At 40.6% G+C, this 144,179-nt stretch overlaps 1 protein-coding gene and 1 pseudogene across 1 annotated transcript; one reads left to right on the top strand and one right to left on the bottom strand.

The window, feature by feature from the left end:
* Positions 1-52,500: 52,500 nt before the first annotated feature.
* Positions 52,501-140,550, top strand: RYBP (RING1 and YY1 binding protein). The gene is made up of 5 exons (XM_058288494.2): positions 52,501-52,653; positions 53,398-53,523; positions 135,805-135,981; positions 136,075-136,173; positions 136,593-140,550. Exons 1-5 carry the CDS (start codon positions 52,622-52,624, stop codon positions 136,843-136,845), a joined length of 687 nt encoding a protein of 228 aa, XP_058144477.1. The 5' UTR covers positions 52,501-52,621; the 3' UTR covers positions 136,846-140,550.
* On the bottom strand, positions 128,661-128,785 carry LOC111763618 (small nucleolar RNA SNORA2/SNORA34 family; annotated as a pseudogene).
* Positions 140,551-144,179: the final 3,629 nt, after the last annotated feature.

Genomic DNA, 144,179 nt, shown 5'->3' with positions numbered 1-144,179 from the left:
GCTCAGCTGCTCTGTTCGGCCACAAGGTCAGCTGTGGACTATCGGGCTCATCTGTCTTCCCAGGGCCGTGTCTATGGAGCACTCTCTTCCTGCATATATGCTTCTGTGTTCTCCTCCTCCATGTGAGAGTCTGTTTTATCAGACCAAGAGGGCTGGGACTCCACGCTAAGTCGACTCTCATGATGTGGTTGGATCAAAGCCCTAACTGTAACATAATTTAATTAGATGTCTCATCTGAATCTAATATAATCAAAGGGGTATCACACCAGAGGAACAGACCAGTTTGCAAACGTAATCCATATTTCTTTTGGAATTCATAAATAAATAATATCGAACTGCCATACCCTCTCTGTCCTTACTCTCCTCTCCACCTGTTCCATGGCTACCCCTATTCCATACCTACCACCCCCACGCCTGGTTGAGCATTTTACTGGCTAATTAGAAGAGTTTTCCAGTAATAGAAGGTGACCTACAAGAAAGTGAAAGTTATCTCTTGATGTAATTCAGAAGACAACGATGACAGAAAATCATCACCTAAAGTAAAGCAAAGAAAAAGGTTTTGTAATGACAGGGATGAGCAGGGGACTTTTGGCCCAGGAAAAAGCCTGGACCTCAGAGGTAGAAAGAAAGACCTGCGACTGAACCTGGCCAGACGTTCACTTGCTGTGCGACTTGAGTAAATTGCTTAATTTCTCTGGATTTCGATTTCTCTATCTGATTATAATTGGGGCAAATTATAATATGCAGACGTGTTTTCTTGGTTGTGTTGTTGTATTTGCCCGCCCAGAAAAATTCCATCTGAAAATTCCATCTTCTGGTAATATCATCTTGTTCCCTGTAGTCCAGTGGGCAGGCCAATCATAGTAATATCCATTACCCCAGTCCCCAAACCCTCAAAGGGGCATGTAGCCCAGGCCTGGCCAATAAAACATGGGCATGCGGTTTATTTATTTATTTATTTATTTGGATGTACCAACCTGGGACCTCGTACATGCAAAGCCAGCACTCAACCACTGAGCTACACCTGCTTCTTCCTTGGGATTTTATGTATAAATACTGGAAGAGAGACCCTCTGTTTCCTTCACTGAACCAAAATGATGAAAACTGGGAGTTCCTGGCAGCAACAGCTTCCCCTTCTTTTTTCTCTCCCCTCTCCTCCCCTCTCCTCCTCTCTCTTTTCACCTCCCCTCCCTTATAGTGTAAGGAGAAAATAAAGGCAGTACACGAAGAGAAGCTGATTCCTGAGGAGATAGGCAGGGAGATAGTCTGGAAAGCATTGTTTGTTTCTTTTGACTTCTCTTTGTAATTACTACTATCATTTTGGTTTTGTTATTGTTTCAGAACCAGAAGGGGCTTTAAAAGCCAATGGGGGAAATGGATGTGGCTCAAGCGATTGGGGTCCTGTCTATCATAAAGAAGGTCCAGAGTTTGATTTCCAGGGCCTCCGGGTGAAGGCAAAGTGGCCCATGTGGAGAGCCGGTACGGCAAGATGATGCAACAAAAAGGGACACAGAGAAGAGACAATAAGAGATGCAGGAGACCAGGGAGCTGAAGTGGTGCAAGAAATTGAGCACCTCTCTCCCACTCCAGAAGGTCCCAGGATGGGTTCCTGGTGCCACCTAAAGAGAAGACAAGCAGACACAGAAGAACACACAGAGAGCAGACAGCGAGCACAAAAACAATGTGTGTATGTGCGTGTGTGAATAAATAAATAAATGAATGAATGAATGAATAAATAAATGCCAATGGGTTGGGAGTGGATATGGCTCAAGCAGTTGGGTACTTACCTCACATGCGGGAGGTCCCACATTGGGTCCCCAATGGCTCCCAAACAAGATGAACAGACTAACAAGCAGGGAGTGGCTGTGGCTCAAGTGCTTGGGCTCCCACCTCCCACACTGGAGTTCTTGAGTTCAGTTCCTAGTACCTCCTGAAGAAGACAAGTGGGCACAAGGAACAGACAACAAGCACAAGCAGTAAGCAGAAACAATGAGCAGACAGATGAGGGAGACATTGAGGTGGGGAGGAATTAAAAAACAAAACACCTTAGTACTTAAAAAAAAAAAAGCTAATGTGTCAACTTTTCTTTGTTTTCCAGATGAATAAAATGGGGTCCTGAGGGGCAGGGACTTCGCCCACACCCTCCAGCTTCTAAGCCAGGACTGGAGCATCATGCTTCAAAATCCACGTCCAGTGCTCTTTGCTCACTAACTGGCCTCCTATCAAGTTACATTGGTAAACGGTGTGCATACGTGTGATTCCTCGGGCTCTGGATAGGATGTCCCCAAACCTCACTGCCCTCCCCTGCAACAAATTCTTTTTACCTTTTCCTTATCCACACTCATTAAACCAATACAGAGTTTGAAATAGATCCACAGTTTTACTGCTGTCAGTTCCTCTTTGAATCTTCTTCTGGTAGTGGAAATACTAGTCACGCATAAAACTAGTGGACCAGTTTTTCATAAGATCCTCTTCTAGAAGGGAAAGACTCGGAGAAGAAAAATCTTCAGGTACCTTAGGAGAATGGATTGGAGAAGGAGGTGTGGCAATGGTTCTAATCAAAGGGGAAACTGTGCAGAAAGGGAGTTTGGTGCTTCTGAAGACAGATTGCTCCAGTTTTAGAATCTTCATGACTCTCTGTTGCCATATTTCCCTTCTAGCTAAGGGATCCTACCTGGAATCAGGGCTGCCAATCCAGCAGCCAGTCCCTCCCTCTAATCCCTGGCTGGCAGAGTCTATCTTCCACTTTAGAGCCTGAAAATACCACTTTCTCAGCCTGCCTTGCAGCTAGAGTGTATATGACCCACATCTGGCCAGTTGGACCCAAAGGGAAGTATGATAGATGATAGGGTTGTTTTGGGAAAAGGTTTCCCCTATGATAGATGTGAGATGCACAGTGGAGAGCTTCCTTTATTTTTACCTTTGAATGTGGTACTATAAAGACACGAGGGAAACGGACTTTGGCCCAGTGGTTAGGGCGTCCGTCTACCATATGGGAGGTCCGCGGTTCAAACCCCGGGCCTCCTTGACCCGTGTGGAGCTGGCCATGTGCAGTGCTGATGCGCGCAAGGAGTGCCGTGCCACGCAAGGGTGTCCCCACGTGGGGGAGTCCCACGCGCAAGGAGTGCGCCCGTGAGGAAAGCCGCCCAGCGTGAAAAGAAAGAGCAGCCTGCCCAGGAATGGCGCCGCCCACACTTCCCGTGCCGCTGACGGCAACAGAAGCGGACAAAGAAACAAGACGCAGCAAACAAACACAGAGAACAGACAACCAGGGGAGGGGGGGGAAATTAAATAAATAAATCTTAAAAAAAAAAAAGTTTAAAAAAAAAAAAAAGACACGAGGGCTGGAGCAGCTGCAGCCATCTTGATATTTATTTATTTATTTTTGTGATCATGGTATCTCCCCTGCCAGGTAAGTATATTTATTTATTTTTGAAGATTTATTTTATTTATTTCTCTCCCCTTCCCCCCACCCCCACCCCAGTTGTCTGTTCTCTGTGTCCATTTGCTGCATGTTCTTCTTTGTCCATTTCTGTTGTTATCAGCAGCACGGGAATCTGTGTTTCTTTTTGTTGCGTCATCTTGCTGTGTCAGCTCTCTGTGTGTGCGGCGCCATTCCTGGGCAGGCTGAACTTTCTTTCGCACTGGGCGACTTTCCTTACGGGGCGCACTCCTTGAGCGTGGGGCTCCCCTACGCAGGGGACACCCCTGCGTGGCACGGCACTCCTTGCGCACATCACCACTGGGCATGGGCCAGCTCCACCTGGGTCAAGGAGGCCAGGGTTTGAACTGCGGACCTCTCATGTGATATACGGATGCCCTATCCATTGGCGCTTCTCTCATCATGGTATTTAAAGAGGGGAATTCTAAGAACAAAAGCTGACACATTTGAGAATTGTGGTGTGGAAAGATGCTAAGAGGCAAGGTCCTAGATGACACTATTTCAGTGAAAAAATAACTCTGAAACAACCCTACCACTGGACTTCTTGCTATGTAAAATAGTAAATGATTCTATTTTAAGCCCTATTTAATTGGGTGCTTACTTTCTTGCAACTGAAAGTCATCCTCATTGTAAGGTTTTGGACTTGTTCCCAAGTTTCCTTGATGGAATCTAATTTTGTCTCTAAAGTTTTTCTTTGATTTTGGTGTTTTGGTTTTTGGTGTTTTTTTAAATTATTTCTAGAAGTTCTGTTTGATTCTTTTGCAAGTCTGCTAGATTACTTTTTATAGTTTCCTGTTCCATGTAGATATTCTCAAACTTGTCTTTATTTCCTTGAACATATTAAGGATGGTTAGCTTATCATCTGTGCCTGATAATTCTATTATCTAAAGTCTGAGCAACACTAGTCCAGTTGCTGGCTTTTTCTGCTGGTTCTCATTCGTGGAGACTTGTTCCTTTTTCCCTTTTATTTTTTGTTTGTTTATTTTAATTTTTAATTTTCTTTATTTTATTTTATATTTTTAATCCTGGTTACTTTTGACATGCTACTCACTGTTCCTGAAAAATAATTTGTAGGAATAATTTGAGGTCTAGAGTAAACGTACCTTCCTCTAGAGAGGATTTTGTCTGCATTTGTCAGATGCCTGGGCTCACCTTAAACCAAGTTCAAGGCTTGAGATTCCCTGGACCACGAGACACTGTGAATCCTGGCTACAAATCCAATCCACAAGGCCTGGTTTATTTCTGGCTCACCTTTTTCCTAGCAGCGTGGCACTCAGGGGTCCCAGTTATTAAGGACAGGGTCTCCAATTAGACTGCTCGTTTGATTTCTGCCTCCCATGTCCTACAAGGCCATTAAAACAAAAGTTCAAATTGCTGTGATCAGCTGATACCCTTAGTCCAAAGTGACTTCTGTGCTCTGCTTATCTTGTTGGGTTCCTGTTTTCCCTTTAATTTTGGCCCGGTAATGTCATATGGTATAATTAGCTCTTAAAGGTTTTTAAGATACTCATTTCATCTAGCATGTTTAGTTGTTTCCTGAAGGATGACTGGTCCAAATAACCTAACCCACCGTTCCGGAAGTCTGTGTCCTGTCCCCAGGTTCTCTGCTATTGCCTAAACCGTGGCTCACTGGCCCTCGCCCCTTGCTTTTTCCTGCCCCTGGGTCTCTGGTCTACTTGCCTGTGACTTCTGGCTGCATCGCCCTATTCTCGAATTTGCTGCCCTTCTAACTTCGAGCAGACAACCTGATTTCTGCTTGCCCGGACCTCCGGCCCTGCTTCACTCCCTGCCGTCCACCGGGTTGCCTGTGCCCGCTGACTTGTATGCGGTAGCGTTCCAGCTCCCCGCCTACCTCACCACCCCAGGTGAGCCGTTATCCAGGACTTGATGAGATTTGTGAACATTGTCTCCTCCCGACAAGTCTCCTGGCTACCAGTCTGGCCTTCACTTTTCTGGTTGATTTTCCTTCCCCTTGCAGACCCACTCACTGCCTGGGCACTGCCTACCCGGCTCACAGCACCAGCCTGGGCTACTCTCTGACTGTTTTAAGTAGTTGGGTTGGAGGCTGAGTCTATTCAGTTATCCTTGTCAGATGCAGGCTCACGCTGTAGGGGACCTCATGAATGTTTTATCATGATAAGGACTCTTAAATTTTAATCATTCTTAAAATGTCGAGGAAGAACAAAGTTTGGGATAAAAAAGAAATTGAAAATGGCAATAAAATCAGATCTGTTCTTAAGTCTTTTATTTGAATTTTGAGAGATAATTTGGCACCTACAAGAAATAGTCAGTTGAGTATAGCGATAGAGGGCACAGTCTTATAATTCCAGGTGCTTAAGGTTTAATCCCTTTTCTAACCCTTATTAGCTATATGAACTTGGACAACTCATTCCACTTTTCTTAGCTGCATGCAGAAAGTGGTGCTAATAATATCTTCTTTGTGAGATTGTTATAGGAATGAAAGAGATAAAAGGCATGGTCAGCATATTGTCTGCAAGCCATAAGCACTTAATTACAGGTATTATTTCTTACCATTATCAGTATTAATGTTATTAAGATCCACCTTCTCCCCCAATATTTCACCAACTGAGTTGTCATGAGACTGCTCATACTTCATCCTATCCCGAAATCTCCACCATCTAAAGCTTGACTTCATCAAGCAACCGTGTGGGAGTAATTATCCCCAAATGGCTCTGGATAAAAACACATGTTCCTCTGGATTAATACACGGTCAGGATTTGTTTAATGAGGTGACTAGTGGAATCAAGTCCCACTTGATGAGGTTGAGGGTTTGCAACATGAAACAAGCTATATTCACAGATGGAAAACTCATGTACAAGAGTCATTTTTCAGAAGAGAGAGACCCAGCAGAAGGGAATGATAATTAGACTTCTGCAAAGACACACTATACATGACCTCAAGTATCTTCCCTATGAACACTTTAGGAATTTAAGGCTACATGGGTCAAATCCAGCCTCCTCATTTGGCAGATGAGGAAACCAAGACTCAGAAATATAGAATGACCTATCCTGGACCACACAGTCAGTTGGTAGTAAAGCCAGGACAAGAATGCAGATCCTGATTCTATAATTACCCAGTCATGTGACATGCTAAGTGATGTAATTTAAAAATATGTCTGCCAGCGGAGTGGGTATAGCTCAGTGGTTGAGAGCTTGCTTCGCATATATAAGGTCCCTGGTTCAATACCCAGTACCTCCTAAAAAACAAAACAAAAAACAAAGTATGTCTGCACGTACGTCCATAAATTTTTTACTATTCCTCCCTTCGAAAGGCAGAGCCTAATTTCCCCTTCCCTTGAGTATGGGCTATGTTTAGTGATTCATTTCTGACAAATAGATGCTATATGACTTCTGAGTTTGGATTATAAAAAGGATAGAGCTTTTATCTGGTTTTCTCTCTAACTCTCTCTCTTTGAAGCCAGGTGCCATGTTGTGAGAATACTCAGGAGGAGGACTTTGAGGGAGGTCTGGGGGGGGGGGGGGAAACTGAGGCCTCAAACCAGCAACCAGTACCAATTTCCCAGCATGTGAATGAACCACCTTGGAGGCTGATTTTCTAATTTTGGTCAAGCCTTCAGATGACTGTAGCCCATGCTGGCATCATTTTTTGTATGTTTTGTTTTTCTTTTTGTTTTTAAAGAAGTTGTAGGTTTACAGAAAAAAAAAATCATGCATAAAGTACAGATTTCTTACATACTGGCTGACATCTTGACTGTATCCTCTTAAGAGCATCTGAGCCAGAACTGCCTTGCTAAAGTGATCTTGAATTCCTGGCTCACAGAAACTGTGTGTGTTTATTGTTGTTTTAAGCCACTATATTTTGGAATAATTTGTTAAGAAGCAGTGATAGATAACTAATTCACTGAGATAACTAATTTACTAGGACTTTACGCAGAACTCTTTAAGTTGGAAATGATAAAAAATCCAATTCAACTAATGGAACAAAAAAATTAATGCTCCTGTTTTTGGGAGGGTCAAAGATAGAGGTAACCTCAAGGATTCCAAGTACTCAAATAATTCAGCAGGATTCTTTCCTTTCTACATCTCTCTTTTCTGCTAGCCTCTCTAGTGGCTTCCTTCTTTCCCCCTTCAGAGATGCTTTCTCTATATAGTATGGGTTGGCCCTACTTAATAACTTTGAAAGAAACAGAAGGCACCTCTCCTCCAACATTCATAAATAATTCCAGGGAAGACTCTGATTGGCCAACTTTAGTTCCCATGCCTGTGCCTGAGCCAATCGCTGTGGCTCGGGAAATGTACTGTGACTGGCAACCAGTACCTTTGCCACTGCTAATGTGTTCTTTAAAGTATTGTTTATGACCTGCAGGAAGGGCATCACCTTGGGACTTGTTGGAAATGCTAAATCCCAGGCCCTTCTTCAGACTTACTGAATCAGAATCTGCATTTAAAAGAATCCCCAGGTGATTTGTAAGCACAGTAAATGTTGAGAAGCACCATTGTACTATGATCTACTTCCCAGCAAAAAGTAACCTCTTGCTGTTCTCATCTATGTCACTTTACCCCCTCTTCTCCCATTTGGTATAGTACTTATGTCTTTTAACCCTCAAATATATCTTTTGCATGTACATCTTATGTCTCATGCCATATTTGGGTCCTTGAAGACAGAACCCATGTCTGATGAGCAGTGTTCTCTTCAGTAAAAGGGGGATAATTCTATTTAGCATCTAGGGGTTTTAGGATGGATTGGATAGACACGGGTGTATAGCACAGTGTCTATCATATCATCAATTCACAGTGATAACTCGCCCTATTCCCCTAAACTGATTAAACAACGATTGCCAGGTATTGAGTGCTTACCATCCCCCAGGCACTGTGGTAGGCCCTTTATGATGTTTTCTCATTGAAACCTCACAGTAAAACTCAGAACAATCCTATAAGTGAAGCAGGTATTATCGTCCTTCACTTAGAAATCAGGCAATGGAATGGAGCAAGGTTGGACAATTAATAAGTAAGAGCAGGATTTGAACCCAAAATGGTGAACTACGGAGCCTAGTTCTTAATAGCTTTGCTATGTAATGTTGAATTGTGAAGTCCTTCAAGCAATATTTATTAAATTAAAGAATAAAAACTTCCGAGCTCTCTAAACCATGGCTCTTCAGCTCACAGCCAGCACCCGCCAGGCAGAGAATGTAACTGAGAGTTGAAGGCCAAGCTGAGGAAGCAGCCTTCCCTCTTTATCACGACCGCCAAGCAAGTGTGATGAGAAAGGGCAGGTGACCTTTGCTTCAGTGTCAAGGAGACCAAAGGAGGCACAGAGACCCTGTGGGCCTGGAGAGCACGCCTCCCTCCTAAAGGGTCAGAGGCCTCTGCCCCCCAGCCAGCTGTTTCCTCCTCCAGGAGAGCTGGGCGGCTGCCTCCAGTGTGCCTGCAGGGGCTTTGTGCCCGGCAGCTGTTCTAATTGGACAGCACGGAGTCCTGGGCCTTAAATATTTTGACTGAGCCCTGAGAAGGTAGACCCAGTGTTGTCAGATTTGATTTTTCATATAAAAGCCCGAAACTGACTTTTATGTGAAATGGCTGACTTTTAAACATCGACAAATAATTGATAACCATAGTAAAAAAGTCTATGGACCAGACGTGGCAGGGATAGGGGTAAGGAATTGCAAACAGATTAATAATAACCTCTAGACTGTGGAGGGAAATCTGTATTGTTTTCTGCTTTTGGTTTCCTAAGTTAAAACCAAATAGGCTAAGCTGATGACAGTATAACTCTGTGATGAAACTGAGAGCCACTGAGTGTACACTTTGGATGGCTTGTACAAGGCAGGTGACCATATAATGCACTGAATCCCGGGGTGAGTGATGGACTGTGGTTAACAGAATGTTCTCTCATGAACTATACACAATACAATACTAATACATGGTGTTAACATAGGATGGTTTGTGGGGAAAATACACCAAATATAAGCTAAAGGCTATAGATAGCAGTAATATTGTAATGATGTTCTTTCATCATTTGTTACAAATGTGTCACAGCAACGTAATGTGGTATTGGTGGGGTGATGTATAGGAATCCTGTATGTTATGCATGATTGTTCTATAAAATAAAATAAAATTTTTGAAGGGGAAAAAAAAAGCCAAATATGAAGAAAAAAAAAAAAAAGTAGGAAGGAAGGAAAAAGAAAGCTGGCTATGTGACCATTTGAGTCACAAGTAGTAACCAAGAAGGCAGCCAGCTTTCCATAGGGGAGGGGAGGGGAAGGAGAAGAGCGGCCCTTTGGGAGCTAATTGTCCCAAGGGCTAGGGCCTCGGATGGCAGTCCCGTCAACCTCGCAGTTCCTCCAAGGGCCAACCCAGCTAATCAACTTTTTTTTTTTTATCACCTTGGAGGCTCGCTCCCTCTTTGTTCGGCTGTAATCTTTCTTAATTAGATAATTGAAATAATCATCCAATTAAGGTGGTTCACATACCCCCACCCCCACCCCACTTGAGAACTTGCTGAATCCAGCTGGCTTCTCATTTCCGTTTATTTCGTTCCTTGCCTCATGGAGGGTCTGAAACAGGTTTCAAGCTGTTTTCTTTCCTCTTTTTCAGTTTGTCGTTTCAGTTCATAGGAGCTACAACTAAATTTCAGTTCTGGCTAATGTCAAAATAGACTCCTTTGGCAATTAAAAGCCAAAAGTGATCGCTGGTGTCAATAAATTGATGAATACGAGTTTCAGACACACAGGGATTTGAATCCTGGTTCTGCCCATAACGAGCTGGATGACCCCAAACGTGCATGCCAACCTTTCTGAAGGGCAGTTCTCTCATCTGTGAAATGGGGATAAAAAGAAGACCTACGTTACAGGCAGAGTTGTTGTAAGATTTAACTGAGATAATATGTGAGGCAGTGAGCCTGTCACATAGTGAACTTTTACTGTAGATATATTTTAATATGGATAATGATGTATTCTTAAGAGTTCAAAGAGTTGGCATCATTCATTTACTATAGAAGTAGAAGAGAGAGGGCATAAGGACATGTAAGAAACAATGGTTCGGGGGATTTTTTTTGGCTCTTTGTTACACTTTTATGGTGTTTATCTGTTCATCGAAGAGCTTGAGCCAGTCTTCCTTTGTTAACTCTAAAGCAACCTAAGAGACTTAGAGATGACAGGCTTCTCCCTCAAATGATACTTTTTAAATAAACTTTCAAGTCAATATTCCCTTCATTTGTCCACCAGAATGGAAGTTCTGTGAAGCTGGACTGTGCCTGCCGTGTGTATTATGGTATTCCTAGGGACTTACCAAGGAATAATCATTAAATAAATAATTGTTGAGCCTGGAGATGCCATTGTCCAAAAGAATGTCCAAACTAGTTGCAGTGATACTCACACGTAATATTTTAAAACTTATTAAACTAGGGAGGTACCAGGGATTGAACCCAGGATCTCATTCATGGAAAACTGGTGCTCAAACCCCTGAGTATACCCACTCCCCTTTAAAACATATTAAGGCAGCAGACTTGGCCCAGTGGTTAGGGCATCCGTCTACCACATGGGAGGTCCGCGGTTCAAACCCCGGGCCTCATTGACCCATGTGGAGCTGGCCCATGTGCAGTGCTGATGCGCACAGGGAGTACCCTGCTACGCAGGTGTGTCCCCAGTGTAGGGGAGCCCCGTGTGCTAGGAGTGCCTCCCGTAAGGACAGCTGCCCAGTGTGAAAGGAAATGCAGCCTGCCCAGGAATGGCGCCGCACACACGGAGAGCTGACACAGCAAGATGATGCAACAAAAAGGAACACAGATTCCCCTGCCGCTGACAACAACAGAAATGGACAAAGAAGACGCAGCAAATAGATACAGAGAACAGACAACCAGGGCGGGGGAGGGGAGAGAAATAAATAAATAAATAAATCTTTTTTAAAAAAAAATAAAACATATTAAAACAAGAATATAAGGTGCTGTTAATACATTAGCTAAGGATGGAGAAAAAAAATCTAGGTAAGGGCTAATATTCCCAAAATCTCAGAGAAAAATAAAGATCAGTTGTGACTCTATGCCCCAAGCCTTACCCTAATCTGCTTAAAATGCTGACGTAGCTGGGAGCCAGCAGCCTTCAGTAACCGTAGCGGATCCCCTGATGGCTCACCCTGGGCGGCATTTCATTCTGCAGCAGCACCACGTACTCTGGAAACCCATTCTTTTTTATTTCACAAGAGTCGGGTATTGGAAGAGAATGATAGCAGCTCTGTGAAGAGTGTGTTTTTAAATTCTTCATAATCCTTAAAAAAAATTATACAAGCAGTTCACCATGATTTTTTTAAATGAGAAAAATGCCCATAACAAAAAGAAAAAAAAGAACTTTCAAAGATTGCTTTTTGATGGCGTTTTTTTGGTGTGTGTACATTTAAAAAGTGGTCATCTTCAACTCCTATAGAAGGCAAAAATGTGCTTTGTATGTAATACATTTCTCATGCTAGCAAAACCAAGATGTTTCTTAGCCCTTTGCTCTAGGGTTCAGCAATGGAAAAGGGCCTGCAAATAACCATTTCTTCAAACAAGCTTAGTGGATCACTACCCTCCAAAATGGGATAGCTGGACTTTGGCTGAAGAGGACTGTTTGGGGTTGAGTGTTGTGGGAGATCAATAAACATTCCAGACAATCTGCCCAATTGCTGGTTTGCATGTGCCCTCTATTTCCTGATCGCATGCTTTAGTGCCCACTCGGAGTGGTCGCCAGCCTCCAAGATGGCCCCTAACGGTCTCTACCTCTTGGTAGTCACTCCTTTGCAAAGGGGCTGATTGACTTATTTAATCAATAGGATATTATAGCAATGATGGAGTGTGACTTTCAAAGTGAAGCCATAGAAGTTATTGCAGCTTCCACCTTGCTCTCTCTTGGGTCGCTTTCTCTGGGGGAGGCGAGCCGCCATGTTGTGAGGACACTCAAGCAGCCCTGTAGAAAGGTCATAGAAGCATACCTCTAGTCCTAATCAAACTTTCAAATGACCACAGTTCCAGCTGGCACTTGACTGCAGCCTTATAAAAGACCCTGAGCCAGAACTACCCTGACCCACAGAAATTGTGTGTGCCTTAAACCCCTAATTTGGGGGTAATTTGTTGCACAGCAATAGATAACTAGTATATTCACCCTCCTGTATAGAAGGTTTCCTCTTTTCCTCTCCAAATTCAAACTCTCCCTGTATTAGTTTCTCAGCTGCTAAAACAGATACCATACAAGGGGTTGGCTTAAACAATGGGAATTTAGTGGCTCATGATTTTGAGGATCAAAGAAGTCCAAAATCGAGGTATCAGCAAGGTGATGTTTTTTTCCCAAAAGACTGAAATTCTGAACCCTTGGTTCTTGACTTTTCCATCACATGGGCGGTATTCATGGCAGCATCTTCTCCTTTCTCTTTTGGTTTCCCTTGACTTCCAGCTGCTGACTACTCTCTGTGGCTTCTCCTGTGTCCCATTTCCTTTGCTCCTAAGGATTTCAGCCATCCTGGATTAGGGTTCACCCTCATTCATTCTGGGCACACCTTAACCGATAACATCTTCAAAGATCCTATTTACTAATGGATTTACACCCCTAAGACCAGGGGTTGAGACCTGAATATGCCTTTTGTGGGGGCATGATTCAATCCACAGTACCTTGAGTCTCAAGCCAAATTCTTCTTCCTGCTGGTCTCCCCAGCCCAGAAAGATCTATCCTTCCTCTAAGCTCGATCACCATGTCCGTCTTTCTTAGTTGGCATTAACAAGAGCTAGAGGAAGGGCAGCTCAGCCAAGCCTGACATCTGTTGTGTTTTTATTAGTAAGAGACTATAATTTATCATCCATACTGAGATACTTCTGAGAGTGAAAGAGGGTGCTATTTATAACCAAGCTGGGAAACAGCAAACTCCAGGACAGTTCCAGGGCACACTACAACATTCAGTCACGCTCTCTGTGAGACGTGCCAACACCTCCCCAGAAAATTAACAAAAGGGAGAAAGTTGTGTAGCAGGGTTACAGCTTTACTCACCCAATGCTTGGATGTGCAAAGAAAATGTAGCTTTGTTTTTCTGTATCTTTTTCTTTGCAAGTCTCTACTCAGCTGGGTAGTGAAGGGGGAAATAATATTTTGCACCAGCCTGGAAATTGGAAGTCTCTGGGATGGCTTGGTCATTTCTTGGATGAGTAGGGCGAGAAGTGCGGGCAGAGACTGTCCCACCCTTCCTGCACCCTCACCCCTTCTCTCACCTGCCTTCTGTCCCCTAAGCTAAGCCTGTGGGGGAGGAATGGCTCGTGGAAAAAGACTCTTCTGAGTGGCTCCCTGGCCTGGGGACCCTTGAGGGACTATTGGTCCCACGTAGCTTTTTGGGATGATGACCAGGAACTAGGACCTCCTCTAACAGTTGTGTGGGTGATGCCCTGCATGAAAGTGCAGCACTGAAGGGCCAAGTCAAGTCGGTGCTTAGCTAACGAAGCCAGGAGCCCATGGGGCTGTGTGCACCAGGAGAGCAAGCCTTTTTCTAATTTGCACAGAGGCAGCCTTTGGGCTAGTACAGACCCTGGCCAGCACCCAGAATCCAGGTCATTTGCTCCTGGCCTTGCATTCCTTGCTTGCGGCAGCCTGCTGGCCTCCATCACAGGTCAGAGCTTGTCCCAAGCACTTTTGGCACCTCCCTGGCTCTACCCCAGGCCCATGAGAAATCCCAGGTCCCTTGAAGGCCATGCCCAGGCCTCCTCTGCACACTCATCTCCGTTGCTTCCCGGTTGAGGGCGACAGGACCAGGTGAGGTCCCCCTAGAGGCCTGCAGACTTCCTCATGCCATGCCCTGGGGTGTGAACCACTAACCCTGATGTCCTCACACTTCTCCATAGTTTTCTGGGTATTTCTAAATCTCCTCCCCTCCCTAGAGACAGCTGGCCTTATCAGTGATCTCCAATTTCCTCTCTTCTTTCTTCCATCCTGATGGGGCAGTGTGGGCAGATTTGGGCACTCCTGCTAATAACCGAATGCACTTATCTAGTTGGGTGCTTGTCCACCTTTTTGTGTGGGAGCATATATAAAAGATAAGGTGAATATGGTACGTAGGGGTAACCTGGGGGGGCGGATCTGGGACCTCAGAGCAGGCCGCTCCAGAGGACTAATGGGGGCCACAACCGCCCGGATCCTGCTCCCAGGGAAGAGGGGTCACCATCTCGTGGGCAGCGTGGAGGCACACTTAGAGCCTTCACCCTGACTCTTGCTGGCGGAGCAGCTGTGGAGTTAGGAAATACCTGTCCCTTCCACAGAGCTTCTTCAAAGTCAAGAAGGTCAGATTGGAGACTCAATGCTGACCAATGACATCCTTGTTCTGTCTCTTTCCCTGGGGCAATAAGCCTCCTGGCTCAGTCCTAGGGCTGGAACGCCTCAAGGAAATGCAGTTTACAGTGGGAAATAAAAATATGCAGATATAAGTAAGTCAGTGAAATATGATCCTCAACACAATTATAATTGTGAGAACTTCTCTAAGGATAAGGGGGAGGCAGTGGGCTTGGGGTTGGTGGGCAAGACCCCAAGGTGGCAGCGCACTTGAGTATAAACTGAGGCTAAGATGCCTTTTAAAAAAGGAGGTGCACACGCCCTCCAGGGTTTTTGTTTTGCTGAATGGTTTATGCAAACACGGGGCTGGGCCCCTTGCTCAGAGTCATAAAGGGGAATGAATACTGAGCTCCTTTCCAGCCACCCAGGAAGGATGCTTCGGTAGTTAACGTATGTGATACTCATCCGTGTTGCTGCATGTCGCAGCAGTTTGTTCTTTTTCACTGCTATGTAGGAGTCCTTGGTAGGAAAACACCCTCAAATATTTCATTTGGGTTGTTTCCATTTTAGTTATCACACACACACACAAAGCTACTATAAACATTCTTGTCCACACCTTTTTGTGGCTATCACTCATTTGTCTTGTTACGTGGTTTTTAAAAAAAACATTATTGTAGCCGGTGTTTCTCTAGGTTCTTGGCCAAGCTATGAGAAATGAAATTTGGGAGCAAGCCAGGTTAGTTAGGCCAGTAACTTATTAAGGAATGGTGAGAAGAGAAACGGAATTAAATAACAGATCGTGGGTCCCACGTAGAGAGGAAGGGGTTCAAGAGTGATAAAGAGGGCCGATTTATAAATCACAATTCCCTGTTATAGATTATAAATGCCCAGGTTTTTGTTTTTTGTTTTTTTTTATTTAAAGATTTATTTATTTTTGTGTGGGCCAGCTTGCCTTCACCAGGAGGCCCCGGGTATTGAACCCTGGACCCTCCGTACAGTAGATGGGAGCCCAATTGCTTGAGCCACATCCATTTCCTGTAATTGCCCAGGTTTTACTTGCGTGTTGTTCCAGGCAGGGGTGACGAAGGCAAGAGCAGGAGTCAAAAGGCAAGAGAGAGCTGGTTCAGACTTTGTACTTGCTGTTTGCTGTTTTGATTGGTTGCCCCACCCATGAATCCCACAGGAGGGCCCAATGTTAAGGCCCCTGGAGAATACCCAGGGCTTCTCCTGGCTTCGGGAGGAAACCTCGTTCCAAACGTGGGGTTCTTGCAGTCTTTACCAGCCGTCTTGGGGATACCGAGGTCCACTGTTATTGGCGTCAGTTTTTCAGCCAGTTTCCAGATCCGTCTATTGATTCCCTAACTAGACTGCTTCATTATTGTTAAATAATTAATGATTAAAATAAAAGAAATGCATGTTCATTTATCCCAAAGTGCAGAGTTTTAAAAAAGTCGTCATCAATGTACGTTCAATCTAGTACTTGGATTTTTTCACTCAAAAAATCAGGAGCCTTTTTTCATCATTGTCCGTTTGGTAAGAGTTTTATCCTCTGGATTCCTTTGGCCTCATTCCCTGTACAGGCAGTCAGCAAACATTTGCAATGATTCTGAGACGGTTCTACCCAGGAGAGACCTGGAAACAGCTGGCCACACACTCCATCCACTACAACCTCCCAGACAGAGGCCAACTGTCTGGGTGGGGAGCGGGGATGGCCTCCCTCCAGCACCGACTGAACCATCATAAATGGCCTGAACTAGGTGGAAGTACAGGCTGCGAATTGAGACGGGAATGAGAAATGCAGCTGTGAAATTGGAAAACCGAGTGATAGGAAAGGGAAACAAGCAATGAGTTTGGAAAGCAGTAGAACTAGAACCACTTAGAATACTCAGCGAGCTCAACCCACATGTGAACTATTTCAATGCATCGATTTGGTAGGATCCGTCAGCTAATGTTATCCTAAAACAGAAAAAATGACAGAAAGGAGAGAAAGCAATGGTCTCCCTTTTCCTACTGCTCTTAGTTCATTTCAAAGATTGGCAAACTTTTCTCGATCTCTTGATTGTGCTTATTTTGGTTGATTATGTTTGGTCACAGACCTAAATATCTTGAAGCACCTCTCTTTACTTATGTCTCCCCATTTGTTAAATGGGGTGAATAATAATTCCTATCTCCTGAGCGGGGCTTCTCAACCTGGGCTCTCTTGGCATTTAAGATTGGATAATTCTGTGCTGCGGGGACAGTCGGGTGCGTAGTAAATGCTTAGCCGCATCCGGGGCTTCTGCGACCGCCCACCACATGCCAGTAGCGACTCCTCCCAGCCCGATAACCTAAAATGTCTCCAGGCATTACCAAATGTCCCCTGGGGAAGGAGGACAAAATAACACCCAGTTGAGACCCACTAGTGCTTAGAAGAGTACCTGGTTTTAAGGAAGTGCTCAGTTAACCTTAGTTATCCATGTTTATATGGAGATCCTGCAATTGTGGGGACTTGTAGCTGGGGCCAGTTCAGAAACCTACTCGTTTATTTATTTTATTACTTTTTGGATTTTCAGTTTTCTCTGCTTGAAGTGCCATGATTTAAAACTTTTTTTACAAGAGGTGTCCTTCTTTGTAGGTACAAGTATCAGAAATAAAATTCCAAGTACTGGCATTTGCAAGTGGCTTTTGAAACTGGAGAATGTCAAAGAAATGTAAATCATGCTCTTCCAAGAGCAGGAGTGTGGATTTTCCTAAGAGCCCTTCCAACCTTTAACCGATTGGACTTGGGCCTGAGGGTTCTAGCTGAGCTCAAATTGAATTCCAAGTTCCCGTTGTTGTTCGTGAAAGGGTGGGGGAGGGGGGTAGGCACAGGGGCTGTGCTTGTTTCCCACTGAAGGGAGAATGTTCTGTGAACCGGGTGGTCTGAGGAAGACAGAAGACAGGGAAGGAGGTGAGATGTGTCCCTCCCCTCATCTAGCCTAAGGAATCCGAATGATGAGAGAAGAGGTTGGGGCAGGAAGTTAAAAGTCTATGGCTCCACAGCCGGATGTGGCTCAAGCAGTTGAGCGCCTGCCTCCCGCATGGAAGGTCCCGGGTTCGGTCCCTGTCGCCTCCTAAAAATAAGAAATGAAAACAAGCAAACAAATGAAAAAACCAACTCGGGGAGCTGAAGTGGCTCAGTGGTTGAGTGCTGGCTTCCCACATACGAGGTCACGGGTTCAATCTCCGGCCCCAGTACCTCAAAAAAGACTACGGCTCAAGCCTCCAGAGGGGCAGCCCTTTGCCGCCGACACTGTCAGCTCAGACTCCTCCACCCAGGTACACCCCCTCAACGAAAAGGGGCGAGGGACCTCAGGTCACCCTCATGCCAGAACCCACTGCCGCCAGCAGCGACAAAACACGAGGCAGTGGGGCTTGGACTCTTCCCAGATGCATGGCCCCTCAGAGTCCGGGCCCAAGGAGGAACAGCCTGTGGCTGGCTTTGGTCAGGTTTCTCCCCTGCCTCAATTTCTCCTTGTTCGGGGGTCTCGGGGGGGAGAGTTCCTTTTGATCGAGATTCTTCTGGGTGTTAGCACTGCCGCCGCCGAGAGGCCCCGGGCTGCGGCGGCCTGCCCACAGCCCCACCTAGGGCCCCGGCCATCCCCCGTGGACATTCCTCCTCACAGCTGCCAGTCAGCCAAGTGGCTGCCACCAAGTTCCTGAGAAGTGACTCATAGGAGGCTGCTAACTTTGGGGAAATCTCGTGCCTGCTTTATTTGGGTGGTGCAAAGACCCATAAGATGAGATGCCAACAGAGTGGTAACTGAACTCCAGACCTTGACATTCAAAACTTTACATTTTACAGGCTCCTGAGTGTCCTCGGTCATTCTCTGGGACTGGCTCCCTGTTGGCTCCCCTGAGCAGAGGGCACACCCGCCATGAGTGTCCTGGCGTTTCACACCTCGGCATACCTCGGCGTGGCATTTGGGAGAACACTCAAAATCTGGCCCTTCAAATTTATCAGTGCAGACCAGTAAAACATGATGTTCCCCTCGGTCCCTTTGCCCTGGGACCCTCCACCAGATCAAGCTGCGTAAGAATCAGCTCTGCCCTCAGAATCCTGCCATGCCCCTTGGAAACCGTCAGTGTCCACCTGACCCGGTGGCCAGCTTCTCCCTCTAGACCAGGGGTTCTTAACATTTTTCATTCCACGGACCCCTTACTAAGTCCACACTAGGCCATATATTATTTAATACATATCTATCACACCTACACCAACACGTCCCCGCAAGAATCATGGTTTTTTGCATTTCAATTCAAGCTCATGGACCCCTGGTTAAGAACCCCTGCTCTCGAGCGTGAGCTCTCTGAGATCACAGACTGTGTTTGGTTCATGCTGGTTCACAGCACCAAAATTGTTAGGACCAAAATTGTTAGCTTGCAAATATTCACATTTCTCCTCTCTCTCCCTGCCAGAGGCAACCCTAATTGACAGCCCGTCCCCTCCCTCTTGCTGGAGAGGAAAGATTCTTGCAGGCTGGTGAAAGACCAGGCTGATCTGTATAATAAAATAAATGAAGAGAGGAGGAGAGAGGAAAGTGGTATAAATGAGCGATTCTCAAACAATGTGCTTTGGAACCTCCTGGGGATCCTGTTAAAAGGCACATTCTGATTCAGCAGGACCAAGGCAGGGCCAGAGATGCTGTGTTTCTGCATTTCTAACAAGTTCCCAAGTGATGCAGAGGCTGCTGGTTCTTCAGACCACGTTTTGCAAAACAAGGGTATAAAGGACTGGCTATTGGAGAGGTTTGCACATAACCATAGAGATAAATTCTGTGGCGCAGCTCCAACAAGTGAGAGAAATGGTTAGACGAGAAAAGGGACTTTTCATGTGTTGCCACAGCCTTTATTTGGTTCTTGCTATGCTCAAGAAATGTGAGGACATTCATTTGTTCCCTGCTGCCCAGCCGCTAGCCCATGTTCTTGTGCTAATAGCTCTCTCTAGAACAGTCTGGTGGAAGGGCTAGCCAGGTGCCCTCTCCTCCCAGCATGACTGGCCAGGCCAGTGGAGGCTCCCTCTCTGAAATCTGAATCACAGATTCAGGCTCAAAACAGAAAACAGTTGGAGTGTCTTCATTACAGCCGCAGCAGCTGGGTGAGATTGCTGAGCATTTCCTGCTGCCAAGAACCTTCTGGAGATGCTGGGTGCGTGATGGCTGTAAGTCTGACTCTTTAGCCTTCCCTTTGCTCTAGTGTATTCTCCAATATCCTTCCAAGAAATTTCCTTTTTACCTAGATCAGCCAGAGTCAATTTCTTTTGCATGCAATCAAAGCACCTCACAGATACAGCCAGTGTAACATTTTGACCTCTTTTGAAATAATGTTTCATTTTTGGACTCTGTGTGTGTATATGTGTGTGTTTCACTTGTGCCACTGCTTGGAGGCTGAACTCCTTGGGGTCTGGCTTTATACAGATATTTGCGGTCCATGCCTGGGGCATTGCTGGACGCAGTAAGTGCTTAATAAATGGCCATAGAAAGGAGGCGCACTTACTTTTCAGCATCTGCACTGACCCTTGGCATCTGTACAGACCCAGCATCTGTCAGCTGCCCCTGTGCCCAGGAAGCCTTAGATGGCTGTCAAGCACTAAAATAGCAACAGCTTATAGTAAAGCTGGAGCAAGCTTGTAGCAGCACTAGCTAATAAACTTCTGACCTTTCCTTTGGATTTTCTTTCTCCCTGTATTTTTTTTTTTTAAGCAAAGTGTTGCAGAAGGTCAGAATGGAGAACAGGATTTGTTCCATGAATATATTTTGGTGTGATTAAAATATTCCCACTTATACAAGAAACATGCCAGTCTTTGTGTTGTGGCATTCCCATGTGAGCAGTTATTGCTAAGGACAGGCAGCATGGTATACTCTGTATATACTAGAGAGGTTAATAGTCCAGCCTGTGAGGCAGATAGTTCAAATCCTGTCTTCACTATGATGTAGTTGTCTGTCCAGATATGTTATTGTAATTTCTCTGCTTCTCAGTTTCCCCATCTGTAAAATGGGCACATTATTAGAATCTTCCTTAATGGTTTGTTGTAAGACAATGCATATGAAGTACTTAGTAAAGTGCCTGGAACATTGCCAGCACTTGGTAAGTGTAAATTATTATCAAAATTCATTTTCCACTGAAGCCAGAATGTACAATCCCTTTCTCCTACTCTTCAACAGAAACTTTTAAAAGGGCATTTGATTCAACTGTGATAAAAATGTTCTTATGTACGGGGGAAAGACAGAAAGAAAACATACTACAATTTTTAATGTTTGCCTATGGTTGTGACTTTATGGATGCTTTTTATTTTCTTCTTTTGGCTCTCTATGGTTTCCAGATTTTTCTTTTTGCAATGAGCTTGTCTCTTACTTTTGTGACCAGAAGATAAGCTCTGACAAATGTTATCTTTAAAAAAAGAAGAAAAACATTGAGGCAAATTGCAACATGATTTTGTGGGAACTGGGTGAAAAAAAAAATCCCAGTTAGATGCTGAAATGGATGTTTTCTGGTCAAGAGCTTATTAGGAGGGAAATGACATCAATTTGGGTTCACATCAGCTTGAGTGACAAATCATAATGCAAAGCGAAAGTACTTTCAGGGAGGCCAAACCCACACCGGGATTTTGTGGGGGTGACTCACCAAGCTGGAAATGACCTCCAGGGGCATGTGAGCCCCACCGCCAGCCCCTCACGGCACCTCAGGAAGGGCTCCTGTGACCTTTCAGCACAGATGGGCCAAGGTCTAGGACTAAACCTGCACACACAGTTCCTTCCTCTCGAGCTTCCGGCAGGCTCGATTTAGCTCCCGCAGGAGCCCGCCACCAGGACTCCCAACCTAGTTCTCCTGCCTGGAAGGGGCCTGGGAGTTGTCCCAGATCTTTTATGCTTATCCTGGGTCTCTGGACAAAAGCCTAATCCTCCGGTGGCAGCCCGATGTTGTGAATATAACACCACTGCATTATATATTTGAATGTGGTTAAAGGGGGAAATTTTAGGTTTTGCATATGTTACCAGAATAAAATTTTTTAAAAACAATATAGGACTGGCTGACACAGGCAGTCACCCCTAATATACACTGTGGACTATAGTTAATCGTACATTTACAATTACGTTCTTTCATCAGTTGCATGAAAGTGTTAAAATGGGGAAGGGTGATATGGGAATTCTCTGTGTTTTCTGCATGCTTTTTATGTAAACCTACAACCTCTCTAAAATATATACACCTTAATCCTCCTGGAAGTTTTGTGAAGTTCGATAACACACAGCAGAGGTGGGAGTTCAGCCCGTGGTGGTGGGCGTCAGAGCCCACGTTTAACTGCTGGGCTAATGCACTTTAGAGGGAAGAGGTAAGACACCAGGAGAGGTAGGTTGTCTGCACAGGAGGTGATAGGAATCTGGAGCTGGAGATGGGGCACCTAAGAGGAGGAAGGGAGGCGCCTGGGAAGGCAGAGAAGGGAGAGAATGACAGGGGAAGAGCCGGAGAAAAACGGAGGCAGCTCAGGAGAGCCGAGATCCGCGAGGGCCTAAGCAGAGTGGAAAACCCCTGTGGGGGCAACAGCCAAGGAACTCCCGCCCTGGACGCTGCCGATCCCACCTGGACGTGCCTGCTGCGCAGGGCTGTAAAACTCCTGACGTTAGCCACCCACTCAGTACCAGCCGGGTCCAGAGTGCTTGGGAACAAGGAGGAAGTGAGGGGGTCCAGAGGAGGGAGAGGGACGGCAGCCTCAAGAGCAGAGGAGGATGACAGCGGATCAACGCCGCAGCCCCCACTGTCCAGGAGAAGGTACGTGTCTCTGAAAGTCTGTGCCATTTTTGAAGGACACTTGCTGAAGTGCTGCAATGGGGGCAAAACCATTCTCTGTGCCTATTAAAGGAAGGGGTCATTACTGAATGTTGGAGAACTTGGGGCTGTCCAGGTGGCGGTATCTAGATGACGAGTGTTAGCAGTGTTCATATTAGTACCAGCTAAGAGTATTACTTTAGTATTGATATTGGTGTTCATGTTCCTGCCCCCCCCACCCCCAAGTCCTGAATTAGCTCCTGCATCTATTCTTCTGGGACCAAATAAATGAACCACCGGTCTAGACCCTGCCTCTTTTTTTTTTTTTTTAAAGATTTATTTATTTTTAATTTCCCCCCCTCCCCTGGTTGTCTGTTCTTGGTGTCTATTTGCTGCGTCTTGTTTCTTTGTCCGCTTCTGTTGTCGTCAGCGGCACGGGAAGTGTGGGCGGCGCCATTCCTGGGCAGGCTTCTCTTTCTTTTCACGCTGGGCGGCTTTCCTCACGGGCGCACTCCTTGCGCGTGGGGCTCCCCCACGCGGGGGACACCCTTGCGTGGCACGGCACTCCTTGCGTGCATCAGCACTGCGCATGGGCCAGCTCCACACGGGTCAAGGAGGCCCGGGGTTTGAACCGCGGACCTCCCATATGGTAGACGGACGCCCTAACCACTGGGCCAAAGTCCGTTTCCCTAGACCCTGCCTCTTAAGGAGAGTGCCATGTGGCCTTCCTGAGGTGGGGAGATTACAGTTCTTGCTTCCCCCCTCCCTTATCCGCATGCCAGGTCACTTCATCATGAAAGGAAATTAAATTGACTTGGAATGAACTGCTCTTCCCAAAGCCATGCTGCTCCCTAAGCTTTCCTAGATGACTGCAAAGCTGATGGGTGGATTATGCTGCATATAGATATTTCACAATTTAATAGCTTAAAATAACAGTAAACGCCTATTTTGTCCCATAGTTTATGTGGGTTGGGAAATCGGGGGTGGCTTGGCTGGGTGGTGGTGGCTTGGGTTACTTAGGATGTAGCAGTCAAGATGTCACCCAAGGGAAGCGGACTTGGCCCATGGATAGAGCATCCACCTACCACGTGGGAGGTCTGCGGTTCAAATCCTGGGCCTCCTTGACCCGTGTGGAGCTGGCCCATGCGCAGTGCTGATGCACGCAAGGAGTGCCCTGCCATGCAGGAGTGTCCCCCGTGTACGGGTATCCCCTGCGTAGGGGAGCCCCACGCGCAAGGAGTGCGCCCCCTAAGGAGAGCCGCCCAGCGCAAAAGAAAGTGCAGCCTGCCCAGGAACGGCGCCGCACACACAGAGAGCTGACACAGCAAGATGACGCAACAAAAAGAAACAGATTCCCAGTGCTGCTAATAAGGATAGAAGTGGTCACAGAAGAACACAGGGAATGGACACAGAGAGCAGACAACCCGGGGTGGGGGTGGGAGGGTGATAAATTAATAAATAAATCTTTTTAAAAAAAAAAGAAAAAAAAGGTGTCACCCCAAGCTCCAGTCATTTGAGGGCTTGATGGGGCCGGAGGATCTGTGTCCAAGGTGGCTCAATGACATACATGGCTGCAAGGAGACGCTGGCTGGCGGCAGGAGGCCTCCCGTCCTTGCTGGAGGACCTCTCCATAGGCCTCTGGCATGTCCCCACAATGTGGCAGCTGGCTCCCCCAGAGCAACGGATCCGAAAGGGTAAGGCAGAAGCCTCAGTGCCTATCACTCAACCTTAGAAGTCATATGCTGTCACTTCTGCCATATCCTATTAGTTAAAGGGGTCAGCACAGGAGACTACTCCAGGGCAGGGCTACCAGGAGGCCACTCACGGGGGGCATCTGAAGCTGGCCTACCACACCCAGCAAACAAACTGGCCATGCTACAATTCTTAGAACCATTATTCTTTGCCTCTTCCTACATGAATGTGAATTTGGCCAATTTTCAGTTATATGAATAATTGCAATGATACTCACACATGACACCTGTGCATCTGTTTATCAGCTGCTCTGAAGTTCATCTTCTGGGAGCTATTACTGCCCCATGCTGTGGATGAGATAATGAAGGCTCAGGGAGGGTAAGTGACCATGTCTCAAGTTCTGGAAGGCTGGCACTGTACTCATATGTCACGGTTCCTAGTGCCCTCTCCAGCATTCCCATACAGCCACCAGCAGGCCTCAGAGACACCCCATCCCATGCCTCTTGAGCTTCCAGGGCAAATGTGAATTAGAAATCAGTAGCAGTGTAGCAAGGGAAATGGCGTTTTTATATCTTTTTAATTTGTGTATGTGGATGTGTTGCACAGGTGGTCCGTGCTCGTTATGGAAAAACTACAAAACAAATAATTTTAAAAAGGAAGGAAGGAAAGAGATTCCCCCCCTAGTTCTACAACCCAGATCTACCACTGTTAGTATGGTAGTGTATTCCCCTAAGAACAAAGGAAACAGTTTTAAAATACATTGCATTAACGGCATCTCCGGGGCAAGCTCTGCAGGAAACCCTGTCCACTGGCTTCGCTTGAGAAGGCTGTAAAGACGACCTGGTGAGCTCAGTGGGCTGTGTGTGTGCACATATGCACACACATGTGAACACCTGGTGCCCAGGCCAGGGGAGACTTGGCACACCAGCAGTTAGCCACGTTGGAGGGAAATACACGACAGCATTAGGAGAGGAGGGCAGCGATGGCTGCTCCAAGCGGCAGGGGCGGCTCACTGTCGGTGCAGGTTGCTCTACACAGAGGAAGGCTGGTTAGTTCACTCATTTGGCCCTCTCAGCTACCTGCTGAGGTTGGATTCTTAGGTGCCCCTGGGACCATTAAGGCCTCCCTTCATCAAATTCCTTATACATGAGATGCCTTGCGTGTGGCGGTCTCTCCTCTCCTCCCCTAACCAGAAGACCAGCTCCAGTGGGAGCTTGATTGCCTTGTTCACCTGTATCTACCTCTTGGCATCCGCCTCAGTGTCTGGCAGGTCATTGGTACTGGAGATGTGTTGGAATTGAATTGACTGCATGCTTTGGGAGGATGCCCATCAAAGCGTTAGTAAGGACAGCCACAGCTTGACTCTAAACCCCAGGAACTAAACCTCATTTGAGGGGGAGGGACCAGAGATTCAGGACCCTTCTCTTTGTCATCTATTTATAACTCAGGAGCCCCAAAGTAGGTTGTTACCACCTGGAAACAGAAGAGTTAGGGTCACATGTTTTCTTCCAAGAATTGCAAGGATTGTTCCAATATGTTGACACCTGTTTGATCCTGAACTAGAGAGATGGAACAAAATTCACTTCCTTGCATCCATCTCACTCAATTTTGCCTTCTAAAGAGTCCTCTTGCCAAGTACAGTGTCCTGGAGGCAGTGCAGTACAGCATCAGGAGCACTGGACTTGGAGGCAGATAAACTGGAAATCAAATGCCAGGTCATCTATACTCAAGCTGTGTGACTTGGGGATGTTTTGTTGACCTCTCTGAGCCTCCCTTTCCTCATCTATAAAATAGGAATAATAACATTAAATTTGTAGTGTTGTGCTGCTTAAGAGACAGAAGTAAAAGTTGCTTGCACAGTGCCTAACACACTACACCTGAGAATATGTATTTTTCCCTCTGAGAATCGCTCCCTTAACCTTGAAAATCCAAGAGCCGGGCCAGCCAAATGACACCCAAGGCTTCTGCACGCGTGCTCACTGGTCAATGCTGCCCATGACTGCCCGCCAGCCTCCCGCTGAATGGCCGCTCTCTACTGACTGATATGGAACCGTTCCCTGGGAGATCTGGAGATGCTGAAGCTCACCTCCAAGCCCTGAGGCTGAGTGGCCAGCTGGGAAGTCCCAGGAGACCACCCCCATCCCCAGCCAGGGCTGCAAAAGATATCTGAGCCCAGGGGTCCCCAGGGGCAAATGTGGGCAGAGGACTGCTCCACACTGCCCAAGGAGGTCTCCTTTCTCCTCCTGCTTGGGTTGGGCAGGGGATCATTGCTCTAGTAGGAATCTGGGTTCGGGGGCTAATGTGGAAATCAAGGGGACAGCAAAGTTTCAGGTGATAATCCCAAAGCCAGGACCTTAAGAGGTAGGCTAGGTTTGCCCCCGTGGCTCCCTTGCTAATCTTCCATCCAACCCCTTTCCTCCTCTTCGGTCAAGGGGTTCTTGGTGTCTCGGGCTCTCTTGTTGGGGCAACTTCTCTTTCCCACCAAAAGGTACCCACTTAGTGTCCCCTCTTCCCCCACACCCCCAAGCCTAATTACTCTGACAGTCAGATCCATGTGCAAGAGTTACTGGGTCAGTTTGAATATGTAGGAACTTAGAATTAATGAGGGTATTTTCTGAAGATATTGCCTTCCATTTCTGGGCTGTAGGACTAGAAATCACCCCCAATCTGCTTCCAGAATCTTCACTCTTTCCAAGGCATCCACGGAGAAATCCTAAGGATTAGGAATTTGCCACCTAATCTAGACCAATCTGCCTGCCCACACCTTCTGGATGAGAACTTTAAGGTTCTGAGGGGTGAAACTACTTTCCCCAAATCTCTTCCTGATTTTGAGGTAGAACCTGCAGGAAAATGAACAGATCTCCTGGGTGTGTGTGTGTGTGTGTGTGGTAGGGAAATGGGGATGCTAGTACTTTCTTACAAGTGCTCTAAAAAGTACCTCTAAAACCAAAACAGATCTTCTGACCTCTTTCCTGCTGTCTGTCCCTCATTCTAGAACCTTTCCTCAAAAATGTGATCTGTGGCCCAGTGGCATTGGTATCCCCTGGGAGCTTGTGAAAAACACAGGACCTCAAATCCAGCCCCAGACCTGCTGAATCAGAATCTGCTTTTTAACAAGATCCCCAGTTGTTACATATGCACTATAGAGTGTGAAAAGCAGTCTAGAACTCATTTTGTTTTCTTGGTTCCTTTCTCATCATTACTTCAACCCCAAGATTCTGAACCTCCCAGGCTGAATGTAGTCCCATCTGAACATATAATGTTCAAGGATTCCCACTGTCATTTTATACAGTACAGTTTTCAAGGGTGTGTGTGTGTGTGTGTGTGTGTGCAGGGGGCTATGCCCTGCTTTCTGAGAATTTTCTCCCTTTTCCTTATTTAAAATTCTAAGAATTTCATTAATGGAGTCCTTTCTAGAATGGGCAGGAGACTGTGAACTTCTAGCAGGAAAGGTATGGTAGAGACTTAAAAAATAATCATAGCTGGATGGTAGACTGTATGAGAAAATACTTAGTAAATTATCCAGTAGTGCACAAATGCTACTTATTATAATTCCTAGGCTGTAGAATCACAATGATATGCTCGATGAGTCCATCTGGGTAATATTTCTTAGGAATGTGATCTGAAATTTAAAGTTCTTTAATTATTTTCGTTTTACTAGACATTGAAGGAGCTAGATTGGTAGTTATTAACCATGGCTATACACCAGAAAAACATGGGGAGATTTACTTAAACGTGGTTCTGGGTTCCAGCTCGCTGTTCTATTTCTTGCTGTCTTAAGGGTTGGCTTGGACAAGGGTTGTTTTCAAACACTCCCAGGTGATTCTAGTACATAGCCAGACTGGCAAACCACTCAGTGGGAAAGTTATTTTCTAGGTTTCCAGTAAATATATGTGCACTTTGCCCATATTTAGGATATGACTAAAGTCCAAATTTTCAGCTTTCTAAATCTTAGCAATAATCAAGCCAGCAGAATGTATCACTCAAATGGAAATACTCATGGCTGCTGATTCTAAGCGGTATTAGAGTGGCAATGACAATATTTTCAGTTGTTCATTTTTTCGAAATTTAACACTGGCTAGGTAACATTCACAAGATGGAAGAAGGATGTACCCCAGAAAAATGTGTTCTTAAATCTAGTCCATTCCTGTGGCTGCAGACCCATTATGAGTAGGATCTTTTGATGAGGCTACTTCAGTTAAGGTGGGACCCACCTCTTTCAGGGTGGCACTTAATCCTATTACTAGAGTCCTTTATAAACAGAATGAAAAGAGAACGAGAGGGAGAGAGAAAGAGAGGGAGAAAGAAAGAGAGAGAGAGGTAGGGAGAGAGAGAGAGGGAGGGAGGGAGAGGTGCCATGGAAGCAAGAAGTTGAAATCAATGAAATCCAGAAGAGAAGGGAGAGCCCAGCAGATGCAGCTGTGTGCTTTGCCGTGTGGCAGCAGAGCCAATGAGAACCAGCAGCTGGTCTTTGGAAGAAAGCATCGCTTTGATGATGCCTTGAGTTGGACATTTTCATGGCCTCAAACTGTAGGCCAGTAAATTCCCGTTGCTTAAACCAACACATTTCATAGTATCTGTTTTAAGCAGCCTAGGAAACTAAAACAGTGAATTTTATGGTATGTGAATTATATTTTAATAAAAAAGAAAAGAAAAGAAAAAAGGAATCTTTTGGGGCAGTTTGAAAAAGCAGATTCCCAGCCCCACTCAAAACCCACTGATTTAGCATGTCCAGGGGAGAAACCCAAGAATATGGTTTAAAAATAAAATCTCCTGAGTGAGATTCTTAACAAAAGGCAGTTTAGGAAAAGCTCCTTGGCACACTGAAGGTCTAAGCAGTCTTCTGGCTTGGACCCTTCAATCTCCATCTGTGGTAGGTAACCTCTAAGATGGCCCCAGTGACCCCAGCCTCCTAGTATTTCCCTCCCCTTGAGTGTGGACTGAACTTACTGTCTCGCTTCTTTTTTTTTTTTTAAAGATTTATTTTTATTTACTTCTCTCCCCTTCCCTACCCCCCACCCCAGTTTTCTGCTCTCTGTATCCATTCACTATGTGTTCTTCTGTGTCCACTTGCATTCTCGTCAGTTGGCACCGGGAATCTGTATCTCTTTCTGTTGTGTCATCTTGCTGCATCAGCTCTCTGTGTGTGCGGTGCCACTCCTGGGCAGGCTGCACTTTTTTCACACTGGGCAGCTCTCCTTGCAGGGCACATTCCTTGTGCATGGGGCTCCCCTATGCAGGGGACACCCCTGCGTGGCAGGGCACTCCTTGCGCACAGCAGCACTGTGTGTGGGCCAGCTCACCACATGGGTCAGGAGGCCCTGGGTATCGAACCCTGGACCTCCTATATGGTAGGCAGATGCTCTACCAGTTGGGCCACATCCGCTTCCCCTAACTCACTTCTAATGGCTAGAATTTGACAGAAGAGCTGGGACATCACTTTTTATATTAAGTTTTCAGTAGACTGGCTTCCATCTCAGCCCCTCTTCCTCTCTTGGTACGCTCACTTCTTCTTGCTCTCTACCTCCATCTCTCTTTCCGATTACCAGCTGTGCTGTGAGGACACTCAGACCCCCGGTAGAGAGACCCATATGGTAAGCAACAGAGCCTGCCAACAACCACATGAATGAACTTGGAAGTGAATCTTCTGAAAACTGCCAACACTGAATAGTGAATACACTTGGAAATGGATCCCACTCCTCTCTCCCCGTTGAGTCTTCAGATGATACAGCAACCCCAGGAAATAGCTTGACTGTTACCCAGCTAATCTGTACCAGATTTCTGACCTACAAAAATTGTGGGATAATGAAAGTTTGTCGTTTCAAGCCACTAAAGTTTTTTGGGGGTAATTTGTTACATAGCAGTAGATAACTAATACACCATCAAATGCATTTTGCTCATTTGGTCAGATGGCAATGCAGACCCTGCTGGAGCTCCAGCTACAACCTGCTTTTTAGGCCATAGATAGATAGATAGATAGATAGATATAGATATATATCTCGTAGATCTGAATAATGACTATGAAAGATGACCACATCCTGATCCCTGGAAATTGTGAATATGTTACCTTACATGGCAAAAGGGAATTTGCAGGTGTAACTAAAATTACAGATCTTAAAATTGGGAGATGATGCTGGATGATCTGGGTGGGCCCAATCTAATCACATGAGCCCTTTTTCTGGCAGGAGGCAGAAGAGATTCAGCAGAAGTGGGAGTTGGAGAAATTCAAAGTATGAGAGGGACTCTACTTGTTGCTGGGGGTGGGGGAGAGGGAGAAAGCACGTGGAAAGCATAAGAATGGACAGGGGTAGCTTCTGGGAGCCAAGACTAATCCCCAGCAGACTGTTGGCAAGGAAGTGGGGACCTTGGTCCTACAACCACTAGGAACTGAATTCGGCCAACACCCTGAATGACTTGGAAGCGATTCATCCTTGGAGCCTCCAGAAAGGCCCACAGCCATGCTGACATGTTGATTCTGACCTTGTGAGACCTGGACCAGAGAAACCAGTTCAGACAACCTGGATTTTGGACGCACAGAAATGTGAGATAATAAATTTATGTTATTTTCAGCCACTAAGTTGGGGATAATTAGTTACAGTAGGAATAGAAGATTTATATAGGTGCTATTTATTGGTTTTCAGTACTTTTCTACCAGGTATCATTGTTATGCAGATGTTGCACAACGTTTTATCATTTTTCACCTATCCTGCAGAAGCAGGCATTCCCTATCTTAGTGCCTCTCTGTATTTCAGGCTTGAGTATTCCTTGCATTGTTTTTAAAGGCTCTCGTAGACACTCCCTCTTTGGGAGCCTGGCGTCTGGCTGGAGAAAGACTAAGTGGCTGCTGGTTGTTTTTGAGGCTACTAATCAATATGTACCATTAGGACGACAACTCCACACATCACTAAACTTTGACCTCTGTGCCCCAGAGCAGTCCCAAGATGCCAATTGATATACAGGCAATATACATATTGCACAAATGTAATCCCCCTTTCATAGACTTCCCTGAATTAAATTTTAGAGGCTTTGGCAATAGCCAAATAATGTTGCTAATGTACCAGCTAATGTAACAGCCCAGGCCAGTGTATTCAGAAAGGGTGCTTGCATGAAAGCAATTGTATTTATGACTCTTCTTTTGGTAAAGATCTTTTGAATGGACGGTACACTGCCCATTGGAATGGGCAGATGTTAAATAGATGTCCCTGTCTTCGGCATGACTGGGTGGTACTGGCATGAAGCTTCCCTTCAACCAGACATGAAAACAAGAACACATCTACTTGACTTCAAGTAGACTTGAAAGCAAGCAGATACCCCCAGCCCCGCAAGAAATTAGTTGGCAGACCTGAAAGAGCCTAAAAGAATTGTAGTACACTTCTCTTTTATCTACAACTCTATGTCTTTTGGAATTTGATTTCCCCAGAAGTATGTATTTTTCAGGGTACTCTTGATAGTGATCTAGCTTTGTAAAACATTATGGTGGTATGAGAAAAAGGCGATATTTCTGTTTTCCTGGATCTGTCCAAATTGGATCAATTGCCAAACAACCACTTGGATTAAAATCAAATGGTTAAACTAATAGGGCTTTTGAGAGGCAGTTGTTTTGATTAAAGGAATCATCTGAATGGCCTTTGGCAGTTTTTTGTGTCCAATCATTGAGTCTCACACATTCCACCTTGTATGTGACCAGGAGTCATTGGTTGCTCAAGTAGAAGACAAAACTCATGAAACCCCAAAGGACCTAGGACAGCTGATCCTCAGAGGAACTGAAAAGCCATTAGGGATCAAAGAAGGCTATTCCCTCCATCTTTCTCTCATCTCTCTAGAGTCACCTGGCCTGGAATTCTCTGCCTAAGGCTGAAAAAGTCAACAGCTTTGCAGGTCCATCACATCCAGTTCCATGTTCACCATTATCTGGATAACTTCATCCTAATTCTGAATTCTAATTCACTCAATTTTAAATTCTAGTAGAGAATTTGACTGGCTTGGTATGGTTAGGTCTGGTCCAATCACCTATACCCAGAATGAGTTAGAGATCAGTACACATGGAAGGCTTGCTCTTCCTGGTGGAAGATGGGGCAAGGGGAAAATGATAAATACGTCCAGAATATTTTCTAAACTGATAATAGCAGGTGCTTCTTTGCTACCTCTTCCTTTGTCAATCTAATCTGCAAGCTTTTTAAGAAAAGGGGAGGGAAGCAAATGTGGCTCAGGTGATTTGGTTTCCGCCTACTACATGGGAGGTCCGGGGTTCAGTTCCCAGTACCTCATGGAGAAGGTCAGCTGGCGCGACAGGCAGATGATGCAAAAAGGAGACACAAAGAGGAAAGACAATGAGAGATACAACAAACCAGGGAGTTGAGGTGGCTCAAGCCATTGAGTGTCTCTCTCCCACTTCGGAGGTCCCAGGTTTGGTTCCTGGTGATTCCAAAAAAGAAGACAAGCAAACACAGAAAGCACACAGCAAATGGACACAGAAAGCACACAGCAACTGCAAACCATGAGAGGGGAAGGGAATAAATAAATAAAATAAATCTTTAAAAAAAAATAAAAGGAGACTTTTTTTCATCTTCACTGTATTTAACCCAGTGCTTCAAACATAGAAGATGTTCAATAAATTTAAAAAGACATAAAGTTGGTCATACCCATTTCAGTTATATCTACTGTTAACAGTTCTAAGCATGCTGACCATAACCCATCTGGGTGTTGAGGTAAGAAGAAAAGAGGATCAAATGGGCTGACTCTTGAGTTCTTTCTTGTAGTGCTGCTTGGGTTCATAGTAGCTGTTATTGATTGTCCATTTTTCATGGGGCAAACATCGAGTGAAGTGCTCTATACATTATTATCCCACTTGTCCTCTACAACAACCCTGTGAGGGAACCAGAGCTCAGAGAATTTGAGTAATTTGCCCAAGATCACACAGCTCAAAAGTACTGTGGACATTCCAAACTTAAATCTACAGTCCAGCCCGGTGAAGCACTGCTTTCCTGTCTCCAGTGCAATGAAGAGTTGTGAATGAGGCTGAGAGAGAAGGCTAAGAGGAGAAGTGTTGGCGGGGTCCAAGTCAATTTTGTGAACTTAACAAAATTGTTCTATGCTAACAGTTTTTGAAAGCTTTTTGAACATGGCCTTGAGCCTTTCATGGTTCTGAGGTTTTCCTACAACTCCTTTTAATTGAGCCTCTCCAGACTGAGCTACAGGATTTAAACAATTCAACAACAAGAAGAGTTCTCAGAATTTTCCTTCTTTTCCTTTTAACTGGTTAAGGATGTGTCCCCCAGCTTTCTGCTTTTAACCACTGAAGAGCATGCTGGGAACCTTTGCAAGACCTAGGTCAGGGCCGCCATTTTTTTTTTTTTTTTTTAAGATTTATTTCTCTCCTCTCCCCACCCCCGTTGTCTGCTCTCTGTGTCCATTTGCTGTGTGTTCTTCTGTGTCCACTTGCATTCTTGTCAACGGCACCAGGATTCTGTGTCTCTTTTTATTGCGTCATCTTGCTGTGTCAGCTCTCCGTGTATGCAGCTCTATTAGTGGGCAGGCTGCCCTTTTTTTTTTTTCATGAGGGGCAGCTCTCCTTATGGGGTGCACTCCTTGCAAGTGGGGCTCCCCTATGTGGGGGACACCCCTGCTTGGCACGGCACTCCTTGTGTGCATCAGCACTGTGTGTGGGCCAGCTCACCACACGGGTCAGGAGGCCCTGGGTTTGAACCCTGGACCTCCCACATGGTAGGCAGATGCTCTATCAGCCAAATCCACTTCCCAAGACCTCAGGTTTTTGAACTTCTGTAGACCTCAGTTTTCTCCTCTATAAGATGGAAATATTCATAGCACCTATTACACTTGTGCTTTGAGGGTTAATTGAGATAATGGCACATAGTAAGCATTTGGTAAATGTACTTTATCACCACAACCACCACTGTAATTATTACGTAGCTCTTGGTGTTCCTGAATGTATGATATGAGTCCGTAAAGCAATCAAATTATGGTGCAAAGTTGGTACTCAATAAGTGATGTATATTATGATAACTTTAAAAGCTAATCATTTTTTTCAAAGCTCTCCAAGGGCTTGTCCCATTATGTCAGGTTTCTCTGGTTGTTGCCCCCTATAGCTTGCACTCACCTTCAGAAAGGATAGTTTCTTTTTTTCAAAAAAATTTTAATTCATTTTTTAATATTACATTCAAAAAATATGAGGTCCCCATATACCCCCAACCCCCTCACTCTACTCCTCCCCCCATAGCAACATTCTCCTCCATCATCATGACACATTCATTGCATTTGGTGAATACATCTCTGAGCACTGCTGCACCTCATGGTCAATGGTCCACATCATAGCTCACACTCTCCCACGTTCCATCCAGTGGGCCATGGGAGGACCTACAATGTCCAGTAATTGTCCCTGCAGCACCACCCGGGACAACTCCACGTCCTGAAAATGCCTCCACATCTCATCTCTTCCTCCCATTCCCCACACCCAGCAGCCACCATGGCCACTTTCTCCACACCAATGCCACATTTTCTTTGATTACTAATCACAATAGTTCATGAATAGAATATCAGTAAGTCCACTCTAATCCATATTCTATTCCTCCATCCTGTGGACCTTGGATTGGTTGTGTCCACTCCACATCTATGTCAAGAGGGGGCTTAGATTTCACATGGATGCTGGATGCAATCCTCCTGCTTTCAGTTGTAGGCACTCTTGGCTCCCTGGTGTGGTGGTTGACCTTCTTCAACTCCATGTTAGCTGAGTGGGTTAAGTCCAATAAACTTGAATGTAGGAGCTGAAGTCTGTTGAGGCTCAGGGCCTGGCTATCATATGGTCAGTCCAGAGATTCAGATCCCCTGGGTATATCTTAAACCCCAGCACCAACTACAATTCTGGTAAAGTAACAGGAAAGGTTTGTGAAAAGAGATCACATCTGAGTCCAGCTCCATCACACAGAAACACCAACTCCAAAGTAGGACCAACTGACATGGCACTGACCTCCATCTGCCATGACCACAAAACCTGTGGGTCTCTGTAGCCCTCAGAAGAACCAATACTTGAGGTTGTATCTACTTTATCTGTCTCTGGGAGGATGGTTTCTTTTAACAGATGCTGTTGGTTGCCACCCCAACCTGCCAGTCTGCCTTTTTCCTGGTGAATAGAATAGCAATTTTGTTTAGGTGCCCATGTATCTAGCCACAGAGGAGGAATTGTGATTGATGAAAGCCATTTATGGCAGTACCATTTACCTTTGCACTAATTGGTCTAGGGGATGGCATGTGATTTTGTTCTGGCTGATGAGATATAAGGGAAGGTCTTCCAATTAAAGGAGAAAGGAATGTGAAATGAACTTCATTTTGGTCCCTGTCCTCTTCCTTCTTCCTTTAGGTACTGCCACGTGAAGATGTGATGCTTGGAGCTGTAGCTGCCTTTTTGTGACTATGAGGTTATAATCACAATTATAAAAACCTGAATCCTTAAGATGGCAGAGCAGAAAAATAGAGAGTTCAGATACTTAATGACATCGCTAAGCTGCCAAATCAACTCTGGTACTGTTTGTCCCCAGATTGACTTATTTTTTGGTAAACAATAATTATTCTTATGATTTGGGCTATAGTTAATCTGGTTTTCTGCTGTTTCCTTTTCTGTTTGCCAAGCCTGGAAAATGACCACTATTCACATTCTGCCTAGAAATAGAGACATTCAGTTCCTTCCTCTATATTTTCTTTCTCTACATTTGGGTAATTAATTGTCTTTAAATAAATTCACCTTCACCATTATTGTGGAACTGCTCTTGAAAAGGTCACCAAAGGCCTCTTGATTGACAAGTCCAATGGCTTCATCTAATTTCACATCCTGTTTAACCTCTGTTCCATTTGACAGTTCGATCACTTTCTCATTTAATGTGAGTGCCTTCCTCCATCTTTCAATCTCTCTGATTCCTTCTCTGTGGTCCCTTCTCTTTCTGCCCCCTAACTGCATACGAGCCTGGCAGTGTGCCCTAGGCTTTCCTTCCCTCACTAGACCCTCTCCCTGTATGCCGTCTCTGCTTCTAAGACTTGGGTTATTCCGTGTAGATACTAGTGGTCCCCACATTCGCATCTCCAGCTCAGCACTCTCTTCAGCATCAGATTCACGTTTCTTTCTGTGAATGGGACATTTTTAATTGGATGTCCCCAGAGGACTTTCCAATGCCATATTTCTTAAACTGAATTCACCATGTCTGCACAACATGTTCTCCTCTCTAGCACATCTCACCACTCGCACGAGCCCTCAGCGAAACCTCCGAGTTGTCTAAGCGATACCTTCTCTCCTAACAGCCCATTAGTCACCAAATATCAAAATTTCTCCATGTCTCAATAGTCTGTTGCAACTTCTGTGTCCACTGCCACAGCCTCAATTAATCATTTCTCTATTGCAAAAGCCTCTCACCTGCTTCCAGTCTCTCCCCTCTTCTCCAATCGTCTGCACTATTAGAGTGGATTTTCTAAAAACAAATGGAAACTTACCACTGGCTTTTAAAATTTCCAAGGGTGTGTGTGTGTGTGTGTGTGTGTGTGTGTGTGTTCTGTACCAGCCATCCTGTCCCCCAAACAAAGTCCACACTTCGGAACAGGGCAGGGAAGCCCCTTTAGTCGCAGACTGGTTTTGTATTTCATCTCCTATCCTCTCCCCTCCACCTTCCCTCCATCCTCAGCTTGAGCTCACCTGAACCCCTCTTTCCCTCCACTCTTTCCTCCAATTAGATGTTAGACCTCTTCTCCCAGTAGCCTGAACTTCTATCCTCCAGGATTCAAATAAAACTGCACTTCTCCCCCAAAGCCTTCTCCCACCCTAGGACTAGATCAGGGTGTCTCACCCTCGACACTGTTGACCTTTAGGGCTGGATCGAGGGCTGGCCTGTGCACTGCAGGGTGATTAGCAGCCTCCGGGCCTCTACCCACCAGCTGCCAACAGCATGCTGCCCTCCTTGCCCCAGTTATGTCTCCAGACATTGCTGAACGTCCCCCGGGGGCAACAAACCACCGACTGAGCCCCACTGAACTGGGCAAATGTCCTTCTCAGTGTCCCATCCCTTCCTGTTCTTCCCTGAGCCTAACACCCACCGCACTTTTTAAAATTGTTTTGTTTTGTTTTGTTCTTGGTGATTAAACTCTTTCATTAACAGACAAGATCTGGTTTCTTCTTGTTTTTTAAAGTAAATTTAATTAATTAATTTATTCTTCATTGCACGTTTTTGAAGGTGCTGGTCTGACTGCCTTGTCGGCTTGAGCAGACTGTCATCTCCAAGAGGGTGTCTCCCAGGGCTTGGCACCCCATAGACGCACAGTCCAGTGTCGCGGAAGAGGGAGCTCCATGATGGAGTGGCCTTGTCTGTCACTTTCACTGTTGTATCCTTAGTGCCCAGCACAATACCGGCACATAGCAGGTACTCAATAACTACAGGCTGAGTGAAGGAATGATTGAAAGAGCCCATTCAGAAGACACTACTTTTGCTGGGAAACTTTCATTAAGTATTCTAGTTAAGGTCAGAGTCTTCTCTTCACCCCACATTTTGCACACGACCCCTCCCCCAGCATGTATTACATTGGATAATCGTTACAATCAAGACACTTTGTTAGGAAATGTTTGTGGAATTAAGTCTCACCCTCTATCTTTAGCCTTCTTCATAGAAACAGAATAACCAAACCCAGTCCAGTGCCCAGGAATCTCACTGTCTAACTTCTCCCCTTGCCCTGACCCCCCGTTCAGCCTCTGCCTGCTCTCAGCCACACCTGCTGCACAGACGCGCTCACCTGTACTAGCTGACTTCAAAGAGGAGAAAGCACCCAGTGCTGCTGAGGACAGGAGAACCCACCTCCATTTCTAGGTGCCATTATGCCTCCTTCTTGCCTGATGCTCCCAGCCCCGGCACTGAATTCTGAGAGGTGTTGGTAACATATGGTGCTAGCTTACACCCCTCCCCCAGGGCTGAGAAACGCCACCTCTGCAGTGTGCCCACCAGTGATGACTGGAAATGCAAGAGGCTACAGCAGGCTCCCAGGCAGAAAGGAGTCACGATATTATGAAAGGAAACAAACATCGAAAACAGTCATCCGAGAGGAAATCAGGAAGAGTGGGCCGGCTCTTGGTGCACAGTGGATGGTTAATGTGCATCTTTTAGGCTGCAAACGCCTGTTGGGAGAAGATGCTGAAGTTAATATTTATATCTGGCATCCAACCTCCGCTTAAGAAAGAGTGTGGCTGCCCCATGTTTTGCTTGAGGTCAGCTCCATTTAAACAGCTAGGCCAGGTGCAGACACACGCACTTTGAACCCTGTGTGTTGCAATCCAGATGTTCAGCAGAGGTGAACTGGGGTCACCGATGGTGGGAGAGTGTGCCGTGCTCTCTTCTAGCATCTTCCTTACCCAGGGCTCTGTGGGGAGGCCTGGACAGTAGACTTGGCCACAAGCCCACTTTCCTCGCCAGAGTCAAGAAACAGTAGCAGCTGCAGTTGTTGCTAGGGATGAGGGATCATTCCCTTGGGAGTTGAGAGAGCCAGGAGGGGGAGGTGGGTAGCAGAAGGGAGGCCGTGGAATTGACCGTGCTCAGGCGCTGCCCACTTTTGGATTACTCTGAGACATTTTGCAATGGGAAAAATATTAAGCTTTTAATGGCAGCCCTGACAAACATGATCCGTATGACCAAATCAGTCTCAAAAGCAACTGCTATCATTTATTAAAGAAGGATTTGCCAAATTGCATGGTTCTTCTAGGGTTTTCCTAGTCCCAAACGTGCAGAGTAAGGGGTCTGAACTTTTTTAGTTTAATGCAAAGCACATATGTTGTTTGGGTTTTGTATGTTTTTGTTGATTGTTTGCTTGTTTAAATATCCTTTATGTTGAAAGCATGATACATGATAACATAAAAAACAGACCTTCCAAAAAAGGTGAACTATATTTTTAATAGAAAGAAACAACCACTTTTGCTGTATCTACAAAACACTTTTAAAATAATGAAAAGAAAGCTGTTCCATTCAGACTGTGGAATCCTACTGTTTACTGCCCTCCAAACGAATATTTTTGAGGCATGATTTAAACAGTTATTTTCAAAACAGAGCAGATCCTGGAGTAGTAGAAAGAAGGCTGGGGTTGGCAGCCAGGCGACTTGAATTCCGCTCTTGACTGCTGACGGCGGCTTTCCACCACAAGGGCTCTTGTCAAGGGTACCAGCGACCTTCCAGCCCCACAATCCAAAGGGCCCTTTTTCGTCCTCTTCTGACCTGGCGTCTCTTCAGCAGATGACTTAATTGCCCCCTTTGACCTTGAAATTCTCTGACCCCCGTGACTTCCAGGGCACCATCCCATCCCTGTTATCCTCTAGCTCTCCCAATTACTCCTCTCTGGTTTCTTTCATGGGCTGTTTCTCTTTTTTGTCACCAGGGAGGGAGCAGTTATTATGGACTAACAATGTGCCAAGGCTTTGTCTGCATTTTCTTATCAACTCTTCACGGCAACTGGGAGGGAGGACTTACTAGTTCCATTTTATAGATAAGGACACTAAGGCTCTGAGTGATTCCCCAATCCTCACCCAAGGTCACAGAGCTAATCAGTAGCTAGGTCAGGAATTTCAATCTAGGTCTGTTTGAATACAGAGTCACAAGTTGTCTATTACTTTATAATTTCTCTTTCTCAAGTAGCCCCTTCAATAGAGGTGCCCACCAGAGCTCTGTATTTCACTCCTTTTTCTTCCCTCTGCCCCTCTCCCTACATGGTGTCATCCACAGTCTTGCCCTCAGTTCAGAGAGGAACTGAACTGAGCCAAATCGGTCCTCTGGTCCTTGCCAACTGCTTCCAAGCTGTCTCCATTTGCGCATGCCCTGGAAATGTCTGTGGGCTCCCGAACACCATTCCATCCATGATAACTAGTCAAAGTCAGTGATTGCTTAAGGAGTGGGCACACCACCCAATTCTACCAGTAAGACATGATATTGCTGGGGACGTCTGGGAAAGGTCTTTCTCCTTCCTAAAAAGACACATGAAAGACGGTTCCTTTTCTTCCTCTAGATGTTGCTGTCTTGTAATACTGGACTAATGACAGCCATCCGCATCCATGAGGCGAAACAAGGGTTGAAGTCAAAGAAGGGGAGAACCAGGTCCTTGATGACCAGCTGATTATGCCTTGTCTGGGACTGGCACTTCCAGTTATGTTCAATAACATTTCCCTTGTTGTTTATATGAGTTTTGTTGTTGTTACTTGCAGCCAAAAGCATCCTAAGGAACAAGTCAAATTCATCCTATACACAGCTAAGCTCACTGTCTTCTCCTCCAAAGTGCCTCTCCTCACGTGACTCTATCTCTGTTAATAGCACCATGATGCTACTCGGCCACCCAAGTCAAAAACCTGGACATCATACTAGACTCCCCTCTGCCTAACCCCCTGTTTTAGTTTCCTGCCTGCTAAAACATACAGTGGATTGGCTTAAAACACAGGAATTTATTGGCTCACAGCTTCAGAGGCTAGAAGGCTTACTTCCTCCTGGGGTTGGTATCTTCTGGATGCACAGCATTCTTTCAGATTCCTTGGCTTTTCTGTCACATGGTAATGCACACGGGGGCGTCTTCTATTTCCTCTTTCCGACTCCCTTGTTCCAGCTTCTTGCTTCTCCTGAGCGTCCAATCTTCTTTGCTTTTAAGGACTTCAGCCTTATTGGATCAAGGCCCACTCTCGTTCAGTTTAGATGCACCTTAACCAACAGTATCTTCAAAAGTCCTCTTTACAAATAGGCTCACACCCACGGGAACAGGGGTTGGGACCTGAGCACGCCTTTTATGGGGCCATGATTCAATCCCCAACACCCCCAAGCTTCACCCAGTAGGTTCTGGTATTGAATCTGTCTCATTCTTTCATTCCATTAACTCTCCCCCTGTCTTTTTCAGTTCTTTGCCATTTTTACCTCCTGCCCTTTCTAACTCTTACCCAAGTCTCCACCATTTGCATTGCTCCCAAAGAGAGCTTTTAAAACTCAAAACTCATCCTGCAGCTTCCCTGATTAAAAAGCCTATCATTGTCTTCAAGCTAAAATCCAGCCAACCGGCATGGTTTGGAAGGTCCCTCAAGGCCTGGCTGGCCTCTCTGGACTCGCCCCTCCACCGCCTCACGTGCTCTGACTTCCAGCCAGGATCGAGACGCTGCTCCTAGCATGACAGCACGTGCTGCTGCCTCAGCCTAGGATGCCCTACCTGGCTGTTTCCCTGGAAGATACTGGCTCATAACACCTCGGTTTGCCTCTCTTACAACATCGCAGGTATGAATTCCAGGCATGCCAGAAATAGCTTTCCTTATTCTTCACTCTCTCTCCATGGTTTTTATTTTGGGCTCCCATCCTGGCTTGGTCTCAGTCAGCTTGGCACTTCCTCTTTTCCAGCGTTGTGTCTAAGTTCTAGACTATCTAGTGCCAGGATGTTGAGGGGTCACAATGCTGTTCTCTGGGTACCTGCCATCACAGGTTGCCACAGAGCTCGCCGGTTTTCTTTTCCAGGCCCCTTCCAGTCCAGCAGTCACCTTGGCCGTGCCCGCCCTGTGCTGGAGTCCCGGGAAGCTCTGCCAGGCTGCCTCTGGCTCTGTCTGCATTGGCCAACGCTCCCGCTCTGGGCTCTTGCCACCTCCCGGGGCTCCGTTTGTGGGTGAACTCTCCTGTTCTCTGGCCCACACCCCTCTTTGACTCGTTAAGTCCTTGTCTTCACGCCTTGCCCCAGCGCCTGGGAATCATTTCCTCATCTGGAAGAAGAATCTCTGCCCACCCCTTCTTCCAAACATTTGTCCGTCCCCCACGTCCTCTAAGTTCCCCTGAGGGAGCTTTGAGAGTTTTAAATTGTGGAATAGGAGGGGAAGAGACTGACAGGCCTTTTTCCTTCTAATCTGTCATGTTTCTTCCTCAATCAGAAAACACAGGCCCAAAAAACCTACTTAGGAAAGGGGAAAATAGCAGGAGACAGAAGAACATGCTCGGGGAGAGGGTGGAGCTCCATGGCTGAGCACCTGCTTCCCTTGTCAGAGGTCCCGGTTTCCATCCCCGGTACCTCCTAAAAAAACCAAGCATGCTCATTACCCTGCCACAGCAGCCCTCACCACCCTGCTCTGCGGGTACATTCACATACCTATTTCTCCCAGACTGCTGTATCCCAGATACAGCTAAAGACTGCTGTATCCCAGAATTGTCAACATCTGGCACATGACAGGTGCTTCGTAAATATCTGTTGAAACTAAAAATAAAAATAAGAGGAGCATGGATTCTGGAGTTGGGAGACCTGAATGACCCCTGCCTTTTGCCTGGGTGAGGTACTTTACCTCTCTCTCGATTGGCAGACAGAGGAGAGAGGGGAGGGTATAAGAGGAGGTGAGGGCATGGTGGTCTTCAAAGCTCTGTAGTTTGTACTTTCCCCTCTTCCTAGTTCTTTCCAAGATTCTGGCTCAATTTTGCCATCTCCCCATATCCTCCAAGTGGTCCAAACACCTATATCAGATTCCATCCCTAAACCTATTACATGTGCAACAGACTTATGCTCTTACTTCTATAGGTGGGTACTTTCCTTTGTCCAATGAATGATTTTCAGAATCTGTGAATTCCAGGGATTCCGTTTGTGAGAAAATGGAAAGCACTTGGAATTCTGGACCACACCACTCCCTGACTGTAGGATGGTAGGCACGTGTCTCTGTCTCAGTTTCTTCATATAGAAGACAGGAATGATGATAACTGCCTTACTAGATCCTTCAGAACATGGGCTCTGGAGCCCAGGCTGCCTGGGTTCCAGTCCCGCCCTCCCACTGTGTGCCCAATATGTGACTCAGGGCAAGTGACTTAACTTTTCTTTGCCTTAGTTTCCTCATTTATAATAGAATTTACCTCACAGGGTTATTGTTCAAAGCAGTTGATTTAAAACACCTAAAGGGCTTTGCGCCAAGCCTGCGTAAACATCATAAATACTGATGATTACTGTTACCTGGAGCTGCCTGCCTTTAGCTTCCGCAAACTCATGACGTGTAAGTGGACCCCAAGATGTTCTTGTGAGAGAGCCTTTCGAAATCTGATTAGCAAATCCCAGGATGTATAGTTCTACAGATTAAGTCTGTAGCGTAGTTAGAGAGAACCTGTGATCAGAAACCCAGGTTCTAAAACCTGGAGTTAAAGCCCACTTACGGCGGTGTGACCTTGGGTGAGTTACTCACCCTGCTTGAGCCATGGCTCCCTCGTCCTGAGGAGGTGGGTGGTGACTTGCATGGAGGGTGGCTGTGGGGATTCATTGCAATGATGTAGGAAAGCCTCGGCCTTTGCACTCATGGTCCTGACCCTCCCTTCCAAATCTGAAATATTATGACTCTGGGACTAAGGGGGGAAATTCAAGAACAAGCCACTGGGAAAGCAAACTCTGGGCCCGAGGGTCAGTGTGTATTGTTGACTAACCGAAGGCAGCCCCTCATTCTGCATCTTCACGAGGCCCGCCTTGACTGGCACTGAAGCACATCACTCATTTCCCAGGTTCTGGCAGGTGTGGCCTGTCTGTTTTGGCGAGAACTTACAGAAAATGGGCCCACAAACTAGGCTTTCCAGAAAACTTCCCTGTCGTTAAAAGGATTCTGGCGTCCTCTATCAAAAAATGGTCACTTTAACTTCTGCCCCTGCCTGCCTTCCAAAACCAGCTGGCCCTTTTTCAATGAAAGTCTTGTATAGTAAAGAGGTTAAGGGAGGAAGCCAGACATGGACCACAGAGAAGTGACCTGCCCAAAGAAGTCAAGACCTGCCTGACTTTGGGCAAGTCACTGCTCTGATTCAGTTTCTTCATCTATCAGATGGGGTGATAATGGTTCTTACCTCATGGGTGGTTTGGGGATTCAGCTGGGATAACTGATAAAAAAGCATTCATTCCACAAATATTTAGTGGAAATATTTATGCGCAGGCATTGTTCTAGGCCCTAGGTGTACAGAAGTGAACAAAGCAAAGTCACTGTCCTCAGAGAAGTGAAATTCCAGTGGAGTCAGGCAACAAACAAAATACCATAGAATGCCAGATCTTGATAAGAGTGTAAAGAAAAAGAAAGCAGGGTAAGGGGATGGCGAGTGATGGTGAGTTATGCTGCATAAGATATTTTCCTCAGGGAGGACTTCTCTTTCTCGGAAAAAAAGTGACATTTAGCAGACACCTGGATGGTGTGAGAGATGGGACCATGGGAATCCCTGGGGGCGAACAGGTAGAAAGGCCTTCCGGGGGCATCAGGGAAACAGCGAGAGGCCGAGGTGGTTGAAGCAGAGGTGTGGGTGAGGGTGCTGGGAGCAGATGAAGTTGGCAGGTCTTGAAGAACAGGGTTAAGATTCCGGATTTAAATCTAAGTGATGGGAGTGGGTGTAGCTCAGTGGTCGAGTGCCTGCTTTCCAGATATGAGGTCCCAGTTTTAATCCCCGGTACCTCCTAAAAAAAAATAAAAATAAAAAAGAAACCTAAGTGTCAGAAGACGTCATTGGAGGATTTTGAGCAGGGGGGTGAGTTTATCATTTGTCTTTTAAAAGGTGCTTGGGCTGCCGTGCGGAGAGGAGACTTTAAAGAGTTGTGGTAATCAGGAAGCTGAGCTCCAGGTATTTCCAGCTCTCCAACCTCCCGGGCACATAGCGGGTTGTACTTCCTGGCTCCTGTCCTTGGATGTAGTCATGTGATTCTACCAATGTGCTTCCATGACGTGTGTTACTTCCAGACCATGCACTTAATGGTGATTGTGAGGCCCATCAGAGATCCTTTCCCTCGGCACAGTGACCAGCGATGTCCAAGGAGGTGGCTGCTCCATCACCCTTGATCGGCAAAAGGTACATCCTCACTGCGGGTAGAAGTCCGTTGTGGGTCAGCTGCAGCTCCGTCCCACAGCTCCTCGTTCTGGGTCATCGTCCTTGGGTCATCCCTGATGCCGTTCTTTCCTTCATACCCTACATCCAACAGTGCATTCTTTTTACTCTACCTTAAAAATTTATCCTGAATCTGACCACTTCTCATCATCTCTATGGCCATCACTCCAATCCAAGCTAGGATCATCTTTCAGCTCTAAACTGGCCTCCCTGCCTGACCTCGGCACCCTCTACCTATCAGGATATGCTAACGTATGCTAAGGTAACAAACAACCACCAAGTCTTTTAGTTAAAAAAATTTTTTTTTACCATTGTAACATATATACAACAAAAATTTCCACAACCCTCAAATCTTCATGATTTCTCTCAGGAAAGATTGCATCTTCACTGTTATACCTAGTCACAGCTGAAGGACATATGGGTTGTTTCCAGATTTTGGTGATTATGAATAAGGCCGGTATAAAATCTAAGTGTAGGTTTTTGTGTTTTTTTGTGTGTTCATTTCTCTTGGTAGATGTCAATGAATGGTATTGCGAGTCCTCTGGTAAGTGTATGTTTAACTTTATAAGAAACTGCCAGCCTGTTTTCCAGAGAGGCTGTACCATATTGCACTCCCATCAGCAAAATATGAGCATAGCTCCACATTCCTCCCCGGCATTTGGTATTGTCAAGTTTTTTATTTAAGCCATTCTGATGTGTAGTGGTATCTCATTGTGGTTTTGATTTGCATTTCCCTAATGAATAATGATGTTGAGCATCTTTTCATGTGCTTATTAGTCGCTCATATATCTTCTTTGGTGAAGTGTCTATTCAGATCTTTGGCTCATGCTTTTATTAGGTTGGTTGTCTTCTTATACTGTAAAAGTTCTTCATATATTCCACTTATAATCCCATTATCAGATATGTGTTTTGCAATTTATTTTGTCCCAGCCTCTGATTTTTCATTTTCTAACAGTGTCTTTCAAAAAGTAGGAATTTTTGATTTTGTTGTAGTCCAAGTTATCAACTTTTTCTTTTATGGATCATACATTAATATTTTGTATCATAGCTAAGGAATCTTTGCCTTATCTAAGGTCACAAATGTTGTCTTATATGCTGTCTTCTGGAAGTTTTACAGTTTTAGGTTTAACATTTACATCTATGATCCATTTTTGAGTTAATTTTTGTAAATGGTGTGAAGTAGAACCCAGGGCAATTTTGACTTGGGATACTTCCTACTGTGGGAAAGGCAGATCAATAAAGCTTCATATCGCTGACAAGCACATGCACAGGTGACATTGTGTCTAGTTTCAAAATCTGGTTAAGGTTCAGACACAGAGGGTCAGGGAAGCCCTACCTCTCTGACTCTGTGTTTGCTTCTTTAGGAGTTAATCCTATCTTCAACATTACTTTCCACATAGTGCCAGGGATACCAGCACAGGCCTGAATCTCTCAGTGAACTGAGCGAGGTTGTCCCCCCTTCTTACAATACTCCGGATAGTTAGCCACTCCACAAAAGATTTTTTTTTGTTCTTTTTTTTTTTTTTAATATTTATTTATTATTATTATTTTTAATTACATTAAAAAAAATATATGAGGTCCCATTCAACCCCACCGCCCCCGCCCCCCACTCCCCCCACAGCAACTCTCTCTCCCATCATCGTGATACATCCATTGCACCTGGTAAGTTCATCTCTGAGCATCACTGCACCCCATAGTCAATGGTCCACATCATAGCCCAGACTCTCTCACGTTCCATCCAGTGGGCCCTGGGGGGATCTACAGTGTCCCGTAATTGTCCGTGAAGCACTATCCAGGACAACTCCACGTCCCGAAAACGCCTCCACATCTCATCTCTTCCTCCCGTTCCCCACACCCAGCAGCCCCCATGGTTACCGTTCCCACACCCATTCCACATTTTCTCTGTGGACATTGGATTGGTTGTGTCCATTGCACACCTATGTCAAGTGAGGGCTTAGATTGCACATGGGTACTGGATGCACTCCTCCCGCTTCTAGTTGTAGACACTCTAGGCTCCATGTTGTGGTGGTTGACCTTCTTCAACTCCATGTTAGCTGAGTGGGGTAAGTCCAGTAAGTCAAAGTGTAGGAGCTGAAGTCTGTTGAGGCTCTGGGCCTGGGTGTCATATTATCAGTCCAGAGATTCAAATCCCCTACATATATCTTAAACCCAGCACCAACTACAATTCCAATAAAGTAGCATGCAAGTCTTGTGAAAAGAGATCCCCTCTGAGTCCATTTCCATCACGCAGAAACACCAGCTCCAAAGAAGGGCCATCTGTCATGGCAGTGAACCCCTTCTGCCATGACCATAGAACCCGTGGGTCTCTTTATCCCTCAAAAGAACCAATACCTGGGGTTGTATCTACCTTATCTGTCTCTTAGACTCTGTTCAGTTGTACATAGGGGTATTCCTTCTGACAACCTCCAGACTCTTTTTTAGAGACTCACAGCCTTATAATCTCATTTCTCCTTTCCATTTCCCCCTTACATTAGGTCAAACCGCTTCCCGAAGTCATGTTATTATATGTAGACAGGTATATTCTTTTTTTTGTTCTTAAAACACCGAAGTATCTAAATCGGTACAAATCTCAGTAATTAGGATGGAATCTTAGCCTTTCTAATCTCAGTCCTTTTTGGGTGACCTTTCCAGTCACCCAGTAACACCACTTTCTCCTTCCTCTTCCTTTCAATCACACTAGCTCTCAAAGTTGCATAAAAATTGTCCTTCAGATTTTGGTACCCTTAAAACTTCAAGAAAAAAAAAATCAGTGAGGAAAAAGCATTGGGAAATCAACACAGAACTGTCAACTTGTGATTTTGCCAATCAAGGACATTTTAGGAAAGGCAAGTATCATCTACTACTGCCAGTACTTCACTCAAGAAGGGACATTTAAGTTATACAACTCTCTGAGAAAAGAAAAAAAAAGGAAGAATGTAATCTCAGAATAAAAAAGTTTTTTCTTCCCAGGAATCAACTTTTGGAAGTTTACTTGGATGTAGAAAATAGCCATACATTTCCCCCTTATTTTCCTTTTTCACTCTAGATTGGTGAAAGCCTCACCCTAGACTACTGTTCAGGACTCAGAACAAGAGCAGGTATAACATGGGTGGGGCAGGGTAAGACTGGAGGGATTTGGGGAAAGACATTTTTCTTCTCATTTGTTTATAATAATACTTTTATTGGGTATTCCTAAAGTCTTCTATTTTAACAAATAGTGAGGAAGCAGGACTTGCAAAATTAAAGGTGGGAGGCAGCTGAATCAGTAACTTTGCAAGACCCCTCTTTGGACGCATACCAGTAGCTTTCTCCTCTTTCTTGGAAGAAGAGGGAAACCCTCCCCAAGCCCTCTTTCCTGGCCTACCTCCCAGGCCATTTTAGAGGTCCCGCCAGTAACCACCCCCCCAATTCCAGGGGTCTACCTCTCCCTCTCCCAGTATCTTGTTCTTTGAGGGAGTCCACAGACAGTCCTGGGTAGACAACTACTCTTAGTAAACCCATCAGTGGTTTCCGGGGCACACAGAGTAAAGAATCCATTCACAACTCGGCCTGCCCTGCAGTAGGGAATACAGCTGGCTCTTCCTCTTCACCCTCATCTCTTCCCTCGGCCTGGGCTCCAGCTTCAGCTGTCTGCTGTTACCTCCTCCAAAGCTTTTACCTTCTCATGTCCAAGGCGGCTTCTACTTTTCCAGGGAAGGATTCCCTGACCAGTACATTGACACCCTCCTTCCCTCCATTCCCCTTAACAGGCACCCTCTATTTTGTCTTTGTAACAATTGTCACAGTTGTAATTAATTACTTGTACTATGTCTGGCTCCTCAACAAGATTCGGGATCAAGTCTGTCTTGTTTATTTGATTCTCCCATTCCTGGCATGGGGCCTGGCACATAGTTGCTGCTAAATAAATTTTTGATAAATGAAAGTCTCTTTACTACATGTGTACCAGGTATTCTTCTAGGTACTGGGCATATTGCAATGGGGAAAAAACACACACACAAAAAATCCCTGCTGTTAAGGAGCTTACATTCTACTGAGACAAAGTTACACTAAATAAGATAAAATACGTGGTACACTAGTTTTTTTTTTTTTTTTAATGTATTTTGAAATTTTATTTATCTGACACCCCCCCATTGTTTGCGTTTCTGTGTGCATTTGCTATGTGATCTCTGTGTCTGCTTGTCTTCTCTTTAGGAACAGAACCTGGGACTCCCATTTGGGAGAGTGACAGTCGCTTGAGCTACCTCTGCTCCCTGCTTTGCTGTTTCTCTCATTATATCCTCTTTCTGTCTCCTTGTTGCATCATCTTGTTGTATCAGCTTGCCACACCAGCCTCTCACACCAGCTTGCTGTCTTGATTGTCTTCTCCAGGAGGCACTGGGACCTCCCATGTGGTAGGCAGAAGCTCAATTGCTGGAGCCACATCCGCTTCCCAGTACATTAGTTTTTGACAAATGCTATGGAGAAAAAAATAAAACAGGAAAGGGGATATCAGGTTGTGGGCTGGCACATGATGTTTTTAGATTTGGGTGACTTGTGAGTGAAGAACTGAAGGAAGCAAGGCAGCTGCCAATGTGGATATCTGGGAGGAAGAGCATTCCCAGCAGAGAGAAGAGCAAACACAAAGGCCCTGAAGTGGGAGCGCAACTGTTTCAGGGGCAGTGAAGAATCCATTGTGACCGCAGTGGAAGAAAGTCAAGAGCAGGTCTTTAATCTGTCCTACGCATCTGTGGAATCACTTACACCAGACATTTCTTGGGGAGGGCTTCTAACCATATCTAGAACTGTGGGTCTCAAATAATTTTTAAACAGTAGAACCCTTCCTTCAAATGAGACATGAAATGGAAGTTTAAGATTGGGAACTGATAATTGGAGCAGAGGAGGGGCTCTCTGTCCACTCCAACCACTCCTCTCACCTCACACTGGCTTGAAGCAACCCCTTGGAGAAAGACTGGTCCCCACACTGCTCAGGTTGAAAATCACCCCTCTAGAATCACCACGTGTTCTATCCAGAGCCACCCTGTTCTAGAGCCAAGTTGTTGCAGCTGTAGTCCAGTCTGGCTCCTGTAACTAGGAGATTTTTAACATATACATACCTCCAACAACTGAAGGAAATTAGAGCCTCTACAAGTTACAACCACATGGTGATGTATGGGCTTGATAAGTTCCTAGAAACTAGTTCTCTTTTCTGGAGTTTTTTTTTTTTTTTTTTTGGGTTGTTGTTAATCAGTTTTTTAAAACTTTTTTAAAAAGGTAATACAAGACAAAGGGTACAAAAGGGCATTCTAAAAACAGTGTTTCCTATGGATAAATTGTGGTGCATTTGCAGAGAAATTCTACACATTTAAGCATACAAAAATGAAACTACTGACATAGGCAACAACATGGATGAAAAGCAAAAATATTATCTTGAGCAAAAGAAGCCAGGGGACACAAGAGTATACATACTGTATGATTCATGTGTATGATGTTCTTGCACAGGCAAAACTCATCTTTGGTGACAGAAGTTGAAATAGTGGTAACCTATGTGTGGGGGAGGTGGGTGGTAAACTCTCTAGGGGGATGAAAATGTTGAATATCTTCATCTGGATGGTGGTTAAAAGAACCTAGACATATACAAAAGTTCACCAAGTTGTACACTGAAGATCTGTACATTTCATGCTATATAAATAACAATGATGATGATAATAATGTCAGTCTCCTTCCCAATACCTGTGACCTCCAGCTACCAGGTTTCCCTCCCCAGATGCCACTCCTCTGGCTGGAATATTTTAATGTCCCTTTTCTTTCAGGACCTTTACACCAGGGGCAGAGTCCTGGCAGCATGCAAAGCAGACACCAGAGGCCAAGGCTTCCGGCACTGGGCCATGGTTTGTGTGCATGCGCCTGGCCGCCCACCCCCAAGAGCGGCCCTGGGGGGTTGCTGACCCTTGCTAAATAAAGCTTCTCCTCCTGCCCCTCCAGGTTGTGCCTGCCTGGAGAGGACAGCCTGTGCTGATCAAGCTTATCATTGACACATTTCCTCCCCGCTTTACACTCTTGCTGGACTGATCCTAGGACTTCCTGCTCCCTGGGGACTCAGTCTCTGTGAGCTGCGGGGGGGGGGGGGGGGGGGGGGGGGTCTCCTACACTGGCATACTTCACTGTCAAGGAGGAGTCCTGATAACAAACCCACTTCGTGTTTGCATATAAACCCAGACTATCTCAATGGATGCTGAAAGTCCTCTGCCTGTCTTATCCACACCCCTTGTGTCTTATCTTTCCCCCACACCTTCACCCCCAGCCCCCAACTTCTAGCATCAGCCCATGCCTCTGTTTCTTTCTCCACCCAGGGTTCCAGCCCAGCCACCTCTCTTATCTCATCCTCCGGGGTCCTCACTCTACCATGACTCTCCACTGCCTAATCGTAAAGGGTCCTGAGTCACCTTCAAGTTAATTTGGCAAGAGCTCTCGGAGCAGTGTAGATGGGTACTACCTGTTCCTCGCCTTCAAGAAGCTTTTAACGTGGAAGGGGGGAGGGGTGAATGGAGCACAACCCACGCCCAGCTATAATTCCCAACCCGATACCACAATTGGGTCCCTCCTAGGTACCAGGCGTGCTTTTTTCATTCTCAATTTTCAAAACAACCCTAGAAGCATGGTTATTATCCCCATTTTAGAGAACAAGTTGCTGAGGCACAAGGTCAGACTGCTGGCATGTGGTCAGCAGGATATGAATAGCGACTTCCCTAGGAAAGACCCTGTTTTAGGAGCTGGGGATTCCAGGGGAAGCCTGCGTAGAGAGGTACAGAGCCCGGCCTTGGGGTCATTTAGTTGTGCCACACCCTTCCACCTTAGTTGCTTCCAGAGACAAGCACCCGGGAAGGGGGTTCCGGCCGCCGTATCAGCTACAGGCAGGGGCTTCACGAGAGACAGATACAAAGCACCACGTGGCAGCGGAGCCGCAGGGCGTGGGGGGAGGCCGGGCCCGCTTCCTAGTATTACAAGCCTCGAGGCACCGCAAGCGGCCCGGCCTTAGCAAGCCCCCACGGCGCGCGCAAACTGCGCATAACTACTTCTCCCAGGCGGCTGCGGAGCTGGGGTCGCCGCGATAGCCGCCAGGGCGGCCGCGCGTGGCCCGAAGCCGCCTGTCAGCTCCCCGGCGCGGCCACGTGCGCCCCGCCGAGCTCGCACGCTCCGCCGCGCCGGGCCGCGGGGCCACCGGCAGGCACGCGCGCCCCCCCGCGCGCACACACTCCCGGGCACGCACACCGACGGCCCGGCCCACGTCCGCCACTCCCCGCCCTCCCCCGCGCCCCGCCCCCGCCCTCGCGGCGCCGGCCGCGGCCCTCCCATTGGCTGCCCGACGCATGACGCGCGGCGCCTGGCCCCGCCCCTCGTCAGTCACTCGGCGGAGGCGGCGCTGGCGGGGACTAGTCTCGTCCGGAGACTGGCGGCGGCGGCGGCGGCGGCGGCCGGAGCTCGAGCCCCAGCGGCTGAGGGAGGGCGGGCGGGCGCGGGGGAGGGAGGGGGGCCGGTCCGCGACGACTCTCCGGACGGCGTTTCTCCTCCGAGCGGCGCCGGTTTCGGCTTTGGGGGGGGCGGGGGTACAGCCCATCCATGACCATGGGCGACAAGAAGAGCCCGACCAGGTACCTGCTCCGAGCTGAGGGGGCGGAAGGGGAGGGAGGGCTGGGGGCGGGCGGGGGCCGGCGACGACTAGGCCCCGGAGCCACCCGGGGCGGGGGGAGGCGCTGCTAAGATGGAGATCCGGGGGCGGGGGAAGGCGGCGGCGGCGGCGGCGGGCGGTGGCGGCGGGAGGCGGTGTCGCTCCCGCTCCCGCTCGGGGCCGGCGGCCGTGCGCGCCGCAGCCATGGCGGCTCCTCCTCAGCCGCCCTCCGCCGCCGCCACTCCTCCCAGACAAAGGGAGATTTAACCAGGTGGGGAGGGAGGGAGGGCGCGAGCAGGGGAGGGGAGAGGGAAGGAGACGGCCCACTCCCCGCCGCGGGCCTCGGGCTGCCCCTGCGCGCCCCCTCCAGATCCGGCCCGCGGCTCCCCTCCCAGCCCCCCCAGCCCCACGCTCAAGTCCACAAGTCCGCCCGCTTCCTGCGCCCGCCGCGGCCCTTCCCGGGGCGCCGCCGCCGGGTGCGCGAGCGGATCCCGCCTGGGCCCCAGGGCTGCAGGGTGCCGGTGGGGGCGCCGGTGGGGGCGCCCCGTCTCCTCCCCCGGTCTCATAGCCACTCGCCGAAAAGGGTGGGTGGGTGGTCGTCCGAGCGAAGTTTCCAGCCGTGGATGCCTGCGAAATTACGGTGGCTCACCAGCGCCTGTGTTTTCTGTCTCTCCCCCCCTTTCCTGCTCCCGGCCCCTTCTCTCGCCTTCCCCCCACTCCCCCGAAGGCCAAAAAGACAAGCGAAACCTGCCGCAGACGAAGGCTTTTGGGATTGTAGCGTCTGCACCTTCAGAAACAGCGCTGAAGCCTTTAAATGCAGCATCTGCGATGTGAGGAAAGGCACCTCCACCAGGTACTTGAAGATCTGTTACCGTTTAAGTGACTTTTTAAGATGGGGGAGAGGACAGTGAGCCTTACTGTTTGCCCTCTTTCCCACTTGTTGATTGCGACCTTTTTCTGAATTTGGAGACTGGGGAGTGGTGTGTTTTGGTTGTGTGTGTTTAATCCTGGGTGCAAAGCCTCATGTTCACCAAATGATGGAATTATGGGAGGGAATTTTCCCAGGGTTTCATCTTATTTCAAACACCCTGGGTTTATTCGACGCTTGTACCTATTTGCATATTTTGGTATTGGATCAAAAAGAGGAATTATTGCTTTTAGTATGGATTGTATGAAGTTAGACTTAAATTTTTGTAATGTGCAGAATGGTTTTAATTTGCCTGTCCTGAGAAATTTAGTGGTGATAATACAGTAAGGCTGATTGTGCTTTCCCTGTTTCGGGCTGGAAATGTCTGTTATTTTCTTACACTTGAAAATAAATGTTGGGGTTTGATAAGGAAAGTGCATATTTTGGAAGGCTTATCTGTCAGGTTTATTTTTATTTAATTTATTTTTTAACCCTATGCAGAGTGGTGATGGAGGATGGTTTTGCAAAATGGTGAAATGAATATAAAGTAGCTAAATCGAAATTCTATTTTAAGCTCTATTACGATGGAAAAAAATGAATTCCTTTTCATTGAGATGAAGGTAGTAAACTGCCTTTGCATCACAGCTAGTTGGACTACAGATTTAACATTTAAATATACTTGGATAAAACACCAAGACAGATTTTGTCGTCTTCTCAGTTCTTCACTTAACTCGTATCTGGAATTTCAGTGGTGGTAGAATTTGAAGTTAACTGATCTTGGTATCATTTAATGTACAGGTGTTTGGGTGTGTTGTGTGAAAGGCGAAAGATAGAATGAGGGAGTTTTGGGTGGATCCTTTAAGTCTTAGAGTTGATGGCCAAAATTCTTCATCAGGTCCTTGTTATTACTGAATTGGCGGCCTTCCACTTTGACTGTAGTAGTACTCCACAGTTCCACTTGGATATTGTTCTTGGACTAAACCACTGTGTTCTGTTGGGGTCTTATTGCTTTATTTATACCTGGGGTTAAATAGAAGATTGGGTGGCTACCTGAAAGTATATAACTGGTATTAATTGGTTTAATTAGTGATAAAACAGTTATGTGAAGTCCACTAACTCTTTAAGTAATGAGACTTGAATAAGAAATACTCAAAAACCAAATCTCCCCTTCAGTAGTATTTTTAGAGTGGATTCATGTCAATTTTTTGTATTGTAGAATAGGCTTAGATAACAAACTTAATAGATTTTGTTGTGCTGTCTAAAACAGATTATTCCATCAAATGGCATCAGAGTTTAAAAAGTATTTGTTATTTAAAGCAATAGTGATTGTGTGTTACTTATGAGTAATGATTTTTACACGTAGAATCCCTCAGAGGCCAAACCTCTTTATTGTGGTTTTACTTTGACTATTACCGTATATGATGTTCAAGTAAATGAATAGGAAACTCCTCAGAATTTGAGGACCTTACCGGTGAAGAGAAAATTAAACCAAACCCAGAAACTTATATCTTGATTAATTGCTGGGAATAATTATCTCATAATAAAATATATTTCAGTTTCTATATCCTTAAAAATTCTGACTCATCAACTTTTTGGTAGCATGTGAAAGATTTTGGCTTTAAAAGCAATCTAGAGGAGTAGTTGAGCACCTGCTTCCCATGTACGAGTCCTGGGTTCAGTCCCTGGTGCCTCTAAAAAAAAAGCAACATAGATGTTTATTAAAGTTTCTTTAGAGCCACAGATGACAGTATAATTCAATTTTTAAACAAATTATAAGCAATTAAAATATTTTATAATCTACTTAGGAACAGGAAACTCACCTGTTATCTTTTAAGGGTCTCCGTGTAATTTTTTGGTGTCTGGCATTGATCATTGTGGTTCTTGCCAATGTTAATATTTTGATGTGTTGGCTCTTTTCTAAAGATCATCATTAATTAGAATGCACGTAACATTTTGGCTTTATTATGCTATGGATGGATTTCCTGTGGAGAGGTGAATTTGACAAGTTTTCATCTTGTCTCAATGTATTAACTGTTACAGTGTCCATGATACCGTTTACTGTTCTTTTGTTATTATTTTGGTACTTCAGAGGTTTGATATGAACTTTTTGATGTTTTACATAATGTTAATCAGACTTGGTATTGATGGCAGTAGAAACTTTGATGAAACACAACTTATGTTTTTGTTTTGTTTTGGTTTTGGGATGCTGGGAAATGGACAAAATGATTTTTTTTTTAAGAGGGCTTTTTTTTTTTTTTTAATCCTCCAGCTGTCTTTCAGTTAACATTAACCTCCCCTAGACTTCCCTTTTCAGGCATAATCACATTTGTAAATCAGCAGTGTTTGTTATACTCAAGTTCTACCATCAGGTTTGTCCATTACCATGTATTTACAACCAACTTTATTAAACATTCTACATACATTCAGTATTAGCTCTCCCTTCTCAGCCCACATTGTCTCCTAACCTATACTCCGCAAGAGGGGTTCTTAACAAGGGGTCTGTGAGCTTGAATTGAAATTCGAAAAAACATTCTTGTGGAACATGTGGGTGTGATATATTTATTGAATAATACTGTATAGTGTAATTTAGTAAGGAGTCCATGGGGAAAAAAAGGTTAAGAACCCCCGCTCTATAGTTCATGTCAGTGAGACCATATAATATGCATTCTGTTGTGCTGACATTTTTCACTCAACATAATATCCTCAGTACATCCATGTTGTCATGTGCTTCTCCAGTTCATTTCTTCTTATAGCTGAATAGTATTCCATCGTGTGTATATATTACATTTTGTTTATCCATTCATTGGTTGACATGCACTTAGGTTGTTTCCATCTTTTAGCAATTGTGAATAATACCACCATGAAAATAGGTCTGCAAATCATCCTGAGGGTTATCTAACCTGTTGACTGGAAAAGCACAGAAATTGGGTTACTGCTCTGAGCTGGGTTTTGTATTATCAGACAACCTTAGTTGGCTAGCCAGTAATCATTTTGGAATTTGCTCATCTTTCTTGTCATTCTTGTCACCATCATCTACCAGTCAACCAAGGAAGCCAGCTTTGAATTAGTGATATTCTAGTAGGACACAGAACTGTATTGGACCCTTTGAAGATAAAGTTGATATTCCTCGATTTGGTTAAGAAAATACTGCCATGATTCCAAAGTACATTTGTAAAATTCCCAGGAAATGTGAAAGATACTTTTCAAGGCATCAGTGGGTTGAAAGTTGGTTGGTAGGACATATACCCACATGACTGTAATCCAAGTTATAAGGGCTCAAAGAGGCATAAAGTGCTGTTGCATAAAATATATGCCATATAACCTAAGATGGGGAAATTTCAGAGGGCATATTCTATGTCATATTTGTCACATGAATCCAAGATATCTGTACATTTGGTTGTACTATTTACAACCAAAGGGGATCTTATTTCCTGGTTATCACAGTTTTTACTCACCTGTGAGCAGTTGATAAGCTCACATTTACCAAATGGTTGGTTAGGTTGAGAGGGGTACAGCGAATTGTTTCATATGGGGTCCTGCTGTCCCCACCCTCCTCCTTTTTTTACCCCACATTGCAGACCCACTGTCTGGCTTAGCCAAACAGAAACATTTAGTGTCCTTGTGAGACAGACTCTGTATTTGAGAATAAAGTGTTATTTAAATTAAAAAAAAAAGTGCTATGGGATGTTAGAGCACACTGGCTATAGGAATTACTTAGAAGGATCCCCTCCATTTCTTCTGCATAGTGGGAATTGATTTCTATGAAATAATCTGCCAACTTTCCACTGCCAGTGCCCTGTGTGTCAGATGTATTTAATTCCACAGATAGTGTCATGCAGGTGATTCAGAATGAGGTTTAGGTTCTATTTGGAGCAACATAGAGCAGAATGAAAGGAAGGTTGTTAGGTCCTAAGGAGCCTCTTAGAGAAGGAGGGTGTGCTTAAAAGGCTGCTTTTGGAGTTCACGGGGAGCAGAAGAGATTTATCTGCATTTTAAATGTATTATCAGTTATATACTGGTTCTCTTTGAAAATAAAGTTGTGTGTGTGTGTGAGGTGGCATGCGGGTAGGGAAGAAACACTATTTCTTTCTCAATTGATAGCCAAAGGACTGTTCCCTGCATGCTTTGCCAATCTCAAGAAAGGCTACCAGCTGAAAAGGAAAAAACCCCACAAGTGCATGAATTTATCTAAACATTGTTCTATTAAGTTGAATTTCTTAGGTGTTGGGTAGAGTGACTTTCTACACTTGATGGTGAATCAAATATATTTTACTTTAATAATTTCTTATTTCTCTGAATACAATAATGTCTTTATGGTGAAATACAAATTACTGAGACATTACTGTAACTCTTGTTGGTTAGTGTTTTTTGATACCAGTGGTCCATTTTGACCTTCAGCTATTCCTTAAATCAAATTTGCTTGAAAACTTAGAAAATTTTACTTTGGATCATTATCACAGATTTAGAGCTTTTCTGATATTCAACTCCAGATTTATCATGGTGTTGGGTTGAAATCATGTTTATTTAATCCCTCTGGAAAGTTTACTGTTTTTAGAGTGTTTACAGACAAGTGAAAATGAGATTACTTTATATGTATATTAAAATAATGTGTAGAAATAACTATCTTTAAAAACAGTGGATACTCAGGACACTGAATTGAAAGGCTAAAGAGGCTGTTTTCTTACATGTGAAATATTTTCCTTGTTCAGAAAATCAGGAACTCCCTGATTTTTTGCATTTGTAATTTTGGACTTTTTTCCACCTTCACATTCAGATACCCTCAAAATTTCTTGAATAGTCATGAGATACTTTAGAAGTAACTGTTTTGTTTGTTTTAGGGGAAAACAGCATAATTAGTTACATGTGAAAGTTTTGGTCTTTGCTGGAAGCTTCAAACGGGTATTGTCCTGTGATGTTTTTCCTACAGGAAACTCCCAGAAAGAAGCGGAGGTACCTATACTGGTGAAAAGCCAGACCTCTTTCCCCTACTTGCTAGTAATCCACCACACTGGTATTGCTCCTTAGATCTTGTTGGTTTGATTGTAGTATCTGTCTTTTACAGAAATTCTCTGTAATATACATTTAAAAAATTATCTGTCTTCCAAATCACCAAATCTTAAACTTTTTTGACCTCAAAGCTGGTGCAAAAACTTGGTGTGGTTTTAAAGATCACTCTTAACCCGGAAACAGAATAATGATTTATTTTGTATTTGTAATTATTTTGGACTTACTGATTTATTGATACTGACTTGTCTTATGTATACCTGGTGACCTTACAGTAAATTACCTGGGTAGTTATAGTCATTTGAGAAGTTTTTATTTGCACAACTCTCTGGGCTGTAGGCGTACAGTAGTGTAAAGACAGACAAGGTTCCTGCTCTCAGGGAGTTTGAAATACTATGGAGAGGACAAGAAAATAAACAAGTAAACAGAAAAACGAGATAATTTCAGTTACCTGCAAGTGCTATGAAGAAATTAGAGCAATGTAAGGAACTGTAAAGTAAGGGGAACTTCATTGGGTGACTGCTTTATAGACAGCATTGGAATCTGCATTTGCCTTTTAACGAAACACAGGAATGCTGCTTTTTAAAAATTTTTAAACTTATTTTCTGTTCAAAAATATTTTCTTTTGCTTTCATAGGTTTACCTGTGTCCATTTAGCTTATTCGGTTGGGACAGTTTTTAAAGCTGGAGCCTTTGTGTGCAGGCTACTAATTCTTGGTTGCATGTCACAGACCAAACCCAGGCTACCTAACTTGCCAGTGTATTTTGTCAGTCATTAGAATGGGAGGTTATATGAATGGACTCACTTTTGTAATACTTATTTGGCATACATTTATTGCTATGTGTAGGTGCTGAAGAAATTCCAAGATTAATAAACATGTGAATTCTACTTCTAAGTAGCTGTAGTTTACTAAAATATTAGTATTATTAGCACTATTTCAGTTCATTACTGCTTAAAATAATAGTGGATCTCTAAATGACTCGAGTGAATACACTTTACAGTCTTTCTGGCTCTCATTTTCTCTTTTGCCCCATCACCATTGGATTTTCTCTTTATGGCATCTTCTTTTATGCTCCCTATACTGCCCCTTCTCTACTAATTCTCTATACTACTCCCCCTTCTCTCTCTCTCTATCTCATTCTCTCTCTCATTCTCTCACTATTTTATTTTTATGCAAACCTTCTACTGAACTGTAACACACAGAGAAGAGCAAAAATCATAAATTTAAGGCTTGATGAATTTTCATAAAGTGTGAGAACACCTGTGTCACCAGCACCCAGATTAAGAAACAGAACCATCTAGAACCCAGGAAGCCCCTTGTGTACTCTTCCAGTCACTGCCACCTGCTTCCTCTCCTGGAGAAACCACTATCCTGACTTCTGGGTCTGACGTCTTTCAGTGTTATGTTTGTGAGATTCATCCATGTTGTTTGTAGTTCTTGTTTATTTTACTATTGCTCTTTTATCCTGGGTCTGTATTGGCTTTTTGCATGCAGACCCTTACACATTTTAGAGATAAAACCTCTTTTCAGCTGTACATGGCTTTTCTCCTCCCAGCAGTAGTATCATTCTATGAAAGGAATAAAATTCGGTTGTGAAACTTTCTAGAATATATAAGAAGTAAACTTATGCCTCTCATTATATTTCAAGGCATTGGCTAAATAAATGGAAGGTTCCTGCTTTCAAGGAGCTTAAACTTGTTGAAAAGACTTAAAAATATAGCTAGTAATGTAAAGCACCCAGTGATGTGAACAAGAAGGCATGGGATGAATGAGTACATGGTAGAAATGATAGTGCCATTCAGAGGAGGTAACACATCTTATTGGGGTTCATCAGTAAAGGTCTCATTGAGTCTGTGTGATTTAAACTGGGACCTTTATGATTCCTGGTTGATGGCTTTGTCTAGTAGGCTAAGAGATTAAAAAAAAAATTTTCACTTTGTTAACATATACAAAATCACATTCCCATTTTAAACACTTTCATGTATACAATATACTATATAAAGTATACTTTCATGTATACCACCATCTATTTCCAAAACTTTTCCATCACCTGGGTCAGAAACTCTGTACTTATTAAGCATTAACTCCCCATTCCACACCTGCCCCTGGTACCCTGTAATCTACTTTCTCTTTTAATATGCATACTCTAGTTATTTCACACATACAGTATTTGTCCTTTTGTGTCTGGTTTATTTCACACAACATGATGTCTTCAAGGTTCATGTCATAGCATGTGTTGATGTTATTTTTTATGGCTCAGTAATACTCCTTTGTATGTATAGACTGCCTTTTCATTTGTGGACATTTGGGTTGAATCCACCTTGGCAATTGTGAATAATGCTGCTGTGAATATTGGTGTACAGATATCTGACTCCCTGCTTCTAATGCATTTGGGTGTATAAGTAGAAGTGGGATTGCCGGGTCATATGGTATTTCTATTCCTAACTTTCTGAGGAACTGACAAACTTTTCCACAGTGGCTGTGCCATTTTACATTCCCATCAGTATTATAAGAGGCTTCCTATTTTCTGCATTTCACCAACATTTGTTACATTCCGGTTTTAAAAAAGCCATCTAGTGGATGTGGTATGGTATCTCGTGACTTTGATTTGCATTTCCCTAATGGCTAATGCTGAGCATCTTTTTATGTGCTTATTTATTGCCCATTTGTATATCTTATTTGGAGAAATGCCTGTCAAATCCTTGACCCACTTTTTAATTGGCTTATTTGTCTTTTTGCTATTGAATTGTAAGCGTTATTTATATATTCTAGATATTGAATCCTTTCAGATAGATGATTTCCAAATATTTTCCCCCGTTTTGTTGGTTGTCTTTTTACTTTCTTGATAATGTCCCTTGATGATCAAAAGTTTTACATTTTGATGAGTTTCAGTTTATCTCATTTTTCTTTTGTTATTTGTGCTTCTGGTATAAAGTCTTAAGAATTTGTTGCCTAACACAAGATCCTGAAGATATTCCCCTATGTTTTCTTTCAGGAGTTTAAAGGTTTTGTACTTCTATTTAGGTTGTTGATGGAATTGAGTTAATTTTTGTATGTGATGTGAAATAGAGGTCTACATTAATTTTTTTGCATGTGGCTCTCCAGTTTCTTCAGCACCATTTGTTGAAGAGACTATTCAGTCCCCATTGAATGGACTTGGTATGTACCCTTGTCAATTGGCTATAGATGTCAGGGTTTATTCTGAACTCTGAATTTTGTTGTATTGGCCTCCAACTTTTTCTTTTCTCCCTCTCTGTCCCTCTCTCTTCCCCCCTCTCTGTCTCTCTCTCCCTCTCCTCTCTCTCTTTTTTTTTTCCTTCTTGAAATCTTGAAAATGTTTTTGATTATTCAGGACTCCTTGCCCTTCTATATAAATTTGATTATATGCTTCTCCATTTCTGTGAAGAAATGGTTGGGATTCTGATTGGGATTTTGATTGGGATTGCACTGACTCTCTAAATTGCTTTGGGTAGTAAAGACAACAATTGTTAATCTTCCAGACCACGAACATGGAATGTCCTTCTCTTGCTTTAGGTTTTGATGTTTTGTAGTTTTCCCTATGAAAGTCCTTTACATCCTTGGTTAAATTTATGCCTAGATATGCCTAGATATTTGATTCTTTTGGTGATTGTTGTAAATGAAATTGTTTTCTTGATTTCCTTTTCAGATTGTTCAACAGATTTTTGTCTGTTGATCTTGTGCCCGGCCCCTTTGCTGAGTTCTTTATTGCTCTAGTAGCTTTCTTGGAGAGTCTTCGGAATTTTCTATATAGAAGATCATATCACCTGAGAATAAGGACAGTTTTACCTCTTCCATTCAAGGTTGCATGCCTTTTATTTGTTGTTCTTGCCAGATTGCCGAGGCTAGAATTTAACTCCAATGTTGAATAGCAGTGGTTATAGTGGGCATCTTTGTCTTGTTCCTAATCTTTGGGGAGAAGCTTTCAGTCTCACTGTTGAATATTATGTTAGCTATTGGTTTGCTATATATTTGCCCTTTATCATTTTGAGGAAGTTTCCTTCAGTACCTCGTTTTCTGGAATTTTTTTTTTTTTTCAAGAAAGGGTGCTATGTTTTGTCAAGTGCCTTTTCTGTGTCTATTGAGATGATCATGTGTTTTTTTTTCCCCCCTCCTCCTATTAATTGGTATGTTGCAACGATTGATTTTCTTATGCTGAATCATCCTTGCATTCCTGGGATAAATCCTACCTGATAGTGGTGTATAATCCTTTTAATGTGCTGTTTGATTTGGTTTGTTAGTATTTTGTTGAGCATTTTTGCATCTATATTCATAAGGAATATTGGTCTTTCATTTTCTTTTCTTGTGATATCTTTATCTGGCTTTGGTATTAGGGCAATGCTGGCCTCATAGAATGAAGTAGGAATGTACCCTCCTCTTCAGTTCTTTGGAAGAGTTGCACAGGATTAGTGTTAAAGTGTTAATTCTTTGAATGTATGGTAAAATTCAGTGAAGCCATCTGGCCCTGGACTTTTCTTTGAGAGGTTTTTGATTACTGTTTCAGTCTTTTGTTATTGGTCTGTTGAGGTCTTCTATTTCTTCTTGAGTCAGTTTAGGTAATTTGTGTGTTTCTAGGAATTTGCCCATTTCATCTCACTTACCTATTCTGTTGACATCACGATCCCCATTCATTCTATCAGTGCTTTTTAAAATGAAAAAGTAGGCATGTCACATGTCTCATTTCTGCTTAAAATTATCATGATTCTCATTGCTTTTGGAAGAAAATCTAAATCTCTTGAAGCATAACAAAGGCCTTTGATTTAGTCTTTTTCTGTGTCTCTCTTTTGTGTTTCTGCAAGCAGCCAGCTACACACCCCATCTGCCCTCCACACCCACCATGTGTGTTTTTCATACCAAACTGTTTGGGGTTTTCCAGGCAAGAACCATGATATCTCACTTCCATGTCTTTATATGTGCTTTTCTTCTGGGTTTTCTCTTGAAATGCTTTTCCTTCCTTTTGTGTCCTGGCTGACTCCTGTTTGTCCTTAAGTCAGTTCAGCAAGCCTTTCCATATTGCACCCCCCTCCACCATTATGTATATCTATCTGTCTCTGTTATGTTGTCAAGTTTTTGAAGACAGGACCTGTGTTTTCAGAGCTTTATTTTCCATGTTGTTATAGTGGTGACACTTGGTAGGGGTTCGTAAATGTATATAGAATAAATGAAGACTGGAGAAGTTTCCGTTGGAGTTTTAAAATGATTCCAGTTAAGAATTCTAATAAAATATTCTCTCATTAGGACTCATGTCCTGAGTGTCTAATGTTACTGGATTAGGGAATAAATAAGTTGTCTTTGTATAGTGTGACCTTAAAGGTAGTGTTCCTGTTTTTCTGGTTTTGTTTTCTGAAGTGTTAGAATTTAAACACAGAACTTGGAGGCAGTAGGCAGTACACTTAAAGTACTTCCTGGAATGGTTTTGAGCTTCAGAGCGTTGGTATACCTACCTGAATGACATTAACTGTGACAGTTCTTACCCTTTTTGGTTGTGCATTTTGGAGCTTTCATAAGGTAAAAGTCACATTGAAAACTGGTGAATAAAGCAGGGAATCGGTCATTTTGTACAACACCAATTTTGAGGAGTCAAAAAGTAAGTTGTGATTAGCAACCTAGATGTGTGTTGTAAACTGGCACCTAAAGCCAGTTTAAAAATAGTTACAAAGCATTCTGAGTTTTGTTTGCAAGGTTAGGCTGTTTATTGTGTAAGTTATACCACAACTTGATAGCTATACCTTGTACATGGTGTATATTACCATTCATTTGAGTAATTTGGATTAATTATGTCTAAGTTGACTCATTCACTTCATTTATTTACCTATTATTTCACTGTCATGCAGTGGTTGACACAGATGCCAAAATGAATTCTTACTATAGGAAATGTAGATAAACTGTTGTTCATGAATAGTTGAAATCATATGGTAAACAGGTAAGTTTTTTTATTTTCAATAGGATTATGTATTACTTCCACTCCTTTCCTCCCTCTGCCAATTTAGAAAATCTGTTTAAATTATCCTATGGTGTTGGGGGAAGGAACTACTGGCGGAACTACTGGCAAATAATAAAAGTATCCACTTAAAGCTTGTTTAAAGCTTTCTTTACAATTTAAGAGCATTAGCAATACAATTTAAGAAGAAACTTTGACCTTTAGAAGGGACAGGAAATTAAGGATGTTGTATGATGTCAGTTTCATCTGTATTGGGTCTTACAACACATAAAGGGCATGGTGGTTAAGAAGAAAACAAACCTGGTAACTGCTTTCTAAGAACAGGTCAAATTTCCTAATACAGTGGGTTATGAGGTTTATTTACGTTTTTCTTTATTCGTTCACAAAACTAAAAGCTTTTAAGTATCATCCAAAGTGTCTACAAAAATATTCAGGTTTTCAAGAAATAAAGATCCAACTCCAACTGCCTTAAACCCAAACAAACAAAAACAAAGGAATTATTGGTCCTTATGGCCATTAAAGAGGTTGCTATCTGAACTCAAGGAATCAAACAAAGAACTGCAGGAATCAGGGTCCTGGTCACTTGTCCGGTCCCTGGACCATTCATTGTTTTCTCATTGAGTAAGCCTCTCTCATCTACAGGGTGAGGGAAACTTACTAGGTAGATAGAAAATACCTACTACAGTTTAGTAAACCATTTTTGTTAATGGTTTAATACTCCTGATGTGCTCATTTCTAATTTTGAACTGTAATAAGCTCCTGGCAGGTGGGAGCTGTATTTAATTGTATCTGATATCATTCCAGCAGCTGGCATATTATTATTTGACATAAGCATATTATTTTTATACATTTATTGTATGGATAAAGGAAAAAAAGAATACCAGTGAAGATTAGCAAAATCTAAGAATACATTGTGTGTATGTGTGTGTGTTTTTTAAAGGAGGTACTGGGTCTTGAACCCAGGACTTCATACATGGGAAGCAGGCACTCAACCACCGAGCAACATCTGCTCCCCAGTGAGAGTTGTTTTTTTTTGTTTGTTTTTAGGAGGTACCAGGGATTGAACCTGGGACCCTACTACTTGGAAAGCAGGCATGGAAAACAGATATTCAACCACTTGATCTACATCTGCACCCCTCTGTGTTTTCTTTTATATTTGTTTACTTCGTTCTTTATTCTAATTATGAAGGTAATACATCTTTATTAAAAAGAAAAAAAAGGTCATTCATGATATTGCCACCCAGAATTAGTGGAGTTTTTTTTGAGCAATTTATTCACAAAAATTTGAGTAATTGTAGTTTTCTCCATGTACCATGTTTTAATACGCTATTTCATTGAATTTTCAAAATTATGTAAGTGGTAATTCCTTGTGGGGGAAAATCAGTTTGTATGTGATATGAAGCAGACTGTCTCTCTAACTTCAAAGATACGTATCCTGGTGTGTTGGTTTATATGGTTCACTATGGACTCTTCTAAGGGAAAGGTGTCCTGGTTTTAGAGTTCCTATTAGTAGAAAATAAAGTTTTAAAATCCATTTTTTCTTTTCTGGATTGCTTTCATTTTGGGGAGAACCAAATTATGTCATTGAATATTTAAACATCCATAGCAGAATCAACTTTGCCAAAAGTCCTTGAGATTTAATGATTCTATCAACCTGCATCAGAATCACCTGGAAGGCTTGTTAAAACATAGATTAGATTCCTGGGTCTCCCAGAGTTTCATGTTCAGAGGTTCTAGGCTGAGAATCTGCATTTCTAACAAGCTCTTTGAAAATGTTGATGCTGGTGGTCTGGGGAGCACACGTTGAGGGCCACTAGGTAAGATGCCCTTAAATTCTCCTAAAAAGAAGCCAGCCAGATCTAATGAAGTTGAAGATAGTTTTTGATTGTTGGGTTATGGAAAAATTATGCCTTTCAGAATGAATTTAAGAGAAGTAAGCAATTGACATTCTAGGAATCATACTTTTATGTAGATTTGGCATCGGAGGCAACTGTTTAATGAATTAAAATATGGTGCTAAGTATAAGAATATTTATAAATTGGGACCATATCAACCCAATTTCTATCTTTTTATATTCTAAAATCAGGTATTATTTTGCATTGCTGATGATTGGATTGGGTTTTCAGGCATTATTTATTAAAAATCCTATTTCTTTGCATCATATCTAATAGAAGTAGAACTAATCTTTGTCATAAGTAAAGATGTGTTATAATCAGTAAGTCAACATTCCAGTAAAAAGTCAAAGAACATGAACATGTATTTCATGAAATAATAAAAATTAAATCAGTAAATGGAGATATATATATATATATATATATATATATCCTTTCTATTTATCAGATAAATATAAAATAACATTGTTTGACATCAGGTCAAACAATTGTTTAATTATAGATTAAAACAGTATTAGTGAGACCAGGAAATGGATGTTCTCAGAGAACATTATTGGTTTTGTAAGTTGATTTAAATTTTCTGGAGAACAGTTTGGCATTTGGTATCAAAATGCCTTTGAAGTATTTGTATCCTGTGACACAGCAATATAACTTAGAGGAATTTTGTGACCTGCACATAAACATTTCTATGTAAGTATATTAATTGAGTTGTTATTTACTATAACAAAAAATTGAAAATTACATAAATTAGGGATCAATAAAGAATGTTAAAAATTATGGGATAGCCATGATGGAATGTTTTAGGAATTTAGAATGTTTTGAGATTGCACATATATCACTGGTAGGAATGTAAATTGCTTGTAAGTGGTACAACCACTCTGAAAAATAGTTCGGCAGTTTCATATAAAACTATATACCTAACCATACAACCCAACATTCTTGAAATGACAAAATGATAGAGATGGAGAATAGATAGGGTAGGGGTGGGGGTTAGGGTGGGGTGGGTGCTACTCTAAAGGAGTAGCATGAGGGAGGTCTTTGTGGTGTTGAAATAGATCTGTTATCTTGATTGTGGTGATGGTTATAGGAATCTACACATGTGATAAAATGGCATAGATCATTGTACCACTGTCATTTCCTGGTTGATACTGTACTATGATTAAGAAGATTTAACCTTAGCAGTGAAAGTGGGTGAAGATTGCATGGGGCCTCTGTGTACTATCTTTGCAACCTCCTGCAAAAATGTATAATTATTTCAGAATAAAAAGCTTTAAAAATGCTTTACAAGAATATGTGGTGATAGAGGAAAATATTAATAATCTAGTAAATACACAGAAAGCATGTTACAAAGTGATAAACTTCATGATATCACCTAGGTATGATTCATCCTAATGTATATACCTTGAGGAATGGCTGACAAAAACATTAACTCTGTGGGATGATGGAGTCTTTATGGGGCTTATTATAGTGTCTGTCTGGGTAAACCTGTATCACTTTTGTAGTTGGAGTAAAACATTTTTCATTATAGAAAATTTTAAAAAATATATGTAATTCTTGAAGATTGAAATTCAACTGAAACTATTCTTTTACATTATAGGAACTTAAGATTTTGTTTTATTGCTTACACTAACAATATTAAAACAGCTATTAGTTAAGATGGGAAAGTATACGATTGTATTCTCTAAAACATGGTTGTGTTTTGAGTTTAAAATTGTTTTATGCTCTTTGTATTATAAAATATGCTGTATGATCTAGATCAGCACTGTTGCATATAAATATATTGCAAGTCACATGTAATTTTAAATTTTCTAGTAGCTAAAGTAAGAAAGTAAAATGCAACAGGTGAAATTAATTTTAAGAGCATTTTATTTAACCCATTATATCCAAAATTACTATAATTTCAACATGTGTTCTATAAAATGATAGTGAGATATTTTACATTTTTTTTTGTATGAAGTCTTTGAAATCTCATGTGCATTTTACACTTACAGCATATCTCAAATGAGACACAATATTTTAGGTGCTCAGTAGTCACATGGCTAGTGGCTACTGTTTTGGAGAGTAGTAAAGAGTCAAGGTTTTGGTGTCAGATATAGGGTTGAGTACCACCAGTTCTGCCCTTGGCTAACCTTTGTGACCTTGGGCATGTTACTTGAACCTGTGCTTATAGTTTTTCAATTGTAAGGAATACATAGTGTAAAAAATATAACTGCTATTATATGTATGTATATGTATGTACGTATGCATACATACAAATATAATATAGAACTGCTATTAATGTTCCAGTAGATTTGTATATTGGATTGAATGATTAATTATTCTAAAGGCATGACACATTTCTTAATATTACTAGTAAATATCTAAATAATACATGAAATAACCCTCACTTTCCAGAATTGAAACCTTAGGCCTAACTTAAAATGTTAATGAATGAATGAACAAATACTTGAACACTCATGAAAATATTGCACCAGGTTCTTGAACATTTAGACTGTAGGTCTTAGGATGATATCTAATTTTCTCAGTGTACTTACTTAAAGCAATCTTGAGAGATAGTTGTGATTCTAACTTTCACAGTTGAAGCTGAGTCTCAGAAAACTAGTGTATTTGATTTCATAATCCAGTTAATAGAGTAGAAGAAATAGGTGACTTAATGAAATAGACATTTAAATGGTACCAAAGTGTGGTTTTTTTTCAAAGATTTATTTTATTTATTTCTCTCCCCTTAACTGCATTCTTTCTGTTAGAGGATGGCAATAATATTATAATGTAAAAAGTTAACATAAGCCTATATAGATTGTGATTTTAGTTTGTGTTTTTTTGTGGTGTTTCTTTTTATAAAGTTGTATATTTCTCATCCTGCTCCCTTGGTTAAATAACCTCTAAACGTGAGCTGAGGCTATGCTGTGTATGCTTACTACCTTTAAAGTCAGGTTCTTTGAATTGATGGTAGTTGCTTATTCAGAAGATGAAACCATTCATTGAAAGAACATTGCATGCCACCATTAAAATCACTGATGAGAGGCAGTGTTGTTTTTTTTAAGATTTATTTATTTATCCCTCCCTTGCCGCTTGCTTGCTGTCTGCTCTTTGTCCATTTGCTGCGCATTCTTCTGTCTGCTTGTCACCCTTTGTTGTGTCGTCTTGCTGCGCCAGCTCTCCGCAGGTGCAGGTCAGCTTGCCTTCCCAGGGCCTCCCATATGGTAGGTGGGAGCTCATTCAGTTGAGCCACCTCCTCTTCCCGGCAGTGAGTTTTTGCATGACTATTCCAAGGCAGTGGTGCACTAGTCTCCTGGGCAGAGTCAGATGGTGCATATCATTAGGTATTGAGTCTCTGACTTCTAATATGTAGATTCTGCTTTCACTGTATACATTACTGGCTTTGTTTTTCATTTGTTCCTCCATTAAGAAAATATTGAGTAAGCCACAAGACATCCAGTTTTTTTTTTTGGGTACTTTGTGGGACATGTGTGACTGTAAACTATCAGCTCATTTTGGCAAGTACTTCTAATGTGCACCATTGAAGTGTTTTTGTGGGAAGGGGTATTAAATCTTTTTTTTTGAATTAAATCTTGATGCTCAGGTCAGGAGTGATGATAGGGATTTGTAGGTGGGTTAAGTGGAGTATTGTCTCGTTATTTCTCTCCCTTTTCAGATTTTTTTCCTTGGGTCATCCTGATTTGCTAACAATGACAACTTTCTGTCCTCACTTAGAGTGAGAACTATAAGTTAGATAGGACTATAAATCTTACTCAAAGAACCCATTATTTTTGATCTTGGAGAAACTCAAACGTGAAATCCTCATTAGTGTTTTTTGTTTGTTTTTCTTTTTTTTAGTGGTTAGAATTGTAGAACATGGCTATCTTTTGGGAGTTTTTCAAAGGTTTTTGTTTTGGAAGGAAAAGTTCTCACTGCCTAGGTTTTCTTAAAGTTTTAAATGTATGCAGTTGCTGCAGTTACATTGTGAATAAGAGCTTTTAAAAATACATTATTGTAAGACATGACTTGTATGTACAAATGTATATGCTAGCTTGGGATTTAAATCTGGTGTAATTAAAATTTGAAATTCACAGAACTAGACTTCTTTGTCTCTTCTAGTTCTAAACTACTGGGATTTATGTCAGTCTGGGCAGTTCATAATAAGATGACTTAAATATCATAATTCTAAATTGCTTGTCTGAATATATATAGAAAATAATATATTTGTAACCACCCCTTCCCCATTATATTTATATAGTTCAGGATCTCTAAGTAGGAAAGTGTTCCCTCCCCCCATTATCGAGTTTATGTGTAGATTAACTGGTTTCTTATTTATTTATTTATTTTTTTTTTTAAAAGATTTATTTATTTATTTATTTAATCCCCCCCCCCCCCCCACAGGTTGTCTGTTCTTGGTGTCTGTTTGCTGCGTCTTGTTTCTTTGTCCGCTTCTGTTGTCGTCAGCGGCACGGGAAGTGTGGGCGGCGCCATTCCTGGGCAGGCTGCTCTTTCTTTTCACGCTGGGCGGCTCTCCTCACGGGTGCACTCCTTGCGCGTGAGGCTCCCCCACGCGGGGGACACCCTTGCGTGGCACGGCACTCCTTGCGCGCATCAGCGCTGCGCATGGCCAGCTCCAACTGGTTTCTTATTTAATAGTTGATTTTTAAAATCTTGAAATCTTTCATTTATGGGTTAACAAATCCTTGTCCCTATTTTCCCCTTTCTAAGAGATGAAACTCAGTGCAGACTAAAAAACTAAATCTAGTTAATCTTTCTTTTTGGGAATCTCTGAGATTAGGGCTTCACATCAAAACACCTGTGTGGAAGATGAGTGTTTGTTTAGTACAGACAGGTGTGCTATAGCCCTAGGGGTGTTCTTATTTAGTACACCATTGTTTGGTGTATCATTTCATTAAAAGAATGACTCCAGTGCATCTTTTTTAACCAGTATTTTTATTACTGAAATAGTTAATACTTGAGTCATATCCCAAGGCAAGACTTGGTTCTAATAGAACAGTTGTATGTTGGACATTTTCCTTCATAGCAATTATTGAACAATTGTTTATTGAGTGTGCTAGTTGATGTGTTATACGTAACACAGACCCTGAAGGAGCTTGGTTTATTGGGTAACACCAAACAGCAGAACAATGGGGCATAGTCCATCAAAGGCTTCATCAGCAGTCTTGTTTCCAACCTAATAATGCTGATAAGAACCAACATTTGATGGGCATTTAGCATACATCAGGGGTACTATATTAAAATTTCATTCATTGTCTCATTTAATCATTACAAGGCTATGATTTATATCCCTATTTTATGGATAGGGAAATGAGGCTTAGAGTTTGTGTTCCTAGTCTAAGTTCACCACATAGCAGAGTTGCACTTGAATTCTGATCTTTTCCACCTTCCCATGAATGCCTGTTCACATAGCAGAGTTGCACTTGAACACTGACCTTTTTCACCTTCCCATGAATGCCTCTTGTTCCATTTAGCCTGATAATGGCATTACCATCTACAGAACCAGTGAATCTATAGATGGTAATTTAGAGACCCATAGCATTCAGTTGGATACCAAATCCTATTTGTTTATTTTTCCTATATTCCTGGATGCTACTGTATCAACTTAGGTCTTCAGTATTTCATTTTTAATTTTGGTATGAACTTAGTTGCCCCCCGTTGTAGCCCAGACCTGTACCTGGACACATTGCCGGTTTGCAGATTCTGGCCTTTTGTGGTGCTTTCAGGTATCTCTAAAAAACTAATAGATCATGCAGCTCATCTCCTTAAAAACCTTACTTTCTGTCTTGTTGCCCTAGGAGGTATTGCTGTATTTCCTTAAGGTAACATGCAAGTCTCTCCGTAGACAACTCTGTCCTGCATTACAAGCCCCATCTCTGCCACTTTCTATCATGCACCTTCTAGTCAAACTGCTTAGTGTTTTCTGACATGTTCTTTCATGTTACCATGCTGCCTGCCATGTACACTGTGTGCATTGCCTGAAGACTTCTATCTCTTACTGCTACCTGTATATTCCTGTCTCTTAACTGCTACCTGTATATTCCCAACTTTCACTGCAAGGCCACCCAGCTGATGTCAACACTTTTGGGAAGCCTTAAGCCTTCCTTGGTTCTTTTCTTGTGATCATTGAAGCGCTTTGTGCATGTCTGTTCTATAGCACTTATTTTGTACTGCAAGACCTCTTGTGCATGTTTATTGTCCTAACTACATTGTGAAACCCTTAGGGACAGAGACCACAACATTTATTATATTAAATCTTCAGAGTGAATTCTCTTACTGTAATGCTTCTGTATTCATCAATGCACCTTTTAGAGTGCAGTCCATTCTACCTGTTGCTTGAAATCTGTTTTCTTTTAAAAATAATTTTGTCATACATTGGTTCTCTCTCTCTAAATGTATATGTCCATTAAAAAAAAAGCTTGGTAATTGACTTGCTATATTGCCACACTAGTTTACTTCCTCTTTAGTATCTCTTTTACTCTTCGCGTAGTCCCTGTCGTTACTCTAAAGATATTCTTTTGGTTATGTCCCTTTCAAGTTCATACCTGCTTTTCTGCCCAAAGCTGAGACAATTGATTGCAAAATAGAATATTCCTGAAGCAGTGCCTGTTGCTGTAGGTGATCTCTCAGGAGGACTCCGAAAGAATGCCTTTCTTATCTTAATTCTTATCTGCTGTGTTTGCTGGCTTAAGGTTTTATAAACAGTTATCTTGAAAGGTTTATAAAGTAGAGCAATGAGAGTGGTCTAGATTCAGAATATTGTTTGAGGGGAAAGGTGTGGATCAAAATTATTGAGAGCATGAAGTATTTTTCTTAGAAATGTTTGCAGTTGACTAGTCCAGAAAGGTTGTAATTGTCTTCTAATTGATTTGCATTAAGAGAGCTAGAGCAGTTTTTGAACTGATTGATAATTTAGATAATGGAATTTTCTCTGTTTTTCAGATGATCTTTCCTTTTTAACTGTCCTGTTTTATAAATTAACCCTTTGAATTATTAGTATTTTCAAAACTCTTGGACAAAACAAATGAGTTTCACAATGTTTTGGTAAAAAGATTTTTTTGCATTTTGCATAAATCTATTAGCCATTAATAAGCTTACTTATTAAAGCACAAACTTTCAGAATAAATAAACTCAATAAAAATCGCTGTTAATACTGAATTGCAGAACTGATTCCTAAACTTGTAATCTAAAAAGCTAGTTTTAAAAAAATTTCCACAAGCAGGAAATGTCCTATATAAAAGTGAGTAGATTTAGTGCCCAGTGAGTGGGTTGATTCCTAGATGGGGAAACATGCTTCGTTTAACATTAGACTTAATAGTTAAATTAATGGTTACTTAACAAATCATTGTGATCATTCTATGGTTTTGAAAGATGTTTTATAATCAACTTTATTATCCTCGTAACAGTGGTCACAGAAAATTGGCATAAGGATATATTGCTTTGTTTTCTTGGTGACCAGTATAACTTTAAAATATGCTTGTTAGGTTTGTTTTGCTGTCACTGGAAGTTTGTTTTTGTTTTCAGTTTAATGATCTTTTCAAGTAAGAGATACAAATTATCTTTTCCTAATCCATTCTATAGTTACATATAAAAATGAGTTTTGTTTGTAACTCTTATTCAGCTGTCTAGTTTAAAAAGTGAAATTAAGTAATTTTTATTTGGTGACTTCTTCATAATAGCGCAATGAAGTGGAAACACCCTTCAAACGTATCTTGGACATTTTAAAAATGGTTTTCTTGTCATTTTAGCTTTTCTTTAAAGAATAGTTTTTTGAACTCATGCATTATTCTTTAGATTCAGAATATCTGTAGTATGTAGATAAATCAGACTTTTTGTAGTTCTGTTCCTGAGAATATACTTTGACCCTCAGTTTAGGAAAATATTTGCATAAAGTTGTGGAATTTTTACTGTATATCAACGAGCACATACTTAATTGTTGCCACTGGCTGTAATGAGAATTAGAGATAACAAGGCCTGTTTGACTTCCTCTACTTCTGCTTTACTGCTGAAAGCAACAGAAGAGTTATGAATGCAGTTAGTAGCCAATTTCCATTTGTCTTGTATGATTTAGAACTTCTTCATCTAACCTCAGAATTTTTAAAAATCTTTAGCTTCAAATCCTCCTCATCTTTCCACCATGCCCGTCCCCCCACAGGGTCTTCTGGCAGATAAAAATTGATTTACTCATTGTCCTTTACTTCTGGCTTCTCAAGACTCAGGACTGAAGTATAGTGAAAGGAACTCTTCCGCTCCCTGTGGAAACATATGGATGACATGAAACAGGAAAGAACCAACTAGGTAATTGACCTTTGGGTAAACTCAGGCTGGCTCTTCTTTTTTTTTGGGGGGGGGGTGTTCTTTTCCCCTTTCTTATCTTGAGCTAGACATGGAATCTTTGAGATCGTATACTGGTGTCAAGATTAGGAAGATGAGTAGGATTATCAATACAGTACTTTATGGAACATGGAAAGTAGCATAGTGACCCAAAAATTACATGAGATTATTTTACAGTGTAAATGGAGGCCAGATTTGTGATCTCTTCAATAGTCAGGAAAACCACTTAATGCCTTGGTGAAACCGTGGTTTAATGGATTGTTTTTGAAGAAGAGATACACCTTATAATTTATGGGGTGTGTATAATGGTAATGATATTGATATTAAATTTACAGCTAAAATGTTAGCATCTATTGCCAATTAAAATTACTCAAGAATGATGATAGAGCATTTTGAAAATACTTACAAGGTAGTGGGAAAATGTACAAAAATATGATTTACTTGTAGTTGTAGCCTAACATATTGTTTCTATATTATTTAAGAAAAATCAAAAAGTACTGTACTGCAATCAGGAAAAAAGCACAGCATTTTGCCTTGTTTAAAAATTTTTCCCCACTTTATTAATGTATAAGTGGTGTATAATAAACACTTTAAATATGAAGTGTAACCTGGGGAGCCACCATCACAATCAAGATAATAAGGAACCTATCTTTTACTCTTAAAACTTTGCTTCCCTCCTTCCCCACCTCGTTCTGTCCCTAGGCAATCAATAATCTGCTTTCTGTCCCTAGAGATTAGTTTCCATTTTCTAGAATAGTGTATAAATACAATCATTTTTTTGTTGTTCTGGCTTCTAGTCAGTATGCTTATTTTGTGATTCATCCATATTCTTTTTTTTTTTTTTTTTAACCACTGAATAGTATTCTGTTGTATGGATATTCCACAGCTTGTTTATTCATTCTTCTGTTGAACATTTGGGTTGTTTGGGCCATTGTAAATAAAATACTGTGTACAATCATAACAAGTCTTTGTGTGGACATATGTTTCCCACTTCTCCTGGGTAAGTACCTAGAAGTGGAATGGTTGGGTAATATGCTAGAGGTGTGTTTAACTTTTTAAAGAAACTGCCAAACTATTTATCAAAGTGGTTGATATTTTAAATTACCACCAGCGATGTAGGAGAGTTCCAGTTGATTCTAATGCAGGGATTCTTAACCAGGGGTCCATGGGCTTGAATTGAAATTCAAAGAAACTTTATTCTTGTGGGGATGTGTTGGTGCAGGTAAGATATATTTATTAAATAATATGTGGTATAGTGTGGACTTAGTAAGGAGTTTGTGGTTTTCACCTGACTGGCACAGGGGTCCATGGAACAAAAAAGGTTAATAACCCCTGTTCTAATAGATGTCTAGTGGTATCTCATTGTAATTTTTAAAAAAGATTTTAAAATTTATTTCTCCCCACCCTCTTGCTGTTTGCATTTGCTCTATTTGTTGTGTACTGGTCTTCTTTTTAAAGATTTATTTATTTATTTCTCTCTCCCCCCCCCACCCCAGTTGTCTGTTCTCTGTGTCTATTTGCTGCATCTTCTTTGTCTGCTTCTGTTGTTGTCAGCGGCAAGGGAATCTGTGTTTCTTTTTGTTGCATCATCTTGTGTCAACTCTCCGTGTGTGCAGCACCATTCCTGGGCAGGCTGCACTTTCTTTCGCGCTGGGCGGCTCTCCTTAGGGGGCGCGCTCCTTGCGCATGGGGCTCCCCTATGTGGGGGACACCCCTGCGTGGCACGGCACTCCTTGCGTGCATCAGCACTGCGCATGGGCCAGCTGCACACAGGTCAGGGAGGCCCAGGGTTTGAACCACAGACCTCCCATGTGGTAGACGGATGCCCTAACCACTGGGCCAAGTCCACCGCCTGGTCTTCTTTTTAATAGGCACCAGGAACCAAACCTCATGCCTCTGATGTGGGAGGGAAGTGCCCAAATGCCTGAGCCACCTCCACTCCCTACTTTGTTGTGTTTCTCATTATGTTTTCCTCATATCTCTTCTTGTGTCAGTTTATTGCACCTGCCTGTCGTGTCAGCTCACCATCTTGCTCTTCCTCTCTAAGAGGCACCAGGGACCGAACCTGGGACCTCCCTTGTAGTGTAGGTGGGAGCTCAATCGCTTGAGCCACATCTGCTTCCCCTCATTGTAGTTTTAAATTGCATTTGTCTAGTAAGTTGATGTTGAGATGTTTTCTTGTACTTATTTGCCATTTATATGTTTTCTTGGAGTAAATGTCTCTTACCCATTTTTTAAAAAATTGGGTTGTTTAAACTACTGTTATTGAATTGTGAGAGTTTTAAATTCTAGAGTGAGATTTGTTTTGCAGATATTTTCTTCCAGTCTGTAGCTTTTCTTTTCATTTTCTTTTGAAGAGCAAATGTTAATAATTTTGATGAATTTATATTCATGTTTTATAGCTTTTGCTTTTTGTGCCAAATTTAAGAAATCTTTGCCAAACCCAATGACAGTAAGATTTTCTGCTATTTTTACATGTGGAAGCTTTATGGTTTTAAAGCATTTTTAAAAAATCAATGAATATGATTTATTGATTGACTTATCCAGAGCATTGGGGGAATACTCTGTCTTTGCTTTCCCTTTTTTTTTTAACATAATTTTTTTTTGAATCATACAATGTTACACAATATGTTTGGTTCATAGTAATGTAATGATATAGTATATTGCATACATTTTGAGTTATTTTGTGTATGGTGTGAGGAAAGGGTGAGGTAAGTTTATTATTTTGCCTATCGCTATCCAGTTGTTTGTACATCATTTATTGAAAACATTATCCTTTCCTCATTTATTTGCCTTGGCTACTTTGTTGAAAATCAGTGACTGTAATATGTAGGTCTATTTCTGAATCCTCTAATTCAGGATTTTTTAACTAGGGGTCCATGAGCTTGAATTGAAAAACATCAACTTATCTTTATTTTCTTTGACCTCTAATTGAAATCTAGCATTTTCTTCACTTATGAATGTATGTAATAAATAAATTACAGTAATATTCATTTCAGTGTGACTGGCAGAGGGGTCTTTGGAACAAAAAGGTTAAGAACACCTTCTCTAATTTATTTGTCTTTTTTGTATGTGCCAGTACTACTGTGTTAATATAGCTTTATAATAAGTTTCGAAGTCAGGGAGTGCATTATCTCCATTTTAGTTCTTCTTCAAAGTTATTTTTGCTATTTTTGAGGTCCTTTCCATTTCCATATTAATTTTAAAATTGCTTGTCAAGTTCTTAGAGTCTGCTGGAGTTTTTATTGAGTTTCATCAACTCTGTTCTTAAATTTGGAGAAAATTTACATCTTGGATTAAATATTCTGATTCACACACAGTGTATCTCTTCATTTATTGATTCTTCCTTCAATAGTGTTCTGTCGATTTTCAGTGTATATAGATCTTGTGTATCTTTTACCAAAATTATCAAGTTATCTTATTTTTTTTTTGCTATGTAAATTTCAATTTCTGATTGTGGTTAGTTTATACAAATAGAGTTTACTTTTGTATCTTGTATCTTGCAACCTTACTGAACCTCACCTATATTGTTAGTAGTGGCTTTTTGGGGTACATTTTGGATTTTCTCCATGGATCTTGTTTATGAATTAAGATAATTTTACTTCTTTTCCAGTATAGGTGTCTATTTCTTTTAGTTGCCTTATTGCCCTGGCAAAAACCTCTAGTATAATGTTAAATAGAAGTTGTAAGAGTAGATATCCTATATTGTAACTGATTTTAGTGGGAAAAGCAGTCAAATACTTTTCTCACCACTGCATCTGTTGGTACAGTCTTAAGGTTTTACATGTAAAACACTGAATATCTGTTAGTGTTGGAATTTTAAACCAACCTTGCTTTTCTGGGATAAATTGCACTTTGTCAATGTAGTATCATGACAGTAGTCCGTGTTGAAAATTATTTTGTTATGGATACTTGGATTATGTTTGCGAAAGATATTGGTCTGTAGTTCCCCTACATGTATTTGGTTTTGAATTAGGGTAGTATGGATCTCATGGAATGACTTGGAAAGTATGCCCTTTTCAGTTTTCTGATAGTTTGTGGAGAAATGGTATTATTTCTTTAAGTGTTTAGTAATTTTCAGGAGTGTAGCCATTGTGGGTTTGGAGTTTAACTACAAATTGAGTGAGAATATCGAGGTTATTTCTTGAGTGAGCTTTGGGAGTTTGTGCCTTTCAAGGAATTTATCCATTTTATTGACATAGTTGTTCTTAATATCCCTCTTATCCCTTAAACATATGTATAAAGAACTCAGAGCAATATCACCTCACTCATAGTGATATCACCTCTCATTCCTCACTGGTTAATTTGTGTTCTCTCTCTTACCTGGCTTATCAGGATTTTATTAGTCTGAACGGACAAGATTTTGTCTCACTGGTTTTTTCTCAGCTCTGATTTCTGTTTCATGGATTTCTCTTACGATCTTTGTTACTTCCGATTTTAGTTTGCTAAATGCTGTCAAAGCAATATACTAGAAATGAGTTGGCTTTTACCATGGGGATTTATTAAGTTAGAAGCTTACAGTTCTGAGGTCATGAAAACGTCCAGATTAAGGCATCATCAGACATGTTTTTTCTCCCTGTATCAGTCTGCCAAAGGGGTGCTGATGCAAAGTACCAGAAATCTCTTGGCTTTTGTAAAGGTAATTTGTTTGGGGTAAAAAGCTTACAGTCCCAAGGCCTTGGAAAGTCCAATGCAAGTTACCATAATAGGTACTTTCTCATCAAAATCAGCTGCCATGTGTTGAGGCAGTATGGCAGGCGATCTCTGGGAGGGTTTAGCCTTCCCCTCTGGGCTTCCTGTCTTTGCGCAGCAGTCTGGCATAGGGCTGGTTTCTTCCTGGGCCTTTTGTATCAGTCTCAGCTGTTCTGTTCTCTTCCCAAGGTCAACTGCAAACTATAAAGTGAATGATTCATCTCTCTCTGGGGTCCCAGGATAAAAAATGACAGAGCTTTCTCTCTTCCTTTGTGTCTATCTCAGTCAGTCTTTCTCTTTTTCTGTTTAGGTTTGACCCAGCCAAGGGTCTTACTGAAAATAGCCCAATCAAAAGGGGTAAATTGATTTTATCAAGTAATCTTAATCAAAGACCCCTCAACTGAATTTAATACAATCAAAGGATATCACACCCAGAGGAATAGATCAGTTTATAAACATGATCTTTCTCTTTTGGGATTCAAGAATAATTTCAAACTGTCACACTTCCCAAGCTGCAGTTTTGGACAGTCAAGTGTGGCAGCATATGCACAGCTCTCCCCTTTCCCCTGGGCCTTGTTGCTTTCAGCTTCTGGCCTAAGTGGCTTCCTCTCAGCCTTTGTATTCTGTTGGTTCCAGCTTCTGGTTCTCAGGACCTTGCTGGGTTCTTTTTTTTTCTTCCCCCTGTGTCTCTGGCTTTTTATTCCTCCATTTATAAAGGACTCCAGTAAGAGGATTAAGACCCACCCTGGGTCACACAATCTAATCAAAGACTCTTAAGCGAAGTAATTTAACCAGAAGTTCTCAGCTACAATAGGTTTGCACACACAGAATTGGATTAACTTTAAGAACAGGATTTTCTGGGGTCCACAAAAGCTTCAAATTGCCCTACTTCCATTAGCATATTTTGAGTTTCATGTGCTCTTCTATTTCTAGTTTCTTAAGGTGGAAAGTAATTCATTACATACCTTTCTTTGTTTTTTAAATATACATATTTAGTGCTATTAATTTCCCCCTTGAGTACTAGGTAGTGTATTTGATAATGTGTTTTTATTTTCATTTGGTTCAAAGCACTTTGTATGTTTGTTTTTATTTTTGATTCCTTCTTTGACCATTAGGTTATTTAGAAGTATGTTACTTGGTTTCCAAGTATGTGGGGATTTTCCAGATGTCTTTTTTTTTTTTTTTTTTGCAGTACCAGGGGCCAGGGATTAAACCCAGGACCTTGTATATGGGAAGTTGGCACTCAACCACTGAGCTACATCCTCTTCCCTGATTTGGTTTTATCGTTTATTTTGCCTGTTGTGTGTTTTTTTTTTTCCAGGAGGCAACTGGAACAATTGAGCCATATCTGCTCCCCTCCTTTTGCTTTCTGATTTAATTTAATAATGATTAACATTGCTATTAGGTTCATAAACCTTTAGAATTGTTCTATCCTCTTGATTAATCCATCCCTTTATTATTATTAGGTGAGCGTCTTTATTCCTACTGACATTTTTGATCTGAAATACACCTTGTCAATATTAATATAGCTGGCTAATCCAGCTTTCTAGTGGGATTTCTTAAGGCAGAATATAGTTGTTTTTTTTTAAAGATTTGTTTTATTTATTCCTCCCCCCATCCCTGTTGCTTTTTGCACTTGCTGACTGCCCTTTGTGTCTCTTCGTTTTGTGCTTGACCTCTTTTTAGGAGGCAGTGGGAACCTCCCATGTGGAAGGGAGGTGCTCACTAGCTTGAGCCACCTCTGCTCCCTACTTGTTGTATTTCTTGTTTTGTCTCCTTGTTGTGCCATCTGGTTGTGTCAGCTTGCCCTGCCAGCCTGTCGTGTCAGTTCACTATCTTGTTTGCCTTTAGGAGGCATTGGGAACCGAACCCGGGACCTCCCACATGGGAGGTAGGCACCCAACTACTTGAACCCTACCCATCTGCTTTGCTGGTTTTGGTTTTTTAAATCCACTGTAATTTCTGCCTTAATTGGGATGTTAGGACCATTTATATTTAATGTAATTTGATATGATTTGTCTTAAAATTGCCATTTGCTATTTCTATTTATTTCATCTGTTCTTCCTCTTCTTTTATCTTCTTTTGGCTTGAGTGCTTTTCCTCCTATTTTAGGTTCTTTATTAGATTATTAGCTGTATTAGTATTCATCTTTAACTTACCAGTCAAACTTCAAGTGATATACTTCTTCATGTCTATAGTATAAGAACCTTTCAGCAGTATCCTTCCAATTCCTTCTCCTGCCTTTGTGTAGTTGTCATACATTTTTTTTAAAAAAGAAAACAGACTTTATTGCTCAGAAATTAAAAATGTAAGTATTAAACTGAGATAAGATTATCAACATCAAACTAATTTTCTCCATCTGCTTCTATTCATCTGTCTTCTTGGCCAATTCATTTTTCTTCCCAAGATTGTTGTATGCCACACTTGAGGCTAAGAAGAATTTCTGAATACCACGGCTGTGGACCTGAACATTGATCTGCAGCTACCTATATGTTGTAACTTTAGGTACCTCTTATAGCTGTTTTTTTTTTTTTTTTTAGCCATCTTTTTTTGGGAAAACATTTAGCATTATGATCTTCATACTTCTTTAAAACTCAAGCTTTGTTGCATCGCGTCAGGGTGTCCCCAGGCCGCCGGCCCTCACGGCTGACAGGCCCACGTGCACCTTCCTTGCTTGGCTGCCAGGAGCAAAAGCGTCATACATTTTACTTAATACCTGTCTTGTAATCCCCCACATTATATGTTCCGAATTTTGCTTTAAATAATGATTTTTTAAAGATTAAAAAATACAAAAAATGTGTTTTATATTTTCTCACATATTTACATTTCCAGTGCTCTTCATTCCTTTGTGTAGATCCACATTTTCATCTGGTAATCTTTTCCTCCTGTCTAAAGGACTTCATTTAGCATTCTTCGTAGTGGAAGTCTGCTGGAAAAATCTTTCAGACTTTTTAAATTTTTATTTTTTAATGCCTGAAAAGATTTATATCCTTTTTTTAATAACAAGCTTTATTAAGCTCTCATTCACATATATGAGTTCAGTCATTTAAAATGTACCGTTAGTGATGTTTAGTAGATTCATAGAGTTGTACAACCATCATCAGTTAATTTTAGAACATTTCATCACTGTCAAAAGAAATCCCATAACTTTTTGCCATCATTCCCCACCCCCCAATCTAGGCAACCACTAATATGCTTTCTATACAGATTTTGTATTCTAGAGATTTCATATAAATGGAAGCATACAATATATGATCTTTTGTGACTGACTTCTTTAGCATAATATTTTCAAGGTTCATCCATGTTGTAGCATGTATCATTATTTATTCCTTTTTTATAGCTGAATAATGTTCCATGGCAAAGATATGCCACATTTTATTTATCCATTCATCAGTTGATGTTTGCGTTTCCTCCTTTTTGCTTTTTTGAATTTCACTGTTAATGTGTTTTCATTTCTTTGGGGGTATAATTCCACCTAGGAGTGGAATTGCTTGGTCAAGTGGTAACTCTTCTGTTTAATTTTTTGAGGAACTACCACACTGTTTCCAAAGTGGCTGCACCAAATTAGAGTCCCCACTTACAGTTCATGAAGGTTTCAATTTCTTGCCCTTGGTCTTACCATTCACCCTCATGATCTTATTCTATTCCATCCCACCCAAGGGAACAGCCTTTGCTAAATTTGGTGTTTTTCTTTCTCATGGATGTTGTATTCTTGGATGTTAGCAGTATATAAATAATATCAAACTCTATTTTTCTGTAATTTTTCTTTACCTTTTTAAAATTACTAATTGTGGTAAAATATAACATAAAAATCACTTTAAGCATTTAAAGTGAACAATTCTTTGATATTAAGTACATTGACAATACTGTGTAACTTTCGCCATTATTTCCAGACTTTCTTCATTCCAAACCAAAACTTACCTTCATTTAGTGATAACTCCCCACTCCCCACTCCCTCTTCCCCTTGGTAACCACTATTCTACTTTCTGCCTATATGGGTTTGCTTATTTAAAGTATTTCATAAAAGGAAACAGAATATTTGTCCTTTTGTTTCTGGCTTATTTTACTCAGCATGATGTCTTCAAGGTTCATCCATGTTGTAGTATGTACCAGCACTTTTTTTTTTTCTGTCAAATAATACTCTATGAATATATCATATTTTGTTTATCCATTCACCTTGGGTTGCTTTTCACCTTTTGACTGTTGTGAATGATAGTGCAGTGAACATTGGTGTATAAATATCTGAGTTACAGCTTTTCAATTCTATGGAATATGTACCTAGGAGTGCATTTGCCATTCTGTGCTTAAGTTTCTAAGGAATCGCTAGTCTCTTCCATAGTGGCTGCACCACTTTATATTCTTAGCAACAGTGTATGAGGGTTTATTTCTTTGCATCCTCACCAACATTTGTTATTTTCAGTCTTTTAACATAATAGCCATCCTAGTAGGTGTTAAGTGGTATCTTGTTGTAGTTTTAATTTGCATCTTAAAGATGTTGAACATCTTTTCTATATACTGATTAGCAATTTGAATGTCTTCTTTGGAAAATGTCTGTTGAAGTCCTTGGCCCAATTTGTAATTGAGTTTGTTTTATTTTTGAGCTGTAGGTGTTCTTGATATCTTCTGGATATTAGAGCCTTATCAGATACATGGTCTTTTCACTTTCTTGATAATGTCCTTTGCATAAAAGTTATTAATTTTGATGAAGTCCATTTTACCTAATTTTTTATTTGTGCTTTTGGTGTGAAATCTAAAAATCCATTACCTACTACAAGGTCTTCAAGATATTTTCATATGTTTCCTTTTAAGAGTTTTATGGTATTAGCTATTATATTTAGGGCATTTTGAATTAATTTGTATATATAAAGAGGTATTCATTCTTCGTGTGGGTTTTCAGTTTCCCTAAAACCTTTTGTTAAGAGTGTTTTTTATTCTTTGAGTGGACTTGGCATCCTTTTCAAAAATCATCTGGTAATAGATGTGTGTTTTAAGTCAGAAATTATGAGTCCTCTAACTTTGTTCTTTTTCTAGATGGTTTTGGCTGCTTGTGGTCCCTTGGAATTTCATATGAATTTGAGGATCACCTTTTCTATTTCAGCAAAAAAGGGTGCTGGATTTAGGATTTTGGGATTAGGGATTACAAATTTGTAGATTGCTTTAGGCAATTTGACATTTTAAGTGTTCCAATCCCTAAATGTGGAAGTTCTTCCATTTATTTAGGTCATGGTTAGTTTCCTTTAGCAATGTTTTGTAGGTTTCTGTGAGCAAGTCTTTCACCTCTTTGGTTAAATTTATTACTAGGTATTTTATTATGTTAGATGCTATTGCAGTAAGAATTGTTTCCCTGAATTTCTTTTTTGAGATTGTTCATTACTAGTGTATAGAAACCCAACTGATGTGTGCAACTTTGAATTTGTTTTCTTAGCTCTTAGTAGCTTTCTTGTGGTTTCTTTGGAATTTTCTATATATGGAATCAGGAGTAATTTTACTTCTTCTTTTCCAATGTGGATGTCTTTCATTTCTTTTTGATTGCTGTAGCTCAAACTTCCAGTGTAATGTTGAATAACAGTGGTGATGGACTTGTCATATTCATGCTCTTAGGAAGAAAGTGGTGTTTTCATTTCCCCCTTTATCTTATTAATCTTATTATAATTGATTGGTCTTCCTTATGTTGAACCACTTTTGCAGTCTTAGAATAAATCCCATTTGGTTAGTTGTATAATCCTTTATTGTTGGATTCAGTCTGAAGATATTTACATCTGTATTCATAAGGGATCTTTGTTTGTAACTATCTTGTGCTGTCTTTACCTGGCTTTAGTATCAAGGTAATGCTAGCCTCATAAAATGAGTTAAGTAGTAGTACTTTTTTTTTTTTTTTTTTTCCTGGTAGATTTTGAGAAGGATTGGTGTGTAAATCTTGTTTAAATGTTTGGTATAATTCAGCAGTGAAACTATCTGGTCCTGGCCTTTTCTTTGTGGATTTTTTTTTTCCTCGAAAAGAGAGATATAGTGGGTTTGAAGAATAATCATGACTATTTCCCATGTATCACCCTATTGTTAACACTTTCATTGGTGTAGTATTTTTTGTTACAATTGATGAACACACATTTTGGAAAGTTTTTGATTACTGATTCAATATCTTTGTAGGTCTATTGAGATTTTCTATTTTTGCATCAGATTAGGTACTTTGTATGTTTCTAGGAATTGGTCTGTTACATCTAGGTTTCTTTATTTGTTGGCATATGATTGTTCATAGAACATGTCATGTTTAAATCCTTCCTTCTGTAAGGTAATAATGTCCCCATTCCTGATTTTAGTTATTTGTGTCCCCTCTGTCTTTTGCTTTGTCAGTTGGCTAAAGGTTTGTCATTTTAATGGATTTTTTTTTCAAAACAAAACAACTTTTGGTTTTTCTTGAATCTCTCGTTTCTTTAGGTGTAGTTATATGAGGTTCTAAACGTGCCATGTAGACGTATAAGACATGAGTTTTCAAATGGAAAACTGGGATCTTAAAATTTTGTGGAAAGACAACAAAATTTGAGAATTTTTGAGTCAAGTTTATTGAGGTATCTGTATATCGTAGTATTCATTCTTTCTAGATGTACAGGTCTGTGAATTTTGAGAAACTATCTTGTAACCACAGTCAAGAAAAAGAATATTTTCATTGCCCCCCAAAATCCCTCAACTCTTCACAGCCTTAAGCCTTCTTCCCCAGTTCTTTGCAACCACTTACCTGTTTTCTTTACTGTAGGTGGTTTTTTTGTGTGTGTGCCTTTTCTGGAATATCTTATAAATGGAATCCTATAGAATTAGCCTTTTGCATCTGGATTATTTCAGTTAGCATAATGGTTTTGAGATTTATTCATGTTGTTGCAAATATCAGATAGGTTCTTTTTATTGTTGAGTATAGAGTTCCATTGTTCAGATGTATCTCAGTTTATCCTCTCACCAGTTAAGGGACATTTAGCTTATTTACAGTTTGGATGGTTATGAGTGTGATTTTTGTGTAGACATAGGTATTCATTTCTTGCAGGAAATACTTAGTGAGATTACTCTCCTGTGTAGTAAGTTTAAACTTAATTTTATAAGATACTGCCAAACTGTTTCCAAAACTGGCAGTACTATTTTGCATTCTTATGCACAATATGTGAATTCTCATTCCTATCCATCCTCCTCATACTTGTAACTGACTTTGTAAAAAGGGCATTATAGTAGTTGTGTGGTGATGTTTCATTGAAATTTTATTTTGCATTCTCTTAATGACTAATGATGTTGATCGTCTTTTCATGTGGTTATGTGAGCCATCCATTTATCTTTCTGGTAAAAGTAGATTCAAATTTCTAGCCCATTTTTAAATTGGCTTGTTTCCTTTTGAGCTCTTAGAGTTTTTCTTTTATTCTGGATATCAGTTCTTTATCACATTGTTTTGCAAAATTCTGCTAGTTTGTGGTTTTCATTTTCTTAGTTGTATCTTTCAAAGAGCAGAAGTTCTCAGTTTTTATGAAATCCTGTATATTGATTTTTTTCTTTTATGGTTTATACTTTTTATTTTATCGAAGAAATCTTTGCTTAAACTGAAGTCACAAAGCATTCTTTCTATGTTTTTTTTTTTTAAGATTTATTTTTTGTTTCTCTCCCCTTCCCCTCCTCCCCCCCCCGTTTTGTCTGCTCTTTGCATCCATTTGCTGTGTGTTCTTCTGTGATCCCGTATCAGTGGCACCGGTATCTGTGTTTTCTTTTTGTTGCCTCATCTTGCTGTGTGCGGTGCCATTCTTGGGCAGGCTGCACTTTTTTCGTGCTGGGCGGCTCTCCTTACAGGGTGCACTCCTTGCACGTGGGGCTCCCCTACGCGGGGGACACCCTTGCATGGCATGGAACTCCTTGCGCGCATCAGCACTGCGCATGGGCCAGCTCCACACGGGTCAAGGAGGCCGGGGGTTTGAACCACAGACCTCCCATGTGGTAGGCGGATGCCCTATCCTTTGGGCCAAGTCCGCTTCCCTCTATGTTTTCTTCTAGAGATCCTATAATAAGTTTAAGGTTTTACGTTCAGGACTGTGTTCCATTTTGAATTAATTTTTTTATGTGGAGAAGGGCATAGATCAAGGTTCTTAATTTTTCATGTGCATGTTCCAATTTTTTCAGCACCGTTTTTTAAAAAGGGTCCCTTTCTCTGTTGAACTACATTGGCATATTTGTCAAAATAAGTTGACTACATATTTTTGGGTCTCTTTCTGGACTATTGTTTTGTTCCATTAATTCTTCTTTTGTCTTTTTGCTAATACCACACTATTTTGATTAATGTAGGATCATAGTACGTCTTGAAATCAGGTTGAGTCAGTCCTTCAACTTGGTTCTTCTTTTTCAGGATTCATATCAGTTTGTCAGTTAATACAAAACTTGCTGGGATTTTGACTATTGCATTGGGTTTATAGATCAACACTGCCTGTCCATTTATACTTTCTGTATTGATGGAAGTATAGTATATCTGTGCTGTCCAGTATCATGTAGTCATAGGTAACTTGAAATATGCCTAGTGGTATGGAGGAACTGAATTTTATATTTAATTTCATTTTATTTAAAAAAATGTAAATCATCATGTCATTAATAGCTGTTAGGGAATAATGGACAGCGCAAGTATAGATCATTTTGAAAAGATTGGATTTAACAGCATTAAGTATTCCTATCTACAGACATATTTCTATTTATGTCTTTGATTTGCTTATCAGTGCTTTATAAACCTAAACATACAGAGCTTACACATATTTTGTTAGATTTATCTCTTAGTATTTTATTGTTTTGGTGCTATTTTAAGTGATACTTTTAAATTTCTAGTTATTCATTGCTGGTATATAAAAATAATTCAGCCTCAGAATATGTAATATATTAGCATTCCATGGTAGTAGTAGTAGAGATACAGTGCGTTGACTTTTTTCTTTTAACTTTCTCAAAAACTTTTTATTTCTTACAACATGTAGTTGTAAGAACTAATACAGAGAGATGTCACCCAGTTTTCTCCAGTGGCAGCATTTTACATAGCAAGCACTAGGAGCATTACTAAATCGCAGACCATATTCTGTTCTCACCAGTTTTATTTGCACTCATTTGTGTGTGTGTTTACTTCTGTGCAGTTTTATCCCATGTGTCACTTATGTGACCACCACTGTAGTCAGAATACGAAATAGTTCCATCACAAAGAATCCCTCATGTTACCTTTTTGTAGCATAATCACCTTCCCCATCGAAACCCCTGGCAACAAATTATCTGTTCTTCACCTCTACAATTTTGTCGTTTAAAGAATGCTATATAAATGGAATTATACAGTATATAACCTTTTGACATTTTATTTTTTCACATAGCATAAGTCCTTTGAGAGCTAGTCAAGTTGGATGTATTAATAGTTTATTCCTTTTATTGCTGAGTAGTGTTTCATGGTATTGATGTACTGTAGTTTGCTAACCATCCACCTCTTGAAAGGCATATGGGTTAGTTATAGTGTTCCCATCTTACGAATAAAGCTGCTGTGCACATTCATGTACAGGTTTTTGTGGGAACATAAGGTTTCATTTCTCTGGGTTAAATGCCTAAGATTGTATTCACTGGGTAGTGCATTGATTTGTATGGCCCAACAAAAAGAATGTGATATATACAATCTGTGAGAAATTTTTAAACCTCAAATCTTAAGTAAGATACTGCTACTATCTTGATTTTCTATTAATCTTATGTACAGTTTATGCTTGAAAACATAACCTGTTGTCTATTGGCAAAAAAAAAAGTATTTTCGAAATTAGCATCTATGTTAACTTTAGGTTTATAAAGTTATTACTTTTAATAGTTTAATTGTATAATTTGCATGTCATACAACTTACAAGTTGCAATTGGACAGTTGGTAGCTTTATGTTTATAACTTCCTAAGAAACTGCCAAACTGTTTTCCAGATTGGTTGTACCATTCTACATTACCATCGACATAGGCAGTTTCCGGTTTCTCCATGTTGTTACTGACTGGTATTGTTAATTTTTTTGAGTATATCCTTTCTAGTGGATGTATTACAGAATCCCATTGTGGTTTTAATTTACATTTCTCAAATGACTAATGATGAACATCTTTTCACGTGCTTATTAACCATTTGTGTATCTTTGGTCAAATGTATTAACATATTTTACCTATTTTAAAAATTGGGCTTGCTATCTATTTAGTTGTAAGTTTTTTCTATATTCTGGACAGAAATCCTTTATCAGCTTTATTTTTGCCTTTTCATTTTTCTTATTGATGTATTTTCAAGAAAAGTTTTTAATTTTGATGAAATCTACTTTATCATTTTCTTCCTATGGAAGTGCATTTTTTAAGAAGCAGTTTTACCAGTAATAATATGATGTATACATTATATTAGCCTTTTCTAGTTTATTTCTAAAACCTTACTGGATTCCTTAGGTTTTTGTTTTGTTACTTAACAATGAAATAAAAGTTTATAGTATATTTATTTTTTCTCCAAAGCCTCTGGTCTTTTTTTTCCTCCCTTCATACTTACATATTTCAATTTTGTGTTAGCTTGCCACCAGCTGGCTGGTAATTATGAAAGTGCAAGGTGTATCATCAGTAAATACTGTTGCTGTTTTTTTTAAGGAGAAAATCTGTTAAGGAATAAAAAATATACATCTAATTATGGTATTAGAGTTGTATTTCTTACCCATTTTCATCATCTTCATATGCAAAAGGCAGCACAGTGGTAACACTTAATTGAAACAGAACCTCTCAGGTGAATTTTGAAATCGGTCAAGAGATTGAGTACTTATCCTTAGCACTTTGTGCATCAAGCACCTTTTATGAATATCACCTTTACACAGAACTGTTCTAAATTTGGACAGTGTTTAAACATGAATGGGCCACATGCCATGTAAGTGATTCTGGTATTGAAGATCAGAAAGTACAGTCACTTTTAGTTCACCTCTCAAATTAGGACACAATAGTATGAGCAAAGGAATGTATGCTTCCACATTCATATGCATATTTCTGCATGATGAAGGAACTCCATGTTTTCCTGGAAGAAATATTACTTTTTGGAAGAAAATTTCCAAGTTTTTCTTGTTAAAAAGCGAAATGACTTTACTAAACTTGGTTGGTGGTGGCAAAATGGGAAAAAAGTTATTAGGAACTTATTAATAGTTGGTTCTTCACCGAAATATTTAAATGAGGGGATTTTGTGAGCAAGAAAGTATATGCAACATTTAAAGTGGTGGAGGAACTAATTGAGCTCTTGTACAAAATCATTCCTATCTGGGAACTAGCTCTGCAGTTTTTGGAAGGTATATCCTTTTAATGTTTTGTATTTTACATGGTTGTGTGAAGGTTCCTCTCGTAGACGTAGAGGGCCTGCTTTTGTAGAGATTTAGCTTACATACACATTTTCCCCCAACATAGTTAATGCTCAAGCATGTTCATATGGGGAAAATGTTTTAATAAGCATGCTATAATTTTTTAAACCTCTATTTATTGTCTTGGAATTTGCCTGCAATGTTGGATTTTAAGTAAGTGTTTCAAGCCTTCTATGAAGAAGTGGATGTGGGTCAAGTGATTGGGCTCCGGTCTTACCATATAGGAGGTCCAGGATTTGATTACCAGGACCTCCTGGTGAAAGTGAGCTGGCCTGCATGGCAGTGCTGGCCTGTGCGGAGAGCTAGTGCAGCAAGATGACATAACGAAAAGAGACACAGGGGAGTGACAGTAAGAGACGCAGCAGACCAGGGAGCTGAGGTGGCGCAAGAGCTTGAGTGCCCACAATCAGTTCCCATGGCTGCCTAAAGAGAAGACAAGAACACACAGCGAATGGACACAGAAAGCAGACAGTGAATGCTAAACAGGGAGGGGGGGGGTTGAAAATATAAAAAGCCTTCTATGGTGTTGGGTCCTGTTGAGTTAGCCACACACTTTTCCTTAAGCTGCAGTTAGCAGAGCAGCATGTAGTCTGATCCTGTCTTCTTACCAACCATAGTCTAATAAACTGTATGGTGGATAAGGTACCCTGCTCTCCCCAAGCTAATTTGGATACTTTCCCTCAGTTACAAACCAGGAAACATGTTTTGCAGACTTAAAGAAATGTGGACAGTTTAAACAGTAGATGAGTATGGGAATCAAAATGATTAGATAGTCTCAGTAGAAATATTACTCCCTTATATTCCTTCTTTAGTTTTCTTCCCAAGAGAGGTTTTGCTCCTATTTAGCTACATTTTTACTGTATGACTCAATTATGTTTTCTTCACAGTATTTGAGTTAGTGGTGGGTTTTATTTTTATGCCTTTGAAATATATTCTCTGATTCACTTGGTTGTCATTGTCTTCAGGAGTGAGGAAGGAAGGATGTTTGGGAAGTTATCAATAGATTTGGAATTCCAATTAGAGCAGAAAACTTGCCCTGCTTCATGATTCCTTGGCTGCTCTACTCCACAACAGCGTAATGTATATCTGCTAACAAATAATGAAATCCACTTGGTGCAATGTAGAAAAATATTTTGAATTCTCTATTCTCTTATTTTCAGCACTAGTATAGCTGCATAACTCATTTTCTAGTTTTTGTTTTGAGTCAAGTAAACAAGTAAATTCCAATTGTGCTTATTCTCTCTGGTTAAGTGAAAGTACAAATGGACCATAAGATGCTATTTAAGTTGATTTTCTAAAATATCTTCTTAGACTCCTAAAAGATGGGTCTTTGTATTTTTTAACTTTAAATACACATATCAATTTCATAATTATTAAGTTTAAACTGTTCTTAGCACATTGGAAACATTTTTTCCTGATAGTTACCAGAGTCTCTCATCAACTAGAATAACATCAACAGTACAGTAAGCAGATTTTAATGTATTTTCAGACCTAAAAATTTTGACAGTGAGAAAAATTCGTTTATTTTTACATAAATTAACCCATTTATTACAGGCTAGAGATGGTCCAAATTGTGGTGCTCTTTCAATTCCTTCAGTCTCCTGATATCATATTTTACTATGACTGCAGAGGTGGTGGTGTAGGTCCAGGCACCACCAGCTACTGTTTTCATGGAGGAACCACAATGCCATATCCCTACAGCTTTTCTCTTCCTTTTGGTCTTTTTTTTTTTTTTTTTTTAATTTATTTCTCTCCCCTTCCCCGCAGTTGTCTGCTCTCTGTGTCCATTCGCTGTGTGTTCTTCTGTGACCGCTTCCATCCTTATCAGCCGCACCGGGAATCTGTGTTTCTTTTTGTTGTGTCATCTTGTTGTCAGCTCTCCCTGTGTGCGGCTCCATTCCTGGGCAGGCTGCACTTTCTTTTGCGCTGGGCGGCTCTCCTTACGGGATGCACTCCTTGCGCATAGGGCTCCCCTACGTGGGGACACCCCTGCGTGGCAGGGCACTCTTGTGTGCATCAGCACTGTGCATGGGCCAGCTCCACACAGGTCAAGGAGGCCCGGGGTTTGAACTGCGGACCTCCCATGTGGTAGGCAGGATGCCCTATCCATTGGGCCAGGTCCGCTTGCCTTCATTTTGGTCTTGCCACAGAAAGAGCAAGTGTACTTGGCGGGCTGGTTGATTTCAATTTTCTACACCATTTTCCGAAGGGAAGCGCCATAACGGGTTCCGTATTTACCACCGATTCCAACCTTCTTGTGCTTTTTGCCATGATGCTGCGAACCAGCTCTGAGCCCAGAGAGGAGAAACGTTTATTAATATAAATGCTGTTTTGGGGAAGCATTATAAAGTAATTTTTTTCCTATCCCATTACTGCTATTACTTAAGGAAGATATCTGCTTTCTCCTTTATAAAGTCTTTTTGAAATAGATGGTGCTGAGGAAACCCTGGGTTCCATGTTACCTCTGCAAAAGGCTCAGATTTATTAGTTCTCATCAGTGCTTCCTTCTAAATCAGGGCTTCTTAACCTTTTTTGTTCCACAGACCCCTTTGCCAGTCAGGTGAAAACCACAGACCCCTTATTAAGTTCACACTATACTATGTGTTATCTAATAAATATATTACAGCCACACCAACACATCACCACAAGAATAATGTTTTTTTTGAATTTCAATTCAGGCTCATGGACCCCAGATTAAGAACTCCTCTTCATTTGTGGGTAGTGATTTTTTTTTAAAAGCTTTGTGTTAAATTAATATGTCATTTGAGATTCTTAGCAGTTATATTATTTGCAAATACTTTATAGACAGTGGGGAGGTATGACATAAGATATCTTACTACCTTTTTACTATTATCTCTGAGCAAAAAAACATAACAATGAAAATTTCTTAACCTTTACTAGCATTCAGGTACGAGTGCAAACCTCCAGTTGAATTTTATATAGTGTTCAGTACTAAAAGAACTACAGAGTTCTCGTATCCCATAGGGTTTCTCAACAAGGTTCCAAGAGAATTGAGCCCTACTACCCTAAGCTTTCCATTATAGATAATGGATTACCTTTTCCGTGCATTCAGAATCACACTATTCTTGGGAGAATTGAGAAAATAATCACTCTTTGTCATTTTTGTGTTCTGTGACTCAGGCTCAGGTAAGTAGCCCTGGAGCAATAAGGCTGTGAATCTAGAAGAGCTCATTGTAATGTAATAGGTTCTCAGGGTTAATATACAAGTGCAAAACAAAACTGGTTAGCAAAGATGGCCTTAGTACTTGAGACATCACCACCTGGCATATGCTTTTAGTTTTTATTGTTTCTTTTTTTACTTTTGAGGTACCAGAAATTGAACCTGGGACCTCGTACATGGGAAGCAGGTGCTCAGCCAAGCTAAGCTACACCCACTCCCCCTGGCATATGCTTTTTAGCTCTTCAGTAACCCAGATACTTAGTGAACACCTGTGTTCCTTTCTATCACTAATGATAATGTGCTTCGGCTGTCCAAATGATTTGAAGTTCCCCAAACTTGTTTGTCTCTCCCCTGACATGCAGACATATATTTTCCCCTCTGTCAAGGATGTCTCCTTTGTTCACCTGGTTCACTGAACTTTATGAAGCCTTTACTTGACGCCCAGGGCAGAGTTGATATTCTCTTTGTGCTGTAATACCTAGACTTATAACATAACCATCATAGTTCACATTTAAAAGTAATATTTTTCTGAACTATCTTCACTTCTATTCCTATACATCTCAATAGGGCAGGGACTGTTAGATTTATCGAGACCAAAGGTATGTTGGTGAATGCTGAAAAATTCATTAACTCTCTTGCTATGTAATGGTAGGTATTTATAGTAAGGCTTTGCCAGTAAGAACAGTAGCAGTGTATGTGGGTATCACATAGCATAGCACCTTGGCCCATACAGAGGTAGAAATACAGTCTTGGCTTCATTAACACAACACTCAAACCAGTCGAACCCATAACTGTAGTCTGTTGGGAACATTAACACATAAAGGTCAGATCAGTAACATCTCTGGTCCTCAGTTTTCTCATTTATGAAATTGTTGCTTTGAAAGAATTGCTTGAGAACTATGAGCAAATGAATTGAAAATGAGAAAGGAGCAAAATAGAAGTGTACAGTGTAGCAAAATCTAAGTTCTAAGTATGATTTGTTCAGAGATTTCTAGCTGTCAGTTTTCTTGTGAATCAGGCTAATGAATAAAGCCCGGCGTATGGTGGATGTTCAGTAAATAATTTAAGTCAAAGAAGTGAGACTTCAGGATATAATCAACAAGTGTAACACTATAGATTGAATTGGTGGTCTGAGGCAAAAGGTGCCAACGGAGAAGCTCCAGTGCTACTTGGAAATGGATTTTGGAGTTCAGAACAAGCTGGCTCATAGTGCATTATGGGAACCCATGCTCATATTTTTGAGGAAGGGAGTGGTATAATCACAGTGGTAATAGAGAAACGAACTTTGATACATTGTGATTAACTTTAAAAAGGGGAGGATGCTGAGGCAGAGGTTTGTAGAAAGTATTCGCTAAGGCAGATAGCATAGTAACTACTTATTATTGCCAGGTTCTGTACAGGACATTCTGTAGATGATTTTTAACTTTTCAGCAGCCATTAAGGCACCCATTGTTACCCCAATTTTAAAGATATGTAACCCATTCATAAAATACATAAAAAGTAGTATGGGGACACCTATCATCCTGGAACATGCCGGCACTCAGACCAATCTCTCTAATGAACATAGATGCAAAAATTCTCAACAAAATACTTGCAAATCGAATGCAACAGCATATCAAAAGACTTACATTCAAAGTGAATAGTCTTAAAAAACATACAGCTTTTAAGTACCCCTTTTCCTAACAAAATACTTGCAAATCGAATCCAACAGCATATCAAAAGACTTAAATTCTAAGTGGATAGTCTTAAAAAACATACTGACTCAGTGCTCACCCTGTAACTACAGTCCATTAACTGTTTAAGGAAGATGTTTCTGCCACCTCTTGACAGATGTAACTCTTCAGCGTGTGCTCCTGCTTTCTTTTGTTTCTCAATAAATCTTTTACTTGCCCCCTTTAAAAAAAAAAAGTAGTATGGTATGCTTACTTGAATTGCAAAGGAAGGAGAAGTGGGAGGGCTAGGAATAGTGGTATTGCTTAGTTGTGAAGGATTGCCCTTACCACCAAATAGCTTCAAGGTTTGTCCTTTGCAAATTTGGTGGGGAACTAAGGTGAAATTGTTTTTGTTTCCTTTGGAAACAGGATAGGTGTTTTTTTGCTAATTATGTATTGAAGAAATAAGTCAAGTCTTAAAATTTGTTCAAATACATGGAACACTGGTCTTTCTATGAGAAAGCAGCGTTATTTTAGGTTGGTGCTAAAGTAATTGCGGTTTTGCATTGTTGAAATTTGCCATTTGATATTGGCATACATTGTTAAATACATGTGATTGTGTTATACATCATTTTAATGTGCATTTCTCACTTTTTTTTGCTAATGACGTTACTTACTGTTTATTTTATATTTATTTTAGACAATGGAAATGATATTAGACAATAAGCAAATTTGAGTGCTATCCTTATTTAGGTTCAAAGTGGGTTGTAAATCAGCAGAGACAGCTCCCAACATCAACAGTGCGTTTGGCCAGGAACTGCTAACGAACGTACAGTGCAGTGGTGGTTCAAGTTTTGCAACGGAAACGAGATCCTTGAAAATGAGGAGCATAGTGGCTGGCCATCGGAAGTTGACAATGACCAACTGATAGCAGTCATTGAAGCTTGATCCTCTTAAACTACACGAGAAGTTGCTGAAGAATCAGCGTCGACCATTCTACGGTTGTTGGGCTTTTGAAGCAAAGTAGAGAGGTGAAAAAGCTCGATAAGTGGGTGCCTCATGAGCTGACTGCAATAAGGAACCATTTCTTGATTGGATTGTGATGTCTGATGAAAAATGGATTTTATACAACAACCAGCAATTGACCAGCTCAGTGGTTGGACCGAGAAGAAGTTCAAAGCACTTCCTAAAGCCAAACTTGCACTTGAAAAAGGCCAGAGTCACTGTTTGGTGGTCTACTGCCTGGCTGATCCACTACAGCTTTCTGAATCCCAGTGAAAATGATTATATCTGAGAAGAATGCTCAGCAAATCCATGAGATGCACCGAAAACAGCATTGTCTGGAGTTTGTCAACAGAAAGGGCCTAATTCTTCTCCACAACAAGGCCTGACCATATGTCGTACAACCAACACTTCAAAAGTTGAACAAGTGGGGCTATGAAGTTTTGCCTCATCCGCCATATTCACCTGGCCTCTTGCCAACCGACTACCACTTGATGGTTGTCAAGATGGTTGTCAAGAGTTACCTCTTGACAGCTTCTTGCAGGGAAAATGCATCCACAGCCAGTGGGATACAGAAAATGCTTTCCAAGAGTTCATTGAATCCCAAAGCACAAATTTTTACACTGCAGGAGTAAGCACACTTACTTCTCATTGGCAAAAATGTGTTGATTGCAATGGTTCCTATTTTGATTAATAAAGATGTCTTTGAGCCTAGTTACAATGGTTTAAAATTCATGGTCTGAAACTGCAATTCCTTTTCCACCAACCTAATATCACCTATTTTTAAAAATTTATTTGGTGACCTATTTTTAATGGTTTAATAGTTTTGAAAGAAAATCTAGAACTCTGTCCAATAATAGCTAGCTTCCCACCTCAGTGAGTAACTTAACCATATTTACTGCCTTTTCTAAGTATTTGGCTGTCACACACTGTGGCTGTTGTTTTACATGCCTTTTTCTTACCATCACTCTTCTCTTGTGCCCTCATCCTTCTTTACCTTTTGTAGACCACATAGATTTATATGCAACAGTCTTAATTTTTCTCTTCCTACATGAAACTTCTTTCTAGTTGAATTAATTTCTGAAATGTCTTGTGTCAGCTTGTTAGCTTCCCCACCTTGCCCCCAGAGATTTGAATCAAACAGAGCCCTATAATATCAAGAAGTATTCCGCTCTTTCATGGAAGCTATAATGAATTATTGCAATAGACTGTTGTTATCCCATCACCCATTCATTCACCGGTTCACCAAATGTACTGTTTAGCTTGTTAAATATTTTATTTTGTTTTAACTTTATATGTCCTGAATATTTTGTGTTGTTTATAGATTTAGGTGATATTCTTTAAAATGGTAAGTGCAATATCTCTACTCGTGTGATCTTTTTATTCAGTCTGAGATTCCATGTGACACCTTGTGTATTAGGCTGACAATTCTACATGTGTTAATGTAGTTCAGACACAATGCCAAGTGTTCAGCCTTTAGCCAATAGGGGGTAAAAGCATTAAGAGGCCTAATAAACCATTCTCATAGCAGTCTCTATAAGCTTTGGTCAATGAAGACTGTATCAGGAGACTCAGGATAGATTGTGGGCATAGTGGAATGGGTAATGAAAAGTGCCTTAGTAAACTGTAGTTGGTGCTGGGGTTTAGTGTATACCCAGGGGACCTGAATCTCTGGACTGACCATGTGATAGCCAGGCCCTGAGCCTCAACAGACTTGCAACTCCTACACTCTGCTTTATTGGACTTAACCCCACTCAGCTAACATGGAGGTGAAAAGGTCAACCACCACACCAGGGAGCCAAGAGTGCCTACAACTGAAAGCAGGAGAATTGCATCCAGCATCCATGTGGAATCTAAGCCCCCCTCTTGATAAAGCTGTGGAGTGGACACAACCATTCTAAGGTCCACAGGATGGAGGAATAGAGTATAGATTAGAGTGGACTTACAGATATTCTATTCATGAACTATCGTGATTAGTAATCGAAGAAAATGTGGCATTGGTGTGGAGAAAGTGGCCATGGTGGCTGCTGGGGGTAGGGAGTGGGAGGAAGAAAGGTGGTGTGGGGGCATTTTCGGGAGTTGGAGTTGTCCTGGGAGCTGCAGGGACAGTTACCGGAGATTCTATGTCCTCCATGGCCCACTGGACGGACTGTGGGAGAGAGTGGGCTATGGTGTGGACCATTGACTATGAGTGCAGTGGTGCTCAGAGATGTATTCACAAGTGCAGTGCGAATGTCTCATGATGATGGAGGAGGTTGTTGTTACGGGGGAGGAGTGAGGTAGGGGTTATACGGGGACCTCATATTTTTTGAATGTAACGTTAAAAAAAAATTTTTTTAAGTGCCTTAGTATTGATGTGTGAGGTTCTTTCAGTGGAAAATGACTGAAAATGATGGTGCCAGGATGGAGTAATTTGCATTTGGTCCAGCTTCACCTTAGAATAAAAGTTCTTGGAGGGAACTAATTTTCCTCATGTCACTTGTTTGTAAAATGAACTTAGCTTTGAAATAGAGAATGTGAAAATTGCAATGCATCTTTTACTTTTGAGATAAATTTTGGTAAGCAAATATTGATTTCCCCATATGGAAAGTTACCTACTTAATGGTCACGATTTCAGTATACTTTAATTTAAACTTAGGTTATCAGGAATATGCAACAACCTAATGGTGAGCAGATACATGATAATCCAAAGAAGCCAGTAAAATCTGCAATTACATATAAAGTGCATTTAACATGTAATTATTATAAACATTACTCACACTTTTTGAATTGTGTGTATATAACCAGTATTAGTGGTGGAATCCTGTTATTCAATATAGCATTTGCTGGCAGTTTTCTTACATAACCAAACAAGCCTTTTTTTTTTTTTTTGGGTGGGTGTTTTTATAAACGGTATTTACTTGGGTAGAAGCTTACAGTTACTAGGCCATAAAGCATAAACTACTTCCCTCACCAACGTCTGTTGCCACATATTGGAGCAAGATGGCCTCCACTGTCTGCAAGGCTCCAACCTTCCTCTTCTCTCCGTTAGGGCTCCGTTGTCCCAGCTTCTTCCAGTATTAGCTGTAGGCTGGGATAAGTCTCATCTCTCTCCAGGGCCTCATTTCTCTCCAGGCTCAGCTGCTCTATTCTTTCCTCATAAGGTCAGCTGTAGACTGTCAGGCTCTCTCTCTCCTGGGTCCTTATGTCAGTGGAGCTCTTTCTACTCCTCTGTGTTCCTCCCCTGTGTGTTTACTTCCCAGGGATCCATCATTAAAACTCCCTAAACACAAGCTTTTGTTAAGGTCTTTCTACTTACATTTAGGCAACTTTAATAGCTTAGCTATTGACCTATTTGACTTGGCAAACTTGTGGAATAATTTTGAACACGCCTTCCTCCAGTTTCTTGGGACCCACTATCTGAAATTCATGGTCTGATTCTCAAAGCTCTTTTGCTTGGATATAGCAAGCAAACATGGATCATGTGGTTTCTCTTCCTCTGCTCTTTTTCCCTTTTTTGCTCATGATAGGGTTAGGGGGAAGCTGCTTTCTTGGACACAAGTCACTCACCATTTTGTTTTTTTTTTCCTGCTACTGTATGGATTTTACCACCTCTCCCACAAACTGGAATTTTGATTAGCGTATTTAAGACTAAACCATTTACTTTCAGGTTGGCTTTATTACTCTGTCTACTACCATTTCATTTTTTAAACAAGGTTGACAGTTTCGAAGCATGTGAAAAATTTTGTGGTTCCTGGGATTTAGCGGTTCAGATGTGTTAGCTGTTCTCAGCAGTTGGGTTAAATCTAGGAGAAGTCCAGGTGGGGGGTATAGTGTTTTGGAGGACTGTGAGAAACCAATGATTATTTCTGGGAAGCTTTTTGGGAGAGCTCTCTACCTGGACTTAGAGTCTCCTGGGGAGCCATTTAAAATACTTTTGCCAAGATGTAGGCCCCTTCTCAGACCCATTAAATCAGTATCTCTGTTGTAGGTCATGATATCAGTATCTTTAAGAAAGGCTCCTCACCCGACTCTAAGGTACAGTCATATTTGAGAACTACTGATCTAAGGACAAGTGTGGTTGAGAATCCGTGATAGGAATCCAGTAGGATTGCCTTCCACGCTGCTTATTTTTTAAGTAACATATATATACACACACACACACTTTGTTTACTTTTGTATATGAAGTATTTAACTTAGCAAGTGAGTTTTAAGTTTCCTGCTGTAGTATTGTAGTAGAACAGTATAGTGGAATCAGAGTAGTCAAATTCATGACCCCTAAATAATCAATTGTGCCAGTCTGGCTCCCCCAGCCATTCATGCCTCATTAGTAGTGTCCACTCTCTGCAACGCAGTCACACTCACCTCCTTGTATTCACAGTGTGTGGTTTCCCCTTCCCACTGTCCCTGATTAACTTTCACATTTCCCTCACCCCAGACATGGCCACTTTCTTCTAATATGCCCTTAATGTTCCTGTCCTTTGGAACACTTATATCTGTTGTGATTTTTCTATTTATGTAATTTTTCTATTTATGTGAGTGATTATTTGCTTGACTCCCTTATTAGTCCAGCTTTTAAGAGCAGATATCTGTCCTGTTTTTGTCCACCATTGTATTTCTGACATCTAGCAAATTGCTTGAGGTACAGTGTGGTTTGAACGAATGGATGTGTGAAAGAGCAAGGTAACTGGACAGAAGTTTCATTAGCCGTATGTATCTACAGAGCCATGTATAAATAGGAGAACTAATAGGAACTCAGATGCTTCTTTCTGAGACTGGAGAAAGTGGTACTGATAGGAGCAGTCAAGGAAAGCTTCGAATCGTAGTTAACGGGGATTCTAAGATTTAGAAGTTGGTTGTTAGGTTTGGGGTTGAGGGTGGTGGGAAAAGGGGTAAGTAGCAGGACCTGTTTATGGTGTAGAGGTCATGCTGGGACAAGACAGGCATTGGTAATACTAGTGTCAAATTGTCGAATTTAGGCTTTACAGTAATCAAATGACATTAAAGGTTTTAGAGGAGAGATCAGAGCTGCATTTTTACAAGGTGAATTTGGCATTAGGATGGGGTAAAGTGGAAGGACAAGAAGGAAACTGGAAGTAATAAGTGTGAGAAAAGAGTAGGATGTGAGTTTTAAATCTCAGTTTCTTTTAAGTGTAGGTTGAGTATTATGGAGCCCCATTTGGGCTCCACCACGTTTACAGTGAGTTTGAAAGGGAGAGCATTTGTGCTGGGTGTATTGGTTATCCCTGGGCCTTAAGGAATGACTGCAGGATGTATGTTAAGAAGGCTGTTTGAGGGAAGCAGGTGTAGCTCAGTGGTTGAGTGTCTACTTACCATGTATATGTGTACACGATCTGTGCTCAATCCCTGATAACCTCTTTGGAAAAAAAAAGAACTTTGAGAAATCTTATGGAGGAGAAATAATTAACCAGTGTTTATAAAGGATGGTTATTTTTTAGTGCAGTTTTTATCAAATGGTAGTAGCAAATTTACTGACACAAAGTAGTTATGATTTCTCTGGGTGGCAAAGAGATGAGAATAATTGAAACTTTTAAAATTTTAAAATGGCAGAAAGCCAATTGTTGGATAATTGTTTGGTATTTATTAATAGCAGATGGCTCTTGGGACAAATTTCTAAAACTTTTGGGTATGTTTTTTCACATATTTGTGAATATTCTGTTATTTACATGACAGTGTTATTGAATAATAAAGCAAGATTGCTGGACCTAAGAAAAGACACTAAATAAATAGTATAACCTTTGGCAAATCACTTAGTTTTTGCATTTCATTTTTTTAATCTATAAAATAGAAGAAATTGGATTAAATACATTCTAAGTGAGAAGAACCAACAGAAACATGATTACCTCCTGTTCTTTCTTGTCTGGTCTCATCCTACATCTTAAAAGAAAACATACCATAGTACTTATAAAACAAGGAAAAAAGTTAACAAGGTTGACTTTTTTTTTTCTCCTTATTTATCCGTGAAATAAAATGCATGGGGCTTTATCAGTGTTGTTTACTAATGACTAGCCTTGCAGGAAGCCTAAGCTTAAGCCTGTGTAGTGGCTAAGTTTACTAGAAAGCATTATCAAAGCTGCAGTATCCATGGTAGTATACTGAAGGTTTTTCTGTGATCCTTGTGGGTGGTACCTCTCCTGAAAATTTTCCGTGTGAAGACCACTTTACCCCATGGCTTGTGATACAGAACTTGGGGGAGTCAGTTTAGTGCTTGTACATGTGCCGAGGTGGACTCACCAAATTAAAAAAATGGGGCTTTTCCTATGACTTCCTCTGCTTTCACTCCCCAGGGAGTGGGATGGCCTGGTTAAGTTCCTTAATTTTTGTTAACTTTTTATATCTGGTTTCTGTTATCTAGGCCCTTTTCAGAAACTGCCTCCTCCACTACTTTCTATTTAGCTTCTCTAGAAAATCAGCCAAAAAGTGATATTTAAGTAAGATTAGAGACCATATAGTTTCATTTGCCTCAAGCTCTTAACAATTCAAGCAGGAATAACCAGAGGTTCTTATCTGAGTGATTTTTAAAAGTACCCTGGAGTCCTGTCTTTTCTTAAACTGAGGGAATTCCATTGCTTTGCCCTCTCCCCCCATTCATTCCTTCTCTTTCATTGCCTCTCCTTTTTCATTTGAGTCACTAGGAAGCTCAGAGCCAAAGTTCAGCTAAATGTAACAGCAATGTTTTATATTTGTTTTTTTCTCATCCTGATTTTCTGCTTCTGTTTTTCATTGGTATTGTTTTAAGTCTCAGGTGGGCTCATTTAAATACTGTTTATTAATGGTCATGGTAGTTTTGTTCAGTAAAGTCATTGAGAACATGAAAGTAGCAAGGACTGAACCATTGCTCCTAGAAGAAATACAGGGTTAAGTTCCTTTGAGCCTCTGGTCACAGCATTTTCACCATGCAATCACCACGTAACCTTGTTTTATGTGTTTCTGTTTAAAGACACCATATTGAATATATATTGTTGATTTGTTAACACTGAACTCAGTGCCAGTAGCACTATAACTTGTGCCTGAACAATGCATGTATTTTCTCTGTAAGGCACATAGTCTTACTGTGCTTGGAAACATTACCTAATATTTTAGCACTTTGCTTAGGCTGTATTAAAAAGCACAAAAATATAAGAAAGTGGCACTAGATATATGATGAAAAGGACACTTGTTGACAATAGGAAAGCTGAAACAAGTTTACAATAGGAAAGCTGAAACAAGAAGGCAGAGAATGTTGCCTTGTTTGACTTCAACTGGGAAATAGGTGTCAGACAACACAGATGATAGTGAAAGTGCCCTGAGTATTGTTTTTGGATTACAAAAGAATTTTAGGGAGGAATTTGCAAATAAGGAATCCATGAATAAGAAGGGTCAACTGTATTAATTTCATTTCTATTATTACTTTGAAACTTTAACCCTCTCCTCAACCCCCATTACCGTAATATATGGAATAGATTTTATTGGAGGGGAGGTGGTTGATCATGGTGTTTTAGTAAGTTTATTAAGATATAAATTTAAGAAAAGTAAGTTTTCTTAAAACATTGAGTTTTCCTGAGGTATTTAGTGCTTTTTGGTTTTTAAAGTATTTTACTTAACCATGGGCCCTATGCTAAGTGCATTGACCACTTCATGCTAAGTATGTCTAAAATATTGTTTAAAGACTTTTAAACAATTCTCAATTCATAGTGTACTTGAATGGTTTCAAGCTGCTACCAGATGCCAAAGAATGGGATAAGGAGGTCTTCCCTAAATGCTCCCAACTGCCAACAAGGAGAGAACCATGAGGTTGAGTGAGTGCAAGACTCTATGTATAATTTCACAATGAGCACCCGGCTCTCCATTTATGGCAGATGTAGCTTGATCCTGCTATTTTTCCTGCAGGGGTCTTCAGGGTCATTGATTGGCCCACCAGACTGATTTCAATGGCTTTCAGTGATATTTTCGCTTGAGAGGACATTTAACAGCTTTTATTGGGGAAAAAAGAATTCTACTGAGAACATTAACAGGTCTATAATATTAGACATGGAGACAAAACACTATCTTAAGGCACGTTTAACCAGGAGACTGACATTCCCTTAGAAAACAATTAATTGGCTTCTTGGAAAGAGAATTTTCCCCAATATGAGAACCTAATAAGCCCAGTGGAGTATTTTTCAGACCTTAAATTTCTCTTTTTCACATCTTCTTGCCTCTTTTTTTCGTGTGGGAACACCTACTTGCCACACAATATCTGTCGAATAGACAGAATTAAATTATTTTAAACTTCTTCATATTTTGTGTCTAATATATGACACTTTATATATTAGTGTTATGGAGTCTTACTACTGAAATGGATTCAAATATAATACATTTAGCTCCATCATAAGGAATCTCAACCCCACAAATGATTGGGGCAAAGGCCGCATAGCTAGGCACAGAGTGTGAAGGCTAGAAGTTGGAGGTATTCTATTATATTGGTAGAAGGGCTGATTTAATCTAATTAACCTCATTCCAGGCATCCATTGGTCCAAATAAATTCCATTTACAAAGCTCTGTATCCATTTATTTTATGAAATAAAAAGCCTGTAATTTGAGGAGTTCTAAAGTCAGAGGATGTGATAATGGCAATAGTTGGAGATAAATCATGTGATTACCTGCTGCTTTGGATAACAATATGTCAGCTTTCCCATTTGAACCTCTTACTTGCCTGACGAAGTATTTTTTTGCTGGGAACATTGCTCCCAATATCTCAACTGAAACAAATGTGCATTTCTAAGAATTTTACAAGATTGTGCATCTTTGTTCTGTGGCCTGCCACCTATATGTAAAGGACCTGGAAGCTAAGAATTTTATTTTCTTTCATTTTTAAATGATTGTTATATGAGTACCTACAAAATATTCTTGATTTTGCCTCTTAGCGTACAATGCCCTAAAATATTACCGCCTGGCTCTATACTGTAAAAGCTTGCTGACCCCTGGCCTAATGGAAGGTATTGGGTTTGGGGGAACAGATTATAAAAAAAATAGTCATGTATTCGGTTCTTCATTAAGACTCTACTTTAATAGTGTAGCTTTCTTAATATTACCCAGAGTAAAAATTGTAAATCACAAGGAAAACTCAAATTAAAATATAAGTGGGCCAACATTTCCAAGCTAACATGTTTGAAAATAATTTATTTCTGCCTTGGAATTAATCCATTAGGTTGTATATATTCGACAACCAGTAAATATTGAGTAGCCAATAAATATTTGTTTGAATATCTGAAGTATTGGTTTTCTGCTTATATAGTTTTTTCGTTTGTCTTTGTTTTGCTTTTTATTATATTTTTTTCTGCTTGTATAGTTTTTAAGGAAATATATACATTTAAGCCATTTCGTTAATATATTCCGTTTTCAGTTAAGTGCTAAACATTTAGCATAGTTCTCATTTATCTAGGATGGCTTGTAATTTGTCTATTAGATTACCAGGACCACCTTATTCAGGGTAAGAGTGGATAATGACAAAATGATCATTGTGGCTTGCTTTTGTGGGGTATGATTAGAACAGGGTTATTTATATTAGTTGAGATTTACTTCCAGCTTTCTCAAATTAACCTTATTCCCTCTAGAGTAGATCTGATCAAAGTCCAACTTTAAAGGTTTTGTAGAATATATATACATATCATAACCTAGAGCATACATCTACTTTTCTAGGTATTTATTTACTTTTAAATTAAAAAATGGTGTCTCTTTGGGGGATGTGGAAAGTTTGTGTATGTTTATTTGTTTTCTATTACCATGTAACAAATTACCCCCAAATTGAGCAACTTAAAAACAACAGACGTTTGCTATGTCATGTTTTTTTTGGTCAGGAATCTGGGATTGGCCTAGCTGGGTGGTTCTGGCTCAGGGTATCCCTAATAAGGTTGTAGCAGGATACTGGCCAGGGTTGCAGTCATCTGAAGGCTTGACTGGAACTGGAGGATATGCTTTTCAAGATAGCTTGTATTAGGACTTTGAAGTCAGTTACTCGATGGTTGTTGGTAGGGAGAAGGTCTTAGTTGCTCACCACATGGACTTCTCCAAAAGGTTGCATGAATGTCCTCATGACATGATGACTGGCTTCCCTTGGAGTGAGTGATCCAAGAGGGAACAGGAGAAAGTCAGTCAGTGCCTTTTATATTTTAATCTTGGAAGTCATTTCTGTTATATTCTATTGGTTATATGCAAGTAACTAAGTCCAGGCCACACTTAAGGAGAAGGGAATTAGGCCCTACCTTTTACTTTTCTTTGTTTTTGGGCCCCCCCTTTTGAGGAGGAGTATCAAAATTTGTGGACATTTTAAAACCACTACAGTGGGGGTGGGGTGTTATGCACTGGGAGTGAATTCAACTGTGTGTTTGTATATTTAAAGGGTGTGATCGTGTTTCATAAAGTATATTATGTTTTGGTGACTAGGTAAGGTAATGAAAGGCAAGTAAATGAACATGTATGTTGTGGGGAAAATTGATTCTGGTTTCATTTTATTTGCGTATGTGCTTTGTTGTTGTGTTTTTATGAATGTGTATATGACAGACATGTGCATTTAAGGGGCATATTTGTGTGCATATCTACTTGAAGGGTATGTATACTTGTATGGGGTGGTTTCCGGGGGTTGTTTGAAGAGGGGTAGGCAGTTACACGTGTATATTTATCTGTCCAGAGGGATTATGTGCTGGTGTGTCTGAGATGAGATTGAGAGAGGGTAACACTGGGGTGCTGTTTTATCTGGGAAGAGAAGCTGGTTGGTGGGAAAGAAAAGACTCCCCACTGTCAATGTGGTAGGTTAGGATTTTATTTGGAGGCCCTTGGGAGAGACTACATCTCTACTTCTTTTTGGGACTGCCTTTGCCTTGAAAGAAGTATTTCATCGTATATGTGAACATATATATCTACACACACACACATACATATATAAGCTTTATACAGATGGTTTTTCCACACAAGCCTGTGGGTCATCTCCCAAGCCACCCCATCAGTTAACTCAAGGATCTGCTTGTGATATTTCCAAACTCAATTTTCATATTGATCTAATGGATTCAGCTATGAAGGGGATAGATTAATATGCAAAAACTAATTTCCTCATATTGGAAAAGGTTCTAAAACATCTCTGTTCTGAGAAGGCTAAAGTGTAGAGTTTGAATTCAGGGCTGTTGTTCAAGGTGTCACAGGAAAAAAGAAATGCATCATCTCTTGGGATCCTATCAAACTAGTGTTGGTAATCTTAATCTTCCAGATACTATGTGACAGAAACAGATTTTAAAAGTTTGAAAGCTAGTCTTCTGGTCATAAGATACTTAAAATTTTGTTAGGGAAATTAATTACACAAGCAAAAACCCAAGAATATAAGCAAGGTAAAAAAGTATAAACTCATTGTTAACTTCCTTCATAATAAAAAAGCCTCCATGGAATCTGAGAAATGGAAGTTAGAATGCGTTTTGGATAAGTAATAAGTGCCAAAGAAGAGAAAAACATTTGTGTGTGGCCCTTTTCAATGATTTTGGTTTTAGCTTGGTCTTAGGATATTTTTCAAGGCAAAAAGTATCCTAAATGTTACATTTTGCAGTTCTCATAGTTGATAAATTAAGAGAGAGAAGAGTCAAGACAGCTTAGACAGTAACATCTATAGAGATTCTGCAGGTCCCAGATACAGAATTTTAACTAGTCATCCCTCTTTTTGTTCTTGCTTGTTTTTTATAATATCTCCTAGACCCCAGACATTTGTAACCCATGTTCCACAAAATGTTTTAAAATTGCAGGCAGTCATTTTCATGTGTGTGTGCTTTTTTCCCTTGCTAGATTAATAGTTTTCATCACATTCATGAAGGCTTAGAAGAGGAACCCTACCGAACCAAGTTAAGAACTACTGAAGATTTTATTTGAAACGATTGTTTCTTTTTCTATTTCCTCAGCACTTAACAGTGAATAAATGCTTCTTAGGGACATGAATCTGGTATTTTTCAGGAAAAGCAAATTCCTGTAGATGTCCTATAATTCCCTACACTAACCCATGTTCTCACTTCTTGAGGTTCTTCTTGGGCCTGCAACAGCAGAATGCAATTCATTTCAAGAAGAGTACTTTTCCTGGGTCATTTTGAAAAAAATTTTTTGTGTATAAAAATAGATACTTAATAGACAATGATTACTTTAGCCACCTCCCTGAAGTTAACTATTTTGGACTAATGGGGAGGGAAAGAAATTTGTTCTTACTTCAGGGTCTGAATATTTAAAAGTAATTTAAGAGGGAAACGGACTTGGCCCAGTGGTTAGGGCGTCCGTCTACCACATGGGAGGTCCACAGTTCAAAACCCGGGCCTCCTTGACCCGTGTGCAGCTGGCCCATGCGCAGTGCTGATGCACGCAAGGAGTGTCGTGCCACACAGGGGTGTCCCCCGTGTAGGGAAGCCCCACGCGCAAGGAGTGCACTCCATAAGGAGAGCTGCCCAGCGTGAAAGAAAGTGCAGCCTGCCTAAGAATGGCGCCACCCACACAGAGAGCTGACACAAGAAGATGACGCAACAAAAAGAGACACAGATTCCCGTGCCACTGACAACAGAAGCGGACAAAGAAACAAGACGCAGCAAATAGACACAGTGAAGACAACCGGGGTGGCGGGGAGAGAAATAAATTAGTAAATCTTTAAAAAAAAAAAAAGGTAATTCAGTTTTATTTTTATTTATTTATTTTTTTAAAGATTTATTTATTTATTTATTTCTCTCCCCTCCCCCCCCCAGTTGTCTGTTCTCTGTGTCTATTTGCTGAGTCTTTCTTTTTCTTTGTCCACTTCTGTTGTTGTCAGTGGCACGGGAATCTGTGTCTCTTTCTTTTTTTTTTTTAATATTTATTTATTATTATTATTTTTTAATTACATTAAAAAAATATATGAGGTCCCATTCAACCCCACCGCCCCCGCCCCCCACTCCCCCCACAGCAACACTCTCTCCCATCATCGTGATACATCCATTGCACCTGGTAAGTTCATCTCTGAGCATCTCAGTTTTATTTTTAAGCAGTATATTTTTTCTGGCAGTGGTAACTACTCCAGGCAGGTATTAAGTGAACCATAGAAGGGAATCGAAACATACCCAGTTTAGCCTTTTCTCATACATCAGTTTCTCATCTTTAAGCTTTCTGAAATTTGGACAGCCGTTTTGACTTTCAGTTGGTATTAGAAAGTGGAAGTGTGAGGTAGTTGTGTCAAACTTTCCTTTGACCCAGTAAGATTAAGAAAACAAGACATCAAGTTGGGGGTTAGATTAGATAAGCAAGAGTATTAGTTACATTCTGACCCTTCTGTTACACCTGAGAAAAGATTCCAGGAGTCTTGGTTAGGTACTTACTTGGTTATTAAGACCATGGAGGCAAATTAATCCCATGTTCTTTAAAATTCCCAGTTTTCTGTAAACCTGTTTACTCCATCTGTAAAATAGGGGGAGTTATTTTTTATTGTGACAAAAAACAGTTGAAACCAAGCAAGGAAGGTGTACTCCAGCATCTTCTGCCGATTCTGTTACTTCTATATGTTAGCATTCCGAAGAGCATTTAAAATTGTGCAACTACAGTACCCTGACTACCCTGAGAATTGGAATATGTAAAATGTATAAGCTCATTGTCATATTGGTTACTGACTCAGATTTGTATCACAGATACTTAGCAGTTTTTGAAGTTAACTTTCATAACTAGAGAAAGGGAAAATAATGAATCACAGCTTTAGAATAACAGAATACCCCAAAAAGAAAAAAAAAACACCATCAGTCCTCATACTTTTAGTTTGACAAGACAGATGAAACAAGGAAAACCCTTTGAAAGGTAGAATTTTAATGAATATAAGCAGGAAAAGCAAACAAAACCAAGCCATTGTAGGTAAAAATGTTGTAAAGACAAGTTACAGTTCATATTGATGGTCCAGTAAAATCAGTTGGTATGAAGATTTTTATCCCCAAAACAACTAAAGTAGAAATACAATACTTCAGAGAGCTCTTCTGTGAGAAGATTCTGTGATCAAATAAATGTGGGAATCATTGGGTAAAAACAAAATTACAGATTTAATGTAGGACGTTTCAGAGTCTTTCGTGTTTTTTAATCTGTGAATCTTAAGGGGGGGTGGGGGATACTATGACATATGTTTCTCATACTTATTTCTTCAAAAAACATCTGTTTGCACCTGGTCAAACACTATCTAGGAAATTCTCTAGGCTTCTGTAAAGTTACACTATAACTCCTAGGTCTTCAAAAGTTTGAAAGTCCTGTGTTCTATTTCTTAGAGACCACTTGAAATTTCTGCCTTAAAGATTTTTCTCATCCCACCAACTGGATGTATTTTCTCCTTTGCATGAATTCTGATGTACTTTGTACTTCCTTTGGTATTTAACCTCCTGTACTTCATATCATGGTCTTTTTTTTTTTTTTTTTTTTTTAAGATTTTCATTTTTAATTTATTTCTTTCCCCTCCGTTCCCATTGTCTGCACTCTGCGTCCTTTTGCTGTGTGTTCTTCTGTGTCTGCTTGCATTGTCAGCAGCACCAGGAAACTGCATCTCCTTTTTGTTGCATCACCATCCTTGCTGCCTCATCTCTCCATATGTGCGACGCCACTCCTGGGCGGGCTGCTTTTTTTTTCACATGGGGCAGCTCTCCTTTTGGGACGCACTCCTTGCCTGTGGGGTTTCCCTACATGGGGGCACCCCTACATAGAATGGCACTCCTTGCACGCGGCAGCACTGCACGTGGGCCAGCTTACCACATGGGTCAGGAGCCCTGGTTATCGAACCCTGGACCCCTCCATGTGGTAGGCAGATGCTTTTATCAGTTGAGCCACATCCACTTCCCATGGTCTCTGTCTTAAATCACTATTAGTTTTCTTGTAACACCTAACATAGGACTAACTTTGCACTTAGTTGAGACTTAGTATGTATGTAGGCTTGAATGAACATGTGAAGACTTGAACCACTATCCTCCCTGTTGAGGAACAGAAGTGAAAGACAAGCTTCTCTTTTTCTAAGCACTCTTGATTTTCTTCTTGTAGTGTGCAGCTGTGCATAGGCAGAATCGGGTCTTCAGGCAGGCTCTGGTTGCTCAAGAGATGTGCTTTTAGGAGCTGAAAAAGAAGAGTTTGACCATTTCCCCCCTTGAATTTAGTCATCAAAGCTTGTGGGTCTTAGAATGTGGGTAACTACTTGAAATACAGAAAGTTAGAGGGGGAAATCACTGTATGCGGAAAATACGGTGAAAATTGTCCTTATCATTTCCTCTGTTTTAAACATACTCATATTTTTCTTAATTCTGTGGGGCCATTTGCTCAATTTGCCAAAACCTTATCAGTAGGGGGCTCATATTATTCACTAGTTGATAGGACTGAATGAAGCTAGTTTTATTTTACACAACAAATAAGTTAAATTGATAACAGTGAATTTTTTTAGTGTGAAGGCTTATTCTGGGTTTTGTGCTTTTGTAAATATTAAGTCAATATTGGTTCTTTAAGTAGAAGATAGGTCATTTGTTGAGTAGGCAGCTCATCATTTATGCTTAAATGCTAAATAATTCTAGTATGTCCTCAACCACATCCCTCTCTACCAATCAAAAATGCAATTCCTAACTCCTCTTTGAAGGAAAGGATTTTGGCCTTTTTTTCCTTTGATGAGATAGTATTTCATACTTAATAGATGAATGTATCTATTGATGTGTGTTTGTAAAATTTTTCTAACTAGATTTTAGATTCAGGATGAGGATACATATTGAGGTAACATGACTGGCTTATTTATTACGAATAGTTCAGTGGGGAGAGCTTTACAGGTATTTTTAAAAAATACTAATAGATTTTATGCATAATACCTCACTTAAGAGAACAAGTCTCTTTAAAAGACACTTGTCAAAAATCCATTGCATATTCTATAGTCTGTGGAATAAACTATCCTGTTTTTTTAATTCATTTCAGTCTCCCAGGTTGGAATCTGGGTACAGGTGTGGAAAGCAGCAGGAACAATGGACAGTTGCTTCTATAACAGAGGTGGCATAACTACAAGACACTATAATTGATATGTACTATGAAAACAGTGGCTTGTATATACAGAGCAAGGCAGCTCTGAATACTTTTCTAGGGAATCTCACAGTAATAAGCAGCCTAATGCAATCAGAAGGTTAAATTTATTTTCCATATAGTGTTTAATGTAATTCAGAGAATATGAACTATGGGTGGTTTTTTATTTTTTGTTTTTTTTTAAAGAAGCTTTATGCTTACAGAAAAATCATGCATAAAATACAGAGTTCCCGTATACCATCCTGTTAGTGACACCTTGCATTAGTGTGCTACATTTGTTAAAATTGATGAAAGTATATTAACTGTAGTCCATGGCTTATATTACGGTTCACCATATGTATTGTACAGTCCTGTGGCCTTTTTTGTTTTTATTCTAGTAACATGCATACTTCCTAAAATTTCCCCCTTTCATCCATGTTCAGATATATAATTCAGTGCTGTTAATTACATTTGCAAAGCTTTAAAATTTTTTTTCTTTTGTTTTATGAATATGTGTACAAAAATGTATGTGTGAGTGTGAATAACAAAATATCTCTTCTTCATACTCCTCTCCCTCTCAACCCAAAATGTTAGTTTATTGGCTCCAATGTTGAGAGCAATGGAGGGAGGACAGGACAAGTATTTTCTCCTTTATAGCACTTGGGTAGGTTGAGGTTGTACAAATTGATAAAAGAACCAGGGCTGGAATTACATTTTCTTAATAGCAAATATACCTTTTCTTTTCTTTTTTTTTTTTAAGATTTATTTACCCACCCCCCCTCCCACCACCACCACTTGTGCTCACTGTCTGCACTCTCTGTCGGCTCGTCGTCGGCTCGTTGTGCGTTCTTCTGTGTCTGCTAGTCTTCTAGTCTTCCCTTTAGGAGGCACCAGGAACCAATCCCAGGACCTTCTTACATGGGAGAGAGGCACCAAATCACTTGATCTACCTCAGCTTCCTGGTTTGTTATGTCTCTCCTTGTCTTTTCCTCTGTCTCTCTTTTGTTGCATCATCTTGTTGCATCAGCTCTAAGCATGGGCCAGCTTGCCTTCACAAGGGGGGGGGGGGGACTGAACCTTGGACCTCCCGTATGGTAGATGGGAACCCAGTTGCTTAAGCCGTATAGGTTTCCCCAAATGTGTTTTTCACTAGACCATTTACATTGAGATTAAGAAATAAAGCAAGCAGATTATCTCCACAAATACCACATACTGTGAAGTCTTGTCAGATTTCAAACCCATTATTACAGTTCACAAAACTCTTTCAGATTTTTATTCTGTCATCATAAGTGTTAGATACCCCTCTAGCTCTCCCTTCTAGTCTTGTCATCTCTCTATTGTCTATATCTAATTCACCGATTTTACAAACCTTTGTATAGTACATACCGATTTAGTCATCTGGATCAGTTGGTTGAGTTAGTTGATAAGTGTTGTAGGTTCTTGTAAAGCTGTTTAGCACAGTAAAAAAATACTTCTATTATTCTGTGCCTAAATTGGGCAGCTTCGTTGTCTTTTTACTCATTCCTGTCTTTCTGAGTCCTTGTACCTCAAGACATTCTCTGAATGGGAAACTGAGCATGCTTAAAACACCAAATAGAGACAGCAAACAATAATGAATCCCCACTAGCCCATCACCCAGCTTCAACCGTTATCATACTGGTAGGTTCCTTGATCTTCACAGTAATTGTAAGGGCTTATTGTATCTGGCTCAGCTTACACTGTGTTTGTATAAAGTTGCAACCTAGGGAAAAAGTTGACTCAATACCATTAATCATCAGGGAATTGCAACTTAAAACCCTTAAAACCACATTGAGGTACAACTATACATTCACTCACATGGCTGACTTTTAAAGGACTGACAATCCCAATCCCAAATTTTGTTCAGGATGTGGAGCAATTGAAACTCGTACATTCCTGGTGGGGATGTAAAATGGTATTAATATAATCACTTTGAAAAATAGCTTAGAAGTTTCTTATATAAAGTTAAATATGGAGTCTCCATAGGTGTTTTACCCAAGAGAAATGAAAACATAGGTCTACACAAAGTCTTCTGTGTGATTGTTTCTAGCAGCTTTATTCTTGATAGCTGAAAACTGGAAACAACCCAGTCTTAGTTCTTTTAGGGCTACTCAGATGGCCAGGTAAAGTCAAAAGGAATAGTTTCTTTGTTACTTTCCTCCACTGCAGGCTGCTTACAAGGACATTTGATACTAAAAATGTCTAGATTTTTGAGGTCTCAAAAAATAAAAAGATTGGGGCTTGGTTAAAAAAACACAGTAGTTAACCAACCTGAAGGAGAAGCTCCTGCTGGCCAAAGCAGGAACAGTTTGAGCAACAAAATAATTATAGTATTGGATTTTCAGCTCATGGGATAAAATAAATAACCATGAGTCCATATCAGTACCAATAGAAATAATAGAATAAATAAATGGGGTAGATGAAACGGCTCTTAAAGAATTCCAGTTGATAAATGTAGAAGAGGTAATTAGAAAGTCACCATTAGGGAAAAAACTTCCAGTAGTCATTTTTGCAGACAATAATTTACCTTTGGATACTAAAATTATTGGGCAAAAGTTTGAGGAGAAACAGTGTATTTGTATGGTCTCAAAGTATCTAAGATATTTACTAAAAAGATAGTTACTTAAACATAGAAAAACTCAGCAGACATCTCTTTAACCAAGTGATCATGGTTATCATTCCCAGTAATAAGACATAACACTCTGAACCCCTTGATATTATGCACTGAGGAGGATACAGCATCATTTCAGTGGTATTACAAAAAGTGCATAACCTTTTTCTAATCATAAGAAACATCACACAAACTCAAATTGAGGGACATTTTACAAAATAACTGGCCAGTACTCTCTTAAAAAGTTTCAAGATCATGAAGGATAACTAACGTAAGATTGAGGAACTCTCTTTCATGGAAGGAGACTAAAAATGAGAAACAACAAAATGCAATATAGGAGCCCGGATAGGATCCTGAAATAGAAAAAGGTTATGGGTATCAGTGGGACAGCTGGTGAAAATAAAGAAAAGTCTGCAGTTAATAGTATTGTATCAGTGTTTTTAAATTTGTTTTATTTTATTTTTAAAGAAGCTTTAGATTGCATAAATGATACATGGAAAATATAGGGGATTCCCATATATCCCATCCCTCCCCCTCCCACACTTTTCCCATTAACAGCATCTTTCATTAGTGTCGTATATTTGTTATATTTGACGAACACATGTTGAAGCATTGCTACTAACCATTGTCCGTAGTTTACATTATAATTTACACTTTGCACATTTTTATAGGGTTTTGTTTTGTTTTCCCCAAAGATTTGTTTCTCCTCCCCACCCCCAACCCCCTCGTTGTTTGCCCTCTGCGTCCATTTGCTGTGTGCTCTTCTGTGTCTGATAGTCCTCTCTTTAGGCAGCACCAGGAATCGATCCTGGGACCTTCTGGAATGGGAGAGGGTACGCAGTTTCTTGCACCACCTCAGCTCCCTGGTCTGCTGAGTCTTACATTGTATCTCCTCTGTGTCTCTTTTTTTTTTTGGTCACATCATCTTCTCTGCTAGTTCTCTGCGCACGCCAGCACTCTGCTCAGGTCAGCTTCCCACATGGGCCAACTTGCCTTCACCAGGAGGCCCCCAGAATCAAATCCTGGACCTCCCATGTGGTAGACGGGAGCCCAGTTGCTTGAGCCACATCTATTCCCTTATAGGTTTTGACAAAATGTATAATGGGCTGTATCCATCATTGCAGTATCATTCAGAACACTTACAGTATCCAAAAAATGCCCCATGTCATACCTATTCTGCACTATAGTATAAGTGTTTTGATAATTGTACTATTTATATAAGACATTAATATTAGGAGAAGCTGTATATATCGGAACTCTGTACAATTTTTGCAGTTTTTCTCTAAGGCCAAACTTAGTTAAAAATAAAACATTAAAAATTTTTTTCAAACTTCTAAAGAACCATTTTGGAAAACTCTGTTTGGTCTTTGCAAATTATTTAAAGATACTTAGCCTGCAGCAATCAAGTTTAAAAGGAAAAAACTCATTTTCTTTTCAAACAGTGACATTTCAGAGTCATTTATGGATCAGATAGAAACCTTACTTTGTTGGAAACTTTTAACAAGGCATGAAAATTGGATTATTTTGATGCCTGAATGCAGATACTTAATTTAGAGTAAAGTACCAAATCGAAAGTTTCTTACATCAAAATCATTACACCCACACATATACTTGCATGTATGCAATTTAGGACCACCCTAATTTATTGAAATTTCCCTTTTTGTCAGCTAAAGATTAGATAAATCTTTGTAATCTGAGATTTTGCCAGGAGTGTGAGAATCCTCTTCAATGCCACAGTACATACTCTTAGGATAATGTCGTTTCTCTAAGGTTAAGTAAGCAGACTTATTGTGACATGCTTTTGAGACACAGTTGTTACTACCTATAGATCTTTTTACTTTCAAGAAATAGAAAAGTGCATTCCTGGAGGATTTAGAATTGACTTTCTAAGATTTTTGTCCTAGTTCCTTGGCCCTAGATACATAGATGTAGGTACTAGAGAACAGAATATAAAAGTCTTCTTTTTCATACATGTATTATGAGTATAGTGTGATATGTTTAAGTAGTTGAGATACATGAGTTGGGAGCAAAGAAGTGGAGGAGTTGAAACTTTGTTTCCTTGACTGCCAGATTGAGGCCTTTTCTGTGTCTTCTGCTGCTTTTAATATTATTGGCCATTTTTTCTTGGAAACGTGAAAAAAAAATTGAATACCATTTTCCTTTGTTTTCCTAATTTTCATGGGCTTTAGTTCATCTCCCTTCTAAATGGAGAAAATCCCAAGGTTCATTGGGTAGGCAGTGTGGTTCAGTAGAGAGAACATAAAATTGGGTTAAACTCTACCTGCTATACTTTATGTTTATTCTTGGACCTTTCCGCTTTGGTTCCTTCAGTAACTAACATCAAAAAATTGTGAGGATTATGAGAGAGAATATATGTAAAACACCCAACACATTGCCTCATAGGAAGCATTTATTGCTTGTTAATTCTCTTACTTCTTCCCCTGTTTTAAGCTGGCAGCTGTCCTTTCTGTGGGGTAGATATTCATATTCATTGAGAACCTACTATGTGCTAAGCTTTTTGGTAGGGAATGGCAGTATAAAAGATGTTATACAAAGCCCCTGAAGAGCTCAGTTCTGAGGCTCAGAAAATTATTTAAATATAGCATTATAATTCAATGTTATGCTACCTACTAATGTAGTTTCTGTGGCATTCACTGTATTATACACAGGGCATTCTTCCAGCCAGCATTTACTGAACTGCTGCCAGGAAACAAGTAATTATTTTGAAGCAAATTTGAGAGTATAACATTTAAAAAAAGCTCAGTGCTACATAAGAGCTGCTCCCAATCTAATAGAGAGGCAGGTAAATCGGGTGATAAATTTTAATGTATAACGTTGAGTGGTAGAGGTATGCCAAGGTGGTTTTGGAACAGTGAAGACCCTGCCACAATTACTTGTCAGGGGAAATTGGAAAAGGGGGCGTTTGAGCTGGGTCTTAAAGCATACATAAGTTTTTCAGATGAGTATAGGGAAGGACATTTTAGAAGCTGAAAGATCAGCAAAATCAGCAAGTGAGCAAATACCAGCAAGTGCTTAAAAGGTATTATCTGAAGAAGGTAAAATAAAGTGCAGTGTAGCTTGTGCTGCCACATATCTTGGGGTGGTAAGTATGGAGGAAAGATGAGCTCATGAAAAAGATGAACTAGCTTAAAGAGTTTAGATTTAATTCTATAAGCAACGGAGTCATAGAGGTTTTAAAAAAGAGTGGTAAGCAATCTGTTTAGGACTGTTAGTCTCATAGTATTATACGGAATAACTAGAAGGAAGATCAAAAAAAGACCAGAGAGGACATTTTGGAATAAGGTGTTTAGGTCTTGAACTAGGATAGAGGAAGGCAATGAAGATGTAGAAGAGGGGACAGAATAGGTTTGAGAGGCTTTTCTGAGATAGACAGTATTCTCATGCCCTCTTGGGCATGTGAGGAATGAGGCTGAGGGCAGTGAGTATTTATTCCAGAGTATCCCGAGATGAGTGTTTTGAACACAGTGTTAATAGATGCTTGATGGTGAAGACATAGATAGCACTCATTCTGATACATTCATTTAGTAGCATTACTTTATCACTCACTTGCTAGGAAAACTCCTTTGAGAATTTTGCTTGGGTAAACCATCATCATCATCATCATCATCATCATCATCATGGGATGGAGGCATGCAGAACTTTTAATATAATAAAATTATTTATTTGCTAATGTAATATCTTAACATTACTTCCTTAGGTCCTTCACAATTAAAAGGGTATATCCTAGAATTAATAAAAATTTTGTGACAATTTCTTTAGCTGATGTGACTTTTAATACTTGACTATAGGCATGATTAATTTCTTAGGTATTAAGATACAGTGCATGATTCAGTGTGTTCAAAATTAATGGATGGCTGTTGACAGTGTATCTGAAATATTCTTTATTCGGATTTCTGTTTTAATTTTCTGGTTATTTCTTCTGGGGAACATCTCATCCTTGCCTAGAATAAATATGATCAACACTAAGTTTAAAGATTTACTGTAGTGTTTAAGTTGGTTTCTGAATTCATTCCCAACTTTTACCTGTTCCCTGCTGCCCCAGCAAAACAAAATCTTGTCTGTTGAGTTGAAGGATTTCTCACACCCAGAGTTAGTATCTCTCTCTGGATACTAGTGGTTTCAGTCTTCACTTTTTAATTTTTCAGCCATTTGAAGTAATAAAGATACCCTAACATTTCCATTCTCTTACTTTAAAGCCAAAAGAAATAGAGACTATGATGAAACCAAAATGCCTGAAGTATAGATAGTGTTAGTTATTGGCATTGTAATTGTGTTCTGACATCAAATAGCCTTTGCTCAAGGGTCTGTCTGGTGATTGATTAGCTGGTCTCATACTATTATAAGCAGAAGTAACTTCACATCTACCTTAGGTTTTCAACCAAGAAAAGGGGCTACATGTTAAAGTCATGTTACTTAAATCTGAGTGTTTAATATGTTTACAAACTAAATTTGTGATGCTTAGCTATAAACAGAATGAATAAAGACGTTTTGTTCAGTGTAAAAGATATATGTTATGGTAGGCAAATCTGTGTGCTAGCAGAACAGAACTTCATTTAGTACATGTATAGCAAAATACTTGAGAAAAGTTATTATCCAACTTTATAAAACAATAAGCCACAGTGTCAGTATATTCAGAGTTGTTAGGATTCTTCTCCCTAAGTTAGTCCTACCCTCTCACAAAACTCACCAACTAGAATGTTTAACTCTTCATAGACGTATTGGGCAAGTATAGGTTTTTTTTTGTTTTTGTTTTTTAAAGGAGGTACCTGGGAGGAATCTGGGACCTCAAGCATGGGAAGCAGGGCTCGACAGCTTGAGCTACTACATCCGCTCTCTTGGGCAGATATCTTTTGATAAAATGTTTGAAAGGGGAGGTGCTGTTTGTTCTGGGTTACTTTCCCATATTGGTAAATACTCCTAGTGTGCTAGTACAAAATAGACTTCTGGTTCTCACCTGGGGGTGATTTTTCATACCCATGAATATTTGGCAATGTCTGGAGACTTTTTTTTTTTTTTAAGGTACCAGGGACTGGGAATGAACCCAGGACCTCATATATGGGAAGTGGGCACTCAACCACCAAGTCCCATCAGCTCCCCTGCTTTGGTTGTTTTGTTTGTTTGCTTGTTGTTTGTTTAGGTTTTGTTTGTTTTAGGCACTGAACCTAGGAACTCCTATGTGGGAAGTAGGTCCTCAACCTTTTGAGCTACATCAGCTCCTTGGAGACATTTTTGTCTGTCACATCTTGGAAGAAGGTACTTGTGGCATCTAGTGGTTAGAGGCAGTGGGATGCTACTAAACGTTTTTCCCAGTGCACAGGACAGCTCTCCATGACAAAGAATTGTCAGACCCAGAATATCCATAATGATGAGATTAAGACATCCTGCAAGAGATAGTGAGGTTGAGGTCTTCTGAAATGATAATGTGCATCAAGAAAGTTTGATTACCAGTAATTCAGGAAACCACTGTAGCATGATAATTTGACTAGGAATTAGCTTATTTGTCAGAACTGTTTTCTTTTAGCAGTTAAGCTTTTTGTTTTGTTTTGTTTTGTTTTAAAGATTGGAACTGAGGGAACTCATTCAGATTGAATTAGTTTAGCACAACTCTTTAATTTTGGAGATGAGGAAACAAAGACCTAAAGAGGGCAAGTGATTAAATATTTGTTAGACCTTGACTTTCTTTGAATCATCTAACAGCTCTTTTTCTTCTAAGAAGTACTAAGTTTTTTTTGTGTTGTGCAAGTGCCCAGCTTTTGAATATGAATTGTAATTTCAAAATGATTAAATGCATTGAAAATAGGATCTTTGGCAGCTATAAAGTAATTGCAGAACATATTGACTTGCTTTAGTATAGTTTTTCTTGAAAAGAGAGACTTGATTCCTTAAGTATATTTGCATCTGAAAATATGGTTTGCTTTTAGAGATCTTTGATTTCTGTAATTCATTTTAATTTTTGATTTATAAAGTAATTTTTTGTGTCTTTTGAGGAAGGGAGGGAGAGGTCATGCCTAATTCACTAAATCTAAACCCAGCAGTATAGTTTGTAGAACAACTAAAGATATTTATTCCTGACTCTTTAAAAAATGGCTGGGAGTGGATATAGCTCAATGGTGAGTGCCTGCTTCCCATGTACAAGGTCCTGGGTCTTGGGTTCAATTTTTTTTTTTTTTTACTTCCTTAAAAAAAAAAAGGCAAAATGAATTAGAGCAAAGCATAAGCTGCAAACTTGCTTACACCTTTAAATACTTTGTTTAGTTTGTTTGTTTGTTTTAATATTGAATGCAAATATCTGGGCTTAAAAGTACTTAACTCTCATCTCTTTTGACCAATGAGAAAACTGAAGTTTGGAGAGATTATATAATTAGTCCAAAGTCACAGAGTTCCAAAATAAATACAGGAAGCAAAGAGGGGAGAGCTGAAGTATTACTTGTTACAGTCGTACATCCCACCTTTGTGAGTGAGAGGACCTCATGAAAGCAAGGACCCTCAACAGAAATGAGATCCAGGGACGTTGGCATCTGTTGTGGCATGTTTAATCAGACCTTTAGAAAATGAGCATACACCCACATGCATCCGGAATGTAAAGTACTGCCTGGGCATCTAGAAGGAACCCAGAAAAATCTCTTTAGTGCATTTGGAAACATAAATCAAAATGCCAAAGGTGAAAGCAGGAGAGGAAACAGGGCAAGAAATGTTACTTCTTGGCTCCTTTACCAAACTAGATTTGAGAAGCAGGGGGTGCTGATCCAAAGAGTAGGCATTGGATGCTTGTTCAAGCTATCATCTTCAAACAAGGCAGATAAGGAGACTTGTCTTCACCAGACTTAAAGATGCAGAACCAGCCGTTGCTGTGATACTTATACTGCCTCATAAATGTGGCAGTGACCCTAAAATACTGCTCAGACCAAATCTTCAGGAAGCAAAAGACCCATTTCGGTTTTAACACTGAAATCTTTTACTGTAGAATACAATTTATTCTGAAGATAATGGAGTAGAGGTACCAAAAAGAAATTTAGTTAGTTGTCTTCAGAGAAAGCCCATTTAAAAACAATTTAGGAAACATTTTTTCTTTATATGATTCCAAGTAATACATTCTTTGCCCGTGGACTTACCTTTTGGAAACCTGCTGTGGGAGACTTATGGGGCATTTATTTAAAAAAAATTTTTTTTGAATGACAAAATTATGTTACTATAGGCACCACGGGAGAGAGGAAACAGAAAGATGTGTAGTCTTTGAAATATTTCAAGCCCAATTCTTGCAATTTGTTATAGTGTTTAGTACTTACGTTTTTTTCTTTATATTTAAAATGTTTTCTTAACTTGTATTGGAGGTGATGTTACAGCTCATGTTTCTCGTTTAAAGTTTTGCTGAGAAAGAAGCCTTCAAGTTTGAGTTAAGTTGCCTTCTTTAAAAAAAGTCTTCTCTTTGCCCTGTGATCAAGCAAACTTGCATGTAAAATATTTCAGCATGGTGCTAGGCATTTTAGGGATTCTGAAGCATTTTAGTCAGATTTGCTTACACTCTTTAAAATTATTAAGGACTCCAAGGAGCTTGGTTTTGTGTTGGTTATATCTGTAGATATTTTACATGTCAGAATTTAAAACAAATGTTTAAAATGGTAAAATAAACATACATGTCATTAGCTGTCAGCACAACAGTGTCTTCACATGTCATATAGCCTTTGGAAAATTTCAGTGTAAATTTCTGAAGAGAATGAGAGTGAAAAAGACAAGTAATGTCTTAGAATTATTATGAGAGTTTTGACTTTAGATCAGGGGTTCCTCATAGATCAGGGGTTCTTCATCTTTTTCTTTTTCCCACGGACCTCTTTCCCAGACAGGTGAAATGAATACTACTGTAATTTATTTATTATTGTATACATTCATAAGTGATGGAAATGCTAGATTTCAGCTAAAGGTCAGAGAAAATAAAGTTAGTAAGTAGATTTTTTTCAGTTCAAGCTCATGACCCACTGAAATCTTTCCACAGACCCCCTTGGGGATCTGTGAACTCCTGATAGAACCCGTGCTTTACACCTTCCTGAAAAGTTCTTGGGGGCTATTAGCCATCTCTGGAACCACACTTTGAGAACAGTTGGGCTGATGAGTTTGAGAACTCAACAGATGTCTGTTGCTGCCATATTGGTTTATTAGATAGGTATTTGTTTTCAAGACTCTGAACCACTAGTAGCACTTTGTACTTACTGAATATGTTCCCGAGTTGCAGGAAATGAATTGTGCCTGCACAATTGGTGCTCAAGTACTTATTAAAAACAGGTACACTTTTAGGGCATTAGAAACGTTTGAATGTTCAAAACGGCAATTTGAATCTGGAGTAGAGAATTTCAAAATAAGCAGTGTCAAATAAATTTCTTTTGGAGCCAGTTGTTCGTAACCAAGGTGGATTTGGTAAGAGTTTATGATACTGTATATAAGCACAATTGAAATCTGTTGCCCCTCTCCCACTTAAGGCATCTTCTTTTAAAAGGAATGTCTACAAAACCAACATTCTCTCTGAAATACGCAGGAAAATTGGCAACTATGTTGATGAGGATCCACACTGCTGCTGTTGTTGCTAGACAGCATAATAAACTCAAGGACACTAACATATGCGCAGGATTTATGTCTGTTGCAGAACCATTTCCCAGAGCAAGGCTTACCAACTTCTTTCACATGTAAATCTTTCCATTTGCCTCCCAGTATCAGAGCAAGAGGGTGGTAGACCATCTAACTGCTGGAAAAGGAGTGCTTTGAACTGTATATAATATTTTTAAAGGGGAATTATTTTGTTGAACATTTACTTGTAAAAGGTACTGTGACAGGTGCTCAGTGAATTTTTACTTCATTTGATTTTGATTTCAGATTTGTTGAATTAAGTGTGGCCCCATTCCTATTTCAAGCAATTTACCTAAGCTTAGCAGAGAGCTTGGGTAAGTCCAAGAGTTGTCATTAATTCCAAAGTCCATCATTTTCCTTTATACTACACTGTTTCCCAAGTATCTGTGAAAATGACAGAATGAGATAACGTGGCAAAAGAGGTATGACTTGGGCTTCTTTAGTTTTGGTTTTAGTCAGATTTGGGGTAAAATTATTGTTCTCTAATTCAGAGCACAGTGATATTCCTGAGTCAAGGGTATATCTTAATACTGGTGGAAAGGAGAAACCTAGAATGAAACTTCAGACCCTTAGGGTCACCTAGTAGCTAGAAGATGTTCTAGAAGATGAGAAGATTTGAGGAATTGAAGACTGGAGTTTCCATGAGAGAGGAAGAACTAGTTAGAAAAGAACAGGGAGAAAACGTCTATTTGTGAAGTAGAGGGAAATTAATAATACCCTGCATGGTGTGATGCTGAGCAAAGTTAAATAAGTGACAATTCAGTTTTCAGATTATCATATGATAATGATGGTTGGCTTCAGTGAGGGTCACAAGGTCATGTATGTTCCTTTTCACCCTGTTGTAACATGGCCTGACATTGTGGCAAGAACAGCTCCAGGAAAAACCATGAGTACTAATCTCTCTGTGGCAAAGCTAGCTAAGTCTGAGTAATGTTGGACAAATGGATGTTTATCCAAATAATCTATTAAGATAATCAGTCTTTTAACAATAGTGGCAAAGATTTTTTTACCTAGAAATTGCTTGAGAATTTATTTCTAAACCAGATTATCTGGCAGTAATTCCTCATCTGTTATTCTTCATTGGGCTAGTGATTCATTGGTGATTCTTAGTAGTACTGTACTATAACACTGCAACAAATGTTAACAGACACCAGAAAATTTTAGGAAATAAAACCCATTTATTAAACGAAAGGCATTCAGCCTAGCATGGTGTAGTCGAGAGAATACCAGACTAACAATCTGGATATTCTGATTCATTTTGGTCTTAGTTAGGTTGTTAAACCTGGGCTTTGTGGGACTTTTTTTGTTTTTTAAAGATTTATTTATTCATTCATTCATTCATTCATTTCTCTCCCCTTTCCCCCTGCCCCCAGTTGTCTGTTCTCTGTGTCCATTCGCTGTCTTCTTCTGTGACTGTTTCTATCCTTATCAGCGGCACCAGGAATCTGTGTTCCTTTTTGTTGCGTCATCTTGCTGTGTCAGCTCTCCGTGTGTGCGGCGCCGTTCCTGGGCAGGCTGGACTTTCTTTCGTCCTGGACGGCTCTCCTTGCGGAGCGCACTCCTTGCGCGTGGGGCTTCCCTACGTGGGGGACACCCCTGCACTCATCAGCACTGCGCATGGGCCAGCTCCACACAGGTCAGGGAGGCCCTGCGTTTGAACCGCTGACCTCTCATGTGGTAGGCAGACGCCCTATCCATTAGGTCAAGTCTGCTTCCCAAACCTGGGTTTTGAACTGGGAATATTAGTGGCTTCCCAATTTACCTTTCAGAATGGTTGAGGATAAAGTGAAGTGAAATTGTTAAGAAATAAGGATAGGAAAGGAAAAAGAGCCCAAAGACTAAGTAGCCTTTTACTTTAAATCTATCCATTTCTAAATTAAATGGGGGAGAGGGGACAAAAAGGGGGAAGGAATCTTTCCTATATGGTATTTTAAGGTCTTAGCAGTTGATCAAGCATTTTCACATATTTGGCTTAACCTGTTTCCCTGAGGTAGATTTACTATCACTACCATTTCAGTTTAATATTTTTTAGTTGCCAGATATTATTGAATAATTGCTGTGTGTACTTCCTATCTGGGATGTAGATGTATGGGGGCATCAAGAATACAAAAATTCAGTCACATTTTGATGGGGGTAAAATCCATATATAGGATGGATGGGTTCAGTGTATGGGACAGGAAAACAGTCATGTGAATAGGCTCCTTAAAAGTACAGTTCCATTGTGTGATCTAGCATAAAGACATCTAGACAATATAGGCAGGGTAGACCGCCCCAGGAAATTGACACCCCGTCAGTGGGCCTTACCTTGAAATATATAATAACCATCTCCCCCAGTGTTATCAGAATTAGACCCATTTATAATTTTCTTACACATGATTCTTCTATTCCATTTATTTAAACCCATAATTAGTGATATACCCATTACATACAAGTCCTAGAGACTTAAATCTTCCGGCTGTGCATATGCCATGTGTGTCCTGAATCTAAGCAGACATGCAGCTAGCCCCTGCTCTCCAGTTCATCAGACTCACCCAAGACAATTAACAAAAGGATTATGGGACAGTGCCCATCCCAAGAAGCAGAGAGTATCTGCAAGTGCAAGCAGGTCAGTTCCATTTGCCCCATGGAATCTAAGCCCCCTCTCAGTCAGAAGCAGAGTGAGCATCACCATCCCCAAAGCCTCAAGAGGAAAGAACAACATAAGGGGGGAAATGCAACCATGGACTAAAGTAGACATTGTTTTTCCAGCAGTGGAAGAACTTGTTGCTATAAAGACACAGTGGTCACCAGAGGATGTCAGGGGAGGGAGAGGGAAGAATAGGTGTAACTGGTTTGGTTTTGTTTTTTCCCCCAAAACAATCACATTTGTTATACCCCTCCTAGTCTTTACTTCCATGCAGTTAAAACAAAGAACATGTTTCAATCTATGGAATTCTATGCCCTGTTTTTGTCACTATCATTTTCCTATGTCGTTCATAAATTTTGCTAAATGTTTAATATGCCTAACAGATTCCAATGTTATGCCATGATTTACTTCTCTATTCCCCATCTCCAGCTGTCTCCAGTTAGATAAATATTTTTACAGAAAAATAGTGATTTGTATGTGATTATATCCTTAAAATAATTTCCCAGAGATGGAATTACTACCTCAAAGAGTATCAAATTGCTTTCCAAATGTGTGTGTCAATTTATATTCCCACCAGCAGTGTTTAGGTGGTCCCATTTCACTTTATTATTACCAACTTTTTAGATGTACTTATTAAAAAATAAATTTTGTATTTTAAAATTTACTTTAAAGTACTTCTATTGAATTTACAAATATAAACATTTCCTTGTTTATTTCATTTATTTATAGTAACAGTGTACACTATTAGCCACTTCTGTCTTCTTTTAAATCTGTCCATAAGTCGCCTTTGTCCAATTACATTTTATTTATTCATTTTTAAAAAAATACTACATTCAAAAAATATGAAGTCCCATTCAGCCCCACCGCCCCCACCCCCCACTCCCCCCACAGCAACACTCTCTCCCATCATCATGACACATCCATTGCATTTGGTAAGTACATCTCTGGGCTTCGCTGCACCTCATAGTTAATGGTCCACATCATAGCCCACACTCTCCCACGTTCCATCCAGTGGGACCTGGGGGAATCTACAGTGTCCCGTAATTGTCCGTGAAGCACCATCCAGGACAACTCCAAGTCCCGAAAACGCCACCACATCTCAGCTCTTCCTCCCATTCCCCACACCCAGCAGCCACCATGGCCACCCTTCCCACACCAATGCCACATTTTCTCTGTGGACATTGGATTGGTTGTGTCCATTGCACATCTATGTCAAGAGGGGGCTTAGATTCCACATGGATACTGGATGCAGTCCTCCTGCTTTCAGTTGTAGGCACTCTAGGCTCCATGGTGTGGTGGTTGACATTCTTCAACTCCATGTTAGCTGAGTGGGGTAAGTCCAATAATTCAGAGTGTAGGAGTTGAAGCAATTACATTTTAAGCATTTATCTTTCGTTTTTAATTACTTCACACAAGCATTTTACATATTAGCGATAGTAATCCTTTCTGAGCCATTTGTTGCAATTAATAAGCAAAATATTTAATAAACAATATAAAAATTAATTTTTCTTGACAAAAGGAGAGAGTTCTTATTCTTGTCTTCCTAAATAAAATACATTTTACTTTCCAAATATTTGCTGTCTTTCACCAGGCAGTGAGATCCAGTGACATTTTTGCCTTTCATATAGTAAGATATCTAAATAACTAGTGCCTGTCCAGTGAAATAAACTTTTCAACCAATGTCTGTAATAAAGATGCACTTTCAGAATCCCATAAACTCAAAAATTTTAGTTGTCCGTTATTGCCATATTAGGTAAATATAGTCCCACAGCAAAATCAAGAGAGACATTATGATAGTTTCAAAGGCCAATTAACTGAAAGGAGGAAAAAAATACCTCGTTTTTAGAAACAGGAAGTTTCTCACTCACTATTGAATGAAGTTTGTTAGGGCTCTGATCATAGAATAAGGGACAGTATTCAAAGGAAGGTCACAGTGCTGAACTAGCTGGTTTTGAATGGAAAATCCTTCCTCAGTGATTTTTGGTAAGAATTAGATTAAACTGCATTATAATTGGAATGAACAAGTTAAATCAAGGATCCCTACATTTTGGATCCCCAAAGACTACAAGTAAAAAATAGGTCACATCTATCACCAATGACTCAGATGTTTCTTTTGAAGGAATTGACCATAACATCTCCAACGTTCTGAAATGGCCAATAGACTATAGGAAGACATTTCTTTAGGCCCCTGTTTGAAACCAACGGCTCCATCAAACTGCAGGGCCAAAGGTATAACCATTTTTGAGACACTGGAATCATACTTCATGATATTGCAGTGATGGATACAAGCCATTTCACATTTTGTCAAAACCTGTAGAATTGTGCAGCACAAAGTATAAAACATAAACTATAGATCATGCTTAGTAGTAGCAGTGCTTCAATGTGTTCAGTTATAACACATATACCACACTAATGAAAGATGTTAATAGGGGAAAGTGGTGTGTGTGTGGGGTGTGTATATGGGAAGCCTCTGTATTTTCCATGTAACATTTATGTAATCTAAAGCTTCTTTAAAGGGGAAAAATTATGGGATTCTGATAAAAAGATTAAGCTGAATGGGAAAGGTGTGCTCACAGTTAAGTCCTTGAAGCTGCTAATTATTCAACTAAAAGATTACAAAAGCTAGGAAGGGATTATGTAAAAATTTACAAAGAACTCGAGCAATATACTGGTTTGGTAAAGACATTTTGTAAGTTGTAAAGAACTCTATTCATTGTAAAGCATCATTTATTTTTTCTTTGTTAGGTGGATGAGTTGATTGATTCCAAAGTCTTGGGAGTGTTTTAATTGAAAGATACAGGTGAAATTCCATCAGTAGGCAAAGTGCACAAATGATAGTTTATGAAAAACTGAAAGTAATCAACAGAAAAGAGACAATTTGTTAGGATTTTTTCCCTCTAGGGAAATTCAGATACCTGCTGCTATGGTCATCAACTCTGTTTCCTTCTCTCTATTGTTATTTTCTTTGTAATTCATCCATTGTTTTCCTGATTTCCTTTAGTTCTTTGTGCATGTTTCTTTACATGGACAGTACATTTAGGACTTGTTTTTTAATTTGAGAGTGTTTGTCTGGAGTATCCCATGTCCCAAGTCTGGTCCTTCTTCTTGATGATTTCTAATCATTTAATCCTGCTCCTTTGCACGGACCAATTACTGTTTGTCTGCTTTGTAATCATTTGTTGCATCCTGGACGTTTTGATATTTTAATATATTATCTCTGGAATTTAGGCACTGAGTTCCTTAAGCTTACATCCAGCTTGTTTTATGACAGGAAGATTTCCTTCAGTGCTAGAGTCTAGCCAAGAAAAGAAAACACTTTTCCCAGTCTTTGCATATTAGCCTGTGCAGATGCTGTCCTCCAGAGTTTAGCCAACCTTACAACAAGTTCAGAGAAATAGCCCTGTCTTCCCAGTCTTTTCTGCACATGCATCTTCCTGGGCATGCGTGTGTGGCCCTAGGAATTCCCCTGTTTACATGGACACAAATATTCCCATTCCCCTAGGAAACTATTTCTCGTGATCCACTGTGCTACCCTGTATGCCCGACATCCAGCAGTCCTTTGCCCCAGGCAACTGCTGTTTGACTGCTCTCCTATAACATTTTTTAGGAGAGTTCTGCAAGCTCTCTCTATGCACAGGGCAAATTTTGGGACAGCAAGCTGGCAATGATTGTCCACTATAGTCCAGACAGGGGCATGCATGTACCCTACTACAAGGACACAACATGTACTCTAGTATGTACATTGGGATGGCAGGCCAGCTCCGCACGAAGCTTATGGGGGAATGGAGGGAGGGAGCCCACAAGGGCTCGACAAAGACCCTGCCACTTTGTTAAGTTGCCTCTTGCTTGATTCAGCTCTCATCCTGTTACAGCAAACCTTTACTATTTTGCTAGAGCTTTGAGAAAGATCATTTTGCCAGTTCTGGTTTATTGATTAAAGCTTCCTTGGGAAGATGGAACCTTCAATGTCATTCCACCATCTTGATGGGGGTTCGGTCAGCCCTTCTCTTATGGTAGCTGAGAGAGGCGTAAATGAAAAAATGAGGTAAGATCTCAGGCCCCCTGAGTGAACAAGGGAAAAAAGGAGGAGAAGGATGTATGGAGGAAATGCCTCTTTAAAAGTATGGTTTTATCTGTTTCCCAAAAATGGTTGAGGGCAATCCAGAAAGGTATCTTGCTTTATGTTCTTGTTCATGATGGTTCATTCATGCATGTTCACCCTCTCTGAAATTATCCATCTTCAAATATAAGGATATACCCAGATAATGATTTGCTTCACTTATTCTAGAATAGACCATGCCTTCTGAAATACTAGCTTTTTAGATGTAAATGTTTTAAAATGTAAATGTTAAATAAAAATGTTTTCCTTATGATGTCTATTATGGAATTTTCACAGAAGATTTTCATTTGTAAACTATTGAAATTGTACCAGTAAACCTTTAAAGACCATTAAAAAAAAAACCCAACAGTTTCAAGATAGGAAAAGCTTATTTGGTTCCAGACTTACTTATGAGGGGGAACTAAGCACTCTCTCTACTTTAGTGTATCTCTGTCTAGTAGTATTTTTTTTTGTTGGTGGTGGGGTACTTTTTGTAGTCTGGTTGATTGGCTTGCCCCTAAAAGCCATGAAACCATGAATGAACTTCAGTCTAATATTTCTGTATCATGAAGACTGTTAGTTGCTTACTTTTGAATCTGTTAATTGAGAAAATTTGGTAATCTTGGAGGACTCAGACTGTCTCTGGTTTCTCTAGATACTAACCAGGACAGCTACATATTGAAGAATTGACTCTATAGTGTGCTGAAAGTTCTGCCCTTTAAGTAAAAGGCATTTGCAGTATACTGTATGACACTTAGAAGTCTTTAATAAGCAATGTAAATTCATGGGAAGGAACTATTTCTTATGGACCAGAAGTGTTAAATATCATGATAAGGGTTTATTCCTTACAGGGAATGTTCCAAGGGCATTGGAAAGCAAGGAAAACATTCTTGCCAGAGTGAGGTATGTGGTAAGGGTAAAGAGGGCATTGAGATTCTAGGGAAGGCATCTAGCTAAACTAGAATCTGAGTTAACCTGGGCTTATGAAGCCAGTCTTTTCCTGCGTGCACACACACAACACACTCCAAATAACAAATCTGTGCTCTTCAAAGGCAGAGAGAAAAAGATTTGAGGATACTGTCATAATGGATTCATCTGTGGGAAGTCCAGATGTCCACATGCAGTCATAAGTGTGTTAATCTAGGGAAATGGATGTGGCTCAACCAATTGGGCTCCTGCTGGCTCAACCAATTGGGCTCCTGCCTAACTGTATAGGAGGTCCAGGGTTCGATGCCCAGGGCATCCTGATGAGGGCGAGCTGGCCCACGTGGAGTGCCGGCCCACACTGTGCAGGAGTGCCTCTCCCCGCCCACCCCCAAAGCCACCCTGCGCAGGAGTGTGGGCCAATACTGAGAGCTGGCACAGCAAGATGATACAACAAGAGACACAGAGGAGAGAAAATAAGACAGCAGAACAGGGAGTTGAGGTGGCAGCAAGAGAGTTATCGCCTCTCTACCATTCCGAAAGGTGCCAGGATCGATTCCCGGAGCTACCTAATGAGAATACAAGCACACGCAGAAGAACACTCAGCAAATGGACACAGAGAGCAGACAATAGGGGGAACGGGGGGTGGGGGGTGGGGGTAGGAGAAATAAATAAAAAATAAAATTTTAATTAAAAAAAAAAAAGTATGTTACTCTAAAAATGAAGGGATAGATGGCAAAAGTCCACAGCAATTCTGACTTGGTGGCAGCTTTACTTGGGAGGTTTCACACCAGTGACTCTTCTAGTTTTCTTTACACTCCCACCCCCACCCCAGAGATGAATTTACCTGTTACTTTCCTCCTTAACCCTAGGACTTGACGGGAAACTAATTTGAAAAGCAGTTAGAACAACTGAAATTAATCCTCTATTGTTGAGGGGTGTGTGTGTGTGGGTGTGTGTGTGGGTGTGTGGAAAAGGGGTGAAATGGCTTTAAAATTTTAGTTGTTACTTGAACTTTAAAATACGTTTTGAAACAACACAGGCATTTTTAGCAAGTGTCCATTTTTTTCTTGGTAATATCCAGGCCCAGAATAGTCCTTTTCACTTGTGAACTTTTTGTTTGGTTAGCCAACAGAGAAAATGTTCTTTATCACTGTAGTGAAACATTCATTTGCTTAGGGGCAAGTGAGAACGTTCACACAGGTTATGTGGTGTACACATCCTGTGTATTAGGAGTGTTGGCTGGATTTATTATTGTTTTGTACATTGTAGATTTTGTTTTATAGATACTTGATTATGTTGCATATGTTGAAGAAGAATTCTGAGTATATCGCTCAAATCTTGAGAATGGATCACTAGTAGCAGAAACAATCCAATAGGTACCTCACGTTTTGTATATAGCAAATCAAGAGCCTTGGCAATCTGACTTTGGTAGGGAATTCTGGGTAAGCATGTTCACTTCTTTTAGGCACATCATACCTGTGCCGTTATGGACAATTTGAGAGAGACACATAATTTCCTTTTCTTTCTGTTCATCACTAGCTCTCTTTTGTACTGTTAGTACTTCCTAGTCATCTAAGCAGTCACCACTTCTGATCTCCATGGTTGTCTGATTTCTCATTTCCAAACTCTGCCCATAGTCCCACCCTAGCTCACAGTGAGTCTTATCTCCTACTTCCCTGGAAAGGAGAAGCCAACCCAGAGAACCTCCTCAGATTATCTTCTTCCTTGTAAAAATGTTGATTTATCTTTGCCTAGCATTTCTTTCTGTCTTGTCTCAGAAGAATGGGAACCCACTCCTTTCCTGAGGTATAATAGATTGGCAATTATGGTAGAAAGTAAAATGACATCATAGAATTCTGTAGAATCATAGAATTCCCTCGAGTGAGAAGCACCTCCAGCTCAGATTGAGTGGGCCTGGTGATGAGGCTCTGAGTGCTCTGGGACTAGGCATCTGGCTTCGATTCTCTTGGTGTTTAGGGTACTCTTAAATCGGTCTCCAGATACTCTTTCTTGTTCTGGAGTAAAATATATACATATATTGGCTTGATTGAAATCCTACCTCAAGTTAAAACTTTATGAAAAACATAATGGTTTCTTCACATAACTCTGAGTGATTTCATTTTGACAACTGAGTATTGGTTGATGTGTGGCCATTTGTTTTTACTCTGATTAAACCTTTTGATAATCCCTGTAGACAGCTAATCTCTTCATCTCCCCAGTGAGTGCATGTGAAATGTTTTGTAGTGGTGATTCTCTTCTGTGTAAGTATTAACACCGTCATACTTATTTGATGGGATGAAATATGTTAGAATGGCTGCTGCTGCTATTAGAACCTCTGAAATGACAAAGTTACATTTCATATTGGAATTGTATCTCCCTTGGTTGGGATGCTTCGTGTAAGTACATACCCTGTACTCCAGAGATGGTTTCACTTGTTTGTCTGAACCCTTTGCTCAGTGACAGGTGGGACCACATGTGATCCACGCTGAAGTTTACTTTAAGGAGACTGGGTTTTCGAGTATGGCCATCCCTATAATCAAGGTCTCTTGCTGGAGGCCTATAGGAAATTTGCTCTCAGAAATGGCTCCTTTGTATGTTTTCTTGCAAAGCCATACTACCACAGAAACACCCAGAACAAACCCAATGCCTTCAGCACTCACCCTAGCCTTGATGATGACTTGGAGTAAGTGCTAATTTGAAACCAAACAAAAAACAAACAAACAAAAAAAGATCTGAATTTTAGGCCCCAACTTGATCTCTCTTAAATAGCTGTGTGATATCGGCATAGAAAGGGCCAAAAAATTTACTGGGTTTGATTACTGGAAAATGAGGGTGTTGAACTACATGACTTTATTGGGTCCTTGCTGATTACAGTTTTTATTGAGGTAGGATCTAAGTTGGTAACTGGAAGGCTCCCTACCCTAACAGCTCTGTCCCTTTCTTCTGTGCTTCCCTTGTCAGCCCCGGGGCATCCACTGCCACCAGGTGCTCCGGTAACCGTTCTTAGTATGAGTGGTCAGCATGCTGTGAACCTGGCAATTCTGACTATTGTTTTCTTGCAAAGAATAGTAGAATTATTTAAGAAAGAAGCATTGTTTTGTTGTTCCTAGATTTGTTTTTGTTTTCCCTAGCCCTCCACCCGTGGCTTTCCCATTGATAAGCCAGACCTAGTGTGTCCAGTCACTTTTCTCTGGCCATCTCTTCCATCCTGGGGGGAGAAGGGGGAGTTATATATCTGAAGGTTGAATGTTAGTTACTATTGTGGAAGCCAGTTGCCTCACCTTGCTAGAGTACCTTGCATGTTTGGATGGTTTATTATTTTGTAATTGTCTACCTGGTGGGTCTTAGAAAATTAATATATATTAACTTATTATATATTCTTTTTATCTCTATTTCGCTATTATAATAGAAATCATGCACAGGAGGCCTTTTTCCCTTTCCATTTGGGTATGTGAATGGTCACACATTGTGAAAAGTAGTTGGCACCACTTAGAATTTGTAAACAATAGTGCTAAGAATCAGTGTTCATTGGAGAGTGGCACGGGCATAATGTAATGGTTGATGGCATAATGAATGTATCACTTGTGAAGGATTTTTTAATAGTGACTTTCAGTGTTCACTCCCTTGGAAGCTAGTATGAGACACAGTTACCTTTTATTGCTCTCTATATATTGTCCATGCCACTGACAAGAGCTGTAGGGGAGCAAATCAAGTCAGAATAATTAGATTGAGGAGTGAATGTCACACTTCTAATTTCATTTTCTGTTCAAGGGATTACCAGTGTCCATTTAATAAAATGAGATTAACCCTCTGAAGCAGGAGTATTTGAAAGCTGTCAGTCAGTATAATCTTGACAGCCCAAAGGAAGTAGTATTTTTAGCACTATTAGAGACAGTGTCATGTTTTATTAACTGAAATACTTTTTTTACTCGAGGAATGTGTATGTGTGTGCCATGGGTATATGTCATTAAAGGTAGATGTACAGAAAGTAATAATTAATTTTGGAAAAGGGAAAGTTTTATGGACTTGCCCATACTTCATAGAAATAATAATCAGAAATAATAGTTGACCATCTAGTTTAGTTTTTATTTGCCAGATACCAGTAACAAAGTACTTAAGAAATAATGAGACCAAAATAAAAAGATTGAAGGAAATATTTATAAAGCAATAAACTATTTATAAAGGAAATAACGATATGTATCTTTTCTTGAACTTTTCAGAAAACCTCGGATAAATTCTCAGCTGGTTGCACAACAGGTGGCACAGCAGTATGCTACCCCACCACCACCTAAAAAGGAGAAGAAAGAGAAAGTTGAAAAGCAAGACAAAGAAAAACCTGAGAAAGATAAAGAAATTAGTCCTAGTGTTACCAAGAAAAATACCAACAAGAAAACAAAGTAAGTTCCTTGGTAGCTAAGTACTTTATACTATTTTATAAATGAATCAGATATCTTTTAAATGTCTTTTTTAAAACTCCTCCCCTCTTTTAGACCAAAGTCCGATATTCTGAAAGACCCTCCTAGTGAAGCAAACAGCATACAGTCTGCAAATGCTACAACAAAGACCAGTGAAACAAATCACACCTCAAGGTACTTTGAATCTAAAATAAAATACTAAATTGCCACTCTTACTTATGTGATCATAATCAGCATCCAGGTTGGTTTCGTACCTGTGGGTTTCTAGGCTAGGAGAAGGTTGAGGTGAAGTGCTCAATGTGGGACTGTTATCCTTTGTTTTTTTTGTTTTGTTTTATCTCATTTTAGCCAAGACAGAATAAAGGAAATATAATTAACAGTTTTGCAGTGATCCGAAGCTTTGCTTCTTTACAGTTGTTTTCTATTATTGGTAAAGTTTAACTAGCACACTTTGTAATAGTAAGTTTAGGTATGGATTGTTTAGATTCATTGCCACAGTGTCATGAAATCTCTGTGTATATGGATGCTGTTCTGCCAGAGGTAGTTTTCATCTGTAGCTTATTAATAGGCTATTCCCATGATGTTGCTTTCAGGCCCCGGCTGAAAAACGTGGACAGGAGCACCGCACAGCAGTTGGCAGTAACTGTGGGCAACGTCACCGTCATTATCACAGACTTTAAGGAAAAGACTCGCTCTTCCTCAACATCCTCATCCACAGTGACCTCCAGCGCAGGGTCAGAACAGCAGAACCAGAGCAGCTCGGGGTCAGAGAGCACAGACAAGGGCTCCTCACGTTCCTCAACGCCAAAGGGCGACATGTCAGCAGTTAATGATGAATCTTTCTGAAGTTGCACATGGAATTGTGAAAACTATGAATCAGGGTATGAAATTCAAATCCTCCACCTGCCCATGCTGCTTGCACCCCTGGAGATTCTTCTGTGGACATCGACCTCTTAGTGATGCTACCAGGATAATTTCTGCTTGCCATGGGCATCTGGCCACCAAGGAATTTCGCACCCTGACGATTACTCTTGACACTTTTATGTATTCCATTGTTTTATATGATTTTCCTAACAATCATTTATAATTGGATGTGCTCCTGAATCTACTTTTTATAAAAAAAAAAATCTGCTGTGCACAATTTTCCATGTACATTACAACTGGTTTTTGTTTTGTTGGGGGGGAGGGTTGGGGGAGGAACTTTTATTTATTGTGTTCACAAACTTCATCCTTTCAGCATATCCTTTTAAGTTTAGTTCTTTCTTCCAGTTATACTATGTACTATCAATTTTGATATAACTATATATATATAAATATAAAATTATATATAAAGGGTTATTTGAAACCAATCCATGGCAACGCTGGTGCTTGATACACTGTGAAGTGAATACAACATTGAACAGTTACAGATCTGGGACAGTCCCTTCTATGAAAGTACTGAAATTAAATTAAAATCAGTCTTACATGAAGTATGTTCCAACCCACTTGGGAACGTGACTCTCTCATCTGTCTAAAGAGTACTGGATGACATGAAAATATATATTTTTTAAACAATGTGATCTCAAATTTAAAGACTGCTCCGGATAGCCTGCATTTGCGATGGAATAACTGACAAATCACAAGTGGTTTAGGGAGGGCTTTGATCATTCAAAAGTAACTAAACTAGCTCCAGGATGCCAAGTATTCATGTAAATTACGGTTACATGTTCACATCACTATTCACATTTTACATAAGCATTCATGAAAATATGGTATTCTGTAACTTGAATTCCATCTACTTTCCAGACCTCTACTCATGTCTGAGGTAAATCTATATATTGTCCCTTAGTTTTAGGATTTAAAACAGTCTGAACTGTAATTTTGGTCCGTACAGGAAGCAATTACTTGTTTCCACTTTCCATGTGACATTGCAGTGGTGATTTTTTGTAGTTGAAATTTGTTTGCCTCATGTCTCCCCTTGTTTTCCCCCTTTACCAATTCGGTGTAAGAATTATTTTATTCTTTCTTAAAATCTGTTGTTTGTTTTACTGAAAGAAGTTAACCATACATCCAATCCAGACATTCAGTGTTTGGGGACATTTCTCAGTTCTCTGCTGTGGGCAAGAATTCCAGTGGTGAATAGCTTTAGCTTTAGCAGCCAGATTAGCAGGAAAAAGCTCATACTGATGGCGAGTGTGTGATCTTTTTCTTCCTTGATACAACGATAACTTGATTAAACTCTTTTTAAGTTTCTTTTCACTGTTTTTCCTACTGTCTTACAAAAAAACAAAGACCACTAATAATACCCTTCTCATTTTATAATATTTTATTTTGATTGGATTTTGACTCTTCTGTTTGACTTATACTTTCATTATCCACAGAGTTTATAGTACTTCAGTTATTTCAAGCATGGGAACTTGACAAGTTAATTTCCTTAATTTGATCATAGGGACTTTTGGACGGCAGCTGATTTAAAATGAAGCACCACATTTTGATGTTAAAAACCTGGTTTGGGTTAAGAATAGAAGTAACTTCTGTCAGTGGAGGCAACAAGTAAAAAAAATTAACAGCTTGATTTGAGTAGCCAATGAGAAAGGTTCCTTTCACATTTACATTAAAACTATTCTGTGGTCACTAATGTACCATAATTTAAATTCTGTTCTCAAAGGTATAGATTTTTAAAGCAGTGCTCTTTGTTGTGGTCCTATTCTCAAATGCATGGACAATGTTCCCCTCTTTTTAAAATAATGCTTGTATCTGGGATGCAAGCTATGCTTATCTTTTTAAATACATTTTTAAAGTATTTATTAATGAACCAAAGGAAATCAGATGCTTTCTGTAAGTATCAGAATATATAATACATAGCGATTTGACTATGAATTTTAAATCCACATTTTAATATTAGTGGGATATTGCAAAGACATTCCTTCTAAAGTTTTAATATTCCTTTTATTAAGGGTCTCAGGGAGGGTAAATTAGTCAGCCATATTTATTTTCCAGAGGTATAAGGAATTGCTAAGTTTCTAATTAACTTTTTAAAGAAAATTTAAATGCCACCAAACTGAAGTGGGTTGCACTGCTTTTTGAACCAGTAAGTGTTGGTATGCACTTTGTTCAGAAACACTGTGTACTTTTTAAAAATTAGTTTCATGTAAAGTGATTGGACCCCCTAGATTAGTGGAAAAAGCTGATTAACCAGCTACTCAGGCTGCTAATTAATTCATTGCCAATGTCTTGGTTTTTCAGTTTTGCCTCCATGATAAATTAAGGATTGGGGAGGGGTAAAAAGGGAGTATGTGGAGATTGCTTTGGAACAAGTGGTATGAAGTTGCCATTTTGGTAGATACTGCAGCTAAGTGGAAGTTATCTCAGCAATCAGATGTTACTGGGCCAGTCCTTTAGCTGCTGTTGCTTATTCTGTTGAATTGTAGTGAGGTGGGTAGATACTTTGGGCTTTTAAATTTCTGAATTTGATGACATCCCTCAGGCGTGTATTCTGGAAATGGAATTCCTGTAACTTCCTCCATTTGCAGTTTGCCCTACAGTTAGTAGACAGTGCATAAAAACACTAGAGTGTAGATTATAAAGATTTATATTAAAAGAGGACCAGAAATACTTGGTATTCAGTGGCACAGTAAGCAGGTTAAACAAAACAAAAGCACAGTGTTATGCTTCCAAGTTTCCATTTGTTTTGATACTACGCAACCTTTCACACCCGTGCGTGCGCACACACAGGGCTTACCTGACTTGCTCTGCTCGAGTCATGCAGTTTATTTTTTAAAAAAAAGTAAAGGCATCTTGACACCCACAAAATGTTTTAATCAAAACCTTTCAATTTGGATATTCAGAAACATTGGCAGAAGCTTCTGTGAGTTTAGTTCCACTAAGATGTTTCACCTGCCTTATTAAAACCATTCTCAGTCTACTTTAAGTTCCATATCTTAAATTATTGAAAATTTATTAATTGCTGAATATATAATAACCTTTGCTTGTATGTAACCGAAAATGGTTTAAGAGCCAACATTTAGAGTATGACAATGGAGCTGAACAGTTTTTAATGCGCAAGCAGTTCTGTTCTTGTGTATGACTTGTAACCTTAATTTACTGTGTAAAGATGGTTACATTATTTCCTTAGCTTTGTTTGTTGGAGACAAATAGAGAATGCTTGTTAAGTATGTCAAAACATAATCTTGTGAATTTTTGTTAATGTATTATACGAGCTATATTTTTCATTTGCCCAGAAAGACAGCTTGTATAACGCTTTTTGGAAGTTTCTGCTCTGTAATGTCTTTAGAGCTGACAGTCTGTTAGGTTTGTTTTTTTCTTCATGCTAAAGTGTCAGTTGGTGGTTTTGTGAACTGGTCAGAAATTCACAGGTCTTAAATGTTTTGGGGAAATTTATATTGGACACTGCTCTTTGTCTAGCAAATAAAAGATGTTAATATATTCCTGTTACTGGCATGTGCACGACTATGTTATTAGAAGCCACTTTATCATTTTCCTGCTTTAAATAGAAATGTCTATTTATGAATTCTGCTTGTAGTTTTTTCACAAATAAAATAGTAAAATTTACGTTGGAAATCTTTTATTTTTGTGTGTGTAGATTTTAGCCCTTAGAAAATTTGTCACTTTTTGTACCAGATTTTTTTTTACTTGTGGAAACATTTTCAGTGTGAATAGGAAGCTGATTTCATTTCAAGAACTTGAGTTATTTAACAGAAGCTGAAGTTGATTGTGTTTTAGTACATGCCTCCAAAGACCCCTCGCTGCTTTCATGGGTACCTGAGGAGTCCCTGAGGGTCCCACTGCTGATGGCACTGGTACCACCCTTTGGGAGAGGATACCAACTGCTTACCACACTAGATGTTGACCTGCAGCAAGTGGTTTCACTCATGGCGTATGTGCGAGGATGTTTTTGTTTTTTCAGCAAGAGTGCCGATGCCGGTTGTATAAATGGAAACAGTTGAAGACTTCTTTCCTCTTGTCCTCAACTAATCTCCAGAGTAGACACCAAATGTCCAGAACCCCTGCTGAGGACTACTGAGGAATAGGCTGGCCAGGGACACTGACTGTTGTGGTAGAAAGCTGCCTCTTGCTTTTTTTTTAAGGAGGTACTTGGGATTGCTTCACACATGCGAAGCAGGCACTCACCTCTTGAGCTACACCTGCTCTGCCATTAACCGAGAAGCAAGATGTTTCTTAAGCCGGAAAGTGCCCAACCTGCTTTCTGCAGCATCCGTAGTCATATGGCTTGGAAAGAGGGCTCACATAGCCAGCCAGCCTATGCCTGGGGCAATGAAAAGAACATGAGACAGCAGGGTGGCCCCTAGATCTGTCCCTCACCTCCCAGTAATTCTGAAGAGCCACTCTTGAACTTTAAACTCATAGCAGGTAAAGGTACAGAGCCACTCCTGTTAGGATCAAAAGACCTTGGTCAACGCCTTGTTTGCTAATTATTTAAAGAAGCTGGGCTCCAAGCAGACTCCCCACCTCCCCTGCAGCGTCGATGCTCTGCACTGTGGAAATAGGCCCCTGGATGTTGCAGGGAAGGCTCGGATTTTTCTAGGAAGCATCATGAGACGTATCTGGGAAGGTGGGAAGGGGCTTAGATCTAGATAAACCCTGAAGTGAAAGTAGATCCAGGTGTTAGCTGCTTGGTAAGCCTACCTTCTATCCAGGCTTTGAACACAAGGCTGGGGTCAGAGCTCACTACAAGGCATCCAGTCACGAAGCATTTACGTAGTCCTGATACTGTGCATTCAATGAATGAGCATGAATGCATGGAGAGGAGAGAGAAATCAGTCCTTTCGTAGGTGCTTTTGACCTGGCAAGTGGCATGGCCTGTAACTGTTGCCATCCCCACCTTGTTTGTGCCGATTGTCACTAATCGCAGTACTCTCCGCTGAATCCAGACTGCACAGCTCCACAGGTATCGCTACCACGAGTTCACGGGAGGCAAACCCATCTTCCCTTGCTCGGAAAAAGCCTACCCAAAGCGATAGGGGAACCCTACAAAGCAGTTTTTAATCAACTCTTCAATTATGGAGCATTCTTTGGAACTGGGAATCCAAAGGAGAGAACCAGTTGAGAGGCTTGGAGGAGTCAGGAAAGGAGAGAAATAACCATCCTTTGAAGAGCTCTGCTTTTTCTTCAAAACAGACTAGAGGATTCTTGGGGAGGTTGGTGTTGAGCACAGACTGTAGCTTTTTTTTTTTTTTAAATTTCTCTCCCCTTGCCCGCCCCCCCCCCCCCCCCCCCCGTTGTCTCCTCTCTGTGTCCATTCACTGTGTGTTCTTCTGTGACTGCTTCTATCCTTACCAGCAGCACCGGGAATCTGTGTTTCTTTTTGTTGCATCATCTTGTGTCAGCTCTCTGTGTGTGCAGCACCATTACTGGGCAGGCCGAACTTTCTTTCACGCTGGGCGGCTCTCCTTACGGGGCACACTCCTTGCACGTGGGGCTCCCGTACGCAGGGACACCCCTGCATGGCACGGTACTCCTTGCGCGCATCAGCACTGCGCATGGGCCAGCTCCACACGGGTCAAGGAGGCCCGGGGTTTGAACTGTGGACCTCCCATGTGGTAGGCGGACGCCCTATCCATTGGGCCAAATTCGCTTCCCTGGACTGTAGCTTTAAAATGCAACTTTCAACCCCAGAACCAAAGGCTTGCCAGCCACGATGGGTGTCTTGCCATGTAGGCTGGACTGGGACCTGTCCAGGCAGTTGCACCGGTTCTGTCAACTTCAGGGACTCTCAAATAACAAATGTGGAGCCCCAAACGGATGTGATTCCTGGAAAGAACAGGATACACCTTTGGAGTCAGATGGAACTGGGCGAGACTTCCCCCTCCACCTGAGGGGGTGACGTTGGCCAAGCTGGCCTCCTGGGCTTCATTTTCCTCATCTCTAAAGCAGAGAGTAGAAGCATACACTCTGCTGTTCTTTTCTTTGCTCTAAGGTGTCACAAGACAATATCCCAGTATTGGTTGTGTTGTACCATGTTTTTAATAATGAGCAAATTTTTATTTCCTGAACTTTTTTCTTAATGCTTCATTGGTTTGAAAGCCAGGAATGAGAAGGAATTTTTTTTTCTTTTTTGTGATTGTTTAATCATATTTTTATTTATTTTCCTGACCCAGAGGAAAGAGCAGTTGGTTGAAGGTCACATATAAATAAAGTCCAGGGACATTTTTGACAGCTACTTATTTCTGTGCCTATAAACAGGGTTACAGTGATTATAGCTTTCCTTTTCACCATTAAAATTTTGATTTTTCAACATTGTTAATATTATCTTATTAAAAAGACAAGGTTTAGAGTCAATGGGAGAATGAGATCTGCAGAGTACCTGGTATAGCATCACACAGTAGGAGCTTAACAAGCATTAGTTGCTGGATTATATACATATACACATCCAACAGACATCTTTACACATGTATACATATATACACAAGTTACACAAATACATGCATACGTGTGTATATGCATCAGTAATTGGGAGAGCTGTTTTTCCGTTCATGTAGAAATGTCACAAGCTCCTAGCACAGAAAAGTTTGAGCTACAAACCACTAGATGAACCACAAATACACTCATGGAGAGTAGGTTCTAGAGAGTGGTTTTTTCAGCCTCAGTAATTCAGTCAGCACAGCAGTCCCAGAGTGAGAAGAGCTCCTTGTATGGGACGGCGGCAGGTATATAATTTGTATTCATTGCCTCTTTGCATTTAAAGGAATTTGTACCCGTTTGGAGAAGTCTACAGTAGAGCTATCTCATTGGCTGGAATTATAACCATCTGCCAGAGCAGAAAATGTGTGAATTTGAGGCATTCCCAAGAGGCAGGACCCTCTAATAAATTATACTGTAAAGTTCCAAGGGACTCCTGCTTGCTGAGATTGTCCTGACAATGCAGACGAAGGCAGCAAACAAATAGGGTAATAAGCGGGAGAGTTGTGAGTGTCTCCCATTCATCTCGGAACAATCCGCAGCGCCTGTGCTGTTAATCATGTCGCCGTGGACAGATGGGCCAGCTCGCCTGCCTGGCCGGCAAGATGGGGCCACACTGGTGGGTGGGCTGCCAAGCAGGCACTGGCTGCTGAGACCCAGACCAGGCCTGCTGCTCTCCTTCAGAGGCCTCTATATCCTGAGGGGGTCTTAGGCTCAGCTTGCTCTGTGACCTGTTTTTAGGTTCCTAGCCCCATGACAGT

The sequence above is a fragment of the Dasypus novemcinctus genome, chromosome 26 (assembly GCF_030445035.2).
Source record: "Dasypus novemcinctus isolate mDasNov1 chromosome 26, mDasNov1.1.hap2, whole genome shotgun sequence".
NCBI lineage: Eukaryota > Metazoa > Chordata > Mammalia > Cingulata > Dasypodidae > Dasypus > Dasypus novemcinctus.
The sequence above is the reverse complement of the archived record's forward strand: the minus strand, read 5'-3'. Positions and strand labels throughout refer to the sequence as shown.

Coding starts and splice junctions, on each gene's coding strand:
- RYBP (XM_058288494.2), top strand. CDS start 52,622: ATGACCATGGGCGACAAGAAGAGCCCGACCAG. Junction 52,654..53,397: donor GACAAGAAGAGCCCGACCAG/GTACCTGCTCCG, acceptor ACTCCCCCGAAG/GCCAAAAAGACAAGCGAAAC. Junction 136,174..136,592: donor GAAACAAATCACACCTCAAG/GTACTTTGAATC, acceptor TGTTGCTTTCAG/GCCCCGGCTGAAAAACGTGG.